The sequence below is a fragment of the Calonectris borealis genome, chromosome 2, assembly GCF_964195595.1.
Source record: "Calonectris borealis chromosome 2, bCalBor7.hap1.2, whole genome shotgun sequence".
NCBI lineage: Eukaryota > Metazoa > Chordata > Aves > Procellariiformes > Procellariidae > Calonectris > Calonectris borealis.
Genome location: NC_134313.1, coordinates 160,056,149 through 160,184,491, shown reverse-complemented (window position 1 = coordinate 160,184,491; position 128,343 = coordinate 160,056,149). Strand labels below are relative to the sequence as shown.

Below are 128,343 nucleotides of genomic sequence, written 5' to 3'. Positions count from 1 at the left end.
CAATGCACACATACATATACACAATGATGTTCACTGTGCAAATGCCAAGCTGGGCATAAATACCATTTCAGGTGTGGGGTTTTTTTGTGGTTGGTAACAATTATTGATCATTGTTACAATTTGAAAAATAGCTAAATCCTGAATGTCTGCACATTAGTATTGGGTTGTCACAGTCAATGCCTGGCTAGGATTGCTCTGTGCAACACTTGAACCACTTTATTAAAGTGCAGTGCATTATTGTGCACAAAAATTGGTTTGGGTAGAAGGAAGGGAGAACACATTTTTCTCCATTTCCTTCTGAGATCTCAGAGGCAAGCTGGCTCTCTTTGACATTAATTCAGGTAAGGATTCACCAAACCCTTGGTAAACTTAAACTTTGTTGGCTAAGAGTGGATTTAGGCATCCACTTGAAAGCAAGTATGTGCTGCAGTGCATGGCTGAATCATTGCTTGTTCTCCACTATTTAAGAACTGCTCTCCAGTTCTCTGCCAAGTGGCTCTGGTGCATCTTTCTGCTCAAGAGAGTATAGCTGCTTTTGTACCTTGGTGACTGGACATGGCCACCCTACATATAGAAGAGAAATCCCTGAAAGCTCCAGCCTCCAGTTCCAGCTGCATTTCCCTGCCTCGAGCTATCTGACCTGTGCCAGAGAGGAGCCTGAATATGAACCAGTATATACTTTGCATGGACAGTAAAGAGATGACAGTCTTGGTGGTGTTTCAGCATGACAGAACAGACCAGTTAACTATGTATAATTGTGCCCATGCTAAACTCTTCTGATAAGCTGCTTCTCATTATAGTATTGCTGATAGCCATGGTGGCTGCTCAACTCTCATAGATGGGTTAAAAACAAAGGAGGTCATATATGAAAAATAATCTAAGCATACGCCTCTTTTCAAACAAGTATGAGAGCTCAAAAAGCATATGGACAGTCCTTGCATCAGAGGAGCTATTCACATTACATTCTCAGCTGCAAGCAGCAAAGCAAATTTCAGCTTCTGTAACTGATTGTTTACTGACTTTTGGACTGTCCCAAAGGTGCTGAGACAAGTCAGGTTAGTTTAAACTAACTCATTTCACTTTGCAGTTAAGGTAAGCAAAAAGCAAGTGCTGGCTCAGCAGCTCTGTGGAGATGGAGCAGCATCAAGGAGTAGCAGCTCAGTTTCTGTTGATTACAGGACATCCCAGAGGAAAATGCAGTAAGGTCAAGCAGAGAAATATGAAACAGTGGGGTGTGCAAATTCAATAACTTTTCCTCTTAGTGATTCAAATATTTTTTCCTTGTTACAGCAAAGGGATGGGAAGGCTAGCTTAAATTTTGTTGTGTGGGTTTGCATCTTTTCTGGGCTTCTCAGGTTTTGATTAAGAATCAGGTGATCTCATAACTCATGTGTGTCCTGCAAGATATTTCTTTAGGACTTTTTTTTCATTCTTTTATAATTCAAAAGTGCAGTAACCACTTTTAAAATGAAAAATCCTTTCTATAGTATTCTATTGTGTCTGGCTATTTTCAAAATCCCTTTATCAAGGTTTCTTACATCTATTGTTGCTAACCAGCATCAGCAGCAATACTTTCCTATTAACTTGGCTCAGTTTCTGCTCCTCCTACTTTGTTCTACCATTGGCATATCTACTAGATGGTTGATATAACCTGGATGGTTATTTTTATCCATCAAACTGCTGTTTACAGTTTTATCTTAACTTGCTTCGCTTATTTCATGTATTTCTTTTTAGTGATTTCCATCATTGAGACGTTATTTTGCCAAGCTGACCTTTGAAGATTTGTTATATTTAACTATAAAAATAGCACCTCATACATTATAAACAATGTCTTAGAACAGCAAATTATAAATAACATATGCCGACTCAATTTATATAACTCTTGTTAAATCATCTGTAGTAATCATAGTGGAGGTAGACTTTAAGGAGAACTGTTGAAGAGAATAATGCAATGGCTATGAACATCTTAATACACGATGGTAAATAATGGAAACGGAAAGTTAAAGTGATTAAGGTTTACATCACCGCATGCAGACATACCAGTTTAGGCAGAAGTAAAGAGCTCAAAGAGCGTACAAGACATTATGGTTAGGATAGGTATAGACCGTAGAAAGCTTAAGAGTAGACTATAGAAAGCTTAAATGTGAAAACGAGTCAGTAAAATATTCCTGAGAATGTTGGAAGCAAAATACAATGTTAGTCTGCCTTCTGAGCACATCACAGCATCTTGAGGAGTCTTAGACTAAGGAATAATCTTTTCAAATATTCACTTTTATACCATCCTGGGGAGGACTGTAGAAGAAAAGCTTGTAGGTACTTACTGGATCTGACAGAGGTTGCTGACTGCCTTAACGCAAGTGAAGGGAATACATGTCTTCTGGTGCCAGATCCTTAGGAAGGTTTAAGAAAGTCAGAAAGTCAGTGAGGTGAATACCATGGTATTTCTCCGGGCTCAAAAGCAGTTTGATTAAGCTGCACATTTTGGAAATCACACTTGTTTCCAAGCTCTGAGACATGTGGAATTGGTAAGAAAGGAAAATGCTAGGTGAAATACTGAAAAGACTGCCTAGTAAAGAATTAAAGGCACTAAGGATCGATTAAACAAATGTATATCTTATGAAGGAAACTACCTTTGCCTCATGCATGAATCATTAGTTCACATATATAAGGAAGACAGGTGTGTGGTGATGATAGGTCTGGTACATCACATTACTATTTTAGTGGATGCATCTTTGCTGTATATAGGGGTGGATGAGACCCATGTTGGGTCATTTGTCATGGGTGACCCCACAGTGGAAAGCTGCAGGTACTAGGAAATCAGAGGGGATGCGAGAAGTATATAAACCTGTATGGAGCTGCTGTGTGATTTTAATGAGTGTGTTAGGGGCCAGTAAGGGAGCTAAGGAGGATCTCCAAGGCTGTTTAGCTCCCACTGACTTTCTGAAGTTATTCCAAATGCAGCCACTGCCTACAAAAGTTGGCAGCTTGGCCACACTGAAACAAGAAGCTGATGGTACAGCGTACGGGCCCGGTATTCCCTATCTCAAGCAGTGAAAGTAGTTCACAGCTGTCATGTCTCGTCAGATGAGCTTTTACAGACTCCAGAGATTCAGATTATTCATTTAGTTTAAAGCAAGGTTGTGTTCCCACAGCTGAAAGTGATGAAGTTAGTGCAGACAGTTCACAGCTAAACATCCTCCACTCTGGAAGGTATCCAACCCAGACGTGAGAGGAAAACCTTGGTTCTGCTGAAGCTAGTGGAAAAATTCCCATCAAGTTCAGTGGTGGTAAGATTTCAATTTGAACTTTCTGAGATAACCTGGCACAATTTAGAGAGAAGGTGTTACTCAACGGAGTGGTTTTCTACTCTACAACATGCCCATTGCTGTCGTAGTTGGTAGCTGGGAAACCAAGGGATGAGTCAGTCCCTTCAGCTCAGGAAAAGCAACCTGTCCTTCTTGACCTTTCCATCAGCATTAATTAGAGTAATTAGATTAAAGTAAATGTTATGGGAGGTGCAGCATAGACAACTTTTTCATGTCTTTATGTTTAAAAAAACCAGCAAGCTGATTTCTTGGTCACTCAGCATCTGCCCAGACATTGATACTGTTAGAGAGTGGAAGTTAGAAATCTTCTCTAGAAGATTTATTATGACTTATATGCCTTGCTAACTGCTGGGTGGGATGGATTCTGTCCTGAGATTCCCTGTTATAAATTCAAATAAATTATGAAAAGGAGGACTGGGAAAGGCCTGCCGTTTAATTACCACATTCTGCATCCGTAAGACCAGCCCATCTTTAGCAGATGTATGTCTAAGACATGCACACATAGTGTATAACCCAAGACATAAACCTTAATGTATATTTACATGTTGGAGATTCTTTCATCTCCCTTGGTGATCTACTGTAGGATTTACCAGTTCCTATAGCACACATGCCTTTCCTAACCCAAACTCCTCTGACTGCAAATGAAGTTGATTCCATCTTGTTTTACATTGGTGGAAATGGAAAAACATGGATTATCTTACTCTGTAACAATCCTTGCATGTATATGAAGAGTATTGCCATGTTTCTGTGACACTTCTCTATTCTAGAATGAATAAAGATAATTCTTCCAACTTTTTCTATGAGGCTGAGGGTTTTTAAAGTTTTTGTAATCTTATTTCTCTCCTCTAAACAGTTTCTCATTTGTCTAGAACATTAAGTGAAATGGCCAGAGCAAAATGCTGTACTACAGCAACAACTCTGCATTAAATAAATCAAGCTGTATAAAGGGAATGAAAACGTAGAATGACTTGCCCTGAAAATATAATTATTTCAAAATGCCATTAACTATTCCTATCACAATTCTCACTGAGTACAGAGCAAAGCAAATCTGTCATGGACTGACCCACTACCAGTAATACAGCACCACTTAATATATTATTCTTTAAAAAACGATTCATAAAATAATTATCCTGTTTTTTCTCTGTCTTCTTACTGTTCATGTCCAGCAAGAAACTTCCATGGCATCAGTTTGGGTGGTGTTATTTGGCTTCTGCTGAGGAAAAAGGACCAGTCTTTCAATTATGCTGGCTACCATTTGATCCTGATTTATTTTCTGCCTTAAGTACTGACAGTATCATAGGTATCACAGCCTTGCAAAGACAGACTGAAATGCAACATATCTGCATTTTAATATCTGAATGTCTTCCACTGGGTCATCAGGCTCACATCTGTACTAGCTTCACTGGGCAGCGAAGAAGGGTTACACCTACCACCTGGGGCTGAAGTGACACCTCGTGTAACAAAGCAACGAAGAAAATCAAATGCTTATGTACACCCAAAGATTAATTGTTGTTGAACATGAGGGCAAAATTTCTCCAATTATTAGAATTTTTACCTGGAACAAGATGTATATCCTTCCCTTTCTGAGCTAGCACTTATTCTCTGCAGCTGCCTGCCAAGAAAGACATTTAGCTTGAGATTGCTGATAGCATGTAGGAAATTTTCATTTCCTTTTAAGTAAAGAAATTCTGCTGTAGAACTAAGACTCTGATATATGCAAAGGAGGCTTATGTGCAATGGGACAGAAGCCCTCTCCAGCTGTGGAATTGGCCAAAGTTATGAAATAGGAAGTGCTTGTTTTAAAGTGTGTGAGACACTGTGCTGGCTTGCAGCATAAATTATGCATCTTCCCCTTCCTGCAGGCCTGCACTGTGTGTCCATGGCTGAACACACAGTCCTTGGCCACAGTGGAAAGAAACTGTCTGCATAACAAAGGAAATGGAAGATTTGCTACTAGGCAGAACGGTCATTTCTCGCTGAGCCGGTTGTCCTTAATGACACCGGAGTGTGCTGCTAGGATGGATGCAGCTCCTGAGAAAGGAGCACTATCTAAAAACAGTCGGTGCTCAACTTCTGGTAGCCCATACCAAGTAACTATCACCTCAGTAGATGAAGGGGAAACAAAATTTAAAACTTATGAGGGAAATGAGGATAACTCCATGCCTGGAAAAGATTTCTTTAATGCTTTCTCATTCCAAACTGAACTAATCTTGTTGACATCACGTTCAAACTTACTCAGACCAAACTCTCTGCTCCTCTTCCTCTCCCATATACTTACACCATTGGTTAAATGTATGTCCAGACGTGGTCTAAAGCCCCGTCTCCTTTACCATTCACACCATTAGCAGGCAAATGCACTCAGGTTCAGATTTAGTCTAAGACCCAGGGCACTCACAAGGATACTTCTGCATGTGCTAAGTTTGTCAGGTTGGGCTTGGGCTTTTGCACTCAGAGCTGGGAGGAAATGCTCTCAGCTGAGTTTACCCCAACCACTGAGAGTGAACCTAAGCGTGGAGCACGGTAACCCCAGCCCGGACCCTGTGTCAGAGGGAGCAGCAGCGTGGGCAGTCAGTGGCTGGAGATCGAGCCAGCCGAAATCGAGTCTGCTCTCACCAGTAATGCAGATCCGTCTTTGTGCTCTCTCTGGTAGGCAAAACACATAAATGTAAATTTCTCTTTGCTTTCTACCATCAGCCATGAAAAATGTTGGAAGCTGTCATCTTCCCAAATGAGTATTATTTCTTGTATCATGTCTTTAAATAAGTACATGACAGAAAAACAGGGGAAGAGCACAATGCAGAAATTAGTATTTAATATTACTTGAAATGATAGTAAATGCTATGGAACAATTTTTCACAGCATAATCTGTTGACTTGATAATCAATACAAAATGCAACCATAATCTCTGCACGAGCATGAGACAACAGATGCATGGAGCATCTTTGGTGCAGAGGAGAAGCCAGTGGGCGCGTTGGTGGTACTGACTAGCTGAGCTCTAACTCTGAAGGAAAATCCTCAAGACTAAGTGAAGCAAGCAAAAAGACAAAACATGTCCTCAGCTTGTGGCTACAGAGCTGTGTACTCTGGAAGACTGCATGGGAAGTGTAGTATTTCTTCAAGTGCTCTGGGAGGTATATGATATGTTTGTTACATCTAAGAGCAAGCTGTAAAGTACAGCAAATAGAGAACACTCATTAAAAAGGCACTGACTAGTTTAGTTTAAATTAGAGATTTAGTTTAAATTAAATCACAAGCTATGGCAGTGATACAGAACATATTCCTGTAAAACATGAGGATATCTCTGACTGTAATAGGGCTGTCCTTTTATATTTCATTGTCAGAAAAGCATACTAACTGCAAAATACTGCTCGGCCCTCATAAAACTGTACTCGGTTTTTGAGTGCTTTATTTATGGGATAAGTGGTGCGATGACATTTAAAATGCTTTCTCTTTGAATGGCAATAATGATCTAATTATTATTTAAGTGATTTTCTCAAACAGTCCTGTATTTAGGAAACTGAAATATATGAAAAGTATTGCCATGTAAATGTCAGTGAAAGTAATTAAGCAGTGAGAAATTTAAGATGATATCATTTTTTCCCTTTTTCCCTCTTCTATTTAGATTTTAGAAAGCAAGCAGAACTATGATGTCCTGGGAAATATTATGGGATGACAGTATGGCATGATTTAAGAAAGGGTTTCCACCTTCTCTATTGCAGTTGCCACATGGTATTTCTATAAAAATTCAGAATGAAGTATAAATGAACTGTACACTGGACTCCCTAAATGTAATTTAACGGCAGTCACTTCTGAGTGTAAACTCCTATCTCCATTACAGCAAAAAATAGTTTATCAGGGGACTAATAGCCTCAAAGTTATTGAACACTTCAGAATAAAAAGAAAAAGGCTGCTAAGCATGTTGCCCAGTGACGCTATGGATTTCTGTTAATGGAAGATTTTTAGTGCAGATGAGGTAGTATGCTTCAGGAATTGTTTAGCAAGGTTTATCAGAAGAGGTCCTTCAGTCTTCATGCCACAACAATGCTGAAGTAATGGTTTAGATTCAGCTGATCCTTGAGGACAGAAGTTGCAAGTCAGCTGATTTCTTGAGATTTCTTACAGAGGGTTCGGGGTTCCATGATTCTATGACTTATTTACAAAACCAAAATTAAGTCAAATTAAGTAGGACAAATTAAGATAAAAAATGACAAGGCAGAACTGTCTAGAACTAGAACAATTTTCCTAACCATCTTTCTGGGATTTTTTTTTAAAGTTCAGTGTGGATATCACTGAGAAATTCTCTTTCTTTTCTTGTATATTTATGCTAATGCCAATATCATGGTGTTGATGTATCTGTACGCTGATTCGTTTTTATATATGGCATGTTCTCTACTCAGTGAATTCACTCAGTTGTTAATTTTCTGTAAACAGCATATATTTCATTCAATGTTTTTACCTCCTGCAGAGACAGATATCTCTGAAGAAACATTTATCACTGATTACTGCAGAAAACATTCTTGAATTGTGAGCTGTGTACTGAGTTTCTCTTTCTTTTCATTCCTTGACTTACTCTATCTGTTTTCTATGTAAAAGTTATTTCCAAGACAAAATCTCCTGTGTGGTCCTTCCTTTAATTACAACTGGTTATTAGGTTCAATTCTTTTTCTGCTATTAAAGATGCTACATTATTTTATTAATATTTCCATTAATTAATAAAGACTATGCTGCAACCTGTTTTTTTATCTTGAAGAAATTATGACTCAAGAGGCTTTACTCTTGGATAATGATTATGATTCAAGAAGAATATCTACATTTTCAGAAAGGACCTGGTGCATGATGAACTACTCGGGAACCAGTGAGAAGTGCTATGGGCCTCAGAAAAAAACCAATTATTCACTCCCTCATCTTGTCCTTGCTGTATACCCTAGACATGACTGTGGACAGCCCAATCCTACACTAGCAAAATGTTTGCCTCCTGCCCCTGGTACAGTGGGAGTGTTCCTCACCCCACATTTCATTTGGATTGCCAAACAAACTATAACGCCAAGAACAAAGTTCTTCTTTCTGTCTGATTTTCTGTGAGTATATTTTATTCAGTAGTTTCAAAACTCTACGTATTTTATAAACATTAGCTGGATTTATCGCCTGTGACTTCATGCTCTTCTTCCAGGAATTAGCTCTTTGAAGTGCTTTCCCAGAGAATATTACAAATAAGATATGTCAGTTCCATTGTAAACTTACTGAAACTACTCTATCTTTTCAGAGAGATAACACTACCAGTTCCCGGGCTGCTAGAATTTAAACCAGTTTCTTAAGTGTGCACCAGATCAGTATAGTGAATAGGTATCCCTGATGTCTTTCCATGCTTTGGAGACCCCAAAGCCAAAGGTTTCTAGGAAAGGAAGAAAACGTGTCAAGCTAGTACCTGCTCTAAACCTTGTGACTTGTTCTATCCAACTACAGATGTCATTGCTCAAGGACATGGTGGTCCTGGGTGTAAAAGAACCCAGTAAAATTGGAGGATGTAAATTACTCCAATGCATATTGATAAACACAGAATTTCTTTGAAGATCTATAATGCCCCATGAAGAAAAAGATGGGTCTAGGGGTTCCTGTTTTCATGAGGACAACAGAAAGGAGACAGTCCTAGAGTTACAGTCTTCCTGTCATTCCTGTCCCTGGCCAACTACAAAAAGAGCTGTAACTGTAACACTGGGAACCTATTTTGTACAGCACTGACTTGATTTTAATTAAACAATTATTTAGACAATTCAGTCACATACATAAGCGTTATCATTCTCTTGCTTAAAGACTAACACTAGATTATAAAATGTGGCAGCCCTTCATCCCTCCTATTGAAACTAAGCCATTAGACTGAAATGGAAAGGGAGAGTCACAAAATAGGAACCAAATTTCTTGTTGATAAGTAGTCTTTCTGGGAGAAGGGGCTTGGGGTATGGCAACATCCAGTCACCTATGTATTTTGGTCAATGGTCTTTTTAGTACAAAAAACATGAGCAGCAGTGGGAGTCAGGACTGGAGCCCCAATAACATCTAAACCATCAGTCTCTATCTTATTTTCTCTATTAGCCTTTGTGCCTTGCAAAAGGAAATGAGAAAATTCCCTTGCAGAAAATGGGAAAAGAAGCCTCTCCCTCTCTCTAGATAGCTATTTGAAAGCAGCTTTTCAGAAGGTGATTCACATCCCAGTCTCCAGATTAGTTTAATTAGAATATGGGAGCATTGGCCTATCTTCATGATTCTAACCTGAAGAACTAAATTAACAACCTGGGTTCTTGCACTAAGAGTTACTGTCTTGGCATATCTTCTGGTTCTTCTCTAAAGTGCCTGTGGTTTTTGTGTGTTTGGTCTGCCATTGTAGAAATAATCATAAAACACTCTAGCTAATTGAAAGAAATAATGAAAAGACAACCCCAAAAGAAACATTAACAGTATAATATTGAAATATGCTGCTGGGACTGAACAGCTGAGTAAAGTGGCAAGCTGAATAAGATCATTTGAACATTGTCACTTTCCCTGGTAAACCCACTCTTTTAAAGAGGGAATAAATATCATTAAAAATGTTTGAGAGTTTGGTTTCAGAGGTGGTAGAAGATGTTCTTTGTACCTCAAGACACTTACACAGAAGTTAGAAAAATGAAAAACATTCACAGCTTTGAAAACTATTTGGAATTCAGTCTTGATTTTTATCTGAAATGTCATAATCCCCAACATTGTTTAACATGGATTTGCTACTTGTGTAGGTGCCCTTTGTGTTGCTCTTACTGATAGCATCATTGTTCCCCAAAAATATATTACATTTTGTTCCTTAATGGTTAATCACTCCACTTCCCTATTAAGAAAAGCAGCAAGTGGGATACTAGCTTCTTTCCCCCCTGCTGAGCAGAACATTTTATGCAGTTTCCTTACAATAGACAGTAAGTAGAAATAGAGACTGGTTACTGTGAATTGCTGCTATGGATACAAGTTTCTTTTCTTATCTCTGTCACTGTTCTAAGACTGCATGGAGTGCTTGTTGGCATATTAACTAAAAGGCATTTACGACTGGGTATAGCTATATTGCATTAAGCTATACTGCCCATCTTGTTTGGTTATAGTCCATTCTGCAGAAACAAATGTCAAAGGTCCATTTTCCCTGTAAACTATGAAACTTCAAACTAAGACATACAAAACCGTATAGATGTTACTAAGAGCTGACAGATAGCCTCACAAGGTGCAGAAAAAAGACCAAAACTGACTAAAGAAGCATTCAAATAGATATAAGCCTTTACTAACAATATATCAAACATTTTCAAATAACTCATTAAACAAAATTTGGAGGAAATGAACTTCTGATATTTTTGTATAGTGTTCCTCATGCTATTGCTGGCATATATGTAGGTCAGTGCTATTTCATTATAGAACACTAAATGGCGCATCTTGCCTAAAGACATCCATTTCTGTGGATGTCAAAAATCTCAAACATAAAAGCAGCAAGATGAACAGACAAATTAAATCAATTGAATTCAGCAGCATAAGGATGTGGGTTGTATTTAATCTTACCAAGATTAAATAAATGGACACTTAAATGACTGCTGTGTGTGAAATGACTTGATTCGTGTTAGCAACATATCTCATATGAAGGATAACAAAGGAAACAACTCTTGCATTTGTTTGCCTGTGGTAGAAATACAATACCACAGTTACTATTAGTGAAAAGCTCTTGATGTCATTCTGCAACTCTCTAATTCTTCTTTCATTTTAGGCTCTATGAAGGTGACATTTTCAAAGACTTTCAACCTTGAGTCATGTAAATAAGGCAAGTGGCTATTTGCAAATGTAAACTGTGCACTAGCACACATAAAATCGTGTACTATAACTATGAGCTGACTTCTCTAGTCCCTTTGAAAAAATCCCAGCTTGAGTGACTTGTACACTCATGAACGTTTGTGCTCAAAAAACACTTCAACATTGAACACTTCAGTTCTTGAGTGCTTTTAGTACCAAACCATGAGCACAAAGAATTGGAAAATAGAAGCAATGGAAGATTTTTTTAGCAATACGTAATAATATTTTGCAGGACCAGGAAGTAACACACTAGTACTTAACTTTATGGGGTGTTGTATGCCCTCTCTTCACTCTGTTGAGTTACGTAGCTCTTATAAAATTAAATTTCAGGACCTTTTCAGGTTCTTATCAGTTCAGAGAGTCTTGTAAGGAACTGGACCACTGCAGTCTGGGACTTGATCCAAAGCCCATTTAAATCTCTTGAAAAACAGGTGATGACTGGTTATACTGTATCTCAGGTGCATACTTCATGTGTATGGGATTCTTAATCGAATATAAATGTTTTGCCAGGGAAGCAGGCACATGAGTGATTTGCTTAGTCAAGGCCTATGAAAAAAATGAGATTATCCTCTCAGCACATAATGGTAATTATCTAATGCTGCTTGGCTTCTGAGGCACTTCGTTGTAACTTGAACTAATTCAATACTAATTCGCTGAATACACTGAACCAGGGATATTGTGCCATTAAATTAACTTAAATAGGTTTGTAGCATCCCGGCAGCAACTCAGCTGGCATTGCATAGATCATCATCATCGGCTGTTCCTGGTGTCCATACAAACTGATGTGTTTTACTGGGACTTTTATTGCTGAGGATGCATCGATTTAAGTATGAGCTCCTGAATGTGAGATTAACAATCCATATATTCCACTTGTTTTCCTTGGGCAGCTAATGAAATAATTAAAAAAATTAATTATGATTTTTCTTCCATGGATGTTTGATCTCACAATAATCTTACTAATGCTGAGATATGAAACGATCATAAACCTAAGCTTTATTTTAAACTCATTGAGCAATTTTTGAGAAGCAAATCCATGAAGCAATTTAATTACCTGCTCTGCAAATGGCACACGACAAGCACAAAGCAGACCACAAGACACTGCACAAATACAGGCTTTGTTTAAAAAGTGTCAGAGCAGGCAGATTTAGATTTATCTGAATGGATTTATCTACTTTGACAATTTATGCCTTGACTCAGTTCACTGAAGTACTTAACAAATGAGGCATTTCATAGATTTCTTTTGGAGTTACCACGTGCTAATATTCATAGATAAATGTCTGCTGAGAATAAGTTCAAAAACATTGCATTTTGATGGAAATCTTCATCAAGCAAACTCATGCCTGGGAACTCTTGCTATGTGCATAATACATGATTAATGGGCAAGTGAGAATGGGCCTTGAACATCGCGAGTGGTTCTTAATGAAGAACGCTACAAATAATTTATATTAAGAGGGAAACATTATCTGACATTGTTCAAGAATAATCCTTACTAAATCCAGAAAAAACAGGCTGTTGTGGCTCTGAGAGTGGGCCCGTGTGAGGGGTTTTACTGCTGCTGCCCGGGGCCGCGGGTGTCCCTGGGCTGTGGGGAGAGGCTCCTGCCTGTGCTGGGGCTGCCCCCGCTGCCCCCCCAGCTTTCCTGGCTGGGGTGGAATGGGCCCTGCCTGCCAGGCCCTGCCTGCCCTGCCTGCCCTGCCTGCCCAGGGGTCCCTGTGGCCCCCAAATCCCTCCACAGGAGCTGCCGGCCTGCAGGGCCACGACCCTCTGCCTGGAGAAGAAACAGTATTTTTCGGTAATATTTTTCAAAATGTAAAGACTTTAAGAATTAAACATGAAAAAGACTAAGAGCACCAGAGGAATTCCAGATGACCACATTATATTGAAGACATCAGTATAGCAGATTTCTTTCACAAATAACTCAGCTGCTGCCAAACCCCACAGAAACGAAAGAAGTACTTCAGAGAGTCAAGTGACTAAAAGATAAATTAAAACTGCCAGTTTAAAGTTGCTTTGAGGATTTTCATCACAATGGCGAAGGCAGTATGGAATCATCTAGTGTGGGGAAAATCACAACCCTGCTTCATCGACAGCAGCAAATCACTTATGTCTGAGATGAGCCCAGTGACAAACCACCGCCATGGCAAGAGTGTGGGATGAGGTTAGGGCCTGCAAGGAAGACACTTCCTCTGAGAAACGCTGACCTGAGTGCCATGCTTCTTATCCTTGGACTGGGGAATACTCTAGAGAAAAATAACCCATTATCTCCTCAGAATGTGGGTTTTGAAAGAAATATTTATTGCAAAAGCACAGAAGAAGAAATAGAATGGGTTTTTGTCAGAGACTTTAAAGTCACTTGAGTGTACGATACCAAAATCTCGTCTTGTTAGAAGTTGAATTGTTGTAGGTGCAATGGCAAAATAAGCAACGAAGAGTTAAATAAAAGCAACAAATGACTGAAGTGTCCCCAAATAAATTTATACGAACTATTAAGCCAACTATATAAAAAGGTGAAATTAAAAGCTGTATTCCTTCCCCTCAGTGCTCCTGCAGAAAAATGACCTTTCCATCATTGCAGGTTTGTTTTTCACAAGTTCTAAATTATGAAGTATCATAACTGTATGTGCACTGCAATTATGAAAAAGCCAAAGTCAGAATAGCTATAGGAAGTGCGTATTGGAATGACGATCAAATCAGTATTAGATATAGGAAAAAACAAAGAGCAAGGAAAGAATCTGTAACATGGAAGAAAGGGTGAAGACAGAAACAGAATGGAAAAACCACTATTTTTATTATTAAACCAGACTTTAGTAGGACTTGGCAAGATGGATACGGGCTAGTCAAAATAACAGTGATTAAAGAAGTGTCTCCTCACCCACATCAGTGCTGGCTCTTGCAGTTCAGTGGCTCTAAAGGTAGCTGTTACTCAAGACACATCAGGACTTGGCAGAGAGGAGAAGCAATCACAGACACTCATGTACCATAATATTTTTCAAACTGATCCTGTCATTCAGTTAAACTGAGTTTGGGAAGTCTTGCTTTCTGAAGATGTTTCTGAAGATAAGATGTAGCCTTATCTTATTACCTATTATTAATAAGTACATATTTGTAAAGAGGAAAATAGCAGGATTTCCGTTAGGTTTAAAATACCTAACAACCATTTAATTTGTGTCTCTTTAGAAAAGTCCTTCATTAGGTTATTTTATTCACCCAATTTAATTAACATAAATTCCATGAGATTATTCACCTGCTCATATTTTCCCATTTTATAAACTGTTCTGATAATCCATGATAAACTAATATGAATGACTTGCTTTTAACTGAAACTCCTCTCACCATCTCTCAACCATTTCTGACCATGACTTTTAGTGAAAAGGACTTATAGCTAATATTTGAGAATTAGAATTTCTTTTTTTTGTTCATTTAGATAAAACCATTTCTATTGAAAGAAGAAGCACTCTATTACAAGCGCTCCAAATACAGCCATACCAAAAATCTGTTTTTAGTTATTGGGTTTCTTTTTTTTTCCATTTCCTTAGGAATCAAATTACTGTAATTAAGAGCTGCATTGATTTTACTTGACTGTAATTGCAGTATTTCCTAAGACAGGGCAAAATCATGTGAGAAGAAAAGTGAGAGGCTCATCAGGAGATGGATGTGAAAAGAAATGGATATTAAATTCAGCTTTTTATGTTCTGTTTTCCACTGATTATAAATTACTTTTCAATCAACTCAAAATACTCCTGCTATGCCATATCATGAAAAGAGAGACCAAATGTTACAGAAAAGAATATTCTGCTAATAGAAGAATTCACATTCATGTTCAACAATTGTTTTTTGCTCAAATATTTCATGTAAATCCATAGGACTTCTGTGCTGTAAGTCTTTCAAGGTAGGGCATTCTGAAAAGAAGAAATTGAATATGTTATGGATGGTGTTCAGAAATTTCTGAGGTTCATTTTGCTTTAAGTCAGTTTTATTTTGGAAGCTACTCCTGACAAAAGAATGCAGATGAGGAATAAAAACCCTAGCTGTATGTATATATGGCTACAGCCACATATACATGAACTATAGCCACTAAGAAAGGTGCCTTTAGATAATTTTGTAAAAATGCTGTCTTGTTGCTCAGTGGTAGTCAAAAGTCAAAGAGAATATTAAATAAGGATCTTTAATTAAGATCCTTTAATATGTATTTCTTAAACAGAAATCATCACTAAGTCATTATATCAATGGTACACCCACTTCTTTATCACTGTGTGCAGCTCTGATTCCTATTGGAAAAGGGATGCAGCAAAGCTAGAGCTGATACAAGGAGGGAAGAAGAACATGATCAGAGGGACAGAGCATCTACCATATCAGCACAGATTAAATAGCTGTTGTGGGTTAACCCCGACAGGCAGCTCAGCCCCACACAGCCACTCACTCACTCCCCCCCAGTGGGATGGGGGAGAGAAACAGAAGGGTAAAAGTGAGAAAACTCGTGGGTTGAGATAAAGACAGTTTAATAGGGAAAGCCAAAGCTGAGCACACGAGCAAAGCAAAACAAGGAATTCATTCACTACTTCCCATTGTTCAGCCATCTCCAGGAAAGCAGGGCTCCATCACACACATAACGGTGACTTGGGAAGACAAACGCCTTAACTCCAAATGTCCTCCTTCCTCCTTCTTCCCCCAGCTTTTTTTGCTGACTATGACTTCATATGGAATGGCATATCCCTTTGGTCAGTTGGGGTCAGGTGTCCCAGCTGTGTCCTTTCCCAACTGTGGTGGTGCATTCCTCCCCCCCTCTTTTCCTCTGGGCTACGGTACGATCTCAGAACCTTCTGTTAAGCTTTAGCCATTGTGTATGAGTGGGGCGGTTAAGCGTCCCTTGGCCATACCAAGCACTCTTGCATGGCTAAGGTGGGGAACGACACTGATCGTACCAGGGACACTACCTACATGATCAAAGTAGGAACAGAAACAGGAGATAATCCGTCATCTCTGACAGCTCTGAAGCTTTCCCTACCTGAATCATAGCTCAAGTGGAACAATACCATTGTTACCGTGAAACAATACCATAATTACTACCCTGGACCACCTTGGATAGTAGCCAAAATGGAAATTTACTGATGACGAAAGCCAATCATCTTGCAAACCTATAAACAGCGGTACCAAGTGAGACCCTTTGAGCTCTCCTGCACCGCAGTGGGCTGCATCCAGAATCTCCCTCTGAGAGGGACGCCTCTCAGAGTTCGCAAACTTGAATTTGTGATACTCGGAGGATCACCAAGACTTGGGCTGAAACACTCCTTGAGGCTCAACTCTTCGCCCATTGGGAAATGCCAAGGCATTTAGCGTGAATATTTCACGGTACTCGAGGGGAATTTTTAACAGGTATACCTTTATAAATTAGCTAATCCTAGGCCTTTCATTTAGCTTTGGTACCATATTCATATGCATATATTGATTGATCTAGATCTTTTTGCGTTCTTATCTGTACAGTTACTAACAAGTATAATCTGTAGTTAAGTTGTTTTAGTATTTGCAGTAACTTGTTGAATTCTTTGTATAGCTGTCAAACTGATTAATGTTTAAGTGTTGTAAGACCCTAAGTTGCTGCTAAAACCCTTAACTCTTTAGTCATAAACCGTTGCCCAGGTCTGAGACTAAGGGTAGATCCAGCCGCACCTAGGCTCCTCTCTGAGAAGGAGTTTAGAAAGCAAGGGGGTCTACTCTGCACCTCGTGACCCAACGGGAGGACCTTCCTATCCCTTTTTGTGTTAGACACAAACCGTTGTCCAAGTCTGAGACTAAGATTGGGTCCAGTCACATCTTTTCTGAACCTCGTGACTCAATGGGAGGGTACCCCTTTTTTACCCTTTTATCCTCAATCTCTGTACAAATTATTCCAACACAATTCTAATACGATTTTCCCCTGTGTAAACTTAATCCATGTAATAAGTAATAGAGTGAACCTTGCCATCAAATTCTGTTAAGTCATGTTTCTATAAATTTCTATTAAAATCACCCTTTGCCAATACCTTTGCCAGTGATTCTTTACGCGGCCTTAAAACCACTCATTCGTGACACCAACCTCTTGTGCACCCCCAGCCTACTCGCTGTCGGGGCAGCGTGAGAAGCAGAGAAGGCCTTGGCACTGTGTAAGCACTGCTCAGCAATAGCTAAAACATGGGTGTGTTATAAACACTGGTTTGGTCACAAATCCAAAACAGCACCCTATGGGCTGCTATGAAGAAAATTAACTCTATCCCAGCCATAAACAGGGCAATATCCTAGCACTTCCTGGTTTAGAACAGTGATGACTGCAGAGAGGTACCTAGAGTCAACTCACGAACGGGGCAACGAGGGAAGCATTATTCACAGCTTCTCAAAATATAAAACTTAAGGGACTCCCAATTAAATTATCAGCTTACAGTGTTAAAATAAAAATAATTACTTTTTCAGACAATGCATAGTGAAATTTTCGTACTCAGACTTTGAGGATGCTGTGTCAGTCAAAAAGACGTAATTTGTTCAGTCCAATTCATGGAGGACAAACCTAACAGTGAGTATTAAGTAGTAAGCTGTTGCGGGATGCAACTTTGACTCAAAATATTCCCAGACTACTATAAGCTGCAAACTGGGAGAGCACACACAGGAAAGAATAATTTTATCCATAGTTTTCTTCCCATCACTTTTCCCCCTGCATTCACCTCAAATTCCTGCCAGAGACAGACTAATCACCTGGGTTTATCTCTGGATCAATATAGTATGGCATTTATGTTCTTATTCTCAAAGAAGTTATTCCCAGGTGAACACAAACCGAAACTGAAGAAGTGAAAATCATCATGCCTAACGTGAGCCAGTATGGCTGCTGCAATCTCTAAACATTGCAGTCCAGGACATTAGGAAGTTCAGTTCACATTGCACATAAATAACATCTTTATGAAAAGACTAAAAATGCATCTGTAAAAATAAAGCTCTTCAGAGTTGTGAATTAAACTGTGTCACCTTGGCAAGCAAATATTTAGAAGAATGGAAAAAACCCTCAACATTATCCACACATTTATAAGAGCAGTAGATGCAGTTTATGGGTGGATATTACCACAACCTATGCTCACAATCACTTTGCTGTTCTCTGCAATTGCCAGGGCAAAACATTTCTGCAAGAACATAAAGATAATGGCATAGTTAAATTTAGTTGACTATTTTAATCTTAAAATTCAGCCTCTAAACACATGTAATTGATAGTATATGAATGAGTCATGGAAACTTGCTTTTTATGAAGAAAATTACTAATGTTCAGTTCTGGCTTTCCTCATTACTTTTTATATCACCAGTTTCCTTCCACTATGCAGTTTAGTGATCATTGATCCACAACATTAATAGCAGTTTAAATATATTTCAGATGCCAGGTAACATGGCTCCTGCCATTTCAAAATGCTCATGAGTTTCCAAGCTATTCTACTTCCATCTTTGTTCTTTATGAGCAGGTCATTATTTACCAAGTCTTTAATGATGAACTCCTGCTTTCCTCAGGCTAGAACGCATCCCTTTCACAGACAGCTTGCTAAGTCCTCTGCACCTTGCTTTCAGTCCAGCAGAACTGGGAAGGTGTCCTGGTTTCGCTATGACCAGCAGAGAAAAGGCACCGAGACCAGGAAGGCAAAGGAGGTTCTGGGAGATGCATGAAGGGTACCTTGATGAGCTCAGATGCTAACCGATGTTGTGCTGCCCTGCAATTTCTCCCACTCTGCCTTGCAAGAATCATGTTAGGTCATGGAGAATCATGCTAGGTGCATATTTCCAGGTATACTTCCAGTTATCCATGCCTTTGTCTTTGCTGCTTTTGGAGACAGGTAGAGCTCTGTATATCTTCCAGTTGAAGCAAGCAGAAAAGGAGGGCAAGTTGACATTCAAGTATTATTTCAATTAACTTTTAAAATGATAACCTGAACTTTCAAAACTGATCATGACTGTTCTCAAGCTACACTCAGCCAGCAAATCATTTGAGTATGCTTGCATGCCAGGAAAACCCCATGGGACTGCCAGGTGGGCTGGTAGATAAACTGAGTGGCTTTTGGGTGGAAATGAGCCAGCCACAGCCAAGGGGACTAGTCATGATGTTGTCACGCTGAAAAGCCTCAAACTGGATGGAAATAGGGGCAGCCATGGAAGCTGTTATGATCTCACCCATTCACATCACTTTTGAAATGTCCTTCTTTTTAATTATATCTATCATATGTGGAATGTTACTCATGGCTCTTGACCACATGAAATATCTGGTGTGCAGCTCTGTCCTGGTTTCGGCTGGGATAGAGCTGATTTTCTTCACAGTAGTTGGTATAGTGCTGTGTTTTGGATTTAATGTGAAAAGAATGTTGATAACACACCGATATTTTAGTTGTTGCTGAGTAATGTTTACATAGTCAAGGAGACTTTTCAGCTTCTCATGCTCTGCCAGGTGCATGAGAAGCTGGGAGGGAGCATAGCCAGGACAGCTAACCCAACTGGCCAACCGGGTATTCCATACCATATGACATCATGCTCAGCATATAAACCTGGGGCAAGAAGGAGGAAGGGGGGACGTTCGGAGTGATGGCGTTTGTCTTCCCAAGTGACTATTACGCGTGATGGAGCCCTGCTTTCCTGGAGATGGCTGAACACCTGCCTGCCGATGGGAAGCAGGGAATGAATTCCTTGTTTTGCTTTGCTTGCGCGCGCGGCTTTTGCTTTACCTATTAAACTGTCTTTATCTTAACCCATGAGTTTTCTCACTTTTACTCTTCCAATTCTCTCCCTCATCCCACCGGGGTGGAGTGAGCGAGCAGCTGTGTGGGGCTTAGTTGCTGGTTGGGGTTAAACCATGACAAGCTCACAGGGTCAGAAGCATTGCCACACTTGAAGTATTCCAGCAAAATGCTCTCATTGCCATAGCTGCATGGGAACTGGTAAACCAACTCTGTCCTCAGTTACAGCAGTACACATCTCAGGGACATCTCCACTGGTTTCTATAAACAAGAATTTGGAGCTAGAGACTTAAAAAATGACCGCTTTCTGGCCAGAAAAGAAACATTTCTAGTAATTTAAATAGTTACCAGCATGTAGCTATGTATATTTCTGAGAAATAGATTTGAATAACTGCTTTAAATCGATTGAATTAATTCATCAGCACAGGAGTCAGCCCATGGTCAGAGTGTCACTTGCCATTAAAAGTGCCAACTACAAATTCATACCACTAACTGGCACACAAAACTGTAAGTCCTCTAGCAAAAAGTCTATAGTCCAAAGCACCAAACTTGTATCACATGTCTAGAGAATAGCAGGCGTAGTAACTATATATATGGAAGGAAAGGACATCAGACAGAAGGCTACAAGAGTAGTGTGACTTGAATGGGATGCAAAGCTTTAAAACACCTCTTTTTTTTAAGGAAAAAGTAACTTAAGGAATGGAATAAATAGAAAATGGGAGGAAATCAAATATGAGTTTGCCACAGCTAACTGTGCTGGAAGATCTGATGTCCTTGTTTGAAACAGCTGATCTCTTAGGCAAAGAGAGTGCTATATGTACTTGAATTAGTGCAAAACTTTTGGCATGTGACTGTCTAAAAATGTGGGCAGAGAAGATGGGGATTAGTATAAGCAGTGTAGTAAAAAAGCTGAAATGGCAGGCAATCCTATTTAGGGTGAAGGGAGATACCAGAGGAATTCCTCAGGAATCAGTCTTGAGACTAATCTTACTTAACAGTAATAATGAATTAAATTCATAAGGCCTTGGTCCAGAAATGTAGGAATTTAGTAATGAAACCTGCTGATATCACAAAGTCAAGAAAAATCATCCTTATAGAGGGATTTGTTGTGTAAAGAAAATACAGTTACATAGCACTTGAGGATCAAAATGTTAGAAATGGGATTAAACATAATGTGAGATGGAAGTCCATTGTGCAAAGGGCTGCTACTATAAACTTTGACTGTGAAACAAAGTGCCATCCCTGGAGGTTCCAAGGCTTGGCTAGACAAAGCTAAAGCTGTCATCATCCAGGCTGGCAACAGTTTCCCTCTGAAAGGAGGACAGGACCAGGGATCCAGAGATCTTTTCCAACCACATTTCTATGTTTTTATGAGAATGAATGAGAGAATGAAAGACTGATGGATTAATAACATCATTGACTATGAACTGCCATTGCTACTCTGAGGAAGAACTTGCAGCCCCAGGTGTTTGGTACGGTATTTCTTGTAGAAGTAAGAAGTGATTTGGAAAAATGCAGGTTTCCAAGTGGGATGCTTTATACAGCTGTAGTAACCTGTGCTCAGGAAAGATTAATTTTAACTTAAAAAGATGGTAAAAGAGCAAGATATTTCTATGAGTCAGCCAGGATTTGGGATGCATCTGCCTAGACCTTTTAATTCTAAAAAGTGTGTCATAAAACACAAAACATTTGTGGGGGTTTTAAACACAAAGTCAAACTTTAGTAGAACATAACCTAGACCATTTAATATTTTCAAAAATAAGTACGATAGAATAGAAGTAAAAGATCAAGAAAACTAATACAGAGGGGATGCTGGGGTGGCTGCAGTCTGGACTGCAAGATACATTGCAATGTTATGGTCTTACTTTTTTCCCAAAGCTCTGAGTATTGTACAGTTTGAGAGACTCATCATGCTGATACTGTGATAGCAGATAAGGAGGGAAGGGAGAGTAAGAATTTTCAGCTCTCAAGAAAGTCACATTGCACATAGACTACCTATCTCCTCCAGAATGATTTCACAAGAATAGCCCAGGGCAGTCTACAATGGTTTTAGTAAACTTGCACATATTTCTTGAAAAGGAGAAAATTGGCAGACAAATGGCTGATTTGACCTTGTCGTCATCCAGGAAAGGAGTAGATGGTGTTAATGACAGCATGCTTCATCTTAGTACACTTTACATGCAAACCTGCAACATGTCAATTTAAAACTTTAAAAAATGTCTGTTCAAAGTTTCTGTGTTGTCTCTTCCTTATCGGTGTCAAGCCAGCCTGTCTGCTGGTAAATTTGAGGCTTGTCTCCATGCATATTTTCACCAAAAGTTCCTAAATCCACCCCAAAATCATACCCTTAATCCTTTTTTAATTAAAATTTTGGCAGGGGAGGAGACTATTTCAGAGTACGAGATGTGACTCAAAACAAGTCAAGTCTAAGGAAAGCTGAATTGATAGCTAAATAGTAGGGCTGGGATTCAGAAGGTCTGGACTATATCCTGGACTGCCACACACTTCCTGGATGAACTAAGCATATCTGAAATACTCAGTTTTCCTCCTAGGAAAAATGTGATTAGTTCTATCAAGTTAATATACTGGGAGAATTTATTAGCTGGTATTTTTCAAGCACTTTGACACACTTTTTTGAGACAGTATAGAGCTGAAAAGATTAATATAAATTATATTTCATCACTGTGCATTACAGGGTGTCTACACCTGGCACTTATTCTTTTTCTTGGTAGGAGACTAAATTATTCATGCACGGCAGATTTTAAGCATGAAATATTGGCATAATCTTATCTTTCACTCGATAAAATTAATTTTCTTTGATTTCTCTCTTCATCATTCATTCTTCAGTCCCTTCTCTTCAAGCTACTAAAATTTCCCTACAGTCATACTTTACCAATTGCTCCTCCTCTAAGAAAACTCAACTTGTAGCTCCTCTGAAAGGCCACAGGTAGGATCTTATACTATCCCCACACATGGGCACAGTGTGACTAGTCTTTCTTTCTGGTTTAGGCAGTCTCTGACCCCCTTTTCCCACCCCCATTCCTTTGCCTACACCAACTCTCAGTGTGCCAAATGAACCATTTGCCGAGCAGCATGGTGAAACAGAGCTGGGAACTGCTCTAAGCTAAAAATAACCATATTTTGCAGGGTGATTTTCTACACAGAGACTGAATCATGCCTTTGCCAAAGTATCAGAGAGAGAAGGTCAGATTGATTAGCAGCATACCTCATGTCTGTGCTAAAACTGCGATTCCCTTCCCTTGCCTGCTGGACCAGGAACTTGGAAGATTGCTCTGCACCAGCTATCGCTGCTGGTTTCCAGGAGAGGGACAGAAATCAACCCCTTAGCTCTCAGCTCCGCTCCAGTGAAACCAATCTAACAAATAATGTGAATTGACAGCCCCTGCAGTATCATAAACAAAACACTTTGATTGCTTAATTAACCGCCTGATCACAGTCTTTCCCCTTTCCAACAAAACCAGTTCAATTGCTCTTTCCAGCTCCACACAGAAGTAAGCTGCACTTCCTTACATAAAATCACTCAGAGCTGGCAATACACAGGGTATGCTGCATATTTAAATTCTGGATGTCACCCTCAGAAATAAATACTGCAAGCTGAAACCCACAAATACTGCCAATATGCCCATGATTTATTCATGAATGGAATAGGATATGAACGGAATGGGGTCCTAAACACTATGTATTAGGGAAAGGGATATTAGTCAAATTAAGTAGCTTTGTTCCAGTTTCACCACCTGTGATATCACCTTTAGAGCTTTTTACAGCCTCACAGGGAGAAGACAGCTTTGAATCTGGCAAAAAAAAAGGTGCTTTGACAATTATTCATAGGATGATGCAAAAGGTTTTACTAGAGCATTTTCAAAAGGACGTGACAGATGAAAGCAGAAATATGTGGATAAAAGTATAAAATGGGTAATATTACGCAATTCCAAGGAGAAAATTTTCCTTACTGGTAAAAGAGGTATCATAAGGTGTTCCCTTGTAACAGCAAGAAACAAAGAGGCAAAGTTTCATAACAGTCAAATGGGCACAACAAGGCTTTCTAGCTTGCGAGAGCACATGAAAATTCTGGCTTATGAGTCCTGTCCTTCAAGAGGGAGAAAAGCAAGGGAAGGCAGGAAGAAGTTGCTGCTTTGGACAATCTTAAACTTCATTGTAACATCACAGAGTTAATTCCACCTTGTTTGAAATTGGGATGAAAGCAACCAAGGAAGGTTTTTATTATTGAATACAGTCTACTGGTATTTTGCAATTATATATGTTCTTGCAAATCTGTAAGGTTTATGAAACAATAGAGTCTGAGATATTTGATGTGATGAAGCTTCCCATTCCTCTGGGAGTGGAAATACTGAGAAAAAGCATTGGTACATCACAGTTTTTTCATCTGCATAAGCAGCCTGGAAATTGCTATTTTAAGGGCTGGGGAAGGGGAATGAACATTTTCTAGTGATCAGTAATAGCAAGAAAATATCCTGATGTGCAGCAAAGCAGCATGGAGCAACACAGAGCAATGTTTGAGCCCAGAGGCTGGAAGCCAATAAGGAAATGCAATGCCTTAGTTTGGAAACTTTAGACTACTGGAAGTATTGTATTATATAGCATGGAAACATTGTGCTTAGAAAATGCACTGGTCAGCTCAACAACCGTAGCTGAAAAGAAAGTTACCCTTTAGAAAGAACAGTCTACGGTGGGGTGGCACTCCCGGGGGAGTGTTATGGAATAGTTAAAACACAACACAAGGAGCTGGGTGATGCATGTGTCTGGGTGCAGATCACAAACATTTTGGGTTACAAAGAAACCAAGCAGAGGTTTTTCAGTAATAATGTTTAGATGTGTTCTTCCTGAAGCATGTGGTATAGGTGACTGTAAGATCATTGATTTGATATGGTGTGCCACACTGTACTATCTATGATATAGCAATGCATTCAGAAATGTTTGTAAAAAGGTAAACAAACAAAAAAAAATGGTCTTGAAAACTAGCAGACATATACCTGGTACTCAGTTTATAACAGACAGTTGCAATCTTCATCATTGTTTTACACCAATTATTTCCCTTTGCAGGGACACCTCACAGAATCCAGTTGAATGATTCATGGAGTAAAATGGTATTTGAAGTAAATTTATGAGAATCTGACACTATGCAGACAAATAGAAAGTCAGCTCTCACTTATAAGTCTACATAATTGTCTGTTCCTGGAACACTAACTTTATCTGTAGGCAAACCTCTGTTTTTCAATCACTGATATTGCTGTTGACTTGGAAAACGTCACAAGTTCTAGCTTTCTTACTTTTCCCCACCAAAAACACGACTTTAACAACAATTATTTCATTTGGGTGGTGTGAGACTTACTGGAGATCTTTAAATATTTTAAATACACTGTTCCATTCTCAAGTACAATCATTAATTGCACAGAAACTTCTGCACTATTTCAGTGTCCTGTGTCAGTGATTTACATCCTATATTTTTCAGTGTCCAGTCATCATCTCTAGGGTTTGTTAATTTGGTACTAAAACAGCATGTGATAAATCACAAACAATATTGCTGTGTGGGGGAGAAAAGACAGAAGAAACTATGTATGAGAAACAAGGCTGTAGGAAGAAGCAGGAATTACTGTAAATGTCATTCAGAATTACTCAGCTGTGCAAGACTGCTATTCTTATTATCCATCCAGAACATACAACCGTTTTAAAAATAGGATTGCATTGGAAGTTAGAAGGAAAATCTAGTGGGCTTATCTCTCCACTTGTTTAAATTCCTTATCTACATTACCATGGCTGATTTTTAAAGAACGGTAAGTGATACTGGGACCTACATGGACTGGCATAAGTGTTTACTTGTTTAATGTCAGTTGAAATTCAGTTAGAAGCTAGAGCCGAGTTATTATTCACCAAGAAAAGAAGAAACAAAATCTGGCCTAATGGCCCTCTGCACCTTGGCTGGTCATTCATATGTCTCATGAACACTACAGTGCATCCTATATCTTCAAAATCTGAAACTGTTCTTAATTTACTCAAGCTCTCTCCTTCCACTGTAATATAGTTATAGCCTGATAGAATCTATTCCAAGTAGTGCTACATCAAATCTCTCAAGTTCTTAGTAATTAACTATGATAAAAGCCATCTTGATTTAAGTAACTCCCATGATATTCACAAGCCATACATCAGATCCATAATTAACAGTCACCTCAGTAGTTGAAACACCATGTCAGAAGTTAAAACAAACATTTGCAAGAAGATATCTGAAATAATAAACAGAAATCTTGAGCAATGATAGCGAGACTTTCTGATGTATGAGCCAGAGATCCCGCTGGAATCCACGACTGGGAGGTCATACTGCAAGTTTGGAGCTGTCTGCACTGCTGTCCAACGGCCCCAGATGAGATTGCCGTCCCTTAAAATCACCCGCTGAAATAAGTCAACTAAAGCCTTCAAAAGAGCTCCCTTAGCACTGGTGCAGCTGATCCAAGGCCTCCCCTTACGCTCTTCTAGTGGGGTGTCAATTTATGTCAACAGCAAGGTCACTAGGAAAGGTCACAAGAAGGTCACAACACCAAGGTCAGACACCTCTGTGGCAGGCTCTGGTTGTATCTCCTTGGCTCTGCCCATAGCAGTGTGGGTGCCCAGGGCTCTTCACTGCAGCACGTTGACACGCTCTGGTCTTCCAGCTCTCTGCCTTGGCACTCGCCCTCTCAGTCTCGGTTTCCTGCCCTGAGGGGTCTCATGACTGTCTCGTCTCAGCTGTAGCTCTGATTTTGTTTTCCTCCTGCCATAATGATTCCGAAAATGTATCCAGAGACAATAGCAAGGTGCAGACCAATGCCAGCAAACAAGTAATATCTATATAAATTAAAGGGAAATATGTACAACATCATAAAGTATTCACAGCATTGCAAAAGAAGAAACTGCATCCTGGGGAAATGCAAAAGATGAGTTACAAACAGATGCTATAAGATGGGTAAGTATTGGTAAGGGATTCTCAAGATCATATGTAATTTACGTAATTGAAACCGTGAAGCATAAGCAGGGGAAGAACAAGCACTGTTGCTCTAAACTGTGTTTATGATCAGCAAAACCCCAGAACAGCTCCTTAAGATCCACTGATGTTTTAGGACTTAAATATAGGTTTAAAGCTTGAAATGTACTCAGCTGCATATTTGAATGGGCCTGAGAGAATGTTCCTTTGTAGGAGATGGGCACATATTCCTAACTGGTACCATACTGTCACTTGTATGCCCCCAGCAGATACAGTAGAGCAGTAGTTGAAAATTCAAGTATTTAAAGCAATAAAACTTTATGGTAAACAGACATCCAGATGCTTTATGTTGCCTTTGGTTTTTTGTTCATTGCAGAAGCTGAACTAAAACTTTTTGCAGAAGACTTCTTATTATGCAGCAATTATTTTCCTGCAAAGAATGACTACAATACCAGGACAACTGTGGATCCCACTTGACGAAGGGCTGTACACAAAGCGTAGGTCTTCCACCAGCCACAACTTGTGACAAAAACCTTCCCTGATGGGATTTCTGCCCTGGGAAGGTTGTTTAGTCCCTGTTGCCGAGGGACATGAAGAACAGTTTGAATGAATATGTCAGGAATAGGAGAGACATAGCTGAGGTTGGTAATAGGTTACCTGGCAGAATTTGACTCTGCATGTCTGAAATTTATGGCTTTACAAAGGCAGATGGCAAACTTTATGTTGTATTAATAAAGAAACAAAAAGTTAACTATTCGTACGTAGAAAACTAAAGGGCAAATTAATGAGTCATCATAAAAAACTGGCATTCTGCTTAGCTGGTTTTGAGCTATAGTCTGATGGTTAGCAGCCTGCTGACTACCGGGATTGCACCATTAGTGAATCATTTGCAATTAAAGAGGTACAACCTGGACACTAGTGAAAGAGTGAAAACCAAAATTATTGTGTTTTGGTGTGGAAGAATGGAAGAATAAAGCTATGCTGGGTCCAGAAGAAAATCTCTGATAGACTGGAAATACTTCAAGCCATATGAAAGCCTGGAGAATTTTTTCCATTACTGATATTGGTTTTGGGGATCACAGCAAACATAATCCTTCAGCTGACATAGTTAATACCACAGTGTTTAAGTTTGGTGATGAGATCAAGAATCATGATTTATATTAAATGCCCCCAAATGTATTACCTTATTTGCTTATTGCTGTAAAAATGCTTTCTTGGTCTGGTGGTGTGAAAGGCTTTTGCCTTTCTGTCTTAGCAGATGAATCAGTGTTGGAATCGTGGAATAGTTTGGGTTGGAAGGGACCTTTAAAGGTCATCCTGTCCAACCCCCCTGCCATGGGCAGGGACATCTTCAACTAGATCAGGTTGCTCAGAGCCCCGTCCAACCTGACCTTGAATGTTTCCAGAGATGGGGCATCTACCACCTCTCTGGGCAGCCCGTGCCAGTGTTTCACCACCCAATTTTGTAAAAAATTTCTTTCTTATATCTAGTCTAAATCTACCCTCTTTTAGTTTAAAACCATTCCTCCTTGTCCTATCACAACAGGCCCTGCTAAAATGTTTTTTCCCCGTCTTTCTTATAAGCCCCCTTTAAGTACTGAAAGGCTGCAATAAAGTGTCCCCAGAGCCTTCTATTCCCCAGGCTGAACAACCCCAACTCTATTCTTTACTCTGAAAAGTTTTCATCTTGTCATATGTAGAGAGCCAAAAAATGGCCTACGTGTCACCTAAAATATGTAAAATTTCTATTTAGGAGGAGAGAAAATATAGATCATCAGTTGATAGGTGAATTGTGCCTGAATACCTCAACTTTTCAGCCTGTGTAACTTAGCTGGCATCTGGAGCAAAACTGCTCAGGTTTTATATGCAGTGCACATTTCTGAAAATTTAGCTTCTAGTTTAGCTTCATTCATATACAATGGAAAGTTTTTTGGAAGACCATTCACAGCTCCCCATGAAAATGGTCTCCCGGGTGTGATTGACTCAAGTGGGATCTTCAGGAAAGGTCTTGACTTCCTATCACAACCCTTCCTCCTCGTGCTACGTGTGCCTCGCACAACCTCGTGCTACATGTGCCCCCCCCAAACCAAGCTTCCCTTTGCTCTTCCATCTTCCTAGAATATAATCTTATTTCCTCAAAGTAAGATCCTAGCTTTGACCCCATTGTATTCCCCAATCTCACATCCTTTTTCTCTATGTTTTTCTTTTAATTTATCATTTTGAGTTTATCTGAATTTTTAAAATGTACTAAAGTAGTCGACTGCAAGTTAGTTGTGAAGGTCAGAAGTCACTTTCCACCCTATGAGCCAACCAAATACTTCAGTATCCAGATTGTCCAAAGACACCACTATTTTTTAAACCTGATGACACATTGCATGAGGAAAGTTAAAACCACTCAAAAACATTGCCAAATGCTGAGATGAATAATTACAGCTCAGAGGAAATAAACTATTCAGCCCAGACATTTGGAGAACATATATAGAAGTACAGTTGTACTATTCATGGATCAGTATATGAATAGATAATTGGAAGAACTTTTCTAGGCTAGGGATGAATGCAGAGCACAATAGAGGGAGAAGATGAACTTAGACTAAAAATCTCTTTATCGTACTCGCATTTTCTTCCAAAGTACCTACGTCAACAGCAGTGTCTGTTCATCCAGGAACAAAGGAGCCATGTCAGACTGAATCTACAGCTGAAACAAGTGACTGAAATAGCATTAATAGAGAGTTTTATGATAGCAATTGACAAAGGATCAAAACCTAATGATTTTTGTGATTCATTTACATGTTTAAACACTCAGATTTGGAAAAGTTCACAACTTTTTTCTAACTTCTCCTATTTCTTTCCAAAACTTTGGACATATTAATGCAGTTAAGATCCCATAGTCTTATGGGAGTGTAGGAAGTAAAAGCACACGGGTCATGAGGTCTAATCCCCTGCTGTTTAGACTCATACTGTATTACTCCCTTTAAGCCATATAAACAGGAATCTAAAAATGGAATTTTCCTTAGATGCCATGAGGCTTTTTCAAAACGTCACTCCTCTGGTGATTACAAACAACTTTCTGACTTCCAGCCTCAGTTTATGCGATGCCAGTCAATATTTGACTTTTGTACGGAAATTTGCATAGGTAGCAGAACCATAAAAAACTCCTTCTGCTAACATTTGTGCATCCAAGAACAGTTGTTACTAATTCTTTTAAATAAAACCCTCCCCCTCCTCATTAGGCTATTTCAAAGAATTGCTATAAATTCAGTATTTCACTGCAGTGAAGCTAGAGAAGGTTGTAAAGTAAATATCTTCCTACTGAATGTCATGGGAATGGGACAATAAAACTAGTGATCACCCGGTTTATATTAAGATTCGGATTTCATAAGAAGCTGGAAGAATGGGAAAACCTCCACATATCTATGGCACAACCCTGTCAGGCTGCCAAGGAGAGGGAAATGCATGCGTGAGGGGTAGCAGCGCTGCCAGGGCTTGCTGAACCCACTGCGGGGACACGGTCCCCGCTGCAGCCCCTCGCAGGCGTCGGGCAGGTCCTCAGTGCAGCCCTCCCTTGGGGCAGGACGTGAGATATCCCAGAGGCAGGATCAGTGCTCGGGCTGGATTTTTGGCTTTGCATTCAGCCAAAATGGGGATTTATAAATAGAACACTTAACCGAGATGTTTAAAGTCAGATAGAAATGAACTGGGCCTAAATGACAACAAACCAGTATTGCCTGTGTCTTCCAAGTTGTGGTCAGCTCATATTTGGGGGATCAGGACGAGTAACCAGACTATACCCTGAGCAAGGTATATCCTGGGCTTTTAAAGGATTTTTTAAAAACTTATTAACAATATTAATTCCATATGTTACAAGACAAAATGGTACTTTCAAGTGTCTAAATTGATAAATTATTGTCCTAATCCAAGCAACAGGATGTTATGGTCTTTATAGGCAAAATGAAAATGATTCTTTAAAGATGTTGTGTATTTGAGGGAAACAGTATTTTTCTTCATGTTTTTATTGTTGAGTAATACGGTCAAGTTAAGTGTTTTTTAACAGAGGCCATATGGTTTGCGTACTTATCTGAATAACAGAAGCTAGAATCTGCAGGAATGATTAAATTGTCCAATTCATCACCTGCCTAAGACACAATCATCCTCTACAGCACAATTTTCTGTATTACTCAGATTATATTTTAATTTTCAAATTGCTTCTCATGAATACAGCTCTGTATAACAAAATGTCCCTTAGTAGTCAGGATCCATTATTAATTATATTGTTATAAACTTGCTTACTGATTCCCTCATTATTTGCAGAGTATTTTTTCATATCCTACAGAGACAGGCAGCCAAAGCCCGAGGCACTGATTACGAGCAGGTGAAGAATGTAAGCAGGAAACCAGGGATAAGCAGTGGCTGAGGGCTATTGCTAAATAAAGCCTTTCCGAACAGAGCATTTCACAGCTTAACAGGATTGTGTTGAGAAGCAGGCTCAATTACAAAGGCACCAGCTCAGAAACACAGAAGGGCTTCAACATAAAGCACAGCTCTTCATTTTGGTTTCTTTTGTCTTCTAAATCCAATATTCATATTTAATTGAATATCCCAGGGCACTGACTATATTCTGTAGGATATTGCTAGAAAAATATTTCTTTTTCCCTACGTGAAAAATCTATAACTATCACTAAAAATCTAAAACTCTATGTTTGATACAACAATACTTATTCAGTGGTTTGACACAATAATTCAACCTAAATTGCACATCAACTAGCTCACAATATATCCCAGCCTATGGTGTTAGGGAAAGATGAAGGTATTAAAATACAGTCAATTGTAAGTAATGGAACATAATTAATAGCAAGCATTTTGTTTTATTAAGTTGGACACATAGGGTCTGATTATTTGGAACTTTGTATTAACCTAATAGGATTGTGCAGTCCAAGGAATCCCATTTGCAAACCGCCGTGACCTCTATCCCGCCACGGAGTCACTGCATAAAAGTCACCCCCCAAGCCCCACTGACAGGGCAGGGTGGCAGGGAGGCAACACACAGACTCTGCCTTTATTCGGCAGCCTGCCGCTTGTGGTGCGGACTGCCGCTTCTCCTGAAGACAGGCTGCCAGGCCTCGCGCCGAGCGCCCGGTTCCTCCTCACGGTCTGTGTAACTCTCCTTTTAGACCGTCGCGCTGTCACCTAAGGGCCGACCTCTGCTCGGGTGCAAGCAAACAGAACTGGAAGAGCTAGACTGGGATTTGGCTAACATGCTGCCAAGGGAAAACAAGATGACCTATAAAAGCAACCTCTATCTGTAGCCCACACCCAAACTTGCACACACGCACACAGTTTGCAGTACCGTTTCTTTTGCTGTCTGCTGTAGTTCTTTGGTTCAGCTCTTACAGAGAGGAGGGGAGGGGAAGGCAGCCAGCGTTCCTGTTTCACCCTGCCGGGCGCTGATCTCCTTTACCTTCCCAAATGTCCCAGTTAGAAGCTCCTTTGTACAACCAGAGAAAACTGGGAGCTGTGTGCTCTGTTCAAGCCTGCATGTGGGACAGTGGTTACGGGTACAGAGCTAAGAAGAGACTCCTGCAGCTGACACTGCCTGGATAACCATGCAGAAGCTGTAACAGAAGTGTTTGCTTCTTTAAGCTGCTTCTTGAGTGCAGGCTCCCTTACTCTCTCCCCTCCCCAACACACTGACTTTGCTTTTATTCTGGGGACATCCATTTCTCTAGCTACGGGAGGCTGTCAGCAGTGATAGGGTTAAAATTATCCCGAATTTTTTAAAGGGATCCACTTTTTGCATTTGAGAGGACTCAGACTTGCCATGGAAACCTGCAGGTGCTGTTGCCAGCAATGGGGGAGAGAGGACACGCATGTGGGCAAGGACACTGAAGTGCTTTGCAGTCATGTAATTGAATGCAAATGGGTCCAGACTGATAGGCAGCTCATACAGGCACACACATAAGGGGGAGAGGATGAGAGCTCAGGTGTCTCACAGGGTCAGAAGACCCCTCCTGGTGACATAGTTTCTGTCATAACTATAGATACACACAGAAGGGGACAGATTCCCTGGTCCCTGAGGGACAGCAAAACGGCGCTCCCTCCTTTGTCCCTGCTGGATGTTGCTGCCAGGGGAAGTACGCGGTGGAAGTACGCACCCCATGAGGTGCCACCTCCTGCTCCATGTGCTCACCTCCCTCGCTGGCCCCACCAGCAGTGCACCACTGCCAGTCTCGCCCTGGTGTGTCTCCTCCCTGTGCCCATTCCCATGGCAGGAGCAGCCTCGGCCTTTCCTTTTCCATGCAATACAATTAAATTTTAATTACATTGCTGAGGAACCTGAGCTGCCAAGGCAGGAGGACCATTTTCAGTTTTGAAAATATGGTTTGTGAGTGCATCTCATAAATACATAAATTGCATAAATAAAAGAAGTTCTGTGCAAAACCTTTAAAATTTTTATTCTCTGATTCCTCTTCAGTCCGTTATGGTGTTATTAACTACTATTATCTCTAATAGCATAAAGATGTAAACACTTATTTGTTCACAGCTTTATATATAACTTATCTCAGAGAAGGCTGTTAGGTACGTGACATTAAAAACTGAACACAGGAAAGAATAAAAGAGCAAAACCAGAAGAAACGTATAGTGAATTACAGTATGAAAAGGAAATCTATTTACACACATTAATCTATACAACATGATAGTCTGTACATTTTGTAAAAAATAATCACATTCATTTACATCATCTTTAATTTTTACCATACTTGACAGATAAAAAGTCATTAATAAAGATGACAAAAGAGAATTTCAAAACAATACTCATACTAATGTGCCAGGGAAAAAAAAGCTGCAGGTTATCATAAACTTATTACAGTGCTTTGGGAAATAAAGGGGGTTGGAACATTTCAGCCACTGGTTTAGCCAATGATGGAAATGTTACTGACCTAGATTTAACTACATACCGTTATCATTGGGCAGAGCCAGATTCAACACAGAGTGGTTAAACCATATCACAGAATGCTCCTTTTGAATGTTATCCTGATTACTCTCCTAACATACACATTAGAACACATTATTTTAATAGTTTTTTCATCAACAGAATAGCACTGCATACTAACGTCTGCTATTTGGTTATGTCAGGGTAGTACTGACAGCCCACAGCTTATATAGGCACTCATGGTAATGTGAAGGTACTTTTGTCAGTAGAAGTATTTCCTGTATCCCTATGCAGGGACAGTAATTGCTCGGATAATAACCCTTATATACATAGCAGCTTTCTCTGCAGGTTACTTGCCCGTTCTTCCTTTTTATCAGACATATTTAATGCTTGATTTTTCATTAGAGATGTCTGAAAAAAATCTGTATAAAATGAACTTAAATTTGGACTTTATTCACAATCACTTTGCTGAAATGGACAAATTCACAGTCAACAGAAGAAGTTTTTTAGAACTCATAAAAATAGGAGACAAATAATGCAAAGGACTCATCTTAGTCCTTATGCATGGAGTGTGAGACGTGCACGTGGCAATGCCTTATTTCACACAGCCGCCCCAGACAGGTTCTCTGGTTTGCTGAGGCTCTGTGCCTGTTGCTTTCCCCTTCCCCTTGTTAAAGACAGAGGGAAGCCTGTCCGGAGTGCATCAGGACACGAAGTAGATGCTACAGAGTGGGACAAGCTGCCTCCAACTTGGCTCTAGGAGGCTTTTTGTAATGCTTTTTGTCATCTTCTGTCACCAATTAGTTACTGCCACTACAGTACAGTTCCAACGTATGCTTAAATTGGGTAGTTCCTCAACTGGCTACCTGCAGCACCCACCACCATGCAGGTGCAATCTGTTGGGCTCTCATGCACTCCAGCACGGAGTACTTAAATACATGTCAAATTTTTAAAATTTAATGAAAGCCAGCACTGCTTTCAACAGCTAAAAGGGTGCTCTCTATATTCTAAGGTTATTTTGCAGAGCAGATTAATGCACCTGATCCAGACTCCAAGGACAACATATTTTAAAAAGGTACCAGTTTATATGGCAAAAAACATGCCAGCACTAATCTCATTGCATGTCACTAGCCAGTTCCTGGTCATTTAAAATGACTATGTAAAGTCAAAGCTTTCAAAGGTATGACCAGGTGAGCTGCAAGTGGGACTGAGAAATACGGTCAATGGTGTGTGCACTCCGAGGCAGGAGATACTGAAATACTTTCTTTGCTTCTCTTGGCTGGAGCTACTACAAATGGAATGGGCCACAGAAGAGAATCAGGAAAAATATCTGAGAAAATGCCTCACTGTCAGAATTTCAGAGATTTGACATGTTTAGTTTCTCAGAGAGGAAATCAAGACATGATTTAAAGAGAGATTTTCAAGAGACTTCACATCAAGAAAATTTCTGGTAGTCTAAAGCACTTTGTTTTAGCGTATGACCCCTCTACTAAAGACAAAAAGCCAAACACCTGACCCAAAACAAGAAACAATTGTGAAAGCTGAAGCCAGGCAAATCAAAACCGGACATAAGGCTATTGGCTTTATCACAGAAGGCAGTCAACCACAGGGACACCCTACCAAATGAACTGAGGGCTCCTCCATTGCCTGAACTTTTGAATCACCCTGCACATTTCCTGGAGGATAACTTTGGCCAACCCAAGTTCCTTGGCTTAAAAAGAAGTATCTGGGTAATATTAGACAGGTAACTGAACGGCCTCTTCTGGAGAGATTCATCTTACCTAACTGTAGATGTAAGTGAGAGCTCTACTCTGGGCTCATTTTATAGTAAGTATAGAGAAAAAGGTGATTCAGCTTACCTACCTTAGATGCCCCGCTGAACACGGGATGAATCATCTTTGACTAGTGCCTATTTCTCTACAACGACTATGGAAGGCACTTAAAAAGAGCCTTTAGCTCAGAGACAAACATACAGCTTTTAGATACCGAAACCAGGGCAGATGAATTTCACCTGAGTTTATTGAGCACCTAGCTGAAATCGACTCTGCAGAGGAAAATTTAAGTCAATGCTCTCTACATATTTAGAATTTGATCATGGTTAGCAACTGGAGAGAAATCCATCATTGTGTCCCGCAGGCAGCAGCAGCAGGTAGTGCTGATAAAAGTCACTCAGGATGAATGGTGTCGCCCTGGCAGCTCCAAGGAAAGTAAAGTACAACAATTAACTGCAGTACGAGTGTGAATCATATTACCATTCTTGTTTAGTAACTTTACATAATGTGCTACTGGCTTTTCAGTGGGGACAAAAAAACAGGTTTCCTGCTCTGAAGACTTTACGACTCAGTTTGGACCCTGATGCAACCAAAGGGAGAAAGGCAGTAAAGGCATAAAGAAAGGGAGAAGCACTATGTGACAAGGCCGTGCCGGGAAAGCATACGCTTGTCTTGCTGCCCCTACCTCCTCCCCTGATGCTGCTAGGACTGGGCGAGAACTAGGTACCAGGTTTACGGATGACAGAAGACCAGATGATGTTTTCTTGCATTGTCCTTTTGACTCAGAGTCACCACAGCACAGAGCAGGAGCGTTTAACTCCACACCCCTGTGGAAAATGCAGTGAAAAACAAAGCCATGAGAAGCTATCTTGTTTCTGGGTGTCATAAAGATGCAAAACATTGATCAAGTACTAGATTTGTCAAACTGTTTTGCAGCTTTTACATACATTTTAATATGATGTGTATCTGTGCGTGAAAAGGCACCTGAAAGTCAAGCAGGTGATGATGGGATTGATGCTGTAACTTTGCATAAAATGATTTGGAAATCAGAATTTTCTGGGAGTAAAAACAAGTGAGCACAGTGCCCTCTGGGTCTTTACTGACATGAAAATACTTGCACAAAGCATTATGAAGTTAAACTGTCTCACAGAACAGGTTTTCTGTATTTAGATTCTATGATTTTTAATAGAGGGATGAGGTTCTACTAAGTACTGCCCTTTTGAAAGAAAAATATATGCAGCAGCTCTCTCCCTTGCATGCCATTCTTCACATGCCCACATTACAAACGGAATGATACCACCTATGTTCTCCCACTGGTGCAACTTCATTGTCTCAGATGGCATTACTGCCTACATGAAAAGTAGAATCAAGTCCAAATGCATCTGTGCCCTGTTAAAGGAAACTATGCTGTTTTGTTGCAACCAGAAATCATTAAAATGCAGATTTTCTCCATGCTCACCTAATTAGAACAAAGATGGTTTTCTCTAGGATACAATGAGTTATAAACATATATAATTGGCAATGCAGCATGCAGAACAGACTGATGGAACACATTACTTGAAAACTCTATTTCTATACCATCATTCTCTCTCTGTGCCAACTGATTCAAAGAACCTCCTTTGAATATAAAGATAAGTAAGTTTGAATTCTTGTCAAGTGTGCCTTTCTACTGTAGAAATATGGGGGAAAAAAGTACATCCTGCATGTCAAATCTCAGGGAGCTGAGCAGTCCTAATTCCACTTCAGATAAAGAAGCAGAGATGTGTTTAATGTAGGTATAGAAGCAGCCCCCAAAGCTCCAGGGTGTCTTCATATATTTGAAGTTAAGAGTTTGTTGATAAGGTTGTTCAGAGATTCAGGAGAAATACTAAAGTTTAGTATTGGTTTCTGAGTCTAAAGCCTTTGGGAATATATATAGTTTAAACACAGGTGTAGGAGCGTATCTTCAGACTCCATGGGACTGCCATTGGGCAGCCTACTTCACTCCAGAATCTCACGTACTTCACCAAGTGACAGTAGAAAACACTCTGAATGACTGGAGGTGATCAATAGCTTCTTTAAAGTAAAATTTGGCAAAGTAACAATTCATCAAGTGATTATTGTTTAACTCAAATGATACCTACTGTGTAAAGGTTGGTGTCATGTGACATTCACAGAGTTAACTGTTCTGCAGTACTCATGTGAACCATGGGGCCTTTTGTATCTTTGGTCTGACATAACTTTGTATCACTCCAGGATAATCCCATTAAAATAAATTGTGTTTGACTGATAAATAGCTAAATTAAATCAGACCAAGAGGTGTATGGACACTTTGATGGCTGCCAACAATATTCCCAGTACCGGTAATATTTTCAAGAATGTACATGTATGCCTGCCAAGACATGTCCTTGCTGCTGTTCTTCCCTTTACCTGGCAATATTATGGACCTTGGACTCTGCCAGCTCCATACAATCTGCTATCTGAAATACCAGGGCAATTGCTTTTATGGTTCAGAAGTAATCATGCAAATACATATTATTCCCACTTGCTATTTAGAGTGGACATGGTTAAACGTGACATGGGAAGTAAACATCATTGGGTTTATTTCTTTTAAAGAGTGCAAATGTTCTGTGTATATTTATAAGAATCTGTCAGTTCTATGTCTTTTTTTTACAAAGTGGCTACATAAGGGGCTTGGCGTAGTCGAGAATTCCTTCTATTTATGCCTTTTATGGTAATTTTTAGGGATTCTATCTAATTTTTTTTTTTTGCTAGAGTCACAGTCAGGACTAAATTTTAAATCAGCTCAGATAGATACAGAATAGAATCAAGCTAAAAGAATTTACATTATTCCTTAAATGGGAGTTGTAACTTTATTGCAATATTCCTTGGTTTAGCTGTCAAGTATGCAGTTGTAGAGACGTATTTCAATGAAAATATTGTATAAAAATTATATTTTCAATGGGTAATATGCTCTCTGAGGCTGTTTATCCTATGCCAGACTGCTCTAGCAATAAAGCACCTCTTTAGAAAATTGTTTAATAAAAGATCAACAGAAATCTCTTTGATTTTAAACAGAAGATAACAACTGGTGATTGCAATAGCACTATTGGAAAATGCTGATGTTTTAATCAAAACTATTACAGTAGCTTGTTCTGTATGGACTGCAAAGTTAGCCCTACTTTCTGCACCTAAACATAAAAACAGGCACTTTTGAAAGGAACAACAGGATTGGAATCAAACTCTGTAGAAAGTAATCTCTGAAATTTATACAACTAACTGAGAAGTACTACCTTTTCTCCCTCTGTATAAATAATGTTAATGATTTCCTGGATTAGCACACTAAACTCCCAGTGCGGTTAATTACAGCCTTACATTTCTCTATTTTTATTTAGTTTTCCATAATTAGGAATGAATTTCCTAATCCTTAAAGAAACAAATGCTTCCTTAAGTATAAATAAAGTATAAGGAATTTTCTTGCTTCCCATCTTAACCTTTTCAACATGTACCAAAGCAGTCTGGATTCAGCAGGATACCATACGTCTACCCTGTAGACATGTTGGAGGGTAAAGGGACCATTATAGTAAATGAGTTTTTGAATAGTTACGGCTAGTAAACAGCAAGAGAACCTCAGAATTAATATGAACACCATTTAAAAAACCAGAAGGCATCCATAGGGCAGGTGTCTCTGTTATTACCTGGTTGGCTGCACAAACCCATTTCCCAAATACCAACATGTAGAAAAGCAAAGCACTAAACTGTACATTTTATAAAATATCACATCAGGCTGCATAATGAATGATATATCCCACAGTTTTTCATTATTTTGGGGGACCTAGCTGATTTATATCATGGTGGTCTCTGTCTGCATAATCGACTGAGCTCTTGAATTCCGGTGGAGCTGAGAAACGCTTTCGGATCCATTTCGAGAAATCGAAGAGCTGTGGAGTCTGTAATCTCTGCCTGCTGTCTGCTTCCAGCACAAACTCCGCCATTTTCTTTTCAGCTCCCCTTGCACCTGTGTTAAAAAGAAAATGCACTAGACAAGCTGAAAATGTTCTTTTACGTGAGGAACTTTTCCATGTTTATTGGCTGTCAAATGGGGACCTATAGGAATAGAATCATAGAATGGTTTGGGTTGGTAGGGACATCTTTCACTAGATCAGGTTGCTCAAAGCCCTATCCAACCTGATCTTGAATACTTCCAGGGATGGCGCATCCACAAATTCACTGGGCAACCTGTTCCAGTGTCTCCACCACCCTCATAGAAAAAATTTCCTCCTTACATGCAATCTAAATCTACCCTCTTTAAGTTTAAAACCGTTACCCCTTGTCCTGTCACTACAGCCCCTGCTAAAAAGTCTTCCTCCATCTTTCTTATAATCCCCCCTTTTTATACTGAAAGGCCACAATAAGGTCTCCCCAAAGCCTTCTCTTCTCCAGGCTGAACAACCTCAACTCTCTCAGCCTCTGTTCATAGGAGAGGTGTTCCAGCCCTCTGATAATTTTTGTGGCCCTCCTTCGGACTCACTCTAACAGGTCCATGTCATTCTTCTACCGAGGACAATCACCTCTCTCGACCTGCTGGCCACACTTCTTTTGATGCAGGATATGATTGGCTTTCTCAGCTGCAAGTGCCCATTGCCGGCTCGTGTCCAATTTTCCATCTCCCCTGGGACTACCCCGACCCAGGTGCGGACCTTGCACTTGGCTTTGTGGAACTTCATGAGGTTTGCATGGGCCCGTTCCCAAGCCTTTCAAGGTCCCTCTGGTTGGCGTCCCTTCCCTCTACAGTATCAAATTTAGAAAGATTACAGAGGCGAAGACTGTGTCTACACTGTCTGTGAGGAGATGCCCCAAGGCTACTTTCAAAATCAGTTTTGTATCACTTGTGCTGCAACATTAGCAACAGATTCCTCCTGTCAGACGCTGCATACTGTTTAATGTATATTCTACCTTAAAAAGTGGCTGACATCAAAAGGAATTCCTTGTGTCTTCCTCAGTTGAGATTAGGAAAGCTGCTACATGCTGAGCACTTCTGAAAATCCGCTGCTATTCTGGGGGTTAGATTCTGTCAGAAGATTACCCCTAAATACTTACTAAATGGTGTTTCAAGTTTTGGATAAATTTCTAGACTTGTTGCACCTCACTTGCACAACCCACATTGCTTGTAACAGAGCTAGAACTAGATCACGTTAAATAACAAGACACACTTACTGACAACTCAGTTTGCAAGGAATTAGATTTCAAACAGCTCTTAACTCTTCACCCAAATACACTAATTTCTCCTGTTGCACAGAAACTGCCACATATATATTCTATAAATAGGAATGCAAACATCTTCTAAAACAGCTTCATGTATCAGAATGGAATTATAGGGGCAGTTATGAATTTACTGAAAACAATATTTATCATCCTCAGTAGGAAAGGTGAGACTTACTTCACTGTTCAAAAAACAATACAGGACTGCAACAATCAACCCCTGGAAGGAGACAATATTCCTTAGTTAGTAGGCAGCACCAACCTAGGTCAATAAAACTTCTTTTGAATAAAAACTTTAAAATTTACCTGAAAAGATCCCAAACACAACTCAAAGATTATTTTATAATTATTGGAACTGCGGTCAGGAAATAGAGCAAACACTGTGTAGTGAACTCCAAATAATGGAATAAGCAACAATGTGGATTTTGCAAGTCTCCTGGGTAAATAAAAGAGAAAAAGCTGGAGTTTAATGATAAGCTCTTGTTTTACTAAGATAAGAACCTGATGCAATGTCGTTTACATAAACCTCGTATGACTTCAGATTTATAAACAGTCTTAGTAAGAGTCATTTATTGCAAATTGTTTTCCTTTCAGGCTTGCCATGAGATTAGCCACACAGTAACCTCATAAATTAACATGTGCAATTCCATGTTATACTTGATCTTGCTGACCTTGCACTCTTCCAAAAGCGGGCAGAAGGCTGCAGGGCCTCTCTAAACCAAAAGACTCTTTTTCAGTTGCCCTCTGGACAGCAGCAGGGTGTAGGACCTGGGCTCTGCTGTGTCTCTGACACACATTCAGTTCCCAGCCTGGTTTTGTGGCACGGTTTTTGGGGGTGAGGTTTTACTGCATTATTCCACAGGACCACATTCGCCAAAGTGTCACGAGCTGCCATCAGATCTCTCAAGATATTTTTTACCTGCCATAAAGGGTTCAGAATGGAAAGGAATAATGCCTTCCTGCAAAGTCATGCTGACAGATCCTCTTGTATGGAAGGTAAAATCTCTCTTCTGAAATTAATTGATGTTAATTTCCTTTAAATGTGCAACTGTATGGTTAGTCTGTACATTGCACATATACAGTATGCAAACAGTACCTTGGAAATGTAATCCAGAATAATTTCAGCTGAGAGATTTTCATGAGCAATTTCAGATTTACTCCCAAATACTAAAATCTCATAACTACACTTCTGGTATTAAGCATATACCATTAACTAATTTTTAATGTCATCAATTACATAATACATTTTAGCACAAAACACTACTGAAGTTAAGGAAGGAGAACTTTAAATTATTAAGCAGAGCAGCTCTGACAAACTGCCTGTGAAACCACTGAAATGATGAATTGCTAATTATCGCTTATTTGTCACTTATTTCACTCTAATAATATCAGTTTTATATATTATACAGGGTCAGTCATGCATGATCATGGATGTCTGGTATCAGCTAAAAGTCAAGAAGTTATAATGTTGCGTCCCATAATTCATCACTGTCTTGATGAATATAATTTGATTCAACAATGAAAGGATGCTGTTGTGAATTCAACTATTTTAACAGAAAATTCAAGATATTTCAAGCAGTTTTATGTTTTCTGTGTCAGTCTTCATGGCCTTCCCTGTCCATAATGTCCCAGAGGCTGCATCTGTTTATGTGGAAATAATCACTTCTGTCAGCAAAGTTTCTCAAGAATAGTAAAACCCTCACATCTAAAGGTGATACCAGTAAGCGGGACAAATAAGATTTCCTTAGCAGAAGAAATTCATTTACAACTGGAGGAGATGACTATGGCAGCAAATTTCCTGGTTTCCCAAGTGAAATGGAAAACTGATTTTATTTGAACTTAACCTTACCCACTGCAAAAGTAAAATGAGCAACCAAAAGGATGGAACCAGGTACAAGCAAGTGGGACCGAGGAAGGGAAGAAAAATGGTGACTTGCATGGGTAGTATTCATTCTAGACTCATATTTCACTTTCACTCTATTCTTGTTTTAATAATTTTTGTCTAGCTGATGTTACTTTCTCTATACTGCACTTACATTTTAGTGACGGAAAGGGAAAGACAAAATAGCCTTATTCTTCTCCGTATTTTTGAAAATGCATTTGCATTTTGAAAAATGAGCCTTCCAGACCTTTAATTTGCTCTGTTTTCTTGAGGAGGTTAATCTACAGTTCCCATGGGTATCAGCTAAAGACCATCCAATCCAAACTTAATCAGGCAATCAAATGCTAAAAGCAAAGAATTCACAGGGCTGAATAATGAAGGACAAGGTTGCTATTAACGAACATTTTATACGATGAGGTGCTATAGTAAACTGTGGAAAATGATGGGACTGCTAGGAAGGGAATGCCTCGTTTTCATAAAATACATAAATACCACATGGAAACAAAGAAAAGTTCCTGTCACAAGAATAAGGGGATTTCCTGCCCATAGGTCAGTCATTGTGCTAAATAATAATGTGGCAACCGCATAATTTCATCTAGGTTGATTTGGTTCTCCCACATGTTTAGTTAATTCAAGCAGCAAACACAAAAAAGGACCCTTGTAGCTCTATGAAGCAAAGCCTTATGTCAATCTAGTCGTGTCGCCTTTTCCGTGGTGCATCAGAATTCTTCACTTTTTGCATCAAATGTGTCACATTGTTTACAAAACACATAAGCCCTAGTTCTCTTGGCTTTAAAGGTATGCGTTACTTAAGCACATCAGGTTTTATCTGCTTTTAGGACAGGAATTCAGTATTTGTTAAATGAAGAAAAGGTGTTTCAAAGGCCATTTGCACGGTTTTGAATTTTCAGTGTTCATGTTAAGTTTTGTCATTGAAATATCATATTACCATCCAAAGTATCAAACTCGGTGTCTATATCTGGGCTTTAATACAAGATCTACTACAACAGACTCTTGATTCCGGATTACAGTATCCAGCAGCTATTATAATACACAACAATAACTGATATGGCAATATAATAAAGAACAAATCCAATTTTAGCAATATATTTAAATTGCCCCTCAACATTCCTTGATTCTAAAGTTGTGGAAACAATGGATGTTAGGATTTGATGTTCAAACCAAAACACAAAAGAAGAAAGCCTAAACAGAAATGAAGTTGATCTAAATCAGAAACACTTGTTTTCCTCTAGAAAAATAAAGATGCTATTTTAAATCAACATAAAACATTATATTTCATTTTTTACTTTTTGGGAACAACATAACTTCTTTCCAGCTCTTACAACAAAAAGTATTTTAGAAATGAAAAATTTAAAAAAAATGTTTTTAAGGAGGTTGAAGCAAAGTGTTTTGATCTTGAAACTTTTGTTATGTCAAAATGAAATATTTATACATTAAAATAAAGATATTATCGTCCATATTTTTTTGTATCAGCATATTCATTCATGGATTAAACTCAAATTCAATAATAGCTTGTTGGTCTTTACGAAATTGCAGATTTTTTATTGAATTTAGTTTTGATAAAAAAAATTACATTCATCTCTATTTCAGCATAGTGATAAGATCTTTATTAAACCACATCTAAAAGTACTTCTGAATTAAATGTAATTATAGTATCATAGCAATTGTTGGTAGCTGGTTTCAGCAGAGGAAATCTTACAGACATTATTTTGGTTCTGTATATAATATCTAAAAATATGACTCACTTGTACTGTGACTGGTCATTTCCTCCAACATCTGGAGATCTTAACTTCTGCAGTAAGATTCTTATAATACTAATGAAAAGTATAAAATTCACCTGCAAAGAAAAAAAATATAATGGTGATTTCTGATTTCTCCACTCAATACGCAGCACAAAGAAATGCTTATCAAGTCAGACAAATCAACTCAGCGGTGGGTGTTGTCTACCTCCTGCCAGAACACATCAAGCTAGAGCTAGCAAACCTATTGTCCGTTTTCTTCCTCACTAGTTTGTTATGTCCAGCGCACCTTTGCATGGCCACTAGTTCTAGTCTGGCTGGCAAAAGCCTTTGAAAGCCCCAGTTGTCAGAAATGCCCTCCTTCCAAAATCTCAGCTGAAGACAGGTTTCCTAGCAGGATGGGACATTGTATGTGATTTGGTGCAATCAAACATTGTCCTAAATTGTCATGTGGATTCACGACTGGAAGCCCAAAGGAAAATGAGTCCCGTACGCAGTTTTGACCCTCTCTTACCTCTCGCCTTGACTTTTAATATTTTCTGCCTGAATAAGGGGAAGAGAAGATTGTTGCACAGGTGATCTGTCCACTCCAATCAAGCATAGAAAGGGCCTCTCACAAGTATCTGTCTGTCTTGGGTACTGATGCAGACATTACCACTGAAGGAACTGAATCCCTGCAGTCTAATTCTCGTGACAGCCCTCTGAGATAGAACAGTAGTATTATTTTATTTCATAGAAAAGCACTTGCATAAAAAAAGTTATGATCAGACCCTGATCAATCTAGAAAATTGAAGTATAAAACTCAGTAGATCCTAAGTCTCACTCCAATTATTTCTTCATCCTTCGCTTTTGGCATCTTGTGTTCACAGGTGCTTCTGGTGCTGGATTGTTTGGTGCAGTCTAGAAAACCACACACTAAATATAGCACGCCTATACTAAAGTGAGGGAACACTCCGAATACACCCCTTCACAGCAACAACGTGAGCTAAAAACTACAGCTACAGCTACATAAACAGCTGCAAGAAATGCACATATTTTAGAAGAAATCAGCCTAAAGAAAAAATTCTATCACTGTGAAAATGAGCATTTTATTGTTTTTAACTAATCCCATCCCAAACTCCAAAATGAGGAGGTTGGGTACCCAACCAGACAGAGCATGCCTCACTGCTAAAGCTTCAGTCTCTGCCTTGATGTATTGCTGGAACTCTTCTTTTTCCAGTCTTAACAATTTGGCTGTAAGCTTTTCAAGTTCAATGAATTTCTGTGTCTGTTCAACGAATTTCAAGTCTGAATTTCTGTACCCAGTACATTTGTGATGTTAATAAATAAACTATGATCATAGCCACTGCACGCCCCTCTGTATTTAATATTTTGTTTGAAATGACAGGTGAAAGGAAGTGACAGGAACTGATAGGGATTAAATAAAAAATTAGGAAAATTAAATCTAGTATTCTTGATAAAAGAAGAATAAAAAAAAATGTTAGAAAATATAGGCCTTTACTAAAGTTAACATACATTTTTCAGGCAGATGATGACTTAGAAGTTTTCCTCGATGCAATTCTCCTAGAAAAGTAACAGGCAGAAGCCTGTTATTGCTGATTGTATCTACAGACTTAGCACAGCAGAGTGTACAGCCCAAGGGATATACATTTATTTTTCCATATGCACTGGAGCCAGTATTAGTGGACAAGGAGAGAGTTTCCATTTTATTGTGTATTTGTTAGCCAAAAAATAGGAGAAGGAAAAATCCTTATTCTGTATTTGCAAAGGGATTGGCAGAATAACTTCTTGTTCTTCACAGGCATCCCTAGTTTCTACTGTAACAGAATAAACTGTCATCCATTTGGTTTCTGAAGCATCAAATCATCTGCAAAACTACACTCGGGAGACTCACATTCTTGACTGACATTCATGTATTACTTTTAAGTCTGTTTTCAAACACATATCTTTCTGTCTGTAAGCACAATCTTGGATTAATGAAAAACATTCTTGTTTGGAGTTTGTAACACTCCTTGGCACTACTGAGCTTGTAAATCCAGCCAGCTGAAACTGGGTATTAAGATCTAAAGGTGGCAACTGCCACTCACTTACTACAGTGGAGCAAATTAATTTCTCTAAGATTATTATTGAATTGATCATTTGTTAAAATCCTTTAAAGTATATATCTGATTTAGAATAGTATGTTTCAATAAAATACGAAACAAGTAGGACCCTGGAATTTTACTTTTAGTATTGTAGCTTTTCAGTCCTATAAAATCGTTTGAGCATAATGTCTTTAAATAAAATAGAATATGCATACTGTTCAAAAAACATCTAAGAACAGGAAAATGAGAAAATAATGTGAATGCAGAGAAACTGCAAGACAGTGATGACAAATGATGCCTCTTTAGTGGAGTAATAGCAAGATGCTCCTAGTACCCTTTTCTACTGGTTGACTTCTGACAATAAGTTTTTGAGTCTAAACACATTGCCTGAGCACGTATCATTTAAACTGTCTTCATCTTGCTTCATTCTTGCTATTTAGTCCCTTACACTAGCTGCAATGTGAGATAACAAGATAAACATTTCTCAGTTACTTTGATGTGGCAGAAGTACTGTTTCCACCCAAACACCACTCCATCCCAAATGAGAGCAGTTTATGCAAGTGGAAGTATGGAGAAGGCAGCTGTGGAGGCATTTGCTAAATGGAGAATATGGGTAACACCACATTGACTGTTTGGAATAGTCAGCCCCAATTAAATAACTCTGAAATGTGTACAGCATGAAGCATGGAAGCCTGCCAGATAACTTTTCTAAAGCCAAAATTGTCAGGAGGAGATGCCAGGGAAGGTTTCTGACGTACTGAATTAACTGAAGCCATTCCCACTTTGAGAAGCAACTTCAGAACTTGCTCTCATAATACTGTTAACCTTATAGAAAGTATAATGTTGTAAGCGGTGAAAATGTTTGGAGTTAACATAGAAATTGATGAAAGACAGTGAATATGGCATGAAGACTGAGCGGACTTCCTGTTAAATCTAATGTGGTTAAACAATTGTTCCTTAAAACCTTTGCTGGATTTCCTGTCTTTCAAAAGTATATTCATGGCATCATCCTCACAACCAGGCTTTATTCTACTCTTCTTTTGTTCACTTTTCTTCTTCCTCTTAAAGACTTTCAACATCAGCCATACTCTGGGCTTTCTTTCATGCCATTACATAAGACAGTCGATGAGAGTTCTCAGCTTAGGTGTTCTGCTCTCCTTTGTTTTCCTGAAATTCAGCTTCTTTCAGAGTTTTCCTGTGTTCATCTCATTGACTATTTACACAGATGTCCTTCCTGAAGCCATTTGTTATTGCTGGTCACCCTTGTCACCATTCTCTGCGAGTCTTCCAGTCTTCTTACGTTCTCGAGCAGACCGAGGGCACTGTGTGAGTGAGTATGATGTAAGTACATCACACTTTTATTGAGAAACATCATGACTCTTTCACAACACCTATCCAAACAACTTGCAATGATCTATTTTCATTGTTGAATGGCAGGCAGCGTTGACTTCATTATTCAAAGATTTGAATCTTCAACTTCTATTTTTTCTAGAAGGTAACAGGAAATGTTGAGGCTTAACATGTGCGTATATTGAAAATTATGTTCTCATGAAGGTAGTGTTTATCACTCATCAGTGACCAATTTTACGTGACATTTCATTAGCTCCTCTTGCTCTATGAATGCACGCTCTACTTTGCAAGCAGTAAGTTTACATAGCATCCTAGCTGCCACAATGAACGTGCTGGTTGTAGTTCGATGCTCCAACAAGATACTTTACTTATCCAGCAGGAAAGGGTGAGTATCACTGCTTTTGTAGCTCCCTTTCACAGCTTAACTTCCCAGATGCAAAATGTAGTTGATCAAACAGCTGAAGAATCATCTAATTGGAGAAGTAAGTGGCTTCACACAGTACACACTGCAGAATCACTTGACCATTTTTGTCCTCATCCCTAAAACATGCTGTTTAAGAGAAAAAACATCTCTGGAAAGAGGCAGCAGATCCTAAACATGTGCACCCAGTAAGCCAAAAAAGGTCATTTGCAAAATGTTTCCCTATGTCTTACAATCCCTTTGTATCAAATCAGTAATAGAACCATTAAAAAAAAAAAGGAGAACGACTGTTCCTTTGCCTCAAACAGTGATTCTGGTCCACGTTTTATGATATACTGGACTTTTGCTGACTGACTAGTACTCCATTTTCTTAGTTCACAATTCATTTCCCAGTCTTTGCTAAGATCCAGCTGCAATTCAAGTCTGCCAATGAGCACTTGGATAACTTCCGTTTCCAGACCTAGGACTTCTTTGGAGAAGCACTGCTTTCTGGCACATGAGGTCTCAGCTGTCTACCAGATAGCTGTTTAAATGGAACATCCAGAGAATAGACTTTCATCTTCCTGTAAACACCAGGTGGCTTGTTTTGCTTTTATCTTTCAGCATATTTTCTTCACTCTGGACCATCCCCCATTCTCCAGCTCCTTTGAGGTACATGTATTCTCTTCATGCTGTACTTCTGTTGCATGCCCATTTCTTCCTATCATAAAACATCTTTTCTGTGAGTCCTTACCTTATGTCATTCCACACATACACCTGCTCTGCTTTCTCTTTAAACACTGTAGAATTCACTCTGATGAAGATGATAGGAAGTTCTCTCAAAATGATTTTCAGCAGGCACAGATTGAAAGGCAAGCCCAAGTGTTATGTGGACTCTTGAAATCTTGTGTAATCCAGTAATGCCCTAATTTTTCTGACTAAAATGTTAAAAATAAAGCAAGTGTATCTGAAATGTATTAATTTGCACTGTGACTGTTTTCAGAAATGGACATACAACCATAGTATATTATGTCCAAAGTTAATTACACAATCATCACAGCGAACAGGAATTTTATTATGCTACTCCAGTAATTCTAATGAGTTCCACATAGGAAAAGCCCCATGAAACATTCTCAAATGGTATTCTTTTGCAAATACTTCATGTTCAACATATATTTCAGTAGGCTACCAATTGAAGAAAGAAATACACAGCCATAGATTTTTATGGCTGCAATAATATCAGATTCTCAATTGCAGGGCTATCTATTTACACGCAAAATCAAATCTGCAATTAATTGAGAGGTATAATCAGATTTTTGCTTCCCCCAGGCTCATAAACAGGAGACATGTTAAAGAAAGAACAACATACAAATAAAAGCAACTTCTCATTTAATAGGAGGCAGATAAATTGTGAAGGTAACAAATTTTAATGGCCTTGGCATATGTTTAACATTTCTCCTACAGCACAATTTCTTTTCATTAAAACAAAATTCTTGCCTGTCTGTAACTAACAGTAAAGAATAACGGTTATACGCACTGCACAATGCTGAAATTATCTATAATTCATGCTTCAAAGTTTACTTACTATAATAGAAATTAAAATTGGTATTCGTATAACCCACCAGGGACCACCATGCTCATTTGTATCCCAGCAACTATAAAAATAAAGAGGGAAAATGATGTTGACGTTAATATCATGTGGCAAGCAAGACCTATGAGGAGAAAGAAGTATTTCTTATATACAAGTCAAAGCACACGAAAATAATGCCTGTTCTAGCCTAGAATTTGGCATTCAATCTTTTTCTGCTTTTGATTTTATTTCCCTGGTTTTAATATGCATATTCAAATCAGCTAAAACATCAGGCACACTAGACTGTACCATTAGACATCATGGAGGACGTTGGTCTTTAGGGAAACCAAGCTTTGTGTAAGGACACTTTTCCAATAAGCACTTAACATCAGCCTCTGCATAGCAGGAAGATCTAAAGCAACTGACAGATACAGTTGAAATTACATAATTCCTTGTGGGATATTTAGTTACAGATGGCTGGAACTGGTTTAGGAAAATGTGAGACTGAACCTGAAACTTTGTCTGAAAAACTCAAAATTTAATTTTCACTGTGGGCTCAGTACTTTTGGTCCAAATACTCTGATAAAAAGTGCTCTGAAAAAGTAATCTTAAGCAAGCACAATACCTTTCAGAGTTCCTCTAGCTGTGATCATGACAAAGGAAAAAGGAGTTAGCCTTCAGTTTACATGTTAGAGATCTTGCAAAGAAAACTTACAAATTATGTAGGACATGATTTTTTAGTTTAATTACAGAATCAATTGAAAAATATTAGTCAGGTTGCAAAAAAGGAGTGTGAAAAATATTTGACCCCCTAGCTAGGAATGCTCTCCCATTCCTTGGGGCCAGCAGGAGCAGCAAGTCTGATCTTGCTACAAAATTCTTATCATCTCAGTTCCCCTTCCCATGCCAGGAGCCAGGTGTAGCTCTAGTTAGTCACAGTTTTACCTGACTACATGCATCTTACATATGTTTACATCACATTGATTCACTTCTGGGAATGTAATTTAGATATACCCAAAGTTATCTAGATTTCAATCGTTTGAGCTGCTAGTTAGCAAATTAGAATGCCCAGCATCTTACTGCACTGTATTGCAGCACTGAACCCAAGGACCCTCACTGCTATTTTAAGTATTATTTTGACTTGTAAAACAGATAGCTCTGAATGTGGGTCTCAAGGGATAACGTTAGTCATAACCTATCTCTGTCCTCTCCTGCCTTTCGAGTTTTTCAAACAAACAGCAAGCATAAACAGCATGCTGAAGAGCTCCTAAACACCTGTCCCTTTATTGCTATACCTGAAATTTCAGTTCTGTGCTCGTCCCCTTCAGAACAGCAAACTACCTTTGTGTGAACACCACCATATCCAAGGCAAGGATTGTGTTGGCACAGTTGGAGGCTTTAAGCTTTCTCTTCCACACACACTTACCCAGTGTCCTCTAAAATGATCCGTGTCACTGTCCACGTAATAATGAATATGGTAGGAATTCCTGAAAAATCCCAAAGAGGTTTAGAGGGTGATCACAAAAATATGTCCACAAAAAAAAAAAGAGTTCATTCTGCTAGTAACCAATTATTTCCCAAATATACAGCATATAGTAAACAGTTTAGTGAATGGAGGGAGAGGCCCATCTGATGAGCTACGTGATGTAAGCAATGTATGACAAACAAAGACTGTAGGGAAGTGCGTTTATTTCTTATAAAAATGCAGCCATAACGACTAATACACAAAGAACATGCCTTTCTTAGATTTCTTTCAAGTTGTCAGAGTGACCTACAGGGAGATAGATACAAGTTACGCATGCCCAATGCACTTCCACGGACTACAATATAAAACTGAAGTGTAAACAATTTTATAAGGAACCATTCCCACACACTGGTTTATTCCCATTTCCCAGCAATACCTAAATGTTTTATGACCACCTATTACTGGAAGCTTTAAAGTGCTCCATATAAAGATCATTGCACTTTCTGGAAATGAAAGGAATACATGTATTTAAAACCAGATGGACAATATTATTGGGCTTTTCAAAAAGGCAAATAGCATCGCCTGTGGCTGTGCAGCTAAACTTTCTTTTGCCTCCCAAATTAGGACAGCCTGAATCATATGATTTGCAGTGGCAGTCCTTGCACCATCCTGTATCCTGAACAACCCCTGGGCATTGCGCAGATTGGCACAGGTCAGAGCCATGCCAAGGAGCAAGCTAGCAGTTATGTTTCAGCAGTTTTGTGCCCGCTCTCTCCCATAGTAGAGCGATTGTAACCTATGCTGGAGCTGAGGAACTAGTGAGTCTGAGGAGTCATCCAACAGAAACAGCATGACTACCTTGGTATGAAATACTGAACCTGACTAATACATACGTACAGAATCATAGAATCATTAAGGTTGGAAAAGACCTTTAAGATCATCGAGTCCAACCATCAACTCAACACCACCACGCCCACTAAACCATGTCCCTAAGCGCCTCATCTACACGTATTTTAAATACTTCCAGGGATGGTGACTCCACCACTTCCCTGGGCAGCCTGTTCCAAGGCCTGACCACTCTTTCAGTAAATAAATTTCTCCTAATATCCAATCTAAACCTCCCCTGGTGCAACTCGAGGCTGTTTCCTTTTGTCCTATCGCTTGTTACTTGGGAGAAGAGACCAACACCCACCTCACTACAACCTCCTTTCAGGTAGTTGGAGAGAGCGATGAGGTCTCCCCTCAGCCTCCTCTTCTCCAGACTAAACAACCACACTTCCCTCAGCTGCTCCTCATAAGACTTGTTCTCCAGATCCTTCACCAGCTTCGTTGCCCTTCTCTGGACATGCTCCAGCACCTCAAGGTCCTTCTTGTAGTGAGGGGCCCAAAACGGAAGACAGTATTTGAGGTGCAGCCTTACCAGTGCTGAGTACAGGGGCACGATCACCTCCCTCCTCCTGCTGGCCAGGATGCCATTGGCCTTCTTGGCCACCTGAGCACACTGCCGGCTCATGTTCAGCCGGCTGTCAACCAGCACCCCCAGGTCCTTTTCCTCCGGGCAGCTTTCCAGCCACTCTTCCCCAAGCCTGTAGCGTTGCATGGGGTTGTTGTGACCCAAGTGCAGGACCCGGCACTTGGCCTTGTTGAACCTCATACAGGTGGCCTCGGCCCATCGATCCAGCCTGTCCAGGTCCCTCTGCAGAGCCTTCCTACCCTCCAGCAGATCAACACTCCCGCCCAACTTGGTGTCATCTGCAAACTTACTGAGGGAGCACTCGATCCCCTCGTCCAGATCGTTGATAAAGATATTGAACAGGACCGGCCCCAGTACTGAGCCCTGGGGAACACTGCTTGTGACCGGCCACCAACTGGATTTAACTCCGTTGACCACAACTCTCTGGGCTCGGCCGTCCAGCCAGTTTTTTACCCAGCGAAGAGTGCACCTGTCTAAGCCGTGAGCCGCCAACTTCTCTATGAGAATGCTGTGGGAGACAGTGTCAAAGGCTTTACTGAAGTCCAGGTAGACCACATTCACAGCCTTTCCCTTATTCACTAAGCGGGTAAAAAATACAGAAAAATGAATATTATTGGAAGAAGTTTAAGTTCTTACCCCATCCAATCAGCAGGTAGATTGTGAAGTGTCTGTTGGGGGAGAATATTAGCACAAGGAGGATGTGGAGGTAAAGTCCTTCAACTAAGAGCCAGTAAAAGTTTGCCATAACACCATACTGAAAAAACACTAAAATAGCTTTGCAGCCCACCTGAAATATGAGAATAGGGATCAAAGTTGTTGCAGGAAAGATGCCATATTATTCTGTTATTAATATATCCTATAGGTCTTAACTCTCCATGTAATACTAGCAACCCAGGTCCAGCAGAAATTTTTTTTCTTCAGTCAAGCAAATTGAGACATTGTAAATGTTACTGTATATATAAAAAGTAAATGAACTGTAAAAAAATTATTTAGATGACTCTCATAGCAAATTCGCTCAGAAATTTTGAAAACTTCATAGCATAAATATTGTATGAGGTGGTGGTTATCAATAAATGCACACATTTGCAATAGTTAGTTAATGAATGGCTATTAGATGAAATGACCATCCACTAGGTGGCTAATAAATATATTAAAATTCCAGCTGGCTTCCTAATATAGTAAAAATTAACAAAGAAACTGCTTTATGGATTTTTCAAGGCTAAATGGGAAACTGGGTGAAAAATATAACTCTACATGATGAATACTCTAAGTAGACTTAGAAGAAAAAGTTGACTGGACTTTTAAAAATTATGTTTTCCCTTTAGAAAATGCTTTAGTGTTTCTTAATTAAAACACATGTATCATATGTAAAACATATGTATCATAAAATGAAGTCCCAATATACTTATAGTCTGTGTGCTGCTCTTCAGAATTAATTTTCAGATGTCTGTGCTACTGATGTTCCACAGTGCTGGCTGCTGCTACTTTGGTACTTCCCAGCAGGAATCTGGGATGTGAGAATTGAACATAAAAATGTTTCTGCTGAGACTGAGCTGAGAAATGTGATGATATGGTGAATGTAACAGACTAAACAAAATGGACTAAATAAAACTTCTAGTTTCTTCCTGCTTTACTCCCTTCCCCATTTTAAATACCCTTCATACCTCCACTGTTTACATTAAAATTCCAAGTACACCAAATATACCTAAGTAGGTAACTTACTCATTCCTCTGTCTAAACATAGGTGTCTATTATGAAGTGAGATGCCCTCAGGGACCCCAGTCACCAGCTGCTAAGCCAGAAGGGCATAGACTTCCTAGAGATACTTCTTTGTGTCCATCAGCCCCTTGTGGTGTCTCAGATATCTCAGTGCATCCCAAGTAACACACATGTTTATATTTATGCCTGTGTAGATGCCTGTACAGACAAATAGGAGCCCAAAGGCTTGAATTCATTTCACCTAATTTTAGCTGCCTACAAGTGATGTTTCTGGTGAAAGCTAGCCACCTACCAGACAACTAGCTCCTTATTCAGCTCATGAAGAAAGACAGGCATGTCCAGAGAAAGTCTTAAAGCAGATGAGAAAGTGAGAAGTGAGAAAGACAGAAGCCCACATTATGGTGAGGATCTGCTACAGGCCAGGAAGACCGAGTGGATGAGGTCCTCTATAGATAGATAGGAGCAGCCTCATGTTCACAAGCCCTGGTCCTCATGGGGGCTTCAACCACTCAGTATCTGTTGGAGGGACAACACGGCAGGGCATAAGCAATCCGGGATGTTTCTGGAATGAATCAATGATAACTTCCTTCTCCAAGTGATAGAGGAGCCAATGAGGAGAAGTGCTATGCTGGGCCTTGTTCTCACCAAGAAGGAGGGGCTTGTGAGGAATGTGAAGCTCAAGGACTGCAGTGACATGAAATGGTGGAGTTCAAGATCCTTAGGGCACTGAGGAGAGCACACAGCAAGCTCACTAACCTGGACTTCAGGAGAGCAGACCGGCCTCTTGAAGGATCTGCTTGGTAGAGTGCCATGGGATAAAGCCTTGGAGGGAAGAGGGCCCCAAGAAAGCTGGTTAATATTCAAGGATCACCTCCTCCAAGCTCAGGAGCGATGCGTCCCAATAAAGAAGAAGTCAGGCAAAAACACCAGAAGGCCTGCATGGATGAACAAGGAGTTCCTGAACAAACTCAAACACAGAAAGGAAGCCTACAGAGGGTGGAAGCAAGGACAGGTATCCTGGGAGGAATACAGAGAAATTGTCCGAGCAGCCAGGGATCAGGTTAGGAAAGCTAAAGCCCTGATAGAATTAAATCTGGCCAGGGACACCAAGGGCAACAAGAAAAGCTTCTATAGGTACGTCAGGGATAAAAGGAAGACTAGGGAAGATGTGGGCCCTCTCCAGAATGAAAGGGATATGGAGAAGGCTGAGGTACTCAATCACTTTTTGCCTCAGTCTTCACTGGCAAGTACTCAAGCCTCACCGCCCAAGCTGCAGAAGGCAAAGGCAGGGACCGGGAGAATGAAGAGCCGCGCACTGCAGGAGAAGATCAGGTTCGAGACCATCTAAGGAACCTGAAGGTGCACAAGTCCATGGGACCCGATGAGATCCATCCATGGGTCCTGAGCAAACTGGTGAATGAAGTTGCTAAGCCACTATCCATCATATTTGAGAAGTCATGGCAGTCTGGTGAAATTCCCGCTGACTGGAAAAGGGGAAACATAACCCCCATTTTTAAAAAGGGAAAAAAGGAAGACCCAGGCCAGTAAGTCAGTCAGTCTCACCTCTGTGCCTGGGAAGATCATGGAACAGATCCTCCTGGAAGCTATGCTAAGGCACATGGAGGACAGGGAGGTGATTCAAGACAGCCAGCACAGCTTCACCAAGGGCAAGTCCTGTCTGACCAACCTAGTGGCCTTCTATGATGGAGTGACTACATCAGTGGACATGGGAAGAGCTACAGATGTCATCTATCTGGACCTCTGTAAGGCCTTTGACACAGTCCCCCACAACATCCTTCTCTCTAAACTGGAGAGGTATGGATTTGATCCACTGTCCGATGGATGAGGAATTGGTTGGATGGACGCATCCAGAGGGTAGGTAGTGGTCAACAGCTCAATATCCAGATGGAGGTCAGTGACGAGTGGTGTCCCTCAGGGGTCCATACTGGGACCAGTACTGTTTAATGTCTTCATCAATGACATAGACAGTGGGATCAAGAGCACCTTCAGCAAGTTTGCAGATGACACCAAGCTGAGTGGTGTGGTTGACACGCCTGAGGGATGGGATGCCATCCAGAGGGACCTGGACAAGCTCGAGAAGTGGGCCTATGTGATCCTCATGAGGTTCAACAAGGCCAAATGCAAGGTCCTGCACCTGGGTCAGGGCAACCGCCGGCATCAATACAGGCTGGGGGAGGAAGGGATTGAGAGCAGCCCTGCCAAGAAGGACTTGGGGATACTGGTGAATGAAAAGCTGGACATGAACTGACAATGTGCGCTTGCAACCCAGAAGGCCAACCGTACCCTGGGCTGCATCAAAAGAAGTGTGGCCAGCAGGTCGAGGGAGGTGATTCTGCTCCTCTACTCTGCTCTGGTGAGACCCCATCTGCAGTGCTGCGTCCAGCTCTGGAGCCCTCAGCACAAGAAAGACATGGACCATTGGAGCGGGTCCAGAGGAGGGCATGGAACGCCTCTCCTATGAAGAAAGGCTGAGAGAGTTGGGGTTGTTCAGTCTGGAGAAGAGAAGGCTTCAGGGAGACCTTATTGCAGCCTTTCAGTACTTAAAGGGGGCTTAAAAGAAAGATGGGGACAAACTTTTTAGTAGGGCCCGTTGCGATAGGACAAGGACTAAAGGTTTTAAACTAAAAGAGGGTAGATTTAGACTAGATATAAGAAAGAAATTTTTTATGATGAGGGTGGTGAAACACTGGCACAGAAAGGTGGTAGATGCCCCATCCCTGGAAACTTTCAAGGTCAGGTTGGACAGGGCTCTGAGCAACCTGATCTAGTTGGAGATGTCCCTGCCCACGGCAGGGGGGTTGGACTACATGACCTTTAAAGGTCCCTTCCAATTCAAACTATTCTATGATTCTATGATTCAAACAGCTTAGTTCAGTCATCTCGTTTGGTAAGCCTAATCTTACCTCTGGACTTTGTACACTGAAGGAATATCCATTGCAGATCAGTAATCGGCCAGAAAATTTAACATGGAGAAAACTAAACATTTCAAAATGCAAGTTGAAATTTGCAAGTGAAATGTTATGACTACTTACAACCAGATTAGCAGTCAAAGTCTAAAATTTTTGTAATCTCTTTTAAAATCCAGTACTCCCCTGTCTTATATTCTCAATTTACATACCAGAACCCTGCATCAAAATATTTTCCCTTCCTCCTGCAGCTAATCTTGTATCAGGTGTATTTCCAAACGCTGAACAGTGAAAGTATCTGTCAGTAAAGAGTTAGCCAAAATTATGGCTCCGTGTCATTCAGATCCAGGACCTAGTTACACTGCATTTTGAATTGTGTGCTTTTAGATGTCTGTGCGTGCAGCAGAACTGTGGAATATCACACACATGTGACAAAAGCGATAAACCCCACATGCTGGTACGTAAGAAAGGTAGCATCCAGCCAATGCAAGACAAAACAGCCTTGCCAAGCTAGTGTCAGATCATCCCACATATAATGCAACAGAAATTACTCAACAGTTCACAAAACTGGACATATTAAAATAGGAACGCATGAGGCTTTGCAGCCAAGAATAACTGGAGAATAAAAGAAATTGCAGAAATCAAGCAGTATTTTGACAGTCCATTGACTAATCTTTCAAGGACCTAAGAACTTTTGATTACCCCTGGCAGTCTGCCTACTAACTTCTTTGTCTACTTTGGGTCCACTAACTCAGAGCCTATTTGTCTTCATTAGAAATATCCCTGATTACGAATTCATACATACAGCTTGGTAGTCACTGCTAAGAACTTTATGATTTGGGACAATATGGCTTCATCAATATAAAAATATCTTCCTTCCATTTTTTTCTCACAAGCTTAAACTGTAGTAAATTAAATTCAGAAGGTATTCAGCAATATTTGTAGAGTTCTTCTGCAACACTTTTGCCTGAAACAATGGAGGCAGAGAATGGGGAATATCATATAATGGTCAGTCTTTTAACAGCAAGACTTGAGATTTTTTTAACCCCTGTGCATGAAAATGCAGTAAACATATTAGCTTGCCAAGAATGCAGATGACAACACTTCTGTCATAGCCAGAAAGTAGAGAGTTAATAAAGACAACTCCTGCAAATATTTAATTCCCTGACTCATTTCTCTCCCTCCATTGATACCTGTCCAATTCCTGGACTCCTGATAAAGCTGCTGGAACATTTCCAGACGAGCTGCCTTTAATCGTTCCCAGCTGATGGCACTCCTGTTTGTCTTAAACTCTCCGAGCTGATTAAGACAGTGGCCATATTTATTCTGAGCTATAGCTGGTCATGATTTGTTTCGGCAGATGACATGTTGTCCCTTCATGGACATGCAAAACAACATTAACTTCTCTTACTTGTGCTGCAACCTTCTTTCTTTGGCTACTTCTAATAGACCTTTTTGCTGAATTGTCTACATTGACAGTTTGGTATTCCTAAATATTTAAAAGGATTGGGAGGAAAATTTAGTGACACAACAGTATTATACAGAGTAGAAAATGAGGTTTATTACCCATGAGGTTTGATCCTCTGGACAGTGAGCTGTGTTGGAGCTGGAATAGAGAATATCATCCTTGACTAAAACAGAGATTGCTCTTAGAATGAAAGAGAGGAACAGGTTCAGATGGATGTAGTTCCGAGTACAATGAAGTTTTCTAAGAAGAGATTTAAAAACAGGCATTTTAGATTTCAAGACAGAAAGCTCTTGAACAGACTTCTATTACTCGCCGGTTGTTTCTTAGTAATATGAACCTTGAGGAAGAGCCTACCCTTTCCTCCTCTGTCATATTGTCAGTGCTGCCTTGCTGTTTTCTTTTATCATCATCACCACCATCATCATCATCATCATTATAGGCTGTCCAAAATATACAAATAAAGTATCTCTTACTCCTTTTCAGTATCACAGACCAAAAATCCCAGTGGTATTTCTCCCACACTTTAACATAAGTTGACAATAAACATAGATCATTATATCCTTCTGTGTGTGCACTCATCCCAGTGTTTTTCTTCCAAATAAAACTTTGATTATCCCGGATATATTTCAGACATGCTTTCACCATGCTTTCTGGTTTAATTTTTTATTTAACTGTTGCATTTTGCTACATAGTGGCTTTTCATCCTATGACGTGAGTGTATGCAGAAACAATTAAAAAATGCATTCAAAACATTAGATCGCCTATCCTTTCTATCCAGTGAGATGTAAAACTTCTCTTCTTTAGTCCAGCAGCCATGCGAAAGCCTGACAAACAAATGAAAAATGAAATATTCCAAGTAAGTGAATAAGTGCTCAGGAGAAGCAAGTTATAAGTTGAGGGCTTTTCACTTAAAAGACATTCCCTTCAAGATCTTCCCATTTAACAGATTTTTTTAATAGCAAATCCCCAGAAACCAAACTGCTAAGAGGTTTTTTTGGTCAAAATCAGCACCTTGAACCACACCTGGAAATAAGCCAGAAGCCAGGGCATTTTAGCAAGTACGAGCAATGAAAGAATGAAGATGCAATAGGATGTTATGGTGGTGTGCAGTGGCAGCTCCCAAGTAGTCTTCACGTTTTGATTTTTACCAAAGAATACTAAATAATCCATTCTGAAAGTACTAAAGCAAGGACAGATACAGTGAGTGTAGGGAAATAAATAACAGATCCATCTTGCTAGCTCCCAGTTTGACAAATGACATAATACCAGGCTGAACTTAAAGCAGTTGTCAAAAATCCAGTGATTTCCGAGACTATGCATGTACTTTGCTTAAACAGGTTCTGAGAAAAACTGAGATACCGCTATTACGTTGGACTGCAGTGTACGTTCCTATGGAGTTCAGAGATACATGCAAGCTGCAAATGGGAGGAAAATATTTTTCTTGAGTAACTAATTTAGTTGAATAGTTCTTCATCCCATTCAGTAGCTGAAATAATAAATATTGGATGTATACAAGGCTGTCAAACCAACATTTGGGAAGTAGTGGGCAAGAAAGTATTTTTATTTGGTATATATATGATGATTCAGAATAACAAAGAAATGCTGTTCTTTAACAATGAAACAAAAGCTATCATGCTTATTCCTTTCATATGACTACCTCATGATACAAAACTACCATGTGAGGAACAGCTATAGACAGTTGATGCACGTGAGAGCACATCTTACAGAAATGATGGAGATTCATATTTTTCTCCTTGGTAAGAAACACGTATCAGAGAAACTGACTTTTTTTTGAAGGTTTTGTTATACAGGAGTAACCCTGAAAGAAGTATAGTAACATCTATAGTAAGATCTAGAATGTCAGTGTTACATAGAAATATGCACTTCTACAATTTATTTTCACTCAGTTGGAACAAACCAACCTTTTAAAAAATATCTGAAAAATACTATTTATTTTCAATCATTTTGATTTCCACTTTTCAAAAACTTTATGATATATTAAAACTTAGAGATTCAAAATGAAGAAATAGAAACTTGCATTCTAAGAAGGGTAAAGCAACTTCTTTTGACTAAATCAAAATTATTAGCTTTGCTGTTTATAAATTACGTTTGCAGAAGCAAGAATGTGCCTGACAAATTGGCAACCTCCAACAGGAAAATATCGTGCTGGAAAGTTACCAGTCAGCTTTAATTATAATAAGTACATAGAGTATTATGGGGGGAGTGGCACCATAGCAACTTGAAAAATGCTGTCAGCTTACTCTGGCAAGGCGTTTACAGATATTCACGTTTTATGTCTTTGTTTTGAGATTCAAGGATTAGCCAGATATAAAATCCTTTCCTTTTACAATGCTTCTAAATATGTCCTTTTCAGATATTAATAATGGGAACCCATATAATGTTTCTGTAAAGATTAAAATCAAATGCAGTTCTTTGGAAGAAATGCAAAACAGGATATTGCAACTGCATGGAAACTTTCAGAAACAATTCTCCTTTTCCCACCCAACAGTTCTGCCTTTCATGTATTTATAGCTGATGCTGTGAACAACTGCAAAGCCCTGAGGCTATATCTATCTGTTCTGCCAGACAGTACATAACAATATATAATGGACTGCAGAAGTCAAGTCGTAACACTTAAAAAAGAATTTTCACTTCCTTGTCATGAACACATTACCTACAATTAAATTAAACTCCACATTATTCCATGTTTTCTTTCATTAAAAATACTGCACATATTCAGGATTAAATGCAGTATAATTTGAAGCATACATATACAAATCCAGCAATGCACAATTTTAATAATCTCTTGTGTTACTAATATCCAGAGTTCAAATCCTAATCCTGCTGGATGAAGTCAGTATTTTGACAACCCTACTGCATTAGGAACTTCTGATTTTTAACTCACTACTTAACTACCAAATCTCCTTTAGATAGTTTCACTTAGAAGAGTTGTTCTTTGCTCTCTTTTTTAAACACAGCAAGGTGAAAGTTAACTGGTTACATTCAAAGGTGAATGCATTTCAGGGGTGAGTGACTGATCTTCATAAACAGTATATTGACATTCTCTATAAAGAATCCTGGGACCCTTCAGGGTCAAGTATGTTTCTTGGATAGGAGGTGTTACCAGCCGAGTAGCGAGAAGTTAAAACTTACAGAAACATTCTTATTTTCCAAACTCTGAACTTAAAAATGACCATAATGACTTGCCATAGGAATAGTTCATCAGAGGAATGAGGATCTGACAAACAACATGCTGTCCTCTACATATTACATGTACTTCTTTTCTACCAAATCTGACAGATGCATTTTCTTGGTGCAGAGTGGAATGGAAAAATTGTGTGAAGTTTATAATGGAGAATATAAAGGCCATTCCATTAGACAGGTAGAAGTGATATATAAAGGCATGAAGGTGGAGAGACTGAGAAAAGCTATGATACTGATAATACCATTCTGCAATTTCTTTTACCAGTTGGAGATTTCAGTCTCAAAAAACTCCCAGAAATTAGGCAACATAAACAGACAGTACTGCTTTTCCTAACACTGCCTACCAAAAACATTGCATACCCAGCACTATCCTTCAGCACAATTATCCTTTACAACCCCACTGGAGACTCCTCAGTATCCCTGGAGACCAATCAGAAGCTTCCACAAAATTTGGCTGCCCACTTGTCCAGTGTTGAGACCAGCATCCTACTAATTTTCAAGAGCAATTCAAGGTGTCGATTTTAATATTCAAATAGAATATGCTTTATATAATCCATTCCTAAATGACTATTCTTTCTTACATGGGCTGTAATGTCTGTAAATTTGTAAAGTGCTTTGAAATTTTTTAATACGACTGGTGCTAGCAAAAACCAAGGTAGCATTACATTATTATCAGCTGTTTAATTGAGAAAAGTGTAAAGCCAATGCATTTTCTAAGTATCTGAGCAATCAGACAACAGTTAAAACCATCTTATCATTGTTCATATTTACTCATGAAAAATACATACCTGAAAAGGCAAAGAATTATACTTCCTGTTGTAAGAGCAATCAGAGATACACTGTGTCCAAGGGTATAAATTGCCTTCACTCTTACATAGAAGTTGACCTGCACAGAAAAATATATATGCAGAAATCACTGACTCATATGTAAAATTGACTGTGAAATGATATAATTTTCCATTAAATAGCTCTGAAGGCTAAATAAATAGCATTATTTTCATTCTTTGCTCTACAGTACGTGATAAGAATGTTATATCTTTATTCCAATGTATTTTTGCAATGCAACATCTCAAGCCAATTGACCTCAGTAGAAAATTCAGCCTCAGGAACTCAAAACTTAGACACACAAGCTGGTACAATTTCAGCTGATTATTCCATGTCAATGAGGTCAAAGAAAATATCAGATTCGTCAACTTCCATAAACACAATCAAACTGGGAAGAATGAGCCACAGTTTAAAAGAATGGATTATCTCTGAGAGAGAGAATCTCTCTCAGTCCTTCTGCTGCAGTGTACTTTGTAATGCATTTATACATGAGTTTAATTTTAAAGACATGTTTAAGTCTCATTAATTTCCTAATCTAAATGTTCAAATACTTTATTAAATTGTGACCCAAACAACCCTTTCTCTCTTTAGTAAAGTTATTTGCTAAAACTTGGAAAGGAAATTCTTCAACAAAAGAAAAGCAGACTGAAGTACAGAGTCCGCTGATTAACTGCAGTTATCCATAAATCTACCAGCTACATATTACATTAAACCTGAATTCTGAATGACAACATCAAGAAAAATAATGCTAAATATTCTCAGAATTAAGCTACTTCTTCATTTATGCCTACAACAAAGTCATTAGGCTGACATTATTTTTCACTGAAGCTAGATAAAATATTAAAATTGTAAAGTTTTTTACTATGTTATGAAATTAGCAGTGTAGAATGTGCTATGTATAACAGACAGAATTTCAATATTTAGTGCACAAGGTTATATCACTCACCTTCTCAAACAATGTTTGTAAAAAGTAGCAAGGAAGCAATACTTTTAAATAAACTAAGATAGCAAAAGGAAAAGCAAATCACTTAATGTATTTATTTTTATAGCATTTAAAAGGCCAAGTAAAGAGGTAACTTTAGCAATCCCAATTAATGATGAAATTAGCTGGACATTCACTTAGCAAATATTATACAGATATGGAAAAGACTAAATGAAATGTTAAATTAAATGAAGAATCTTGAAACTGCACTATCGTAGATATGGTTAAAGGGGAAAAATAAGGGAAACATAACTGCCATAAATCTTAAGTGTATTCATAGCAACTGTCATGCTTGTTAGGAGCTAAAAGTGGTGTACAAGGTGTCACAGGAAACAGAAATCTCTTTTTTTAATTACAGAAGTAAGTTGTGATGGCCTTTTTGACAACAGTCCTGACATTTTAATGTTTTATTTGCTTTATATAATATTCATTTACCGCAGAGATAAAGAAGGAAAATATGGACTTAATGAACTTTCCAGTGACATTAGAATGACCATAAGAAAGTCCTTCAGTTAAAATCCTGAATAAATATTGCCTTTTTTTTTTTTTTAAATTGGTGTCCCTGGGTGGTTAAAATGGTAAAAACTAAAGTATTACTTTATTGCTCTCTATAGAGTCTGCTGTATATTTGCAGAGCCCCATTGCATTCCTAGGGACTCTCTATGAGAGTAAATCGTAGGTTCTATTTCACCTGGCGTTAGGTATCTACACTGCAAATATAAACATCTAAGGCAATGTAGGGTCTCTCCATAGGGCCTTCTAGGAAGCACTTCTAGTATATATATAAGCAGTCAACATGGATTTCATTGGATATATTTCTACAGGCAATGAAGAGGCCCCACAGTGACTAATTCAAGTGTAGCTACGCAGAGTGTACAAATGCTTGCACTTAGATGGATGCCCCAAAAAGATTCTGGTTTTCCACATGAATCCTGTGTTTGCTAAATAGGACTCTAAGTAGTCCAATGTTTCTTGAACAATGTTTCTGAAATTAAACAATGAAAACATTGTTTTCAAATACAATTCTAAAAATATTTTTTTCAAAATTAACATAATTTCACATAAAATCAGTTCTGAAGAACTGCCCTTCAATTCCCTCCTAGAATGGTAGAATTATACTCCCCAGGTTGGCTCATTTTTGGACAGCTCTAAAAACTATGGCTACAGACAAGCACTGACGAGCATCCCTATGCTTCTTTAATTTGGCTTCTGTCACAGCAAAAGGAACATCAGCCAGTCTCCAGGCAATTTTCTGGGAATAGAGTGATAAACAGTTTCTCAGCAGCAATTACAACAGCTCATGGCACCAAGAACACTGCAAATACTTTGGACACCCTCCTTCATTCATTCAACCTGACTTGCTCTGCAAAATCATGGAAAAAGGATGCTCCGATAAATGACTTAACAATTTGGCAGCCTCATGTCCCCATCATTAGTATTCTGGAAGAAAATGAATTTTATTTCCTGACCTTGTGCATCTTGGGAGTTGCAAATATAGTGTAAAGCTTAGAAATGATGCACAGCAGTTCCATAGTATGTTCTATTTGTTATCAACATGTTGGCATTTGCAGACCCCACTAAAACACATTTCTGCTGAGTGTACAAATAAGAAGCCTGAACGGTCTCTAAATCAAAAATTCTTAACATCCACCATGTAAATTTGAGGGAGATAAACGTCATTTGCAAAAGAAGTTGCAATGACAATGAATCTGCGTTGTTTAAATACTGAGTGGAAGTTTTCCTGTTCACATTCACGGAAAAAAATTATTAGCAGAGATACCCTTTTAATAGTAACAGTGATATTCAACATCACATTACTGCAGAGCAGAGACAGGAGTCTCCCCAGGTATGCTAAAGCCATGCACACAACACCTGGTAAGAGTGCACACAGGGACAACTTTACACAACTTGGGAACTACCAAGTAGCTTAACAAATCCTACCACGTTAAAGTAAACATTGGCCTCCTGTAATTTGTATTTGTTAATAACCTTCAAAAGGAAAGACTTAAACCAGGACTTCTGACGTAAATTGTGTCCTGGCCCTTCACAGTGCCCAGCAGAAATGACTTCTTCCCTCCTATTCAGGTTTCTCATTGTGCTAAAAAATCTTAAAGCAGCTGTAAGGTCCCTTTCTGCTGCTGAACAGCTGAAGTGTGCTATGAGTTGGGATAAAATCTGCTCCAAAGACAGTCTTAGGTTTGCCTTCGGAGCAGAAATAACTCTGAGACAAGAAGTGTGTGAGTTTGACACATGCCAACTCACGCATTTGCTGTTAAACAGATGACTAAACTGACCCAACTGTATACTTTTCTGTAAGTACCATGGTCTCTATACTCCAGACTTAAGATTAGTTCCCTCTGGCTAGAAATTAAACTTCCTCCTGTCACCTCCTTGCTTCATTCAAAAACTCTCTTGTGGTGACTTTCTCACTGCTGACACCTGGGTTAGGCCTTTGTACTGGTTTTGGCTGGGATAGAGTTGATTTTCTTCATAGCAGCTCATAGGATTTGTGTTGAAAACAGTGTTGATAACACAGGGATGTTTTAGCTATTGCTGAGCAGTGGTTAAACAGAGTCAAGGTCTTTTCTGCTTCTCATGCTGCCCCGACAGCGAATAGGCTGGGGGTGCACAAGAAGCTGGGAGGGGACACAGCTGGGACAGCTGACCCCAGCTGACCAAAGGGATATCCCATACCATAGGACGCTGTGCTCAGCAATGCTAAGCATTGCTGGGGGAAGGAGGAGGAAGGGGGGGACGTTCGGAGCGATGGCGTTTGTCTTCCCAAGTCACCGTTACACATGATGGAGCCCTGCTGTCCTGGAGATGGCTGAACACCTGCCTGCCGATGGGAAGTAGTGAATGAATTCCTTGTTTTGCTTTGTTTGCACACGCAGCTTTTGCTTTACCTATTAAACTGTCTTTACGTGAACCCACAAGTTTTCTCAGTTTTACCCTTCCAATTCTCTCCCTCAACCCGCTGTAGGGGAGTGAGAGAGCGACTGTGTGAGGCTGAGCTGCTGGCCGGGGTTAACCCACAACAGCCTTGAATCCCTTTTTCTGCAGATCTTGTAAAGAACTCTGCACACATATGATACACAGGACTTATTAGGAAGCTGACAGTACTAGAAACATTGTTATTTTGATGCAGGGATCCCTAAAAATATTTGAATTAATAAAATACATTTAGCTTACAATAAAGATATTAGCAACTTTGATTATATAACTCTGTTGCTAGTTATTACTTATCCCATATTTACATGAGAGATCAAAAAGTCTGGCAACTATAAGAAGTAATTTCAACTTGCACATTTCCTTTCAACAATATAAAGTAGCTATTCTTGAACATGTTTGACATTCTTGAGAACTCATTACTCAAGTCCTTGGCTTCTACCTGACACTGAATATAACATTAGTTTCTTAAAAATGAGTCATAATATCCTTTACTATTAATTCATCCAAAGTGTTTCTGTATCTACTGCAGGGAGTGGATTTCAAAGACTGTACTATGACAATATGTCTTTATTGTTCTGAGTGACTAATCCAGGCTGTACAACATACACAAACACAAACATACTACACATCTTACTATCACATATAATGATTCAGTTAAGCTGTATCAGCACCTTTACATTTAATATCTTAAACGTCTTAAATCACAGTCAGTCAAAAGTGTGCATTCTGCTCATCAGTATAGAATACCTCAACTCGTTGATATTCATTCTCTCCTTTCAAATACATAAAGGAAAACCAAATAGAGAATAACACAATTCTAGCTATAAAATATCTAAGCAATAAAACCCCATTATCAAATTGCCTTTTTTTTGCTGGCCAGAGTAAATAAAGTTTACAAACTCACTACACTGAAATGAACATGCCAGATTTAGCACCAGCTGATTTCAGATCAGTACATGAGATAAGAACAGCTTTGCTGGCTATCATGGATGATAACTTATTACCAAGTAAGAGAGGACAGAGATCTGTTCTCATCTGCCAAGATCCCACTTGCAACATTTTACATTACTAAAAGGTTTGCCGAACTTTTCTGACTTTCATAGCAACACACATACTAGCTCCCCTCCTTACACAGCCAGAGATACTGATTACAGAATCAAGACCTGAAAAAATGCAGTCAAGAGAGACATTCAGTTCACCCTTAAGTAGACATCACCGTTTGGTCAACACAAGTTCCACTGACATAATGAACAAACCGCGCCTACTTGCCTAAATGTAGTTATCTAGTACTACTTGAGATGTCCTAGGGTATCCAAGACATCTGCATAGCAGATGTGACAAAGGACCTCTTTGCTGTAATGGCAGTGGCGAGTCAAATGGCACTAGATACCTACGTTTAAGCAATCACACCAAGCCCTGTTTCCACACACTAGTGATTAGACACCTACACCTCAAGTAAATACCTAACTTCAGGAATTTTGATTTGCAAGTTAAATTTCAGCCTTCCAGGTTTTAAAACATGTGGTAAGTATGTGAATGTAAACGACTGGAAAGAATTTGATGTGGTTGACTGTGTTGGCACAGACATGACTGAAAGACCCATGAAATTTGTTCCAGTACCTGCTCTGATGTTCTGAACGCAGCCGAGTCAGTGCCCACCAGATAAGAAAACCTGACGCATAAGGTGAAAGGTTTCACATTCAGCTTCTACTCTGAATAGGAAAGAATAAATCTCTTCTCTTCTAATCACTTCTCCTGATGCAATTATTTGCAATTCAACAAGTTCACTGCTTATAAAACAGTCACCACTTGTGTTATCATATAATCCTCTCATCTATGTATTGTATTTTTATGATGTTAATAATCCTTTAAAAGGCCCCAGAGTACCAGATCTAGACAGAGATTGTATATTCTCCTTAATTTTTGTCTTGCCTTGGAAGTTTTTGTTTAGGAAATATGTAAATTGTTTGGTGCCAAATATATTCAATTTATATCTATGTTTAGTCTGCATTGCCTTTGCTCACTTTTCCTATATTTTTGCCCATTTTCATTTCAGAATGAATTGCAACTGCTCCTACATTCTTTTCCTCCCCTCATTCCTGTCCTAGACACAGCACCCATCATACTTTCATAAATTAACAACACAGAATCAACTGATTTACAGACTCTAATGGTCCCTACAGTTTTTAGATGGCATGCATTAAGATTTTTATAGGAATGATTCTGGACCAGAAGTCATTATTGGGAAATTGCAGTCAGACCAACGTTCCCATGGGAAAGCCTTGATTCTGCTTATACGTTCTGCATTGCTTCATGTCAAGAATAATTTGAACTTAATATATCTTTTACTTCCCCTTTTCTTGGAATCCACTACACTGAGTAACAACACTGAAATTTATCTGGTTTATGTAATCTGAGTATTTTTCCATTTTTTGTGGAATAATTTTTTTTGAGATCTCTATAAAGTTGATTTTATGACAAGCAATTTTGCCTTCCTGTAAATGTTTTCCATGCCCAGGAATGCAGAGTCCCGTTCCTCAAAACACGTTAGAATAAAGTGCAGGACAGTACAGTAAAGAAACAGATGCACTAATAGCCACTGAATTTTGCAGGGATAAGGCCATCTGAGCTAAGCATCAATATTCTCTTTATAAGCAATGAATAGAACCAGCAGAGTGCTATTCATGTCATCCTAAGATAGGCATCTAAAATAATTTAGAAGGATAGCCAAGTAAAAACGCCTACTTTTTCTTCATTAAATATGAACGGAACCTAGAGAGACTAGTGCAGATGCAGATGACAGATGTCTAAAGTTAGACAACATGACTCTCTCCCAGGAGTTTCTCCACTGATCTGGTTAGCTTTCCATCAGGCAGTAAAAGCATTACAAAACTTTGGGGTTTATTTCTATTAAGATTTTTTCCTTTATTCTTTTTTCCATCTTGTTTTGAAGGCCCACATTTCAAGCTTGGCATTTGTTTTTGCTTTTATTTGGAATTTTTCCAACTGAGGTCCAACTCTCATGGGATTTCTGACACCACAAGTCTGTTTTCTCAGTAATAATATAATGAAGAAAAAATATAATATATTCTTTTACAACCTTCAAAATAACTACTGGCGACTAGGTGAAATGAATCAGGCAAGACTCATTTAGCTTAATTATTGTAACAGTGGGATATAATCTTTCTAAAAGGTAGGCAACTCAGCAGAATACGTCATTGTGTCCCAAGAGGAGGGGAGTCAATGGAGAAGAACAGGCTTTTCTACACTATGAGTCATGTGCTTCATTGTGGTTGTAGCAATTCAAAATTAGGATGATATGATTTCCATCCAGGCTCCAAAGACTTTGACTGTAGAGAAGGCATAGGCTGTCTGGATTGAATGCAGATGAGTATATTGTACAATCTAGTCAGATGAAATTCATCTGACTTGTAATTCTAGTCAAGCAAAAGTACATATTTTTTGCTTACTGTTCAAAAAACTCAGTTTTGTGATGTGTCCGTACATTAGCAGCCATCATACTATTACTGGTAACTGCACACAGTCCTAGTGATGCCAGCATGTAACATAATGAGCATATATCTCAAAGTTGCTAAAGACTAATGAAAAAGAAACCAGTAGTGCTTGGTACAGAGAAATTACAGGGAAGTGAGGGAGGAGGCATTTTTGAAGGGTAGTTTACTAAAAGGTCAGGTGTCAGAAGCTACTGATTAAGCTATGCTTTAAACATTGTCTTCCCACAGAAATATGTAAAAATTGTGGATTTTAATCTTGTGTTGCACCATTCTCACAATAGATAGAGGCTTTAATATGTGCATATGGCTGTGTATGCACGCAGATGATGTATACTTTGTAAGTCAGTTAGAAAGTAAGGTAATTCAAGTAAACCTAATTTAAATAAAATAAAATACAATGTTTGTCAATTCAGCTTACTTTAAAACTACATAGTTAAACTGATCAAAGTTTTCGGATAGCCAGAGTCTGAGCCTTAGTGTTTTTAATTCATTTCTTCTGTTGTAATTTACATTCATTCAAAGCAAGACACTGGTCAAAAGGAGCTGTCATTCTCACCAGATCTAAAATGAGCACAGAGCATGTAGTGAGCACAGCTCCAATTCTAGCTGCTGTAAACTGCAGATGTTATTTTTGTTCAAAATATCCTGTGCTTTTCTCTTAAAGGATATCTTGCAGAAGGCAGTACTGCAGAATGATTTTATAGTATGTTAAAGAAAACCAAGATGCTAATTTCAAATGTGTTGGTTTTTAAATAGCATCCCTATGTTGCATTTGTTTGAGGAAAAGTTTCAATAAAAACGTTAAGAGTTAAAAGCCTTTCTCTAACACATTTTTTACCTTACAATCAATGTCTTAAAGCTATGCCTTATATAGCTTTTTGACTCGTACTCTCTATTTCCTGGGATGTGAATCTAAACTTAAATAGGTAGAGGGAGAGAGAACAATAACATTGAAAGGTACTTTTTGCCTGATGGACTCCTTCCCTTATGAAAAAAATACTATCTGCTGGTTTTACCAATAAAGTATACTGCACGAAGTTCTTCACTGTCTGTAATAATACCTCCACAACGTCCTGTAGGAATAACCCCTCGGTGCTCATGGTTAAGTGGACAAATTGTTCCTTTCGGGTCTGCTCTTGACTGGCCTGGCTAAACTATGATCTGCCATCATGCTGCCAAGTTATCCAACTTTGGAAGCTGTCAGTTTGCAAAGGCATCAAATAAACAGACAAAAGGAATAACATACAAAGAAAAAAATGAAGGATGTTATTTTAAAAAATTGTTCATAAACATTCAAAGAGAAGGAAAGCAGCTTAAATGGATTTGCAGGCAGTCTTAGAATTCAACAAATTTATCTAACAGCATCTCTGAGATTCTTTTTATGTGTAAGGAGTAAATTTCCAAAGTCAGTAGTAAAAGCCTCTGCTAAAGAGAATGGTGAATGGTCCAGAAATCCCCTGAAGGCAATAAAGGATTCCCACTAGAGACATCCTTTACTCCAGTTCTCTCATGCTTCAGCTATTAGCAACTTGCAACTGAGATGATCTCAGTCCTTAGAAAGCATCTAATGGCCAATTCCATAGGACTGGCAAGAAATACAGGAGCCATTATTTTTTCATTCTCCCAAGAGTCATGCCCTCTATATATAAGTCATGCATAACCTCTTGAAGTAGATGGAACTATACCAGCTATATTCACTAAGTTCACAGAATTGAAAGTTGAAAGGTCCTGCACCTTGCCAATTTTTGAACGCATCATAAAACTCCATCATTCAAGTTGGGAGCTGGGCTATTGTCTAATAACTTCCAACTGTGGATGTAGATGCATAAATTGCATTCAGCTGCATAAACTTACCAAAATCATTGCCATCTATAAACAAACTTGCATGGCAAGTGTTGATATTATGGAATTGAAAATATTACTTTAAATTTTTTTCAGCCATTAGAATATATAATCAGAAAGTGTTTTGTACTTTGGCATAAAGAAACAGCATTGGGTCAATTGAAACATGCCCAACAAAAAAGTTGGACTTGTTTCATTTTTTTATCATTCTGTACCATCTTGAAAAATCTGTCTAGATTTGATTTCAGCAAAACTCCATTGCTTGAATCTTTTTAAATTGGACCCGTCTTACTTGTATCTGATTTCAGAATTCTTAAATGAAGGAAAAAAAAGTGAAACCCCACATGAACTTTCTAACAAAGCATCAGTTGTCCAGCCACACTGATGTAACTGCGCCTGTAATTTAGCCTCTAGCTATGTACTCTGAGCTTGACAGTAACTGTCAGGCAGCCTGGATGTAAAATGACTCCCGTCACTTCTACCCGCTAGGGAGAATAGAAGAGGTTGTCTTCCTCCAGAAAAAACACATTATTTAAAATAATGTTTCTGGCATTCTGTACACACACAAGACCCTTACAACAAATAGTCTGACTAAAATCAAAACAAGAATCCTGTGTACTTTTAGTCCAGCACAATAGCTGTCAGTGTCAGCAGGACTGAATCTATCTGCTGGCCATTCATCTGCCAAATGGACAAACATGAAATAGCTACATGGAGGTATAAGTCAGGATTGAAGCTAATCAGCCAAGATTAACTTTGATGTTACCTTAATACTGACCCTGGTCATTTTGTTCAAACTAAGTACAAGCAAATAAGAAATAATTACACAATTGAAATTATTTGATCATATGACACAGATTTTTAATTATTCTCTATTCTACACTTGAAATTGTGGCTAATGAGCACATTTCCTTCTTTCAGACCTAGTCTAGTATTATAATGGTCAGAAATCATAAATGTTTTAAAACTTTCTACTGATCAAAAACTAACCCTGCTTCTCAAACTATTGCAAAGCTAAGTAAACACTACATTTTGAATCCTTTACATCAAAAATTATAATTATTTAAATTCAGGTGTTACGATTTTCAAAAACAAGCAAAAATTTTAGATGATTAGCATGAAGCACTTTATCAGACTCAGCATCAAAGAGGATGCAATCATACTGCTACTTAAATTTCCTGTATGAGCATAAATAGAAATGTCTTAATTTGCCTGTAACACCCCTATAACTCCTAGTGACTCAATAAAAAAATTGGCAAATGGTGTTCTGAAATTGTATGTTTATTAAATATACACACGACACCCATAAAGACAAAGAATTAAATTTTGCATTGTGTTGTGGTAGTTGAAAACCAGGAAATTACTTTAGATTAATATTGACTTAGTTATAGCTATTAAATATTTGTCACTACTCTGCATTTTACATAGTACCATTTAGAAACAAACTCTTTATATTGTATTGCTGCAAAAGAAATTTGCAAAGCAATACCAAATCTGGTAGCACATAAAAATCAATGACTTTTATGTAAGATGGGCATATCTTATTTCTTATTTACTATTCTGTGTGAACCATAATTAGCCAGTTCTCAATTAAACTTTAGCTTTAACCTCTGAACTTAATAAAAAATTTGCAAGACTGGGAGGAGTAAAATGAGTGCAAAGAAGGTACAGACTGACCAAAACAGAATTTAAAATGTATTATATTTTTAACAGATTTTAACACAGAATAAATATCAAAACCCATTTAGATTTTGTAATTGTATTCAAAGCATAAACTGATTTGAGTCATGCATATGAAACTGAAATGCCATTATGAAATTGAAATGACATGAAATTTTCTGCATGTCTAACAAAAATAGTACTTTTGCAACAGTAGTAAGAACAGCTGGCCTCTGCAAAATATTCATATGATTACCTGAGCGATACTGATTCCAAAGCTGAAATCCAACAATTTACTTTTAAAGTTTTGAGAAAAATATTTGAATTACAGTCACTAAACTAAACTCAATAGGTAGTTAGGCACAGCAAAAATCAGTGGCTTATGATTTTCAGAACAATTTTATGGAAACATTTAAAGAATCTATAACTGCTTTCTAGACTATAAAGACCTAATTCTAAAATGTTTCCTCTTTTTTTGTGGCTACCTAATGTTAACAGGTTTTAAAAGACTACGAAAAAACACACCTATAAAAATAAATTGGATTAGTACATTTTTGTGTAATTAGTGTTATCTTCAATACACTTTTTTGCAAAACCTATTCTTACACACACTTGTGTTTTGTTTTCTTAGGACAGACACCTTTTTCTGCTAATGTTTCCTTTAAAGTTAGTTTCATGTTATTTTTACTAAGTTCAGGAGACAGAAGTCTTCTGTTTATTTACAGAATAGACATAGCATAGAAGCTTCCTAGGCAAAGTTGACAGTAACCCACTGGATCTTTCAACCTCAGCCTTGGTTTGGAAGGACATTCAGGGGTGAGAGAGTAATTCAGTGCTGAAGGACAAAACGCTCTGAAGAAAGTTTAGGGCTTGATTCTTTGTCCAAAGGAGTTTTACTATTGACCAGATGTCACCCTTAATGTAAAAGAAAAACCCACACCTCTTTATTCATTTAACCAAAAATATAACTGATCACTACTAAAGTATTTATGATCATTATCATCCCAAGTGACTCTTCATTTTGTTTATTCTGTGGGCTAGTATATTCCTGCAATACTGTATGTAAGAGAGTATAGTATTCATAGATATGATTACTTACAAGTATATTAAAATTTGTGGTCTTAAATTTTCACGATACGTGTGTCAGAGTACATTCTGTGATATCCAAATATTCATACTAGAAGAACACATCAGAAAACCTTAAACTGTACAAACACTGTAAAATCAAAACTGGGTCTAGCAAATGAGTTCAGTGCTTTAGAAACACTGAAACAAGCAAATGCAAATAGAAGTGGAATAAAAAACCCTAGTTCTTTCCTTTTGCAAAATGAACTTCAACAACATAGTAGCCATTTCTGAAATCTTGTAGTACTTACTTATAAGAGAATAAAGATAAAGAGATGGATTACATGTGTGGACAATTTACTTTTTTCTTATCAGGCACTTCTACACTTTAAATGGTGCAGATCAAAATTGAATTTACTAAAAATATATGTAATAAAATTGGTATTCCTCATGGTATTTAATAATCCTTATGCAAGTAATTAATGATATCCCTTTTCCGACACATTTGTCCTTCAATTCACCTTAAGCCTAAACATCACCCAAAAAAGATGAGACCAGTATTGCCTTAAGTATCTCTTAATAATAGCAGCAAAGATGAGACCAGCATTGCCTTAAGTATCTCTTAATAATAGTAGCATCATTAAGTAATGAAAAATGCAGAATATAATGTAAATAAATACAGCATGACTTATAGGCACACAGAGAAAGCACTGGTAGATGGCTGCCCTGCATTACATTTTGTTGAGAGGGAAGGATTCAATTTAGACTCAATACAAACAATCCATTAGTCCAGTGCAATGATCCACTTCACAGACAGTGGTAATGCATCTGTTTTCTAAAGGTAGCTGGAGACATTCAAGACGGTGTTTGTTTGTGTCAGTCCTGACCTCACTGCCTTGACTCCACTTGTCTTGGGTAGCGTATCTGTATTGGGTAGTGGGTAGCACACCCAGGATGTTATTTCTGACAGCAGCCTAAGAGTGAATGCTTCAGGAAAGCAGCCAAATAGGGGAATACTTCTTCCATAGGTGATGCTTCTACTTATGCATTAGCTGCAGCAGTATCACCACATTTAACAGCCCTGAAGATCTTCCTCTCCATGAATTTGTCTTTGTATGACCCTATGCATTCAAATCACATAGCCTGTAACTTGTATATATTGGGTTTTGTGTGATCTAATAAACCTTGGGCCAATTCACACTAAGATTAGACAACACTCTATTAACTGACCCAGTCACTATTTTAAGTAAAGTGGACACACTTTAGTCCTTTACATTTACCAGGCATCTTACTGTATTTTAATAATGTTGACAGAGAGTTTAATACTCTCTGAGGACAGCTAGGACACATCTCTACCTTGTTCAGTCTAGATAGAAGATGTCAAAATATGTCCACATGAAAGGAAAGATTGCGGTGAGGCTTGGACTGGGTTAACACACCTTGACGTGTGTTTCTAGCATGGTCAAATCAAGCTATTCATTTTCCCGTTGTGCTGCCATGACCTCAACAGAAACATAAGAGGAAAAAAAAGACACTTATTTGATGAATCTAAAACTTGACCTTGAAGGTTAGCAGTAACTAGTTTACTTATAAGAAAGAGACTGGAAGTACATAATAAAGGTTTTGATCTACAATTTGATGTGGTAACAACATACAGATAGTTTGTTCAGACACTCATACTTGTCAAATTGGTCCCCTATAAACACAGACAGGAGCACTAAAGAATACTAACAGAAGATCTAACATAAAATAAAACATTCTATTTAAGGGTGCTGTATCAGGAACTTATAGTTAATTTCAAAATGTTAAGCAAATCGTTTCTTTTTATAGTACCTGCTAATATACCATTTGACATGGAATAAAAAGTGAATGTTTTAACTCTGAGTAAAATCAATGCAAACTGTGGAAGCAGACAAGTTCTTTCATACCCTGAACAATATCAGTGAACTTGGCAGAGAAATAATAGATGACGTGCTTATGGTATTTTTAAATAAGTTTTCTCATTGCAGTGCATTTTCAGCATAAAAATTTGGTACCTATTAATAAATTGCCTGTTCAATATTTGCTCACCAATCTCTATCATTTAAACTTTCTCTAGAATATTCAAAACTGCCCAAATTAAATGCATATCTGGAGAGATGTGTATGTCTGTGTGTATGCACATATATATAAAAATAAATAAAAAATATGTATAGAAATACAAGTAAAGATACAAGTCCATATCCTAAAAGACGGCAAAAAAAAGGAATAAATGTTTGATTGGATCTATAATGGAAATTCATTCAGCAGTGAAGATGCAGGCACCAAACTGACACGAAAGACAGTTTCTACCTACTCCTTTAACATTGTCTTCAGAGAAAGCATACAGAAGAAAATTTAAGACTTACCATAAAAAAAGTATTTTGCCACCTTCCCTAAAATATGATCTCCTTAGTTACTGTAACTTTGAGGGCAACTTCACACATGACCCACAAAGCATACTGTTGCATGATAGTTTTGTGTCCAAAATATTTTGTATCCAAACACTTAGGATTTCATCTTTAGTTCTTTTTGTTGAAATTCTAGGTCAAATAAAAATTAACTATACTGATTTACGTTAAGCAAATATTTTTTGTTTTGAGGTGCTACCACTGAGCACCAAGATCTGAATTCAAGAAAACATCTTCTTTCTGTGTAACAGTTGGCTGATGCAGAACCTTAAATGCCTTAATTGAAATCTCACAACTGCATAATACTTGCAGTTTTTATATTGTCTCCCATCAAGAGATGGATTTAAACATGTGCTTTCCTGTTTCCCTTTTCAGATTGATTCTGCTCATTTTTGTCCTTTCTTTAACTACAAAATATATAATATTTGCACAGGAACAGCTTATCTTCTGATAAGCCAGCACTATTGTATCCACTTTTTGCCTTGTCAACTTTAAGGTTAGAAAAGAATTATTGCCTTGTCCCACTGAAATAACCAGTTTATGGTCTTCAGGCAAAGAATGTTCCCTGAGCAAGTACCTGACACTGGTACTTCAGAAGAAAGGACAGGGCCCTCGGGCCATGTTACTTGAAATACAATCAGTGCTTGCATTCCCCCTTTCTCTCCCTGCAACATGCTATGCATTTATTCTGTATACTATCTACGTTAGATATCTATGATATTCTATCTATTGGACTTTTGTTAATCATTTTTTCATCACCTGCTTTCCATATCTCTCTTCTGATTTTTATCCTCACTGGTTTATTATTTGCTCTTTTCCAGGCTTTTGTAAATGTTGCTACTACTTCCTATTTCCAGTTTCTCTAGGTTCATTCCTGCAAGTATAGTCAACTTGCATTTCATTCTTCTCCTTCAAATTACTAATGAATATGTCAAACAAGAACTGCTTTTCTATTATACTAGTTCATCTGCTAATAAGTACTTCTCAGTACTGGAAGTGTTATCTTTTGTTAATTTGAATTTTTAAGTCTTGACCCATTTTCACTCCACATAACAACATCTGGGTTGAACGACTGTTTAAAAATGGCTGTTTTAGCAGTAATGCGTGTGTGTCCCCAAGCTGTCAGGTGATACCAGCATTTCAGAATGTGTCTTCAGAAAAGTTGGGAAAACAACATACTCTATCCATTTTCTTTATTATCTATTTTCAACTATAGTAATGACTGGGCTTTTAAATACAGAAAGAGATGGCAAGAACTGCATGTCTTAGCTAGAATTCCAGCACATCTCTGCAAACCAGACCGAACAGGTCTGCTAGAGCTATTCCACACATACTAAAATCCAGAAAAACCCAACCAGCCAAATATCTTTTATTCATGAGAGGACTTAATCTGTTCATGATAACAAGAGTTTTACTGACACTATGAGCTCAGCCTTGTAAACAAAGTGTTGCTCTGTTAGCCTCAGCAGAAAAACAGATAGAAAATAGGTAAAACGTGTGGAAAAAGTCCTCCCCTCAACAAAAAGAACAAGAAATAGGATCTGCAAAGTGAACACATTTGTTTTTCCATTTATACTGTATTTAAGATATCTTGATAGCCTTTTGAACCACTTCTAATTGCTAACACAATTTAAAGTCCAATATAAATTTGCAATAATTCCAACAACCTAAATTCATTCTATTTTACTTATAACTTAAACACATACCAGCAATCAAGTGGTGCATGTATACAGATTATTACAGTATTAGGATTCGTTACAATAGAAATTTCTAGAAATAACACAATGAAAAACATACTGTGCATAAGCCCAGTAACACTGCAATATTAGAAAAACAGATGCATTACTGCAATTACCAACTTTTGATAGCCTTGAGTTTCAAACAGTTCCTGAATTCTACATTTCTGATTTTATCTTATATGACATTTGCAATCCAAGCATATGGCAATCAATGCTACCAAAAATTACTACAGATTTCCATTAATTCTGATAGAGTAAAATGGGAATTATTTAGAAGCAGAATATGTCTGATAGCTGTATTGAACACTGGCATCTAAATGAATAGAAAAAGTATTTTTCCTACCTTGTAATCATCCTCATAGTCATTATATCCACAAGTACTTAAGATGTCAGGAAAAATATCTGACCATCCATTACTCGTACAATTTTTGCTAATATTTCCTGTAAAGCAAAATTTGAGAGTTTAAATCAGAAAGATTCAAAAGTCTCCTCATCAATGAATCTTTAGACAACCTAACTTTGTCATTCTCTGCCAACATGCTGTATTTCCTAGCACTCCTGTTAAAGCAACCCAGCCATTTCCTTTCATGTGCTCTTCATTCATATTACTTTTACTTTTTCTCTGAGTTGCCTTTGCACTAAAGAAAACCGAAAGTAATTCCAAGTGATGGCAGGCTTCTGCTTTGGCATGACAGCTATTTCTGTTACATCTGCAAAAGCCTGAAATATCTTGCTGTTTTATCTGAAGTATTCTAGAGGGAGTCTTTCGGCTCAGTCTATAAAGGGGATAATTTGTAGGTAAAGTAATTTGATAGAAAAGTAATTTAAGTGAGAGTTGTTTCAACCTCCTAGTTAAGCTTTTCTGAGAAGGCAATACCACATGATCTACTGAAGAGTTATAAAAGCTCTTAGATATTATGGTGATGAATTACTGCTATAGCAAATGTTGGTAGAGTTGGTAATGCACTTTAAAGGCCAAATTATGTCATAGGTTGAAGAACAAGGAAATAAATATGCACGTTGAATCTCACTCTTTGAACCAATCACTGAAACAGCGTAGTCCAAGGAATGTAAAGGAGATGTGCAAGTATGGTGGGAAAGGAATTTTGAACACCTATTAATTTCAGAAAGGATTTTTTGGTTGGAACTGAGAGAAGTTATTGTCTCTTTTCCCAGATGAAGTCACGCAGATGAGATGGGGGCAAACCCATGATTCTACTCCTTAATCTAATTAATATGAACTAATGTTCATACAATATGGAACAGCTTCAATAGGAGAAAACTGAAGAGTCTGATGTCAGGATAAAGAATAGTTATTAAAATTATTAAAACTTACTTTTACAATGTTAAATCATAAGCAACTTCCCCTCACCTTTCTTACAGCAATTTTTATATCCATGATACTTGAAAACTCTTAATAACATACTGCTTTGGTTTGGAGTTTACCACTGGTCTTTAACCGACTTAAAGATGTCTGTTTTTCACTACATGAGAACAAATTTATGTGTCACAGATCAACTTTGGCCAAGAATAACCAAACGTGTTTACATACACTGCAAACTAAAGCTTTTGTGATTTTTATCTTGCTGATTGGTTAGTGGAATTTCTTCTTTGTATAAAGTCTTCAGTAGAAAGTTGTAAATATCCTACAAATGGTTGACCAACAACCAAATCTTTGCAGCTTATACAAGGCCTTGACCTCAAATCACAGTGTCTCCTCAAACAACAGGACCATTTCTGTCATTTGGCATAGACATGGCATTTTTTAAAGAAAATGTAACCTATTTATACACTCTGAAGAGTCTTCGCTTTAAAAGTACATCAAGATTCTCTGACTAGGCAGAGCAGAGGAATGTGTTAACAGAACGAGAAATTATAGCAAAGCCAGTTTTGCAAGAAAAAGACTCTATGTACTCAAGATGCTGAAGTATTTTCTACTGTAAGTACTGTAAGGCCTTCTAACTTAAAGAAAGTTAGGCAATGTGCTATGGAAGACATTGTTTATTTCTACAGCATCGTTCCATGCAATTAAATATTTCAGCTGGCAACCTCATTTAAAACCTATAACTTGACACATACATTTGAATAAAAAATTGACAGAGTAACTTTCTGATACTCATATACTTACATCATATGTACAATACAGAAAAAACATTATAGGATAATATGATTGCTTTTACAATAAAAAGACATGCAATATAAAGTTATTAATATTCAATAGAGAATTAATTATGTGGTATGCTTAAACTATAACCTTGACCATCACAGAAGAAATTAAGAGCCAGTTCTCCAAAAGTTGTAAAGATGAGGAGGCAACTACTTTTTTCAAACTCACAATTTAAATTAAGAAATCCTTTAAAGAATTGATGATATTTAAAAGCTTCCTTATGATTTGGAATACTTCCATAAAAAATAAGGTAGTCTAGATCATCTTGTAGTAGAATTCTAATTCATCTTAAACCCTGAAAAAACTAAAACATACATCTCACAAATCTGGTTAAAAAAAAAGAGTCAGATTTCTTGTTTAAAGATATTTTTATAATTTCCGGCCATAAGAATCAAGTGAATTTGAAATGTGCTGTGTATGAATTAAATAAGTCATATATTCCTGAGCATAATCAAATTATAAAGGTGCTGAGATACTTAGTTAGATCTTAATTGAATCAACCATGCAAGATGTTTGCTGTCTTCCTCCTCTGAAATTATAGAAAGACAAGATTTAAAAAATCCTCTTAATTGAACAGATACCCTAAAAAACCACCCTGCTATATCCACAAGCAAAAAGTAAACAGGTAGCTATAAAAAAAGCTGTATATGGGAAAATTATAGCAAACTATAAAAAGGAAGTGATCTTTCAGTCTTGATGACGCCATGCCCAAGTGAGATAGAGTTGTAATGCATTGTGAAGGTTTCAGACTTAAATATTTATTGCAGTTGTTTTATAGGAAAACTAAAATGTTATTGTAATATAAGATACTAATAGTTGTTAAATATCAAACATCCAAACCCCAGAAAGAGCGTGCATGCTTTAGCTTTTGGCAAATAGACAGAAGCAGTGTGATTTAATTCAGATTTTGAATTTTTTATATTTATTATTAGTTTGCCTTGTCTCACGACAACATCTTAATATCTTCGTTTGAGTCATTTGAATACTTTTATAGATTTCACAAGATTTAGTGAAGATTACACATACTTTCCCCTTTATAAACTGTTTAGACTGTCCACGATAAACTAATCAAGATTCACCAGCTCCAAGAATGAAAACCTTTGCTCATCTGTAGACTGTTTTTGTTATCTATTTTTTACTGGAACAAGACTTAATCAACAGTTTTGAGAATAAAGGTATTTTAGTCATACTCCAAGTTAGCCCCTATGTTAAAAGTAATATTCTTAAAAAGCTCTCCACAGAGACCTCAAAAGCAGAATTAAATCACTGTGATAAGTTTTGCATCTTTCACCAGCTTTTCATGACAAAGGTTTCTCACCTGAGCAATGGGGATAAGATTTTTCCTGCTGCATTTTGAGATACATGTATGAACTGCTATGTGTGCAACACCCATTTTTAAAACCCCACTATCAAGCCAAAGTGCAAAATTAAACCGCAGTATGATATATTGACAAGATGGTGCAGAAGACAGTAGACTTAAATGTTTCAGACACTGATGAGCTCTTTTCAAGTTCCATTAAAAAGCAGAATAAAAGGTTTCATAATAACTACCTTAAACTGCAATAGTGATAATTTTTAGGTATTATGTGTTAATGTTGGCTCATTATTCTCATGAAGGCAAGGCAGAGCTCCCCTCCTAAGTACATAAGGAACAACCTGCAAGTGACCTGCTGGCAACTGTTAAAGATGTCAGTCAGGCTCAGCTGCCTTAATAATTAACATAAATAGGTCAAAAAGCACAAGCAATGTCTTCAGCCTTGATGAATGTCACTATATCAGAATATATATTTAGTATCTGACTCAAAGAACACCATATGGACCACAAAGACAATTATTTGGCCTTTTCATGATGCATCACTCATGAACAGCTCTGATAAGAATCTATTAACTCCTTAAAAAGAAAATTAAAACCTTAAACTGCGAAAAAAACCCATTTTTAGCATATTATGTTATAAAAGAGAAGCCAGCAAAAATACATCTTAAAATGAAATACCTGGTTTGCCAGAAAAAAGGCTAAATACTTTTGGACAAGGGACAGTGACAGTCTCTCCAATCTTCGCAGGACGCCAACAGGTGATGTTATCCCAAACTCCAACACATCCTGAAACAAAACCAGCAGTAACAGACTTGAAAGCTCAGTCTGGTCTGAATCACCCTACTGTATTTACCTTATAAAGACTTGGTGGAAGCTTTGGATGAGTAGTTCAAGAAAGATTAGACTCTTTCAGGAAAGTTTAGACTCTTTCAAGAAAGTTGCAAAGATGGTATTTTCTATGAAAATGTTAAGGGAATCATAAGAATCTGTTGGTTAACCAGCTTATATTTAGGTCAGTTAATACACTGTTTGCAAAATGTCTCATTAAAACTATGTCATTTTGATGGGATCATGCTAAGAAAAGATAAGAAAATGTTAAAAAAGTAAAAGTAGTTCATTGGACTTGGTATTACAAATACAATGGGAGCGCGTCATAACTGGAGAATTTTTGGAACAATGGGCATGGACTAACAAAATAATCTCTCCTAAACTAAATAACAGAGATTTGAACAAAGAATGCTTCTGTATATTTATTTCAGGAAGGATGGCCATAAAATGTTATAGGCATGTTTTGTAGTAGTACTAGTAACTACTAGTTACAGTTTTGCTCGTGCTGATGTCTCTATAAATGTGGCTCAAAAGCAGTATCTTTGATGGACGTACTGCCTGAGCCAGCAAAAACAAGCCCTGGAGTACACAAGAATAATTAGCATCTTGCGTGACTTCGGACCTTTTTAGTTCATCCCCATTTCCACGAACAAGTGAGAGCTGAGATGAGTCATGAAAGTGTTAATGCACACCCATAAACGCTGATGACTTTCACAAATTTTCCCTTTTGTTCAGTATACTCTCTGTAAAATGGTGGATTTGCTACAGTAATCTGCAAACAGTTCAGAGGCCTTTACAAATTAATCAACAGAATTTGTATGAGATCTTGAAGCTAGCTTGCAGAAGGAAACCAGTATACAAGTTTTTGACATTTAAAACATTACAAGTCACTAATGTTTTCTGGCAAATGTATTTTTTACATCAGTCTTTCCTCAGTATTTTAGGACTTTACAGGCATCTATGGCACAGGAGAGAATGATACTTTTTCAGACTCCTTAAATCAAATAGATGAAATAACACAAAAGATGTATTTCCTACATCTAGACTACATTCAGATGCATCAACAATCATAAGAGTGAAACTTGAGTGGCTGTCATCAGAACTCCAAGAAGAACATTAAGCCTCAATTTATGTATATTTACAGGCTTATTTATTATGGTACAGGAAATCTGAGAAAAGTGCTGAAATGTCCTGGAAGTCACTGAATGACTACAGTGTGCTTCTGAAAACTGGTCTAGGGCTGAATGCTGAAATGATGGTGTTACTGGTGCGCTGCTAGGGGCTGTTAGAAGTACAACGGTTAAACAATATGCACTTTTCTGGGATTTCAACTCACACCTTTCCTCATTTGCCCCTCCTCCTATTACTACACATTTTTGACAATATTGCAGTCATATATGTTTTTCTTCTCTTAGCAAAACACACCCTCAGGCAGAGGTGGGATACGATTAACAAGTCCATTCTTACTACACTTGCATCTCTTCCATCCCAACAACATATCTCTATTGTACAGCATGAACTTAATTGTGCAAAATTGAAACTACTAATTAATTTCCCACTGATCTTGGAAATTCAAGATGTGGGATAACTGGAGACCTTGGTGAGTTTCACACGTCAAGTAGATACCGCTCTTTACCCACCATAGTATCCTTTTACAATAATGACATATGCACTATTGTCAGAGGGTGACAAAGCACGATTCACTTCATCCAAAAACACATGAAAATAGGCCAGATTAATTGCTCCCAACAATTGCCTATTTCTCCCCAGTGACTATAGAGCAGCCTACAGAGCTATAAATACCTACACTGTTGGAAAATGAAGGTGCGATAAATGCTGTGCTAAATGTGTCTCTTTCTGCACATAGAATATCTAGGTTGATCAAGCTTGACAGTCTACTCTCTCCTCACTTACTCTCTACTACTTTCTGTCCAGCTATTAATTCATTCAGTGTTAGGATTTCTGGACTGTCATCCATCACTGCCGCATTTCATAAAATCATTATGTACGCTCTTATTCTCTGGAAGTTTTACCCATCTCCTGCATATATAAGCCTCCTTCCTTCTATCTCCAAAGGATATTAATCAATTAAGATACAAACCATATTTCTTTCTAGTTTTAAACAAGGTTTTAAGTTTTAGTTCTGGTAACAATTCTACCAATAATTCTATAGAAAATATCTCACATTTTAAACAAAACTTAAATTGTTCCAGTGTTTATTTTCATAAGTCTGCAATTTTCTTTATATATCATCTTTTAAAAAAATTATTCTAAGTAGTCAAAAGTACTTTAATGTACATTTATATCCTTTTATGTTCATTCATTGATTTAGTCTGTTTGCATCCAGCTTCAATAAATTCTCAAGCCTTGAATGTTTTTGTCCTTTCACCCTGATATGTACACATATAAAACCAGTCCAGCTCTTGATCCGTCTTAGCTCCATAACTTTTCCTGTGCATCTTTACTACTATACTCTTTACCTCCTTCTTTACCTATTAATAAAGCTAGCAAAGAAAAAAAAAAATGGGTTCTTCATCTCTATTTCTGCGGTGTCTAGAAGAACTTCCCTGTATCCCTATATAATACAATCTCTTTTCAACCTCTTCATTTGCACCATTTATTTCTCTGGTGTGTCATTTCCAGCATATCCAAGGAAATAATCAATCTTCCCCGAAAACCTTTGCTGAATGACTCGCTGAAAAGTGTGGCTACAGTGTCACTCCTCTACTGCTCTTCCCTCCTGTTCCTCCAGATACTGCAGACGCTATTCTTCGTTCGTTAGTTTCAATGAGATTACTTACTTTATTTGAATGTGCGGCCTTTAATGCTTGTGATGCATTTGCAGATACTTTTTAATGAAAGGAAATGCAACAGACTATAAACTACGTTTTGTTTCTCATTTTTTCAGCCTACATAAGTATTGCCGTCACATTTATCATCCTGCTATCTGAGATCCCGTCTTTGAGCAACAAGTTCGCTTACCTACATGTGCTTCTTCATCTATAAAAATGCGTAACACTGGGTTTGTACTGGAAAGTTTTGTTTATGTATACATTTTATCCATATATTAACCACTAGGTGGCACTTTGCATTTGGATTTTAAAAATTCTAATTCAAAGAGAGCATTTTTTAAACTGTCTAGGCGTGCATGATACATGAAACAAAGAGAGAGTGCTTTGAAAATCAGCCAGAAAGTTGTCAACTAGTCCAGGGTTTATTTTTCGAACAGGGAAACATTTTGATTTTTGTACTTAACTTGACAAAGCAGAAGCAATCTCACCTCTTATGGGCAATGTTTTCTAGACTGTAGGTCTGAACGCCGCAGCATGTAATTTAGGTCGCATGAGAATTTATGAACATATACGGACTGAAATTCTTCCTGCATTTTCACACAAGTAGTAAGAAAGAAAGGAAAAGGAGGTGCTGGAGAAATAGCAAGCTAGCAAACTGGAAGCAAAGCAAACACACAGCAGAACTGCTTAAAGTGGTAAGAGGAAAAAGGCAGTAGCAGAGATGCTGTTGCTCCAAGCTACTTTGCTAACGTTATTTGCCGTCCACTTTTGTCAGGGCCCTGAGTGCACTAACAGGCCTCAATGGCCCTGGCCAGCCTCGCGCCCCCTGCTCAGGCTCCCGCCTAAGCCCAGCCCCCAGCGATGCTGTGGGCGCAGCTGACGCCAGCTCCATCCCAGCGGTGCCTGTGCCTGCCTCTGCCTGGCCCCGACCCACCGCTACGGCCCTGCCTGGCCACCTCAGGGCTGTGCCTGGCCCTGGTTCCCCGCGCCAGGCCGGATCCAGACCCCCCACCTGCAGGCTAATGTCCTCACCTACCCCAGGGAGGTGCCCGATGCCCGGGCTGCCCTCTGGCTGCCCTGGCTGGGGGTGGGACAGGCCCTGCCTGCCAGGCCCTGCCTGCCCAGGGGCCCCCAATCCCCCTCTGCAAGGAGCTGCCGGCCTGCAGCCGTGTGAAAATGAAAACCCCGGCTGCAAAACGGTCGAGAAGCAGCTCCAATATGCCTATGCTGAACTAAAGCACTGTTGTGAAATTGTACGGAGTGTATACAAGCTCTGATTATTCAGAAATACTGAGGAAATGCAAATGTAAACTTTTTTAATTGCTGGTCAACAAAAACGACTCATACACAGCAAGGAGCATTTGGGAAGGCTATAGGATGCATCAGATTTAACTGGTTAAACAGAATGACGAAACCAGTAGAGTTTATCTCATATTCACCTAAAACTTTTGCAGTTTATAGGTTTTCAAAAGCCAGTCCTACGACCAGGAATGGCAAAAATACTATTATTGAGATTTCTAGGGGATTACTGGCTTTTCACTAAATGAAACATTTCAGAAGAAATGCCTTATTTCCTTTCTGAAGAACAGTTTCCCATCAAGGAACCAAAAATCTATATCCCAATTTTAGTTTTTAATGTAATTTACGCATTTTTAGGGTACTATAAGGAAATATGGAAGTTGCCAACTAAAAACTTTGGGAAAAAAACTCTGAAAAAGAAAAAGCATTTCCATCCAAATTTTCTACCAAGTAAATCCTGCTTTCCAATTGCTCTAAATGTTCTTTGGAGACAACAGCATTTATTTTTGTATGACTGGACAGCACTCTAATCTTAACATAAGAACACTGTTTTCTATTATACTGGAAAGATATTCATGGATGTATAGTCAAAGCTGTAAGAGGAACCTTCATCTTCATGTTGCCCCAATTTAGACATGCTGTACATTCTTCAAAAACAATCATTAAATATCAATCTCTTGTTCATACAAGCCCACCACAAAATATTAAAGTCTCTGTAAAGTATTGGGACCAGATATTTCTGTTAGTTTGGATTATGTCTAACCCACATGCTATTTGTTGTATTAGTTGGAGCTTTTTTACTGCTTTGGTATTCAAGATTGCTTCCTTGTGGTACCTGAACTTTGGATGTCACGAAGAGTAGACTGCCATGGCCACAGCTGTCTTTATCAGGACTCAAGCGCAAAACTATGTGGGGCAGTATTTCTTTCAGAATCTTCTGAAAAACACAATAAATTCACTTATGGCTGTGCGCTTTCCTTTTTCAGGGCTCCAAATGCCATTTTTTAATGTCTACTGCTGAATTTCTATTTATGTTTTCGGGGGGGTAGACATTTCAGACTTTCAAAATTATAGAATGTATCTGTAGCCACATGTTGCCTCTCTTCTTTCCAAAAAAGTTTGTTATTGTCACTCTTAGTAACCTTTATTATGTGGTATTTTTGAATGAGGCTGATTAGGACATTTTCTTGGTCTTCACCGTTTATCTCCTGTTGGTTATTTTTCAGTAGACAACTCCTTTCACTCAAGGTTCTTTCTCACCTATCACCCAGCCTCCTCAAAAAATGAGCCAGCTCTGCCTCTTTTCTGCCCGCAAATAATTAAGTATAGCTTCCACAAGGCCCAGACATTGTCAACACCATAAGAATGATCAGTTTTATGTGGTGTCACTAACAATGGCACTTCAATTAATGGAAGCCAAAATAGATGAACATTCAAAGCAGTCCCTTCAGCTCCCCTCATAAAAAAATGTGTGAACTAAAAAGTAGCAGTATGTCTGTACTACAGCTAAAAAAGCAGCAGCACAGAGATGCAAGAAAGCTGAAGTCTCCTGCCAAGAGCTACTGGTGCTGCAGGAAAGGAGGTTCCATGATCCCACTACCTCATTTAATTCTACCTTTAATGCTACTCTAAGCAAAACTGCAGTCTGAACTACTGACTCATTTTACAGAGAAAATAACTGCAAAAACAAACAAAAACTGGTGGAAGACTTTGATGAGATTGGGAGGGTTAAGAAAGGGGGAACCTTGAGGAGATTCCTTTTCACACAGCAAAAGAAAGGCCTCATCTCACTTTGTGTAAGTCTCCTATTTACTGATGTGCAGGAGAGAGTGACCGTCAGGTTGGCTTAGTTATACTCACAGTCAGTCCTTCTTTTGCATGATACAGAGATATATGTGTGTGTGTATGTGTGGGTTTGGAATGCAAAATAGGCACCTTTCTTACTGGAGAAATAACCTTAACAGCAGAGGCTAGTTGGATAAACTGACTTTTGGACAACTTGCCCTGGGTCCAACATTTGAATCTTCATCCCACCCTTCTGAAGAGCTTTCAGAAAGATGTGTTCTGCTTCATCCACAAGATCATAAGCTCAGTGCTGGAATCACTGAGTGAAATTCTACTCGCAGTGTAATTCGGAAGATTAGGTTACATAGTGACATTGGTCCCTCTTGCTTTAAATTTATCAATAAGTGAGAGTATCACTTTGGTAGTCCTGTCTGTTTTAATTTCCCATTATAGCTGCATTATGAAGCCTCTCTTTGAGAGGTTTATGAAGTTCTTTCCAAAGCCATTTCTCTTTGCGTCTACATCCCTTCCTCAAAGTTAAGATGCCATATCTAAAATTAAAAATGTCGTCTGGCATATGGGTCTCACAAAAACACATTTTGGAAAGCAAGAGCCGAAAAGACTCATTTAACTGTGCAGCCACTCAGTCCAAAAGGGGAAAAAAAAAAAAAACCCAGACTTCATTTTTTCATAATGAGATCTTTTTAGAACTTTTTGATGTTATAAAGTCTACTATTATAAAGTCTACTAACTGAGTTTTAACATTTTTGACCATAAGATTTCACTTTTCATTTAAAGGTGAATGGAAATGAATCAATTACTTTATAAGGTAAAATTCTAAATACTGAATAAAGACAGAAATTTGCAATTGGCCATTTTTTATGTGTTTTCAATCACTTTTATTGGGAGCTTTCTATTTTTTTTAATACAAGCCATGGGTAGTAGGTAAAAGATCAATTAGTGTTTTTTCCCATACAGACCTCAAAACTTGTAGCTATTATGAGCTATTTAGAATAGAATTAATCTGCCCTCCAAAAATGAGAGTGCAAAAAACCAATCCTCTCCTAGGCTTCCAGCTAAGGTGCATCCATACGTTGGTTGTCAAATTATAGAAGGAAAGAAGAAAACAAATGCAGATGGAAACTAATGCAGTCTTCATAAAATAAACACTAGATTTGCTGGAGAGCATTACAGAGAGGAAGGCACTGTCACAGATCTTTGGAGAGTGACTTTCTTCCCTAAATGGAGTGTAATGCTCTCTACTAATGGAAGAGTATGTGCTAATGCCTGAAAATCCCCCAATGGGTGCAAAGCAGGAGGTCCGGATGTCTAACAGTTTGACGTTGGCAAATGAGCAGAATTTAGACAAACTGGGTCCTGTGGTTTTAATATATCCTTAGCATTGTTCAGAGGATATTTACACAGTATTTATACAGTGTTTCCTTGCAAAACACACTATTGCTTTATTAAGCCATGAAGTAAGCAAGTCCTTCGTAGACTTCATAGTCAATTATTTTAGGTGCACTATAAAAATCACTCAGTGAAATTCTTCAGCCCACGTTGTGAGGCAGCTCAGGTAAGATGACTATAACATCATTTCATTATGTAAAAAAAAAATACCACAATCGCCTTTAATTCTTTCCTTTATGTCTCCCTAACTGGGAGCTGAGAAGTATTAGATAAGGTATTCCATACATAATTGCCATCTACGCCAAAGGAGAAACTGCCTGTCCCATAAGATTTGGATCATCGAAAATTCAGTAGCTGTGCATGCCAGCCAAATTCTGAGGCACGTTACATAGAGGTGTGAAGGATTCTCAGGTGCCCAAGAAGTTAATGAAAAAATTCCCACTGATTTTGATAATGGAGGCCCAAGCCTCCTGTGGAAAATCTCAGTGAGCCTTTATTTCCAAATTCTACACAGGACCTTCCACTAGATTTCTTTACAGCTTTTGTGAGGCAGGTAGCACATACTAAAGTTTGAAAAGCATGACAAGGGCTGTATAACCATCTTTCCCATTCAGGAAAAAGTGAAATAGGTTTTGTGAATCTATTGTAATGAATTATGTTTCAAGTGTACCTCAAGTTTTAGGTGTGGAGCTAAGACTTGGACTCGTTCCAGCTTGCCAATTTTCATTAGCAATTCTTCTTTATGAGCAGTCAGACTATCACTGTTACAATCTGCAAGTCTCTGTTCAAAATACTCCTTACATCTTTTATGAATACAGAGAGCTTATTAGGAAAATAAGGACATATAGGGAATGGATATTTTTGGAAATGCAAGTGTATATATTTAACATAGGCTCTTCTGAACAGGTTCTTGGTAAAGGTATCTATAACATAAAGCATAGGATAAATTCTCCTATAACATTAAACATACAGTTAAATATATACCACAGGGGCTTTATTCCAGTCTCCTACAGAATGGAATATTCCCTTAGTTTCAGCCAGGCATTCAATTAAAGGTATAAATCCTTCCACTGCTGTTTTATCACTACCTAGCTGGCTGAATCAACACCATCAGACATACTGTCTCCTTCCAAGATATGAAGTTCTTACACAGCAGTTTGCCTTCAGGAGGCAGCCCTCTTCCAGTGGAAAGAGGCTGTGAAGAAAATATTGACAGAAAACTACTTTTTTCCCCCTAGGGAACCCAAAGTAAAACTGGTGTGCATCACAAGGATACCCTTGGAGCAGCCCAGTATCTGGAACACAAAAGTGGATCTTGACTTTCAAAACTGTATAATAGATAATACTGAATTTATTAATTCAAGATTTAATTCATTAAGCTGTGCTAGTAATTATTTCTCCATCTGGCTTCACACTAGTATTATTTATGTTACAGCCATCTCTCTTTACCACTCATATAAATAAAAAAATCTAATTGTAGATCAATTATTCCAGTAAGATTTTGCTTGGAAGAGATATCCATGTAAATTATTCACTGTTATTATAATTTTTCTAATTACTGATCTGGATTAAACAAAAGGGAAAAAGTATAGTAAAATACAAACTGTTGATGATTCTTTTAATTATTCTACTGTATACAAATTGATAGCAGAGTATGTACTGAGGGAGTTACACATTCAAATCAAGAAGAGAAGTAGAGAAAGCATCATGATTTGGGACTCATATTTACGCTCAAAGGAAGGGCACTGCAGATGGCAGGTCCCTGAGGTATAGCATAATCATCTTCACAGCGCATTCAAAAAGGACTGAATATGAAAAAACAAATACACTATGTATCACCTAGTTCAGCCAAAGGAAAACAACTGCACTGCAAGAGCTATAGCATTCCAAGGAGCCCAATTATTCTGAGATGATACATACCTGGACTACCATATCAAAAAGTAGGACACCGATGAGGCTTACGGCTTTGTAGAACTAATTTGAAATTAAATACTTCCAGCCACGTAAAGATCATTTAACAACAGAAATTTAATGATTAGTTTTAGATGTGACATTACTTAGTAAAAATCAAAATTGTATTTTGAACTGAAAAACGTTCAGTTGCCTTTAGATTTAAAATTTCTTTCCCCTTTTTCTAAATCTCACTGAAAGCCCACCCTTCCCTTCAATATTTTACATGTTACCAGAGCAGTGCTAGGCAGGTAATGTATGCAAATGAAGCACTCCAAGAAGCACTTTTACCTTTTCACCAGTAGGTGCATAGAGACTGCTTTCTGCTGACAAGTTATGGCACACGGTTTACAAAAGATAACTAATCATAAAACATTAATATCTTTGTCATTAAGAAAATAAAAATACACACTTCTAACTTTCTTAAAAAGCCAAGAACTTTTAACTAAGTTCTGCACTAGCTACTTTAATGTTACAGATTTGCTTTCTTTTGGCTGTCTGGATTTATCTGTTGCCCTCATATTTTGGTTGCTGAACAAATGGCTTTATCAGCCGCTCCAGCTTATAAGAAAAATGTCATTTTTTCATTATCTTATGTTCTACTTGCATGAAAAAGTAGCAAGGAAATCTAGTAAAATCTAAAATTAAAAAAAAAAAAAAACTACATCTCCTCTTCCTTCTTTCTTCTATTAAATTACAATTGGCCATATCTGTATCTATATATTTATCTTTCTATGTAGAGAGAAAATAAAAACAATAAGTAACAGAGAGAATTTGTTTTTTGAATGTAACACTACTGTCCAGTTTTTCCTTTGCATGACTCTATGTACTCTGGGTGTGAATCTGATCTTCTGTCTGAAACATCTTCTGCCTGGGAAACCCAGAGATCATTCCTGCCGCTAGTACTTTATTTTCAATCATAGCTAGAGAAAGATGCTTGGATCCAAGGCTTTCAACTTTTCCTCCGACTTGTTCTCTGCTGGTCCTGTCATCACCAGCCTGCAGCTTCTCTGCCAGTCAGAAAATACTAGCAGCAACAGCTTAAAACATGAGAATGCATTTGCTCCCATCTAGCGTCCCACCCAGTGCGTGCCTAGCGCCTGGCACACCTCTCACAACATGCTTGCTGCAGCTGTACCTTCAATGCAAAATCTGCATAAATTCTAAAATACATAAAATTATAAGCACACTACAGACAAATATGGCAACTGCAACAGCAAAGAAGGTAAAGGGAGAAAATCCTGAATACTCCAGTTGTCTCGACATTACAGCTTATCTTTTCTTACCCTTGTAGTCCACTGGCTTTGCATTCTTTAGAAGTTCCATGCACCTTGTTTCCTCCTTGTGAATCTCCAGCTGAAATCGGCATTCTGGATGGACACCATTCACCTGTGTCAAATTAACAAACAAGCCAGGGTCTTGAAACATGAATTAAAATGCTTTATGAAGGAGGCAACTACCAATAATGAAATCCACAACTTTAACTGGCACTGGTTTTGCCCAAGTGCGCGCTAGGCATTTTACAGACACAGTCATTGCCCATTTTAGCTTCTCACACATTGACATTTCAAAACGTAATGTTAAAGTAATCTACTAGAGCATTCACTGGCTCCTTCCTGTAGCATTTCAAGGCTAATAGTAATTTACAAGAAAATATTTAACTTTCTAGTGCATTCACCAATATTGTTTCATGAGACTTTTTCCTCCAGAAAAACTGTGAGTTAAACTGAAGCAGGAAAGTAAACACATTTGCTTTTTTTGCTTTTGTAAGTAAGTTAGGAAGCTGAAAGTTTAATACGAATCACAGAACGTGAAAGCCCATCAAACTGCATTCTATTTAACTTGGTAAATTTTGCTTTTCTTCCCTTTTCCACCATGTATATTTTACCTCCTGAAGGCCCCAGAGCATGATTATTTGATTCAAGCAAGTGCTACACAGGAAGAAAACCCCACTCTCTTAAAAATGAAAGCACTATTGCCGTTACTGGTTTATAGCCCTGCCTCCAATTCCTTGGTTTTCAGAAAGGGTTATTTATGTCCATGGGAAGAGACAGGGATGTAGCAGTGTTGGGGAGAGAAACAAGACACTGGGAAGTTGTACTGAAGTCAGTTGGATTCACAGAGGCAGACAGAGCCTAACAGAGAAACATGCAGAGTCCATAAGAGACTGCATGGGAGAAATTACTGTAGTGGGTGACAAATGGGGAAATAGGAATTGACACTGGAGCTGAAGGGACAGCGAGATTAGCTCAAATGCAATAACATCATAATGAAATAAAATGTGACTATGCTGTACTTCAGTCATCCTCACACTTGTAGTACCAAGAAAAGGGTAGTCTCTCTCCAAGCTTCTCCATCCCCTTTTCTCTCTCTTACTTTTTCTAGGAGACATTTAATAGCAGAATCTGGTAATAGTATCTCATTCGTGAGACACTATTTTTTTAAGTGGCAATACTTAATTAATTAAGCTGTGATCATGGATCCAGAATCTAGGACCCAGCGTTAGGACTGAGAACCTGGTTATTCTGCAGTCTCCTTGTGGGCAAGCCACTTGCACGGCTTTTAAAAATACAGCGTAATAGCCATAAGCATAACAGCAGGAGCTGTTATGAAAACTCAAGAAAATCTGTCTCCAAATGTCTCATTTCACCATCTACAACATCAGAACCTTACTTCCTTTTTCCCATCTTTTCTCTATATTCACTATCGAAATTATATGTTTTCAGGGCAGATTTTTTTTCCTTTTTAAAGTGAATTTGTACAGATCCTTAACATAAATCAGGATTTCTAGCATTTTAATAGAAAGTGCAGCGTTACACTGAAAATATCTGTGTTTTGTTATGTATTATCTTCTTTCCAGATAGCTCCCACGTAAAATAACGTCCCATGTATACATAATGTTCTTAATTGCATTTTCCTTTCACATAAGAGATTTTGAATTTTTTTTTTCCAATTGCAAACATTCGGTAACTGAGAGTAGATCTTCTACTCATCAAAAAGTACTATAATCACTGGGTCTTGGAAAGGTAGGTTCCAGTAAATGGAAGTGTTAACTAAATGAGGGGTAAATCAAAGCATCTATTGCATTTAAGAAACCTGCTGAATAAGCGACTTCTCTCTCTCCTACGTGCGAAAGAACTGCAAGTTTCTCAGTGTTGGTGATCTAATAGCGAAGGTTACTTGGAGAACATAAATTCTGTTAGTACCCAAAGGTAACACAACATTACTTTTCAAACTTGGGATGCATGCCAAACTGTAATATACTTTGTTCTAATATACACCAGTTTCATTCAGATGTACTTCAGCAAGCTAAAGAGATTTAGGGTTCAAGACTATGTGGCACTGACCATGTCCCAAAACATATCAAGAACCCCAAATTGGATTTTGAGGGCACTCACCACCTTTCAGGGCTGGTGCTCATCCATCTTTCCCTCTGCTTTACCAAGGGTAGGTTATCCTTTGTGACCACTGAATACAGAACCGTGTGCGCTGTGTTGCGCATTGTAAAGGTACGCAGTTAGCTGGAAATCCAACTGAGGAGCCTCTCTGCGTTTTTTAGTGGCTTAACAATTTTTAAGAACACCAGTTTGACTGGGAAAACATTTCTTCTGACAAGCAGCTTACATTTACCTTCAGCATGGTTTCCCAACTTTCGGTGGAAATGATCTGTTATTTTAAATATACAGTAATGAAAATGGAGAGATTTAGAGAGCAGATTGTTTTACTTTTCGTTAATCATGTTTCCAGCAACATTATAGACTTTCACAAACAACCAAAGAAACGCTTAAATATAAAGATGTTAAAAGCTGATGCCCTAAATTTGAAGACTTTAATATTCTGAATGCTTTGTACGTTGTTATCCGGTTGCATGTATTAAAGAGAAATTAATCATGCGGGATTTTTTCCCCATATTATGATTGCTAACGACCCTCTAGACGGTACCAGGGCAGTGTTCTGTGAAAACTCGTCGCGAACTAGTGGTGGCCACCGGCTGCCGGGGAAAATAGCGGGGAGCGAGCGACTCGCCGACGAACGGCCCGCCGCCAGCCCCCTCAGCGCCGCTCCGCCGGGGATGGGGACCGGGCCCGGCCCGCGCTGCCCCGCCGGGGCGGAGCCGTCCCGGCCCCTGAGGAGCGCCCGGGGGTGCGGGGCGGCGCCCCCCGCCGCCTGCGCCTCCGGCCGGGCCCGCCGCTGCCTGTGCGGCCGGGGAGCCTGCCACAGGAGCGCCGGAGGGGAGATGGGCTGGGGGTCCCGGCGGGGGCAGGAGCCCCCTCCCCTGCGAGATCCCCGCCCGGGGACACCGGTAAGCGCGAGCGGCGGGAGTCACTTGACTCCCGAAGTGAGTGCGGCGGGGCCGAAGTCTCCGCACCTGCTACGGCTGCCGCCGAGCCCCCCGCTCCGGGGAACGGGGGAAGCTGTGAGGGCACCGCCAGCCCGGGGGGTGCCGCACAGGCACGTCAGGGACGGGGCGGCGGGAAGAGCCGTAGGGGTCACCCCGTCCGCGGTCTGGAGAGGCGAGTTTTACCCTTCTCCCGGCGGCGCGGCCGGGGCCGGGGGTGAGCGCGGCGTGACTTACCCGCCCTAGGCTCCAGCAGAGGGAGAAGAGGAGGATCGGCAGGTTCCTCATGCCAGCCGAGAGCCGGGGCCGGCGGGCTCCGCTGCCCCGCGCCGCTCCGCGGGCCCCTTTCGAAGGCGGCGAGCAGAAGCCGCGTCCCGCCGCGGCACCATAGGGCCCGGGGGCCGCCGCCGCGCTGCCGAGGACGCCGAGCCGAGCCCCCCGCCCCGCGGGCGGCCGCCGCTCTGCGGCTGTAGGCGGCTCCCGCACCTGCCCCCGGCCGCTCCCGCCCGCCCGCCGCTCCGGCGGCCGTCAGCTCCTGGCCCGACTGAGTCCCTGCCCGCCGCCGCCTCTCTGCGCTCAGCTCCTCCTCTAGACCCCGGCTCCCGTCCCTCCGGCTTCTCCTTAGCCCCTCTCCTCGGCTTCCTTTTCTCCTCCTCCCTCTCCCCGCCGCGGTTGCTCCCCCCATAAGAGGTGCGAGTCGTTCCCCTCAGCCGGGACGCCCCCCGCCTATCCCGGCGACCCGCAGGTGCTCCCCCGCCATCCCGAGCTACTGCTGGGTTATGGACAGCATTTACCCCGCTGCGCCTGCCTCGAGGTGCCAGACAAGCCCCCTCCTCTCATGCATACACATCCAGAAGGTCCTGGGTGCCCATCCCGACAGCGTACCGGTGCCAGCACTGGGATGCCTTTTGCCCGTGAAACCAGTAAGATAATCGAGCACGGTCGCCCCAATCAAGGCACACACGAAAACCCACACAGAGATGTGGGGTAAGGGAAGTGATCCCTGGCAGGGTCAGTCTTATCACTGGACAGATCAGCAACTGTATTGCAAAATCTTTCCCCAAGCTGTTTTTTTCGAGGTCTCAATAGAGGACCAACAGTTTCAGGCAACTCCATATTACTACCTGGCAATTTACACCAGGCATGGATCTTGGTTTTGCCTCACAAGGCATATAAAATATAGAATTAAGTGACATTTATGTTAGCCCATGCCTTTTGTTACAGAAAAAGCAAAGTTTATATGCTGGCTTTTAGCTGAGAAGAATGAGAATAAATTAGAGTTGTCTTTCCACTGTCTTATATGTGCTGTAATTTAAGTACTGTGTATTAAAAGGGACCGAGTGGGCAAGATAAGGCTCTCCTGAATAGCCTTATGCCACCCAAAATAACCAGCTATAAGCAAAACAAGCACACTTCTAGGAAAAAGCTGAAGAGAATTTTCATATTTTTAATGCATTTGCAAAAATTCTTTTCATATATTGAGAAGAAAGACCCGATTATAACCTCGGTGATATCGTTAAAAAGAAATACTACAAACCGTAATGAGCAGTGTTATAACCTCCATGCTGAGAGCAGAGGGAAATATTGATGTAGAAAGAAAAACTTCTTGTAGGATGGCATATGATCAAGTAATGAAAATATTTTCATTGTAACAGAAAATAGTACCCCTTTGGCTTGACTTTGAACTGTATGTGACAGATGGACCGAAATGCCAAATTGCACCTACTTCTAAAACAGCTGGGTTGGAGAAGAACCTGGTTATGTCGCTAGCTCTGAGATTCCCAGGCAGACTCTCAGGTCAAACCTCTCTGAAATGGAGACTTCCACAGTGCAACCCCCCTGGTTCCTGAGACCAGTGTCCAAGGTTCCTCTTCAGGCTTCTGGTTATTGACACATGTAGTCTGGGGGTGCTCTTAGCAATTTCTTAAGAGCTATAGGTCTTTCCAAAGTAACGGTCTCAAACCCATTTCTCTACTCTTATATTTTACGGGAATCTGATATCTCATCATTATTGCAAGGCTTTGGAAAAATCCTTTCTGTTTTCTCTCTCTTTAGAAGTTATTTCTTACACTTTGTGATGACTGGCATCCTGACATGTCAAGGCTCTTCAGGTACTTCAGCAGTAAACCCAACAGCAGTCCCTTCGCAGAGGGGCTGTCAGGCAGACTCTCCACCTGCTGGACTGCCCCAGCAGCTGAGGACACAAGAGTTGCCAGACACCAAAACCGAGTGTTTGATTCTTTGAGCAAATTATTCATTAAGCTGTTGAAGCTGAGTAGCCTGGGAAACCAATTAACAAATTAGTGTTAACATTCTCTGTAGAAACAGCCTTGGGAACTGTCATCATTATTTCTTCTGTGGAATGACACAAACTAGTATCTCGGGTAGTAGGCAGTCCACATATCCCAGAACTGGCAAAGAAGTTTTGAAACTTGTATCTGTTCTATCAGAAGATTGTCCAGAGTCAGATTATTGTGGTGTTTTGTTTTCAATGAATCAGCATTTTAAGGTGAAACGAAAAATCATCAGTTATTTCTTCTGTTGCTGTTCCCAGTGACTGTGACATGAAAGAGACATCAGATGAAAGAGATGCATCAAACACTAATATTTTTGTTTAGATACAGCTAAGTGCTTTTTTTTTTGCCTGAAAAGAATACAAATTATTGATGAATGAAGCCCAGGTTTGAGTTTTTTTCACTTAAACATAGCACAGTTCAGTGCCCTATTATAGCAGATGTAGAGGGGAAAAAAAAGAACAAGAATGGAACTAAAACAGCTATTGATATATAGAGATATATACGAATGAGACTGATACTCTTATGCAGCAAGAATGGATAGGGTTATGAAGGAACTAAGGAGTTGTGTAAATTTAGACAGTCAGTATAGACTTGATGCCATTTCCAAGAATGGCCTGTCAAATTCAAAGGAAAGAATAAAGAGAGAGATTTTTTGGAGGTATCCATGAGGCACAGAAGGACTGCACAGACATGGAGGAAAAGGATGGAGTCCAAACATGGAGAGAAATTCATCCTCTTTCACAACAGAGGTGGTAGAAGAGTAAATGCAGTTTGATTGAAATAGATATTATTTTGAATCAGCAGAGCCTGGGTGTTAGAAAGAGGGCAGTAAAAGTGGAAATGGAAAGTTCAGTGGCTGGTAATGGACCTAGCGGCAAGCAATGCAAGCTCTCTGCTCCCATGGCACATGCAGGAGCTAAAAGGTTTGCTCCAATTCCAGCTGTTGGAAGAGTCTGCCTACCAAGGAAATGCCAGTAGAGTTATAAGCAACAAGTACCTTCTGCATGGCCATCTGTCTCTTCAGCGTCCTCTGATACATACTGTTGGCAACAAGTAGCTGATGTGATTTTGGTCAGGCCCATGGAGAAGAAGCTGACAGCTTTCCATACTGAAGCAATGACATCAATCCCCTTTGAGCTGAATCCTTATTTAAATTGTTTGTGGAGTTCAAGATGTTTTGACAATTTGTATTCTATCCACAAATCATGTTCTTGTCATGTATAAAGACTAAAAAGCCATTGCTTTCATTGTTTAAAAGGAGATTTTCTTTAGTTCAATCATCTAACAATTATTGTTTACACAATGCATAACATACAGTTGCCAGAAATACCTGAACCGCATCAAAAACTTAGAAGGATTTCCCCCAAAGCATGTGTACAAGCCATCTTGGACAACATGCGTCTTTCAAGGGTGGCTATCTCTTGAGCTGCTCAAGCTATTTCACATGTTTTGAGTCCTGCTTTCGAGACCACAGAGAGATTTTTTGCTTTCACTTTATGCGGAACACTGTACTACGTCTCACTGAAAAAGGGATGCTCTTCCTAAGTCTTCACATTTAGCAAAGACACTAGGTCTTCATCAGATATTCCTAAATCTCCCAAAGGCACTCTCTACTGTCATCGCGCATTTTGTTAGGCTTTTTTTTTCCTGCAGTCCAAATGCTTAAGGGAAGATTTTATCAGCCATGGAAGTAGACATTAGAGAGGGTTTCCAAGAAAAAGGAATTGTGACTTTAATGTACGTGCTGTTTGGATCTTTTATATTGGGAAGATTAAAGTTTCCCAGAATTTTAGCATTGGTAACTGTTAACATAGATAATCTTATTGAGCCTCTTTCAATGATCAGATGGAAGCACAACAAAGAAGGTGCCAGGCCTGAGTGGGGCAAACAATGTGTGTCATGGGACTTCAGACTTCAGACAGGCTCCAGGGGACATACGGCTACAACACCATCCCGTGAGAAGCAGCACAGTGTTGCTACTGTCCAACAGTTGACCCTCCTGCACCAAATGTTGTAGTAGCTGCAGTACGAGGAGAAGGTGAAATGCAGATTCTCTGAATAAACAAAAGAAACTCATCAATGTATTTTATCTACAGCTGCAGCAGGTGTTCAAAAAGTCCTCCTAGTTATTTCGAGCTTTTGTTATGGTTACTGGTCGTCTTATGTCTACATAATCTCTTGAACCCTATGCTTGTTTCTTAGACAAAGAAGCAATACCATGCAGAAGGAGAGTTTTCTAAGGAAAGGCTGTCCTTGAGTGTCACCTCAACTTTTTCATTCTCTTCCATTTCAGCATCCCCAACAGCGCCCTGCTGTCTCTAGGCATGAAGAATAGCTTCATGCTGTAGCTGAGATTGTATCTGCTAGTGATGATGCTCAAACTGCTCCACAAACTGCTTTTTTTGCAGTGGCCTGCGAAATGGCAGCTTACCAACATCAGCATACCATATGCATCCAAACAGCACATACTCCTCACCAACAACATAGTGATATGAAGAACTCTGAAGAGTAGTCTTTTTGTAATATGCAAGTAGCTTGGCTGCTCAAAAATACATTTCTGCAGATTAGAAATACAAAGAAATTCTATGAAAACAAAGAGACTTTCTTGGCTTGATTAAGGAGATGTCTGTAACTGTGAAGTCTTCCATCAGGATATGGCACAGGGACATCGTTCACCAAGGACACAGAGTGTAGTCTATAATATTTAGTGTAAAGTATGCAATTTTGACCCCTCTCCCTCAAATTTATAAGACTCCCAGGTCTTTTGTAATTTCAAAAGAGTGAGAGAAGTCCCTTCAGTATAATGAACCTTTCCAATTTCTTGGCCAGGGTATTCTATTTTTCATATTTCCATTATAGGCAAGTCCTTTCATTTATACTTATTGAACACATTAAATTAATAGGTTTTCTGTTACATTCATATGTATAGATGAAGTAGAATCTGATCTTTTAAATTTGTAAATTAAATATAAAATAAATAATTTGGGTATCTGGCATAATGGAAAATACTTGGCTAAGGTCATTTTAGCTATGATTTACTACAAAGCCCCAGGTTTCATCAGTGATTTTTGAGTCTTTTACTGGACATGAAGAAATCAAATCTTTTTATTCTGAAAATATGAAGCATTTTTTATTCTGATACAATGAGAGGAAAATTGTCCCCATTAGTTTTAGGGGTTTTGTAATTGTTAGTTATTATGATGATTTTTTTTTTTTTTTGGTACGATTTAGAGTAAAGGATACACTTTGCCACAAAACTCTAGAGGTAAACTCAAAAACTGCAGAAAAAATGAATTAATAGAGAGGCAGGCAAGGCTTTAGAAAAGTAGAAAACAGTAAGTGCAGAAGGGAAGACGAATGAAAAATAGAATAAAACAAAAGTAGTATTTATCAAGAGGAGTCAGTACCTTAAGGAGTCAGCTTAATCCAATACTTTTCTTTACTAAGACATATTTTCTACACAAAGAAAAGACATTAGATTTATTCTAGATAGCTGTCAGTAAAGCATTTGATACAGTGCCATAGAAATTGCTAGTTAAAATTGAAATGATGGAGCTTATTAAAAAATTTATTTGGCCAAAATGTGGTTAAATGAACCTGGCAAATAATGCTGATGTATAAATAGGAGGATAAAAGGAAATAACAGTGAAGTTCCTCAGACATCAGACTGGGGTCCTATTTTATTATTTTCAGTAATGATTTTCATTTTTGACAAAACAAAATTTGCTAATGATTCAAGGTGTTGTCAATAGTAATCAGTATCTGGATATCTTACAGAACTGGACCAACTGAAAATGAAGTACTAGAAAAAAGTTGGAAATTTAATAAAGCAAAATGGAAGGTCGTGTGCTAAAGAACAACGAACAAGTGGTTCCACCATAAGCTAAAGGGCAATAGCGGGAAGTCCTGTGTGTACAAATCAGTGTGTGGCAAATATGAGTATTAATGTGACAAGACTGTGAAAAATAAATGTGCTCTTAGGACATACGGGAGAGATCCTTGCTGTAGAGGTAGAAAAGTAATGAGGCTAGGTAACACACAAAGGACTGGTCAGATCTTATCTGGAGTGTTGCATATAAATTTAGCAATCCGGAGTCAAGAAAGATGAATTCAGCGGGTGCAGAGCAAATAAATGAAGACCTAAGGATTTTAGAGAACGCTTGGTTCAATAGCACGCTAAAATATAAACTGAGATGAAATACGTCACCAGGAAAGGAACTATGTAGACTGAAGGAAATTTGGCAGGAAAGCAGGTGGCTTAACCTAGGTGAGAGTAAATGCCTAGATTGATATCCAGGTAGCTGTTCTGGACAAATATTTTAACAGTGAGGGCAAAGAAAGAAATTGCTTTTCAAGATAGAATTTGATCAGCCAGTGAAAAGGATTTTGTACTGTGGCTCTGTGCAGGCTTTTCTAGAGGTCTTTTCCAAGCCTCTATTCTATTTTGTGGTAAATAGTCCCTCTCCAAACTTTCCATCAAAATCACTGTTCTACAGAAAATTGGTTGCTGGATTTTTTGTCTTTTTACACGGAAAAAGTAGTTTTCTATATAAAGGGCCCACCTTTGTGGAAAATTTCTATTTTCCATCAAAAATATGACTTTTTGGCAGAAATACAAATATTTAGGTTTTGGATAAATTTTTCCCTTTGGGGCTTTTCAAAACAACCATAAATTTTGCTAGAGGAGGAAAAAAAGTGTCTACCAGGCTCTACTTTCTGAAGATTTTTTGTTCCGTGGAACCTTTTCGTGGTACAAAGCAGATTTTAGGCCAATTTACAAAAACTGGGTCTGGATCTTCATTTTTTGGTAATCTGGGAGTATTTGTATCAGGAACCCTCTACTGGGCTTTTCTGCAGAAACAGGGGAAAATAAAACATTAAGACTTGTACAAAAGGATGATTAAAAAAGAGATGAAAAATCCTTTACCCCTAGTCTTGGTAAAGGGAGAGGGTGAGGAATTGCATTAATATAGTCAAAAGATGGAGTGCTAATTTTGCATGATTTAAAATCTTGAAATAGAGTCAAGTAAATATGTAGTGAATTTTTAGTCAGAGTAAGTTACAGTTTGAGGTTGTTTTGATTGTTAAGTTTTTGTATCTTTAGGATAGAATATTGCTTGTACCATGGGTGGTTTGGGGTTTTTTTTGACACTTCGGGAAGAAGACTGAAGCTCGGCATACTTTAGAAATCAGAACATCATTCTGTCAAAAACTTTGAATAACCATCAGCCTAATGGGATATACATAAAGCAAGAATTTTAGAAAGAAGAGAGCTGAGATTTCAGTGTAGTTATCAATATGGGCTTGATTTCTATTGCTTAGCTCAAGTCTACCCAGGAGATATGAAAGGAGAAACTTCGTCTTTAGTGTAATCACACTTCTAAACACTCTAAAATGGCTGTCTCCATTAAGAGAAAGATTCAACAGCATAAGGTAGTAAGTGAAGCCTCATCATCCAGTATAATATGATCTGAATAATACTCTAATCAGGAATGGATTACTGAAGGTTGCATGAAGAACTTTCCCATGTAACAGGAGGGTAAAAAGAAATACATGTTGACAAAACAAGCCCCTGTAACCCACAGGAATGTTCCATAGGCAAAATCAATACCACCCACTTCAGGTGTCCAAGTTAAGCAGAAGATGTCTGAAAAGCAGGAAAAGGCAGGGCAGTCGTGACACAAGCTGCCAGTGTTAGTGGGTGAAGAAAGATGGGCATTCAGGTGAGCAGGCATCTGTCTGCAAAATGAAATATTAGGAGCAGATGTGTGCTCTGTCCTTCTCTAGAGATAAGGCGCCTTTGTCCATTCAGGATCCAGAAAGCTTTGTGAAAAACAAAGGCCTAGTTGAGTAGAATTAATTCTTTAAAAAAACACCCCAAAACCAAAACCCAACATTAAAGTAGGAGAAAGTGGCACAGTAGCCTCAAGGTTGCTGAGGACTTAATTTCCACGTTTTCCTCAGTTCAACCTGAATCAAGGCCATTGGTTGTGATGAGCAGGAGTGTGTCCCGATTACCAACCCAGGGGCACTCTGGGACCAGAAGAAGGTTGAGATTGTGCTGTTCTCTGTCACTTGGTGGTGACAGAAAAGGCTCTCTTCTGTTTGTTCATCCATTTTCATGAAATATGGAGGAAAATTACATCTTCGATACTTTCTCTTTGGTTGAGATGAGCTACCTGGTTTGAAAGCTGTTAGAAATAGATGAATAGAAAATGACAGCCAGATTCATGGCTGCATAATGGCCCAGCTTCAAGAGGACACATGGAGGACATCTTTGAGCAGAGAGCCTGGTGGATTGGACGGCTAGGAGTTGTAGGTTCAAACCCTCTCAGGCTTCCGTGGCCCTGGAAACCCACATTTCCCATTTCCTGGGAAAGTGCATTTATTGCTGTGGTATTACACAAAAGATGGGTATTAACAACTATGGCTTTGAATAGATGTAATAAAGTGCTTGTAGGCTCTAGACGCTTACATTTTTCTGGAAAAATGTATGTCTGTGGGATCTTGCCCCATATTTCCTGAATCATTCTTTAACAAGTGCTAACTAAGTCCTCAGAATCTAACTCCGAAATCACTTGCTCTGATTCTAGAGAGGTGTTGAGTGTCCTTGGGTTTGTGTAGCTGCAGTAGATATTGAGGAAGCTCAGACTGGAATCATTGAACCCTGAAGAGAAACTGAGTATTACCTTGTTAGCCTTAGTCCTGCATTTGTGGTCCAGCCCTGTTCACCTTGAGATCAATGACAACAGTCCAGCTGGGAACAGAACCAAGCACTTGGCTGTGAAACCACGTGAATACGGCTCAAACCTAAAATTTCTATAAATCACACTGCTCTTTTTGAGGTGAGCACATAGCTGGCTGGGCTTATGATCGTCAGAGAAATGATGGCATAGTCTCCTCCTTTTTTAAGTATCTTATAGCAGCTATGGTGTGGAGCACCTCATATATTGAGGAATGATATGCACTAACTAAATATGCCAGCAATTAGCTAACCAAGTTTCCTGAACTGAAGTGCCAGTTCAACTTTTCCCAAGTCGCAATGCTATTTTGGGTTGGAAACTTAGAAATTAATCCTGAGAGATGTAATTTCCCTGCTTTAATATATACTGTTTTTAATGGAATTGTGCAGAATGATTAGTGAGAGGCAAATGTCAAAATACCAGACAGAAACTGACTCACCAATCATAGGATTTAATATTAAGGTCAGGCTATGGCAATACAATGGTGCTTAGTCTTTATTGCCTTGCACCTTATGTAGTGATTTACAGTGGAGCAAAATGACTGGAGTGGGTGTAATGTCCTGTTTTTCCAAATTTGATGGTATTTTACATATTCCTTCCACAGTTGTTAGCGATGACACAGGGCACAAAGCAGATAAAACAAGACAAAAACCCAAAACAAAGGAACAAGCTCAGAATGTCCTAGAAAATTATTATGAGCAATTGTCTGCAGAGATTTTAAGGTTTAATTTTTTTTTTTTTTAAGGCTAGACATTAGGAGAAATTTCTTTACTGATAGAGTGGTCAGGCCTTGGAACAGGCTGCCCAGGGAAGTGGTGGAGTCACCGACCCTGGAAGGATTCAAAAGACATGCAGATGAGGCACTTAGGGACATGGTGTAGTGGGCATGGTGTGTTGGGTTGACGGTTGGACACGATGATCTTAGAGGTCTTTTCCAACCTTAATGATTCTATGATTCCTTCCCAGACTCGTGAAGGTGTGGGTGAGTTCGGCACTGAAAGCGAATAGGCAGCAAACAATAAACAATAGATTGAAATATTGAAGTTCTGTCCAGATAGAGCATAACAAGAGCACACACAGTGCATGCTTTCCCTTCATAGTCATTCCACTTTTTCCCCCTTTTTCTTAATGCATTTGCATATCCCAATTGGTAACAACCTTTAATGTCGATGTTTTTTATTTGAAAAACAGCTTTCATCACAGAGCTTTGATTGCATGGACTGCTCTAAAGTAAACGAGCTCCAAATTACATTATGTTTGAACTAACTGCATCTACTCACTAGAAGTATCTCAGTCTGAAGTGGCACAGGAAGACGTGAAAGATGGTAAGATCAAATGCTAACACCAGCTTTCATGCAATACTAAACTTACATGTTGATGTTACTCATTTAGCTCTTCTCTGTTACTGAAACAGCCCCCAACTCACACATTCTGTAAGGCTTTGCTGCAGTTCTGTCCCTTAACTGCTAGTCATCACCCTGTGCCGCTGGTTTGCATTTTGGTTGTAGTATGATGATGAATTACAGGGCTCAGATTCAAAGTGTCAGCTACTCATGTTCTCACTGTTAATTGTTTTCTCTTCTGGCCTTTCTGCGCTTCTGTGTATCCACCTTGTACTGACTGGACACTAGATAGCATGTGGTAGTAATTTCACTCTTTTTTTCCTCAGCAGCTTCTTAAGGTCATTTGCCAGCTCCCACTTGTCAAACCACGATGCTAGCTTACTTGGGGAGTGCAATGTTTGGTCGGTATCTGGATTTCAAAATACCTAGCGGCTATGATTTTGACCGCAGTAGCCACAGCAACTTTGTTACTACTTTGTTTTGAATATATTGCTCATAGGGGTCACTTACCTAACTGAATTTGAAACTAAGAGCCTTTCAGTTATTTCTGAAAAGAATTATGTGTTTCTGAAAATGAATGATATGTTTTCCTGTTTTCTTGTAGCTACTCTGAAATATGAAGGGCTTGCCATTCTGCCAAGGGCTGAGTGCGCTGATTATGTTAATGCTGATGGGAAGAAAGATGCAGACATGATGCTGCAGAAAGGATGCATAAGGGAAGAATCAGAGTCAAGGAGGTAGCACAAAGTTGGAGAAATAGATGATTATTCATGGAATGATGAAATGCAATACATGTTCATGGAATGATAAAGTATGGAAAGGTCTATAGGATGATACTCAACAGTCTGCCACTTTCTATGGAGTATGTTGCTCCAGAGCTTCATGGGTTAAAGGATCAGTGTGTCTCTGGGAAGGGCCTAGATACTGGTGTCATTTTCAATTGTGGTAGGAGCTACATGAACAAAAATGCCACTCCTCTTATTTTCAGAAAGAAGAATTGTATACAGAGGAGGAAGCTCAATAAAAGGGATAGTCAAAAGGTGGCAAGCAGCTCTGGCAAGCAGCAAGCAGACTATTCAAAGACACCATATAGAAATTCAGGGCAAGTGCATCCCTTTTTAGAAAGACAAAAAGAAATCCAGCATGGCTGAACAGAAGGGTAGGGGAGGTTATTAGAAGAAAGAAAGAACCTTTCAAAAGCTGAAAATGTGCCCAAATGAGGAAAACCAGAAAGATCATAAAACTCCACATATTACACATGAAAAAGTAGGATAGGACAGGAGATGAGCTTCCTTTACTAATAGTAAAGTCTTTCTCAAACACATCAGAATCAGCAAGCCTGCTGGAGCATCAGTACAGCCAATAGAGGATCAAGGTACATCAACATTTTAAAAAAGATAAGCCATGGAAGAAAAATGAAATGGATTCTTTGCACCTGTGATCACAGTAAAGGAGTCTAGAGAGCTCAGCTTGGAAGGTGTTTCAATGTTTCAGTAAAATCTGTCTCTAATCAAGATTTTTGTAGAAGTTATGGAACAAACAGACAAAAAGAACAGTAACTGCCCGGTCTGACAATATTCCCAAAGGATCCTAAAGGAATTCCTGAGTGAAAGAACTGAGCTGCTAACAATACTGTGCAATTTCTTACTTAAATCTTTGGTGCAGAAGATTGGCAGTGAGTTAATATGGTACAAATTTTTAAATGGTATTCCAGGGGAGATGTGTGGGTGGCATGAAGATGAGTAATGAAAGATTGCTGGTACTCTCTCTCAATACAAAGACTAGAGGACATGCAATTAAACTACCAAGCTACCTTTTTCACACAATGCACAGACAATGCATATACCTTTCCAGAGGATGCTGGGGTTCCTAAAAGTTTATACAGGTTAGACATTGAACAAATTAATGGAAGAAAAACCCACAGAGGATTAAATACAAAGATATTACCACTAGCTTAGGAAACACTTTAAATGCAAATCACTGGATTCTGGGAGAATACTTATGAAAGACCAACTGTCTTTGTCCTGTTTTCACACTCTTCTCTACATATTTGCTGTTTGCTGCTGTCAGAGACAGCATATGGGGTTAGTAGGGAATTCCTGATGGTGTTAGATTTTGTGTTCCAGGAGCAAATGTACCTTTGCTGGTTCTTCTGCAAATCGTTAACAGGAAGAGGGGAAATTCCTTCTCCAGAGTCATCCTCAGTAACCTGCAGCTGCGCAGGATCTGGTATTAAAAGTGATTCCCTGGGAGATGAACAAATGAGGCAAATAATTCCTGTTTATATAACTCCTCTACAGCTATGCCCAAAATGTGTGAGAAGAAACTGAAAGATAAAGAACCAAAGAACAGGAGAAGGGCAGGCAGTATGGAAACTCTGCCTTTTAGTTAATTTTTTTTCAGGATAGTTTTAGTTTTAATTTGCTCTTTGGATTTTTATACACTTTGTGTAAGTGTATACACATTATTAAACACTTTGTTTACTAGTTTAAAATGCACATTTATTTCTTGTTGACAGATAAGATTATTAATAATTTTTCATGAGAATATATTTGCCATTTTAAGTTTGCTTAAGCACTTGTTGGTGTCCACTTAATTGTAAGGAAATGGAAAGCTGAAATCATATCAACCTCAAAAGATTTTATTAAAGGACAGAAACAGCAGCTAGCAACATTTATTAGCCAAGTCCATGGTACACTGTGTTCCCAAACTAGCGAGCACAGAAAGGTCCATTTAGATTGATATTTTATTTGGCAAATAAATTGATTCTTACACCACTTATTCCATAAATTAATCAGGTACAACATACCTCATACAGTCTAGGAGTCCCCTCATCCTTGACATTTAAAATAATAGTCACAACAGGAGCTCCAAAGACTTGCAACATATCAGGAATGACCCACAGTACTTCACTACTTCCAAACCAAAATTTGCATTAGCAATCAGTTACTGTCTGCAGCATGGCTTGCCTGTGTCAGAGGTAAAACTGAAAGATCTTCCAAGATGCTATTAATTAGCTCTTGGCAGCATAAATATCATATTGCTGTGGTATATCATGTTCTCCTAAGCCAAACAAATGCAAGGAATGTCCATTTAACACAACCCCTTACACAGGCTGAACATTGCAAAGAGATGGAAGAAAAAGTAGGCAGAATGTAAAGAAAAAACAATATACCTCTCTAAAGGAAAACCAATATACTGTTTTGCAATGGGACAGAGGGAAAGAATAATAAATGTACATGAGGAAGAAAAGAATGATACTCTAGGGTGTTACACTACAGGCAAAAACACGCTTAGGAGAAACAGGTTTCCTCCCAGCTCAAGTACAGAGCACACAAAGGAGGAATGTCTTTTGCAGGTACTGTTGGGGACTGAAAAGCCTCTGGCTCAAGGTTGTCTCCTGAAGGGGAGCTATCCTCATATGAATGACATTAGTGATTTGGGATAGTCTCTGAATGTCATCCTCAGAAAGCTGCTTCTTGTTGCTGTTACCAATAAATGGGAAGTAACTGATTTAAGCAACACCAATTAGTTATATGGGAACGTGTAGTTTTCTATGGTGATCGGTAACTTGATAGAAAGAACCAATTGCTTCCATATTGGTATGGGAACATGGGATACTTCTTCACAGATTTTAACATTGCTCACAAGTTTGAGCTGGTATGGCTACTGCAGCAAAGTAGGTATGGTGTGTTTTGGAAAAAACTGCACACACAAAGGACTACTTACTTCCTTGAATCTCATTAGGCATGTATGAGTATGGCGCTAATTCCTGTAGAAACACTGTATGTCAGGGCCATCTTAAGACACGTGATAGGATGTTGCTTAATGGTAATTTTAAAATCTTCATTATGATGGTATGGCTGGCTTTGATTGTATTATTTCTAAAAACTATCCAGATCTCTCTGACAGTTAATTTTCTTTTTTTAAATCAAGAAAAATCTGGCAGAGGCTAAGTTTAAAAAATATTGGCCAAAGAATGGCTAAAAGGAAAGTTTTAAACGGAAACAGTCCTATAAGCCCTAACACCAATTGCTAGTGGACAAAAGGAAAATGTATTTCAGAAAATTCTGGGCACAATCCTGGTACTTGCAGGATTGCAACGATGAGAAGAGTTGCCAGCTCCTGTTCATGTTCCTGGAAGACCGTGATTTCCAAAAACATGTGTCAATGTGTTTCTAGACTTTGGCTATGATTTTAGGATCCCATCCTAAAACAGCAAGGTGCTGCAAGGTGAAGACTAAGCAGCCTTAACACCACAAGGCTGGATTGAGTCCCAATACAAATGCTCAAACTGTTTATTTAACACCAAATATTTATACTTATAAAATGTATTTCAGTAACAAGCTGTGTATTATTTAGTAAAGTTTTCTCTGGAATTACCCAGAAAAAGAAATATAAATTAATTTCCTGCAAGGTCAGTTTTGCTAAGATGAATACATATCCTTGTTTATTATTTCTGTTCCAAACTGCTTCATTCCTCTATAATAACTTTCTCTGAAAGATAAATCTAATTTCCAAATCCTTCCTACTGAATTAGAAACAAGTCAGATAAACAGCTATAAACCAGTTCCATCCACAAACAGAAGATGGAGAATTTATCCCCCAGATTTTAAAACATATAATTGGGTATCAGGTCAAAGAAAATTAAATACATTCCTGAATGCTAGCACAGGTCTTTGTTTCCAGTTCCTCATTCCAGATGAAGTGAAATAGCCCAGGTATTCTGTTTGAAGGCATTGTACCAATGCTTGATTATGGGACCAAATATTAGCCACTGGATAGAGTTCATGCCTTTCTACCTGATCTGCGCTCACGTACTTCACATGAAGTTCTGACAGAATGCATATGCAAAATTTTCATTTTAGCAATTTGCTCTATAGTGCTCCAACTATTTAGTTCATATAGAAGAGGCGCTCCTTTAAAACATTTTATTTGTCTAAAAATAAGTCTGACTATAAAGGCACAAAGTTCAGGTTCTCTTTTGTGCTTCCACATGCAGTATGTCTCATAAGAAAGTTTTAGGAAGTGCCTCCAAATGGGTACTGAATACACTGAGCACTTTGTAGGGAGTGCCCACCAGAGTAGAAGATAGCATTCCTTGGAGAATTCGCTTTTTACTTTGATCTCTGGTCCTCTTCTTCAGCTGTTTGGTTTTCTTCTTGACCTCTCTCCAGTCTATATACCCATGCATAGACTGCTGCGATGCCAAAAGTTTTGATCAAGTCATTCTTATTTCTAAATACCTCCAATGCAACTTCTTCTTCTATTACATCAAATACAAGCTTTCATACCACTTACAGAGCTCTGTAAAGCTCTTTCTTTTTCTAGTTGTTCCTACTCATCCGGAGTCAAGCCATGCCGCATCAGTTCTTTTTGTCCCCAGTTATAAACATCTCTCTGGTGGTTTTTCAGACAGATGTGCATTGCTTTTTCCTGTCTCTATCCATTAATCAGTAGTATTACGAATTAGCAACAGTCTCTCCCTAGTGCCTATGAAGTGAATGTGGGGAATTGTCACATCTCAGAAGAACCGCAACAGCCAGCGCTATGAGTGGGGACAGCCCAAACCAACCTCTAGAAAACACTGAAGAGAGATCTGTGACCTAAGGCTTCACTGTCACTGGAGCTCAGGGTCTCAGGCACGTATTTCATCGCTTGGACCTCCCTTGGGTAGAGTCCACTGAGAGGAAAAATTTAATTTTGCTCCAGAGCCTTGCAATTAAGAGTATCCAATCAGTGTGCAGGAGAGCAGAGTTCTTCTTTACCTAATGGGGCTTAAGCTCATCTCTCAGAAAAAGTTTGTTCTGTGGGGGAGCACTTGTCATTTCTCATGTTGAAGTTGTACTTCTGTGCATGGCATTCACAAGAGCCCAGCCAGCCCAAACAAGCAGCGAAGCTGAAGTTTCTCAGAGAGATGACGTGGCTTTCCTGAGGTCAGTCTGCGGGCCAGGGGCTGAATTCCACTCTTGTGAGCCTGAAGGCAGCATTTGCTCTCCTAGGCTGCAGAAAATGAAGAGTTGGTTTTCTTAAAATTTCCTTGAGATTAAATTGTGGCATCTGCTCAAAATAATAAGGAAAGCCTGAACAAATATAGTTATTGCATTCCCAAGCAAACCAGTAGGGTAGGAAATATGCAATTCTTCTCTTTTGTGTATATGCCAATTGCTAATTAAACAAAAAGTAAACTTTCTTTTAGCAGTTGCCAGAATGAGGTTGTAGTATCTCTCATTACTGCCTTTTATTTCTTTACTTCATTGTATATACATAGGCATACATGTGAATGAATGAATTTGGTATGTAAGATAACCTCTACTATCTTCCACCACTTCCTGCCCCAAAATAATGATGATATGAAAACAAGCTGTATTAAAATAAATTGATGAAAAAGATGGTATAAACTTGTTGAAATGCTGTGTCAACATAATTTTGATTAAGGTTATTTCAGTTTCACATCAGCTGACCTCAAAATAGTAATAAAAATTGTTTTCATAGTTCAATTTCTATAGTATTACCCTGAAATTTTCATTTTAGACTCATATTTGTAGACACATTTCTTTTTAATATTTTTATTTGCTGAACATGGAGAGAAACATCTGTTCAGTTATAGCCTGGAAAACATATGTCAGCCTTTTAAGTAAGAAAACTTCTCATCTCTCATGAACTCCCATACTAAGATTTAAGATGAAGGGGTTTATCTGGAGATACTTGGCTGCAAATTTGAAGCCCTGTCTTAAAGGTGGTCTGCAAAAAATTGTATCTGGTTTCCTAAGGCTGTGAGCTCTTTCTGATCACACTGCTGATATGTATCTGCTATCTACCATTTGTAAAAAATGGGGATTTGGGTAAAAGATTGTTTGGGGATTTTGTTTCTCTTTTTTTTCTCTGTAACTTAAAAAACCCCATAAATATTAACTCTTATCTTGTTTTATTGGATCATTATTTTGAGAAAATAAAGATGTTTATTGTAATCTGTTAATACCTTTTTTCAAATGTGATGAATGCCGAATATTTTTCAAAGTGTTAGTTCAGTTCCTGAAGTTAAGTAATGAATAATAAAGAGCCATGAAAACCCAGAACATTTTCGTTAGCATGAGAGAAAATCCCTTCTATTCTGAATAGCTCTGGTTTCACTGCCTTTGGTCTTGGGATGTCACTTCTGATCTAGGATATGTCACTATTCTAATAATCCTTCCAGATAGACTTTAGAGTCTGCCCATATTAGACTAAAAGAGATATTGCTTTTTTTTTAGTTGCAACCTCATTAAACCCTATATACGTAGAGAGAGGAAATTGTATTTTAGCTTGCATTATCTAGCAGAGCAAACCTACAGGAAGAGCTGAGGTTTTCCATAAGCATCTAATGTAATTGATTCAATTGCTTAAAAACTTGCTACTGAAACCGGCAACTAGATTTTCCAAAGTACAAAACGTTTATTCTAGAGAAAAGTATAGGCTCCTAGAATTTTAAAATCTAAATAAGATCAACCACAAAAAAAAGTAATTGCAGGACCAATGGAAGAGAACAGGGGGTTTAGGATTTGTGTTTAGCTTTAAGTGAGAACATTAGTGCAGGGAACTCACATGGAAGAAAAATCTTGAGGGAGGAGTGCATTCATCAGTGCCTAATAAGATAAAATTCCCACTGAGTTTTTCCCATGGTTAGAACATTTCTAACATTTCTGTCTTCCATGAATTCTCTTCTTTGTAGCAAGGCCTGAACTGCTACTGCATTCTTCTCCGATGTGGGGTTTGATAGACTTCCCTTTTTGATTCAGCTATTTTAATAAAATTTCTGGCAACTTAATATCTATGTTCCTGTAGTAACTAAGGTGGTATGACTTTGGGGGGTTTGTACTTGAATGCAAAAAACTCTGTCCTCAGTATGCTATACTGCATATAGAAGTCCACTGTAAACAGAGAAAAAATGGAATTAACCAAAAATATTTTTCTGGATATCACCTTTTTTAAGTGAGAATTGATTTATACTGCTCTAAGAATACACGTCCTCAGCTTTAGCTTTATTTTAAGCATCTACCTTACTATATGATCCTAATGACAACGATAATGACTCAAAATTTGTAGAGCCTTTGCTTTCAGAGCTCAGCTGATAGTTCAGGCAGGCCCATCCCCCTGGTTTCATAGATGAGAGACTGAGACACAAACAGATTAAGTGGCAAAAGAATAAACTAGAAAAATAACAATAAAAGCAAAAAGCCGTTGTATGGAAAGTAGAGGGCAAGTACAAAACTGTGATCACCAAAACTCTGATTCAGCCATTGCTTACTGTTGGAGGAGTCAAAACCTCACGGATGCTGCATTCTTGATCATGAGCTGCCCTACTGCACGATGCTTTGCTTCTGCAAACATCCTGTAGGATCTCAGGTCTTAACTACAGAGTTACTTAACTACTTACTGACTTACTTAACTACAGAGTTAAGTAGCTTGTGGAGAGATTGTCCCAAAGGCCATTCCAGAGTCACGAATTAGACATATCTTCACCTGTTGCCCCTGTGTTTGGGAACCTGGAAAAAAAAAACAACAGTAAATGAATCAATTTTGTCTGCTCTTTCTTTTAAAGCTCTCTCTTTTATTCAGCAGCTTAGCATTTTTGAAAGACAGTCGTGAGCCCCAAAATGCTGCTTATGCATTTTGCCTGAGCGCTGCTTATGTGTTTTACCTAAACAGCTCTCAGCTAGGGTGCATGAGCAGTGCTCGGGCAGTAGCTGAAACGCAGGACTCCTTCCCCCCAGCTGTTAGCCTGCATGGCAGACTCACATTTAGGGACTTTGTCTCTTACCCCATGACCCCCTGTTTTATGCAAAGCAGTAGAGCTTCACTAGGGGGACCAATAATTCCCAGGCCCTACAATAGCTGATAGTTGCTAATTGGGGCACTTCCAGAGATGCAAGAGAGAGAGAGCAGAGGCAGGAAAATCTGGATCTTGGAGATAACGATAGCAGGAGCATGATAACAGCCGTAAAAATCATTCATATTGCCCAAACAGTTTTTAAAGAGTTTTGGCACATCAGGTGATAGAGCTAGCCAGACTATTTCTGTCTTAAGAGAGGCACCTCTCTGCAACCCTGAGCAAGAACCTAGCATGAGGTAGAATTCAAAATATGCTCACTATAGCCTGTTGACTATTCCAGGCACTCCCCCGCTTCATGTGTTGCCAGTTATGATCCTGTTTGTGCTTTCTTTGTGCATCGGAGAGCTCTAGAACCTATCTTTGTGTTATTGACTTCTACTTTGGAGACAAGCAACTTACGAGTTGGGCATTGCAAGGCTCAGCATCAGGCTATCAGAGCCTTTCCTGCAACCGAGACACAAACGACGTGTTCAGAGTTATATAGGAAGTCTGTGCTGAAGGAGGAAATTGAACGTCTCCCAAATGCCGCATCAACATCAAGTTTTTCTCCTTTTTCTTGATGTCTTATTCAGAGGCAGAAGAACTCCCTGAAACATCACACATTGCTCCAATATTCAAGCAGAACTGGAAGCCTTCTGTCTGTTGGTCATAGCACTGTCTCCTGTGGCCTTGAACAGAGTATATTTGTTTGGGTTTTTTAACTGAGAAAAAATAGTAAAAGATAATTTATTATCTCTAGTTTTTATATTTTTCACCATGTTTCTGTTTTTCACATAATTTTGAATATAAATATTCATATGGAAAATATTTTGGCTTTGGTACAATCATCATATTGCCACCCAGAACCTGGAATTCCATTGCAACTGGGATTTCCTTTTTTTTCTCCAATAATATACTATACTTCTTTTGAGAAGAATAAACACCACAGTGCATCTTGGAAGTTGTAATTCAACCAGGTAACCTTGCTTATGGAAAAGAATGAAAGCAAAATTTACTTGAAATGCATTTCCCCAGCAACTCTGTGTTGGCTTTTCCAAGTGGAATCCTACCCCCACCCTCAAATTTTTATGTATATAAAAAAATAATAACCATATACTAAGTAGCTTATTTAAGAATGGGATAGGCATCTTTAAATAAAGACAGATGTTGATCTGCTCAGATGTGTTTTTTTTTAAAATAAATGCTGTAGGTGAACTGAGACCTGATGAAGGAATTGCACAGAGAATTTTAGTCACCTCTATAGGAAGTCAGATTATGTAGTAATAACAGTCCATTCTTGTTTTGAAACATATTAACCTGATTTTTAGTTATCATTGTGCTACAATCAATATTCCTAAAGCACTCACAAAAATACGTGGGAAGAAGACAGGACAAGAAGAGCTAGTCTTCCACGTAATCATTTAAATGAAAACAACCAGATTTTCAGAACTGCTGAGCTCTCACCAGCTCTTTTAGTGTAAGGTGCTTCATTTGCTGTGACGTGGAAGCCTTAAATATTTAGGAAGCATTATCAGTGGTTTGCAAATGCTGCCAAACATTTGCAGAAAGATTCGGCAGAGCTCTCAAGTTAATAGCAAGTTGTTGTGTTACTATGGCACCTAGGGACCTCCTGTGATAGCCCTTGGCCTGGGCTCCATGCTGTTGGGCACCGTTCAGACACGTACTTTCAAGAAAAAAGAAACGATCACACAGCAGGTAGACACTCTCTACATATATCTGTTAATACTGAGAGTAGAGGTTCGGCTGGTTTTGCTGCTCAGAAGCAGTAGTCCCTGAAATGGCTGTGCACAAGGTGTGCTTTGTCTCCTGCCCACACGGCTGCCTGGCAGAGAGCCCGGGGCCAGCCTGTGTCCGTGCCTGCTGACCTACCCCACGAGTGGGCAGGAGCTGCTCCTGCTGTGCCTGCCTGTCCGGCCGGGCAACGCAGAGCTAACCATACAGATCACGCTGCACAAACGAGCTTGTTATAAAGAGCAGAAACAAGCTACAAGCTCATTTTTCATCCCACCCTATACCTAAGTATTACAATATTATCTAATTCTTTCATCACTCTGCCTGTTAGCACTGTGCAACTGGTTGCAATTATAGTTTTGAAATATTTTCTAAGCCACTTAATGTAGCTATATGGATCAGTGGCCCAAAATCTCTCTCGTTGTTTTAGGAATTTTATTCCTTTTAAAAGCATAAGCCAACAAGCTAACTGTCACTTTGGTCTGTTGTTCTCTAAAGACTCTAAATTGTCTTTATCTTAACCCATGAGTTTTCTCACTTTTCTAACTTAGAGAACTTAGAGAACTTGGGTCCAAGTTCTGCTGGATCTCAGTGCATAGTAAAGATGAGTAACATGCTTAGCACATGTTAGAGTAAAAATGTCTAAGTATTCTGATTTTTTCTGGATGTTATCAAGCTCTAAAAAGCTGGGGAAAATCCAGTCAATTTGAGATGCTTGGAAGTATTTGCCTTCTAAAAAGTTGTTAGTTGTATGTATAGAAGTCACTTTCATGGTGGCAGACAAAAATGCTATTCTAGAAAAAGAAAGAGGGAAAAAGAGAGGGGAGAAAGGAAGGATGGAAATAAAAAAGAAAAAGAAAGGAAAAGAAAGAAAGAAAGTGTACTGGGTTTGGCTGGGATAGAGTTAATTTTCTTCATAGCAACTCACATGGTGCTGTGTTTTAGATTTGTGACCAAAACAGTGTTGATAACACATCGATCTTTTAGCTATTGCTGAGCAGTGCTTTCACAGCTGCCCCGCCAGCGAGCAGGCTGGGGGTGCGCGAGAAGTTGGGAGGGGACACGGCTGGGACAGCTGACCCCAACTGACCAAAGGGATAGTCCATACCATAGGACGTTATGCTCAGCATGTAAATCTGGGGGAAGAAGAAGGAAGGGGGGGACGTTTGGAGTGATGGCGTTTGTCTTCCGAAGTAACCGTTACGCGTGATGGAGCCCTGCTTTCCTGGAGATGGCTGAACACCTGCCTGCCGGTGGGAAGGAGTGAATGAATTCCTTGTTTTGCTTTGCTTGTCAGTCAAAAGAAATGACACACTAAAGCCGCAAAGCCAAGCATTCAAAAGTTTGAGAACGGAAGACTTAAGGTTGCCTGCAGCTTTCTTTTGGCCTTCTGGCATGTCCATTACAATTCAGACCTTCATTACATGATCATATTTTTCCCCCAGTATCTCTGCCTGATTCAGCGCCTGGATATATAATATTTCCTCTTATTTTTATTCAGTATGTGACCTTAGACATCTTACTTAATTCATGCTATCCAAACCCTCCTCAGAACAGAGATTTGTCAATTTTCTCAACGGCTGTTCTGATGTGCTCAGTTTCAGAGTATTTGGATACTTCACATATATAATGGATTAATTTTCACAGCACTCAGCTGAGGTGCTACATTATTATTAGCCCTTTGTAGGGACCTAGAGATGAAGGTCAAAAGCTAACTACCTAATTTTGTGTTCCAAGCTGAAATGCCTGGAGCCTAATTGCTTAGGACTTCCTACAGTACTTTCTAGCAACCTACAAACTGCAATTTTAAGAAACTTTGGTGAGAGTGCTTCACAGAGTCCCGATGAAATCAGCATCGAATGCCAGATAGATGGTCTGCAGAAAGTCATCTATCCCACTACCTTTCTATCATCCTGCAAGGGCTTTCCAGCGCTTACCCCCTCATCTCCACCCTGTGACATGCCATGCAGCCTGGCATAGCAGGCGCAGTCGCCTGCCTTTGACATGATCAACCAGGCTTTTGTAGCAGAGAAGCCAGACTGAACTTCAGCCTCTGTGATGCTGCTTATTTCCACTGTACCTCCAAGGGCCTGTCTGCCCCTACAGACCACTAGCAAGAGGGTGGCAAGCCTTTTCCTTCATGACCTCAGCTCTTTTGAAGGACAGCACATGGAGAGCTCCTCTGACATCCCAGGCCTTCAGGCCAGTCCTACCATCATGACCCATGTACATCACCCTCTAGGGACTGGATGCCACCTCCTGCAGGAAGCCTCCATGCCTGGCTAAAGCCAACAAAAAACATGTCAGCACCTTGCATGGTCCCTTGGTGGCAGCAGTCAGGCAATCTTCCGTGGGTTTTTGTGTATGTGGGGGGTACATCTGGGAGATGAGCCATTACTACACTAGCCAGGACAGAACACTTTGAAGCTCCTCAGTCACAGCTGAGTGTAGAAAAAGAAGCCCTCATAACCATCTTTAAATATTAATTGATGCTTTGCTGCTACCAGGAAGCCATTTTCTTCTGTTACCTAAGACCACAAAACAGACAACCATCAAGTCCTAGCTCAAGCCTCCCTTTCCTTGTGGTTCAGCCTTCAACTCAAAACAATGGCTTGTTTCCTCCGATAAAACTGAAGTGGGTAGAAAAAGACAAGGCAACCCACTCTCAGATAGGAAAGTAGCAAATGAACTACAGCACACCCACACCTCCAGCGTGCAGCAGCTTTTCACTGCTGGCACCCTTGCCCACCAGGTTGTTGCAAAAACACAAACTCTTGATTTTCCTCATCATTCAGCTTACATGGCTCTGGTTTCAGAGGTGGCATGAGGAAGGTCTGGGAAGGTCTTTTGGCCAAAATGTTCCTGTGATAAATATAATGGAGGGTCCCTAAGTGATTCACAGACCTTGTTGTCTCATCAGAACGTAAGCAGTGAAAGGGAGAAGAAACCAGCATAAACCTTGTATAAAAAGAAAGTCTTTCCCTCTCTAGCATGGTGAGCTTGAGAAGTCCCAAGACAGTGCTATCTGTGATAATAACAATTTTAAGAAGAGAAAGGGAAGAGAAGTTTGTGGGTGGAGAGTTAGAAAAGGAATGAGACCAGACGCAAAGCAAAGGCAGAGACCCTCGCCCTCTTGTCGGTGTCCGTAGAGCATTGCAGCCACCACGGGTGCGTGGGCAAGTGCTCCCACACCAGCATGGGAGGGAGATGGCTCCGAGTGGGTGGTGAAGGCCGTGCACTGCTGTGCTGCTTTGCCGCATACCGGTAACATAAAGTCTGGGAAATGAGAGCTTAAGAAAACAGATCAGGAATGACAGAAGCATGTGGGTATTTTGTATCCAAGCAAAGATCACTCCTGTTATGCTTTTCCTGCTGCTTTCAGTGAAAGCATGTCACAGTTACCTGGAGAGGCACTCGTGGAAACGGGAGGGCAGGAGGCAGGGAGAGAGGACAGGAGGAGGCAAAGGAGACAGGGAAGAGGAAGGGGAGGAGGGGAGGGAGGGAGGAAGGAAATTCAAGTGAACAATAAATGAGGTGAAATGTGTAAGTATAAGGAACAAAATAGTGAGGGAATAGCCATCACGGTGATCATACAGTTGCATCCTGAGCATGGAGGTGCTTGACTACAGGGTGGGTTCTGCCTGCTTGGAGGCTCCACTTCAGCACCCTGCCACTAGTGCCAAAAAGGGCTTGTGAGAACCACGGGGGAGGACAGGCGTGCATGTTGCTGCCATGAACTGCCACTCTGTGTGGGGTGAGTGAGCTCTCTTGGGGCCATTCATTAGTCCAGCAATAACAAGAGTTCAGTATTAGGTTCTTCAGTGAGATTTAGGTCTCCTGGACCATAACACTTGTGCATATGACACCTATGCACATCTTGTATTTTTTATCTTTTAAAAGCTTGATTTTTCAACCATTACATTACTTAAGTTAATTTTGGATGTAATTTCAATTTGCGAAAATGGTAAAATAACATCAGCATATATCTTAGAGGTAGATATCCTTTTAATATCATTGAAGCATTTGTCATGGACTTCAGCATGCCTTTCTGGCATGCATTCAGGATCCTAGGTTTTGCTAACTATGCATGATTTTTATATTATGCCCTGAACATTTTTTCCTCTATTTCTTCCATTTCCTTCTTCTGTGCTTCATGCAGAATCTCTCTCCCCCTCTCTCCCATGCTATTACTTTTTCTTCCATACAATAAATATGTTGAGAGAACAGCGAAACTTTCTTAATGTTTTTAGCACCGTCAAGAGTAAAGAACAATTGCAAGGAAAGAATAGCTCAAACTGGGCAAGTGTGGATTGCAGCGTACTGAGAGCAAATAAAATCTCAGGAGAGTTACCTCTCTATTGAATACTAGCAAGTTTCTATTGTCGAATGATTTTTCAGAACTTTGCAACATACCCAAATTTTGGAAGGTTTACTTAGGAATAAAGCCAGGACAATCCTCCAAACCACAGAGGTCCCCTAATTTCTCAGCAGAATGATGTTTTAATGTGCAATTGTTATAAGCAACAACCCCCCGCTAAGCCTGTCAGGGTCTAAGAAGCATTTGGACAATGCCCTTAACAACATGCTTTAACTTTTGGTCAGCCCTAAAGTGGTCAGGCAGTTGGACTAGATGATCATTGTAGGTCCCTTCCAACTGAAATAGTCCTATTCTATTCTATTCTATTCTATTCTATTCTATTCTATAAAACATTGTAGGCAACCTCAAACAGAGTCTTAAATGGAAAATGCTGGTCAACATTAATCAACTCCGACTACATTAATTTCTGCCAGAATAGCTATATAAAAAAAAAATTTAGTAATGATAATTTATCATCATGACACTGATGGGCTTTTAGCAAGCAAACCAGTTCATTTGCAGTGTATTTGCACTTGTGATTAAACAGTTAATGATTGCAGATGTCTATGACACAGAAAGTACTGTAACTGTTTCTTAGAGTGTTACAAAACAATATCCACTGAGTTTTATCTGCTTCCTATGTACTCCTGTTTCATTTGAAGTTGGTGAGTTACAGAGAGCTGAAAACAGTGAGTACCTTTTTGAGGAAGAATTAAATGAAACAAAAAATTTGCAGTCTAGATGTTAAGAGCTTTACAGTTAAGCATAAATTTATTCCATAAATGATTAAACATGCTCAGCACCTTTTGAACACCGCAGTGGTGAACCCAGATTAGATGGCAGCCCTGAATAAGAGCAAAATAAGGTTTTCTGTATTGAATTTGGAAAACGAACATCCCTAAAGCCTTCAAGGAAGCAGGCATTTTCCTCTTTCAAGGGTATTGCACAGAGCGCTCTCCTTTCTTTGATCTCTAGCTGACACTTTCTGGGTTTCAAACCATTGTCATCAAATCTGTGCAGTGCCAATGAACTCAATGAGGTTGCCAAGCACACAACATTTTTAGTCAGTAAAAAAATTTGTACTGAATATTTCTATCCTTTATGAAGAGAGAAAATAATATTTCTAAATTTGTTTAAAACTTTCCAGAGAAGGTTACAGTAGAGATATGCTTAGCTAATTAATTTTGTAAAAGCTTGAAATTGTGCACAATTATTTCGTTCTTTTCAAATTCTATAATTTAAAATTTGCTTTATAAACCTATTGAATTCACATAACCTCCCCTCCCATTTTTTTAGTTGTAATTAAATTCAATGGAACTTTTCCATAAAGGTTGCTAATTCCTGAAAATTCCTTGTTAATTTACTTTGAGGAAGTAAAAATGCTTTTAAACCTATATTTAAGTCTACAAAACCATGGCCTTAAATGAATGAATTCAAGCACATTCTTCTGGAGGGATCATACATTTCTAATTTATCACTGTAAGACTGTCAGTCTGACCAGTGTTATTCTAGTAATCCACTGCCTTTACCCTTTCCACCTCTACATTAACCCTGAATACACAGGTATGCCTGATGGGTGGTTTTGCTTATTTGTTTTAAGCTGATGGAATATTTGTAAATATATACAGAAGAAAAAATGTGTCTGCAGTGTCGTGGCAGAACACAGATGCAACAAATAAGAAATGGTGCTATTTGTAAGCACAATGGAGCAGCACTTTCTCCAGCTCCAGGTGCAAACCAGCAGGACTTCAAGCACTTTCTCTCACTACCTGTCCCAGTCCTGAGCCCTGGAGTGAGAGTGCAGTTGGGGATGGAAGAGGAGGAGGATGCAGAGCAGCAGGACCACGTGTACACAGTGTCAGTATGAAGTGGATGCTTCCTGTGAAAGCCAGCATCCTGACTGCTTTTTATGTCCACATGGCAAGCCACGACTTCAGTCTTCATCGTTGGCCCAGTAATACCAAAAAGCAGAGCTCAAGTGGTGGACTCAAGTTTTGAGTGAACTGATGACTTTTATGAAAGACTACAAATCATTTTAAAGCACTTTCTGGAGTTCAAGAATGGGCAAAGCTATTTGTATGGACACAACCAATGTGTTTTGTTTTTTTCCCTAACTGAAGGTTTAGATGAAGACATCTGTTAGCTGGCCCTAAAATTTTGCTCACACAGCTTGTCCGAAATCAAAAGAAGGGGTGTAGGAAGAAAACAAGCTGGCAAAAGGGAAATTAAATAGATAACCTGAAGTAATATGAGAAGGTTTTGTTGCAAGACTCATTTTCACAACTTCAGGCTATAGTAATCCTTCTCAAAAAAAAAAAAAAAAAAGAAAAAAAAAACAAGAAAAAAAAAAGAAGAAAAAAGAAGAAAAAAAAAAGAAAACAGATTTGCTGGGTTGGTGACTGCTAGAGGTTATTGGTTGCTGTTTCATTAGTTGCATACTATGTCCTGACTGCCATTTTGGATAGAGTAAAAAAACATTTTCAGATGCTCTGAAATATTAATATGGAATATATCAAGAAACTTCTGCAAATTCTCAGGGTTGCACTGTGATGCTATAAAAGAAGTCAATGCAGCTGAACTTTGCTGTCCTGTGTAAATTCACAGCTACAAGTTGTTTGTTTTACTACTTTTCTGCAGCACAGTCATCATCATGTTTCATCTGCAACATGAAATGATGGAGAGTCCAACACAGGCTGAAAACATCTTAGCTAAGGGAGAATTATGTTCGTCTGTAGCTAATGTTAGCATTGGATTATTTTTTCCACATGAGCCATTTATTAACTAGAAAATATGCTTTTGAATAACCTCAAACCACTTGTAATTGCAGATTGAATTCAGAGAAAAGTTGTTAATGAAAGCTCATTATACACTTATTGCATACTATAAAAAGTTATTAATAACTTATTTTCTATTTATTTTAGAGGTAATCTGATCAAAACAGTGGAAGAGAAGTCATCAGTTAGATTCACAAAATGCTGGAAGAGGTTGTATACAGCAGTTAGGCTTTTACCCAGGGAATGGAGAACATACATCAAATTCCCCTTTCTCCTTAAGAGATCTGCATCCACCGCTCCCATCCCACTAGTTAGTCTGCCACTAACTATAAAATACCAATCACAGAAATGAAGTCACTGAAGCATGACTGCACACAGGACGGGGCAACAACCGTCCTATGAAGTCATTCTTTGTCTCAGTGACAATATTGGGACTTTATACTTCATACAGAGCAGGGCAGGAACACGGTGGGGAATGTGGGAACCTTTTAAAAGGAGCAGAGAAGTCAACCTTAGGGCTCTAAACAAGTGCGATGACCTACCTCCAGTTTTACAGAGGCTAACGTCACACTCACCTTTTCATTACGTCATGGTTGAGGGCGATGCCTGATATTCAAATGAAACATTTTGTTGATGGACAGATGAAAACATTTAAATTTTTCATATTAAAGAAAGAAAAAACATAACTTTTTGTCTTTTTTTTCCACTGATTGTTCAATTTTAGCAGATCTACCAAAAATTAATTATGTTCACAGTAAGCATTTATATCATTGGTGTCTTCCCCAACATACAAGAGCAGGGGAAGTGATCATAAAGAGAGCTGGTTTCAGGAACGAGCAATTGCCTTTAGTCCAAGATCACAAGGAACCGAGAGGCAGTCACAAGGACAGCTGAGATTGCAGCGTAAATCATCAAAGGAAGGTGGGAGGAAAGGGTGAGAGTATGCTGTAGCTTCTGGCCTGAGTCTCCAGTGCTCTAATGCAGATACTGCTCACCAGAGTGCTTATTCCTTTGCTAGTAAAATAACTGCAAAAGGATTTTGTCAAACAGATTAACAACATGAACAAATTAGCAGGATTTGTATTATATTTGTATTACAACAGCTCCCGTCAGAACAAGGTCATCTTATCACGCTAACTGTACAAACAAATGTTTCTGATCTGTAGAGCTAACAGTCTCAATTCAGATACAATAAACAAATAAAATAAATGGAGTCACTGGAGAAGAGGACAGGAGGGAAACAGCAATAAAAACACTTAGTTGCATAGACCATGTACATGCATAATTGCGGCTCTATTTATAAGCTAGAACTAAACATGAGATATTAATGAGGTTAGTAATGCCTGCTGGCCAGCTGCCTAGCTGCTAAAGGAAGGACAATTTGTCTGTAAGGAGAATATTCCTGCACCCCGCTGTGTTGCTGAGCAGGATTTTATAAATGCCATGGGGTTTATTCAGTTTCTTAATTCTGTTGGCCTTACCTTCTTGAGTCAGCTATGCAAGGGTAGAAGTTGTACCTCTTATGGCTACATATTGTCTTTCATCTACTTTAACACTTACAGCAGCTGAGGGAGTCCTTTCCACCCCACCATTCTCAACAAGAGGACCACTTGACATATCAGGATGGAGAGTACTCTTGTAACACGAGTAAGTTAAATGTTGCCTCCTTTTTACTGACAGGAGTTTTTGTGATTTCTGTTTTAGTAGTATTATAATCTGTTACAATATGCAGATATATTACATGATAATAAACACGTTTCAGTAATAAAAACTTTGGATCAAGATCAACCAGTCTCCTCCCTTTTTCTCTGCCTCCTGAAACTTAATCCTGATTTAAAAGACTATGATTGCTTCTTATGGCATCGGGATTTGCTGTTAACACAATGCTCCATGCAATTTTCCACTTTCCATGTGGCCCTCAGCCCTAGGCATGGATGCTCTGCTGTCCTCAGGCTTATGCTCCCGCTCCCAGGGAGCAGCGCGCGGTGGCCATAGGGCTGGGGTGAGCTGATGGATGTTATGGGGCCAGCATGTTTGCAGGAAACACATGCACGTGTGCCTGACTGAATACTTTCCTGACAGGTAATTCTGCCTCCCGATTGCCATAGCTTCCTCTCTCTGTGTTGATGCCTGTCTCCTGGGAGACAGAGCTCCCCTTCTGTTTTTGTTCGCACAAGCCAGGACCTGAATACAGGGAGAAATTAGCTGTTGTTGACAGTAGCACTCAATGGGAGGGAGGTTCATCTCCCATCTTTCCCTCTACCCTTCCCTCATTTCCCACAGTGGTTTTGAATTGTTTTCTAGGCTGGTATAAATAAGACAAATCTCCTCCCAATGTTCTTTGCTGGTAAGATGCTCACACCCCGTGATCTGTCTGCTGCGCAGGGAAAGATCAGCTCAGAGCAAGAGGGGTTGTTTGTGCCTTATGAGGAAAGCTGCTGGTAGATGGGCGGTTAATTCACAGGTAGAAAGAAGATGTGCAGGAACTACAATCTCCACGCACTCCGTGGGAAGGGGCTGCGTAGCCCGTCTCCTGAATAAGCAGTGCTCGGCCCTGCTCAAGCCGTCACCAGCTCAAGAAAGCCATAAAACACAAGCCACTGGGAGCAGCCCCAGGGAGGTATGAATATGTGCTTGTCCTGTTCTTGTACTTTTAACTTGGCATCTGCTGCTGGTCAGATACCAGGCTAGGCAAATCTTTGGTCTGCGTAGGGCTGTTCTTGCATTTTTATGGTCTTGTCAACGGTCATCCTAAATTCTTGCATTAGGGGAGTCATCTCAGATCAAAAAACTGGCCCCATCATCTACCTTACTCCTCTCTCCTCAACCCTTTTATTACACACCTCTCTTTCGACTTCAAGCTTTTAGACAATCTTAAAAATTATTTTCCATCTTTGTTTTCACACTGCCCCAAGTCTCTTGGGACTAGAATGGGAATAGCCGAAATACTATGAGAAAGCCTTTTCTCAGGCTATTTACAGCTTATCCAGAAGCAGAAAGAACTAAAAAAACTCATAAAAAAAACAGTTCTCACAAGACTGTCCAACCCAATTTAGCAGATAAAAGGGATTTGAATAGCTTCGAGAGCTATTCAGACTTTTGGGTGGTTCTCAGTCCTGACCTTTTCCAACAGTTTATGGTTTATTGATCACAATCTGTATTTAATATCGGTGTTAGGAGATCAAGATTTGT

General features: G+C 39.0%; 1 protein-coding gene across 1 annotated transcript; it reads right to left on the bottom strand.

Annotated features, from left to right (window-relative positions):
- Positions 1–37,581: 37,581 nt before the first annotated feature.
- Positions 37,582–97,719, bottom strand: VIPR2 (vasoactive intestinal peptide receptor 2). The gene is made up of 13 exons (XM_075140872.1): positions 97,272–97,719; positions 93,982–94,113; positions 83,310–83,417; positions 79,493–79,590; positions 62,930–63,027; positions 59,036–59,177; positions 53,460–53,610; positions 51,311–51,371; positions 49,900–49,969; positions 44,487–44,578; positions 41,145–41,274; positions 41,017–41,058; positions 37,582–39,594 (listed from the first exon to the last, which is right to left on the bottom strand). The coding sequence occupies exons 1-13, from the start codon at positions 97,717–97,719 to the stop codon at positions 39,421–39,423; spliced, it is 1,746 nt and encodes a 581-aa protein (XP_074996973.1). The 3' UTR covers positions 37,582–39,420.
- Positions 97,720–128,343: the final 30,624 nt, after the last annotated feature.

Coding starts and splice junctions, on each gene's coding strand:
- VIPR2 (XM_075140872.1), bottom strand. CDS start 97,719: ATGGGGGGAGCAACCGCGGCGGGGAGAGGGAGGAGGAGAAAAGGAAGC. Junction 63,028..79,492: donor ACTATGAGGATGATTACAAG/GTAGGAAAAATA, acceptor TTTTCTGTGCAG/GTCAACTTCTATGTAAGAGT. Junction 41,059..41,144: donor TGTGTTTGGGATCTTTTCAG/GTAAATTTTAAA, acceptor GTCTCCTTCCAG/GGGTTGATTGTTGCAGTCCT.